The 144179-nt window shown below is 43.2% G+C and overlaps 2 protein-coding genes across 2 annotated transcripts; both read right to left on the bottom strand.

Moving 5' to 3' along the window:
• Positions 1-60931: 60931 nt before the first annotated feature.
• LOC106577609 (ATP-dependent RNA helicase DHX15) lies at positions 60932-100095 on the bottom strand. The gene is made up of 14 exons (XM_014155816.3): positions 99895-100095; positions 97549-97846; positions 96648-96841; positions 94302-94461; positions 92016-92234; positions 82732-82899; positions 75485-75571; positions 74860-75009; positions 74094-74202; positions 70468-70659; positions 68713-68835; positions 66709-66899; positions 62422-62591; positions 60932-62015 (listed from the first exon to the last, which is right to left on the bottom strand). The coding sequence occupies exons 1-14, from the start codon at positions 99900-99902 to the stop codon at positions 61898-61900; spliced, it is 2187 nt and encodes a 728-aa protein (XP_014011291.1). The 5' UTR covers positions 99903-100095; the 3' UTR covers positions 60932-61897.
• Positions 100096-112157: 12062 nt separating this feature from the next.
• On the bottom strand, positions 112158-143667 carry ccdc149a (coiled-coil domain containing 149a). Its single transcript, XM_014155814.3, has 12 exons — positions 143507-143667; positions 129121-129282; positions 128819-128857; positions 122525-122632; positions 122322-122438; positions 121939-122111; positions 121478-121550; positions 121121-121205; positions 120007-120151; positions 119646-119722; positions 114655-114768; positions 112158-113357 (listed from the first exon to the last, which is right to left on the bottom strand). Exons 1-12 carry the CDS (start codon positions 143555-143557, stop codon positions 112909-112911), a joined length of 1593 nt encoding a protein of 530 aa, XP_014011289.2. The 5' UTR covers positions 143558-143667; the 3' UTR covers positions 112158-112908.
• Between the last annotated feature and the right edge of the window lie 512 nt (positions 143668-144179).

Below are 144179 nucleotides of genomic sequence, written 5' to 3'. Positions count from 1 at the left end.
GTGATATTTCTTTCCTTCTTAATGCATTTGAGCCAATCAGTTGTGTTGTGAAAAGATATGGGTGTTATACAGAAGATAGCCCTATTTGGTAAAAGACAAGTCCATATTAGTGCAAGAACAGCTCATATAAGCAAAGAGAATCGACAGTCCATCATTATTTTAAGACATGAAGGTCAGTCAATACGAAACATTTCCAGAACTTTTCAAGTTTCTTCAAGTGCAGTCGGAAAAACCATCAATCGCTATGATGAAACTGGACCACCACAGGAAAGGAAGACCCAGAGTTACCTCTGCTGCAGAGGATAAGTTAGAGTTACTAAACTCAGAAAATGCAACCCTCTGCTTCACAGAGTTCAAGTAACAGACACATCTCAACATCAACTGTTCAGAGGAGACTGTGTGAATCAGTCCTTCATGGTCAAATTGCTGGATATAAACCACTACTAAAGGACACCAATAAGAAGAAAAGACTTGCTTGGGCCAAGAAACAGGAGCAATGGACATTAGACCGGTGGAATCTGTCCTTTGGTCTGATGTGTCCAAATGTGAGATTTTTGGTTCCAACCGCTGTGTCTTTCTGAGACGCAGAGTAGGTGAACAGATGATCTCCGCATGTGTAGTTCCCACCGTGAAGCATGTGAGACGAGGTGTGATGGTGCTTTGCTGGTGATATAACCGATGTGAAATGGCTAGTTAGTTAGCGGTGGTGCGCGCTAATTGCGTTTCAATCGGTGACGTCACTCGCTCTGCGACCTTAAAGTAGTTGTTCCCCTTGCGCTGCAAGAGCCGCGGCTTTTGTGGCGCGATGGGTAACGATGCTTCGTGGGGTGTCAGTTGTTGATGTGCGCAGAGGGTCCCTGGTTCAAGCCCAGGTTGGGGCGAGGAGAGGGACGGAAGCTATACTGTTACAGTGACACACAATGTAGAAAATAGTAAAAATAAAGAAAAACCCTTAAATGAGTAGGTGTGTCCAAACTTTTGACTGGTACTGTACATGCATAGTCTATATTTTTCTCCCTAATAATGATAAGACAATGATAATACATAATTGTTTAAATGTTTTCCAGAGAGCAGTAGAAAAATGCACTCCTAAAACGAAGAGTCACACGTTGATATAAATCTGGGTCCAGGGGAGGGGGGCTGCATATAGAGGGAGTGTGTATGATTATGTTAACCATATGCTTCCGAAAACAGAAATTAGCCAAACATCGAGGGAATTGGAGAAGAGAGGCGAGTTTCAAAAGCGAGCAGTTAAGCTTGTCGAAGTATTTAATCTATGAATAGCAGGCATGCGACTCCAAACCATGACTTTGGGAGGGAAGGGGGAGGGAGGAATTGAAAAGGCTGGCGTATGCTTGAAACAGATGTTAGCCTTTTTCTGTGTGTGTGATACGGACGACTTCAAATCGCAAGCTGCATTTTTAACAGCATCATCCTACCTGGGCACGGCTCGAAGCAGAATTCAACATCACACCGCAACGTTGCGCCTATCTTAAAACATCCACCTGTCCATGTATAGAAAACAGCCTTATTACCTGCTGGAGGGGATCGAGAACCCCTGCTTACTCCTTCCAAACTCATTTTGGATATGAAAAGGTCTCGGGGAAACTGTTTACTTTAGAATTTTTTTTCTCCAGGAAAACAAGGAAGAACTCGATTGATCTTCGATTTGCATAATCCATTTGCGATTTTACACGCCTCATTTTCACCTTGGGGTCTACTGTGGATCGTCCAAACTTTGATATACCCAAAACCTGCAACTTATAAATATGTATCGAACTAACTGAGTCTAATTTCAAACAGGGAACACCTCATGGCATGTTGTGCAAGTTAGAAATGTAAGCATGTCTACCGGTAGATGGCAGAAATGACATTGAGGTCAATATTTATAATGTTAAGTGCATACATTCTGATTCCTCTAGGCCCTGTCTGTTGCAAGCAAATAAAGAAAATGACCAGATACTCTTCTATACACTACCGCCCATCCCTACACCCATTGGACTGCCATAAGCCTTTAACACAATGAAGACCTCTTCATAGTGCCAGAGACCCCTTACCGTCCACCACTACACCTACATGCAGCTAGTCTTTTAGGAAGATTGAGTTCTCTCTGTGTGCATTAAGTGATGAAAGTCAGGTGCTGCCATATTAGTTGTCACTGAGGGATTCCGCAGGTGAGCTTTGAAGCCCTCCTCCTGCTTTGACCCGAGAGAAATAAGAGGAAGGGTAATGCCACTTTGGCAACACCAAGACAGTGCAGGAGCTAAGATAGAGTGGGCGGCCTGAGGCATGACGCTGCATACAAGTCTATAGGCTGCATTTACACACAACACACATCTCGAAGAACCAAGCCCGTGGACACATAGCGCTGTCTCCCAAATCATTTCTAATTCCCGAACCCTGGAACGGCGGGCGCAAAGCAAGACTGGAATCGATACTAAAGACTAACACCAAGCTAATTAATATCAAGGTGATCCAAATAGATTTCCATAAACAGGTAGAGGAGTTGGACAGACCTTTTGTGGGGTTGGCTCTCATTGTCATTCTGCTGCTGGTGGCAGCTGGTGTTTGAGATTCCGCCATCGTGTCCCTTATGTAACAACTACAATGACATGACTAATACAGTGAAAATACTGAGAGAGAGAGAAGAAGAAGAAAACTAACAGAACTCTGTGTAGAGGACTCCCGCATAGAGATTACACTACTTGAAGTAATACGTCAAATAAATAAAAGCTGAAGTGAAATGTTTGGAGGCGGAATGCATAATGCCGGGAGATTTGTCGGCAGAGTAAATAACACCACAAGGTTGGAGGGTTGGATGTACGGCGGCGAGGTGGCAGCAAACAAACCGCAAACAGCGTTTCACGCTGAGGAGCTGTCAAAGCCTGTTCGCAGAGGCTGACTTATTCAATAGGTTACAAGGGCTGACCAAACAAGAGGTTCACTTCGCATGCGGCCCTAACATTGGGCACTTACTGTTGCAGTGTTCTTGGTTATGATTGATCACGTGAGAAAAAAAGTGTTTCACTTGGAGGCTGAGTGTATGCATGCATACAATTCAAAACATTTATCTTCATGTAGTCCCTGGTTCCTTGTAAAGATGTCATGCATGTCATTTAAAAAACAAGGTTGAATGGCGTGCGGTGATGAACCGAAATGTGATCGAACAGACACATGCTTGCATAAAGAGCAGCTCAGCATCCCTTCTAAAGGTTCTCCCTTCCGTACGGTTATCAAAAGCCCTTTTCAAAATGTAACTGTCACACAACGGCTTATGTGGTGCACATCTCTGAACCGATCAAGTTATACATAAACATTCCCCTAGCAGACCCAGATAAGCTAAGCTATAGACATGCAGAGGGTGGAGGGGGGAGAGGGAGAGATATCAGGGGTCAGGTCGACCCTGTCCATTCATACTCCCCTCTCCCTCGCTGGCCTTTTATCCTAATTATAAGATTTACCCCGTAATCCCGAGCAAAGCCTAAATCTGTCATATCGAAAAAATATTTATACGCTGGCCAAAGGGGAAGCTGTACCCCTCATAGACTGTCTCTGTGCTTCATGGCTTCTGGTATCCTTTTTTACCCCCTGCTCTGCAGGAGGTCAGATACCTACGTGGCAACACAGACTTATGCAAATAGAGCCAGCCCACCTGCAGTGTTTGTGTGTGAGGAGACGCGCGTAGCATGGAATCATGATCCCCGCTGGGGGTCTAGAGACCACAATGGAAGTTTAGCTCCCAGCGGGGAGGGTTAAAGACGTAAACCATTACGAAGGTCAGGCATTTGGACTGTTTTAGTTTTACTGGGGTTCACTGGATCCAGTACACCAAGGGTTGGCCTTGACATCAACAGAGCATGACTTTAATCCTAATGGACTTATCCTTCTTTGCTTCTTCACAACACTTGATTGAACAGAAAACGCAGAACACTGTTTTTTTTTAAAGGTCGGAATGAGTTGGTGATATCAGCTGAAAACCAAGAAATGAAGAATACCTCGAGGACTGGAACCATCCAGCCAAAACATCACAGCTTTAGATGCTTTGAGACGCCGGGGGGAGTCCTTCGGCAGTCACGCAGGGGTTAAACGCGGCGCCTCCTCTGACAGCCAAGGTTGGGGACCACCAGCTAATCGCGTGCCACTACAATTAGAGGTGACAGGGAGGAGGGTCCTCACTCCTGACCCCCATAAACCTTGTCTGCAGAGAGTTGTCAATCAGCTGCGAACGAGGGAGGCGAAGGGGGAGAGACCAGTGGCGTGGCCATTATTGGCGTGATGGGCGACCGGGAGTTTGTCGGAGATATGAGGCAGTAACAGGGGGAGTGGGGAGGGGGGGAGTGACAGCCATATCCGTTATGAGTTGAGGTCATGATGAGAGGGTTAATAGCTGGCATTCACACATAGGGGTCACACAGCTGTTTCCAATTGTCGTTATGCACGAGAGTGTCCTTATTCAGGAAAAGGTCTCCAAAAAGGGCCTTGTTCCACCATATATGTCATGTAAGACATTGTGAGAGAGAATGTTACTGTACATGTGGTTCCACACATTTCATAAACAGTAGCAGAAGTAGCAGTAGAAGTAGTAGTAGCAGCAGTAGTAGCCAGTGGTGGAAAAAGTACCCAATTGTCATACTTGAGTAAAAGTAAAGATGCAGTACCTTAATAGAAAATGACTTAAGTAAAAGTGAAAGTATTTGGTTTCAAATATACTTAAGTATCAAAAGTAAACGTAATTTCAAAAATATACTTAAGTTTCAAAAGTAAAAGTATAAATCATTTCATTGCTTATATTAAGCAAACCAAAACAGCAAATTTGATAAAAAGTAAAAATCATATCAAATTGCTTATATTAAGCAAACCAAAGGGGACAATTTATTTATAAAAACATTTTTACGGATAGCCAGGGGCACACTCCAACACTCAGACATAATTGACAAATGAAGCATTTGTGTTTAGTGAGTCCGACAGATCAGAGGCAGTAGAGATGACCAGGGATGTTCTCTTCACAAGTGTGGGAATTGGACCATTTTCCTGTCCTGCTAAGCATTAAAAATGTTATGGGTACTTTTGAGTGTTAGGATAAATGTATGGAGTAAAAAGTACATTATTTTCTTTAAGAATGTAGTGAAGTAAAAGTTGCTAAAAATATAAATAAAAGTAAAGTACAGATTAAAAAAAATACTTAAGTAGTACTTTAAAGTATTTTTACTTAAGTACTTTACACCACTGGCAGTAGCAGCAGTAGAAGTAGTAGCAGCAGTAGTAGTAGCAGTAGCAGAAATGCATGGTAGTAGTAGTAGTAATACATTCAAATGTACAATTTGAAATGTATAAATGCTTGAAAGCAAAGCAACAAAGCTCATATGTATGCATAATGTACTACAGTGAGATCCTGTTTAGATTCTATCAAGATGGACTTTTCAGTACAAGTGAATAGACATTTAGTAAAGATAACGCTTCTGAAATACATAGGGACTCACATGTTTGTTCATATTTTCCAAACAACAAGATGAAACAAAATATGAATACTAACTACAGCAAATAAGTGGCAAAGGGTGGGTGTTCTGGTGAATACCTAATCACGCATATAGTTAAAATGGCAGCGAAAGGAAAAATAATAATTAGTTCCAATACCCCGAGGGCTGGGATTTTATGGCTGGGATGCAGAGGTGATCCCCAATTCCCACACAATATAAAATTCACATTTACCAAAAAGAAAAGGCCATTTTACGAGCTTTCAACAAGAATATGTTTTCCTTCATCCCATTTTGCCTGAGAAGGAAGAGAGAGCGAGAGAGACAGAGAAAGAGAGAGATGGAAAGAGAGGGATGGAGAAACAAAGAAAGAGAGCAATGGCTGTATTTAGAACTCTGGGCTGCTAGAATAATATCACACTCGTTGTTATCCCAGCCCGGCACCACATTTTTCTGTTGCTCTAATGCACTCAGACATACTGTTGTCCTGACAACACAGGCCGCCTCCCCCGCAATCCCCACTTCAGACAGATTTGGAGATACCTTGACACTGACGACAATACAGGCAATGTCATGACAACCTGTTAGTAGGGTAGAGTGTTTCCACATGGGGCGGGTGATGGAGTAGTGATGGAGAGGGAGAAAGGTACCGAGAGACACACAGTCCTAGTCGCTGTTATTTTAGAGAGGGTGTGATGAAGTTAGTAGCACCAGCTAGTTTTGCCTTTAGCTGTTTGCCGGTGGCCTTGTTCCTCCTCCTAACCGTGCCTTCCCCTCAAAAGCCCAGCACAATACATCATCAGGAGCACCAGGAAGCAGCGCTGTAATAACTCTGCAATCTCTAGAGCAAACAACCAGTCCCACCGACCGCATTATAAACTTTTTTTCTTTTCTTGTTATCAGCTGAATGCGTCAACTACACACCGGCAAGCGCCATGGAACAAAAAAGCTGTACGGGCTGAAGGAAGAGTGATACACGAGCGCAAAGCTAAATCGCCAACTCAATACAGATTCGGTGAGAGACTAAAAAACAGAGGGTGAGAGAAAAAAGGGGAGAGTACAGAGATGCTCTCAATCAGTAAATGATGCCCATTGAAATTTTGTTCCCTTCCATCACTTTAATAATTTGTTATTTTATCACTACAGAAAGACCAATTGTCCCTAAAGCTGTATTTTACATTAGCGGAGTATGTGGAGAGCAAACGACTTTCAATAAGCTGACTGACTAGCTTTTATACTCAAGAGAGAGAGAGCGAGAGAGAGAGAGAAAGAGAGAGAGAGACAGAGAGCGAGAGACAGAGAGGGGTAAAGATGGATGTGAGGAGGGAATATCAGTTCACATGCACAATGGATACAATTCATCTTTGGCAGTGTAATTTCTTATTAGAAGATTCTTTTGAAAAGGGGGGCTGGTGAGATGGGAGGGAGGCTGAGGCTAAAGTGATAGATAGCGAGTGTTCGACACAGCTAGCGGAGGTAGGGTCTTCCACCAGCAGCGGGATGGGATGGAAGGAAACGGGACATTGTAGCAAATATTTCCCCCAACAATCACGGCCGATGACAGGCCGAATCAACTATGACATCCCCTAGTCAATATTTTAGACGGCTACAAATTGAGATGGTTGGGGATAAAAATACAGCTTGACAGCAGAACTAATATGCCTTTCTTGTGTTGTATCGGTATTTTTCTCTGACTGTGCTGTCGGGTTTGGAGGGTTGGCAGTACCAGCATGCCTTGACGTACCTTGGTGCTTGATGGCCGTAGTTGTTGCTGCCTAACATTACTACAGTAATATAATAATAATAATAATAATAATAATAATATTATATGCCATTTAGCAGACACTTTTATCCCAAGTGACTTACAGGCATGCCTGCAAACATACAGCAGAGGTAAGGAATCCAAAACAAACGCATTACTGAGATGGCTGCGATAACTTTAACGGGCCAAAACCTTTGAAATGTCCTCTCGAACAATCTGCATCACTGCATCTGTTTTCCAACGAAGACTTGCTACTGCGAGAAGGCCTATATTCCCCTCATATAACCACAATATAATGCAGCATGGTCATGGCACCAGAGTTATCCTGCAAAACTTCAGTATTAAACCTCAGGATGACAGAGCAATACCTTAAGTCTGGGTAGGGTGATACGGACGGACAAACGACAAGCCATGATGGGAAGATGTGTTTGACATTTTAAGTCTGGGAGACTTGGAAAGGCATCACGTGCAGCATGGAGATCATCTCTCCCCCCCCCCCCCCCCCCCGTGGGTTCATTTCTGGTGGCTCACAAGGCCACGATGAGCACCGTGTTAATCTCACCAGCCAGAAAAATCAACCCAGACACAGCCCTGCTAATACCAAGCCCCTCTGGAACTGCTGACTTTTTTTCCTTCTTCACTATGTTTCACCATCAATAAGAGATCAAGTACCCCTCGCTAATGATTCTGCCGCTAATATTGATGCCCTGTACTTAGAGGGAGGCCAAGCCTCCAAAATGTCAACAGTGGCATTTTTATGCACTAATGCCATATGGGTGCAGTGAGCTGGTAAAAAGCTTTTCCTCACATCGTGCCACGCTCAAATGCTAATACCGTCTGTGCTCGCAGGTCTTCGCTTCATTTTCAGGCGCCGTTCGGCTAGATTAGCCATCGGTGAGCGTGGGTCTCACGGTGAGTGGTCAGCCCTTGCTGATACAGAGGAAGTTAGCAGCAGGGGGGGTGGCGGTATGACTCAACCCCAACAGATTGGTGTGGCGCTGAATGAGGACGCACAGTGCGTCGCCCAACCCGACGTCGCAGTATTCCTCTGGTTAAGGACCTTGCCCCTCCAGCTCGCCGTTAGAGAGAAGCGGGACAATAATATCCCCCAAAATGTCGGGGAATAACAGTCTTTGCATGGGCGCTATAATAGGTGACCGTGCATGACAGTGCTCAGAAAGTGTGACAAACAAAACAGTGGGAGATATCACTCAAGCCCAGTTTAGGCTATCACTGTTATTCAAATGTGCTTTCTCTGTGTCCACAGCCCCATACCCGCGGTGCTCATTTCAGTTTTTTGCACCTTTACACCCTATTTTAGTTTTCTTTCACATCAGGGTTATTTTGAATAATCTTAGGCAAACTGCCATCCTACCAGGTGTCTCCAAATAGTATCCGGCAGCAAAAGCCTGTGCTGACAGGCAGGCCGAATCACACATTGTGAATGGATTTACTTGGAAAAGAGAGGAGGGTTTTTTACTACAATATTTCCACTCGCACGTCAAAAAAGCAATTGCGGTTTAAAAAAAAGAACATTTAATTGCCTAGGTATGCATAATCATTAGGATCTCTCAGGATCATTAGTTTATATTTCTCCTCACAGTAATATGCGGTGAAAGATGCTGAATGTTTTCTAAGCTGGAGTCCAGGAGAGAGCTTGGGGTTCCTTTATCTGAGACAGACCGATACAACGCCATCCTCAATTTGACAGGCCTGCTGGCCACTCTCCTTCTCCCCCGCCACACTCCACAACCCCACTGACCGACACTACTCATCTTGTCACTCCTCTCCCCCACAATGGCTGCCATTGCCTTCTTTTTTGCCTCGACAACCAGACTCGCTCTAAATTATGTTATATATTTTTTTGTATCTCTCTGTACAGAAGGGGATAGGGAGAGAGAGACAGGGCTTTACTCACAGAACAGGTTTCGAAAATGAGGTAGATAACCTCTGGAGCGCTTCCCTCTCTTGCACACTTGTCACAACTTGCAGATGTTGCCACCCCTCCTCACCTCCTTTGCGGTGAAGCAGAGACCTATACTCTGGATGTTGGTACATTGCAAAAAAGCGCTGAGGCCAGGAGAACTGCAATGTTTATCTGTTGTGGAGATCTCGAGATGAGCAGACTTGATCTAAAGCAAGCAGGGCTCGGGGGGAAAAAAGGAGATTTCTAATCCTAAACAAAGGAGAGGAGAGATGGGAGCCGCTTTGCCTGATTTACATACACTGGCATCACAAGCACAAAGTGACGGGGTTGCAATCCTGGCAAAAATGTCACCCTCATTTGAGTGACCTCCATGACTGGCATAATCTGCCATTTAGATAGCAAGGAGTAATCCAAGAGATGTAGATTATTTGGCCTGCTGAGCCATTTAGGAGATAGTGTCACGATGCTGACCGAGCAATCCAAGATGATATGCACTGCCTGCACATTTCCAAAGCATTGTGTTGAATCAAAGCTTTAACAGCGATGTATCGTCTATGGCATTTGTGTGCCCAACATCAACACCTCTTCCCCATCTCACCTGGAGCAAAGGAAATTGCTGATGCAGTTGCCAAATCGGGTCTCTCAATCTATATGTGCATATCTTATTAGACAGCTTATTGTTCCTAAGCAATTGGCTAGCTTCTCGCCTGTGTCTTGCTCTCCATTCAGCCAAAAAAAGCAATGCATAATGGACAGTTTATGGGGGGGGCTCCTTCTCAAAGATTATACATCTGCCTGTTAAATGGCAAAGATGACCTCTGCGTAAAAACTCATTCTGGGCAGCCAACCATATCTGCCCATTCAAAACTGTGCAAAAATAGTCTCATAATTCCCATTTCAAGCTCTCTATTGCGACATTAATTATAAAATAACAGATCTATGATAAATTAATTTCCCAAGCGAGTGAATGCATCAAACGCCGGGCCAACCGGCTCTGGAATCAAAGATAGTCTTTAATCATCTGTTGTTCTTCAATCATCTGCTGTTCTTCAATGGAGATCAGAATGAAAATGGTTCCTCAAATTAAAATGGCCGGTCATTTTTGGCCACCATTTGAAGCCAGCAGCTGTGGAACAAAAGGCCTAATGCGGTGTTCTTCCCAGTTTGTTGCCGGGTTCCTTGCTGCTTCCTTCCTATCATGCCGAGATAGACCGCTCTGGCTTTTCTCGGTGAACATACTTTCCCGCCAAGGGAACCCAATCTCCATGCAGAGAGATGAAATGCATGTCGATTTTAATAAGCATTTACAGGGGCACGTATCGATGTGTGCACACTTCCTCTATAAATAGATTATATTTAAACCAACAACGCAACGGTCTATATGCATGCATGGGGAAAAAACGGGAGGATGAGACAATCCTGGCGAAATGTGATTTACCTTTAATAATGTACTGATATTCGGCTGGCTCGGGGGAGTGTGTGTGTGTGTGTGTGTGTGTGTCTGTGTTTGCATGTAGGACAGGACATTATCTCAAGAAAACTGGCAGCCGCAGCAGTCAATTAATAAAAAATGGCAGGGAGCATTCACAAAAAGCTGGTCCATGAGATCGGCACTATTCTTGGGAAGCATAATCATTCCACCTCCCTCCGACTGTGCGTTCCTTCGCCACTGTGTGACGTCAGGCGCAGCAGTTATTGTAGGTAGGACAGGGGTGCTCCATTACAGCACAGACATCTGAAACACTACTGGCACACATACCCCGACCGTGCAATGTGGAGGAGGGGTCAGTGGGGCTAGGGTTAGAGAGCTCCACACACGACAATGGTACTGCGACGGTCGACATACCGCACCTGATGCTTACATAAGCAATTGTCCAAACGAGGGCAATTCTTTGATCCCCTCGTCTCAACCCCCTTGCCTTATTAAAACAAGCTGCAGAGAGCTTGCCATTTGCATGCTGGATGGTGGGTTGGCACCGGGCCCACACCACGAGACCCTGGCACAGGCCAACGTAGCGCCACGCGCCTGTCCAAAGCTGGCGCCAGCCTCTCCCTCTCAACCTACGTCCAGGGCCAGGCGTGACGTAAGCCAGAGATGGGGATATTTTTGGTCGATGGAGGCGTACAAGATCTCGCTGAACGTAGCAGGATAATTTTAGACAGATAGGCGAGATTCCTTCCTAGCACTACGCTTTATGAGGCAACAGCCCCAGTGGAAAGAAATACCACACGGGGAAAGAAAGACAGGAAATAGCTGACACCATTTACAGGCCAAAACACAGCTTTGGCTGCTACAATGACTTTTGACCGTCTTCTAGTTACAGTCATGTGAATAGCACGCAGGCTTCTGGCAGGAGGCCACGTCTAATTTAGTGTGCCTTATCATGACGATATAGAGCTAAAAACAGCAGTCCTGACATCTTTAGACGGTAACCTTGGTATTCAGACCTCATTTTAGGTATCCCATTAACTGAAACGCAGTCCTTTTGGTAGCCAAAGTCGTTTTCCAGTGATGTTGGTATGCCAGTGATGTTCGTTTCAACAAACCCATGCAGTGGAAAACGTGTGGGGGTATATTCATGTAACGTCTTCAAAAATTAAACACTTTTGGAGGAAAGGTATTTTGCACGATGAAAGGACAACAAGGGTTTAAAAACCAAGTAAGCCAACTGAATTAAACAAGCAGCAGCTTCTCCAGGCTTAGAAAAGTGCTGCATCGCAAATAGTGCAGCCGCAGCACTTTATCTTGGGTAATTCATATACATGTCTGCACAGAGACTCATATTACATTGTCACTGCCTTGCCTCCCTGTGTGTATTTCCGTGTCCCAGATTCAGTGCACACCTTGCGCCTTTACATCATGCACTCCGAACAAATGAGAAATGCGAACATCCTTATAATAGTGGCGAACAAGGCGCTTTGACTGTGAGTACACAGGCTTCCGCTTTCCGGGCTTCCTGTTGCACAACTTTGTGTGGACGTTGCAATTTCCCTTTCCCAGGCCTAGTGTAAAGCGATACGACCATCCCTCTGAGCGGACCTCCGTTCCGGACCATCGTGAGTTGCTCAGTGATGCCAAATGCACCCTTTTAAGTCCTTGTTCTTCTAGCCCTGGCAGCTTCTCTCCTAGTGCTGACCAACAATCAGCAATTTCATCCTGGCTGTGTTGCGCTCATCCAACGTCTCACACAACCCACGCACACACCTGGTAGAACAGGTCAATGCCTTGGAGACTGTGATGCGTCTCCTTAATAGGCAAATAAAATGCTTGAGTACCCACTTTTTCTGTATGTTTCCTCTCAGTTCTATGCTCTTACAGTACAGTTGGATTTACCAGCATCTCATGAGCGCCCGAAACACATTTAAACAAAAACGGCACATGGTCACTAAAACTACAACAACTATTGGTATATTAGGTAGCAATTCCTCTTTTTAAAGGTTTCACTGGCAAGTACAATGGTACACTAAAGTTCAGTGTTACCATTGTACTTGCCTGACTGAAGCACAAATAGTGTGACAATAGTTCCAGCATCGGATTGACTATGAAATGCTGTTTCTAAACAACGCTCTAGGGTCACGTTCATTCTTTCAGAATAATGTTTACAAATGGAGGCATTGCTCTACAGTGTTCCAGAAAACACTGCTTGAAAAGTCTGGGCCCAAAGGTGAAAGTAATTTTGTGCACATTCATCATGGTACTACCCATTACATTTCCTATATCTCCTTTGAATGACAGCATTTTAAAAACAACTTTCCAGCCTGAGCTGTTCACTGTACCTCACCTATTATAAAGAATGTCATTAAAAATGGGTAGGCAAATTAAACATAACATTTTTTCTAAATTCCTATCAACTTGCCCTCCGGCTACACAGCACAAAGCCAGTAAAGCCTGATTGCACTCATGATGATTCCTATTCAGACGAAAGTAAATATGGCACACCTAGTTCACCATACCTCGTGCAATAATTAGCTCCCCGAACAACCAATAAAGAGGGAATGAATGTTTAGTAGCAAGGAAATGCAAGTCATGAGTGGGAATGAGAGAGGGTAAAAGAGGGGGGGGGGGGGGGGGGGGGGTGAGACACAGCTGTGTGTAATCTCGGTGACATTGCGCTTGTTCAGCAATTAGCGACCGGGGAGAGAACATACGAAGAAGTGACAAATGAGAAGCCACTACCAGCTCTAAAAATAAAATCACACACAAGAAAAAAAGTTTTGAAAATTACAAGGAAACAAAACGAGTAGATGTAAAATTACAAACAGTGTTGACATTCTTCTGGAGTGTCCGTGTGTTTAGTAGGTCTCCGACTGAGTGGTGAAAACTTGGCGAGGCCCTTTCCACGGCTCGTTCCGCTAATCGCACGGAAACTCAGACTACTTACAGGAGCAATAATGAGAAAGTAATTTTTTTACTAATTTCTGCTGGCTCCGCTTCCATTCAGTTTGATTGTGTGAGCCTTCTGCATCATTACGGAAACATCTGCAGTGACTCGCAGAGCATAAGCCACCGAGAAAAATAGTTAAGATGGAGAAGAGAGGGAGGGATGGAGAAGAGACAGGGAGCGGGGCATTAGAGAGAGAAAAACCACAAGCCGGAGGAAAAAGATTGGGTTTTAATGCTGCTCGAACAGAACATGGCGTTACTTCATGTGCATACCGCCTCCTATTGTCCAGATTTCTGATATGGAAAGAGACGAGAGCTTGGATACCATGGCCAACGATAGAGATATTTCCAAACTTCCACCTCCAAGCAGCTGCTTGCTAATCTCCTCTACCAGAACACACTAAACAGCTGACGACCCCGTAATCTGATCCCAGTGCAGTCATTAACTCTGGAGCCAAGAGTGGGTGTCTTCCCAATATGCAGTCGCGTAAACAAATGAAACCCGATTTATGTCCATTGTCTGTCATTCGACTGGGCCTTTCATGTAATCTCATTTGAATATGCTTGTTAGGCCAAATTCACTATCATTTCATCAAGCTGTCCCGTGGCTCGTTACATAGGCGGCTCAATGTTTACGCAGTCTGTCTGCTTGTGTGTGTGTGTGTGTGTGTGTGTTGTTATCTTTCTTCAGTATGAAATGGCTGGGCTATAGGGTTCTACTGTCGTGGATGTTTATGTCATGTTTTTTAAATATTTTTTTTATTTCACCATTATTTAACCAGGTAGGGTAGTTGAGAACAAGTTCTCATTTACAACTGCGACCTGGCCAAGATAAAGCAAAGCAGTGCGGCACAAACAACAGCACAGAGTTACACATGGAATAAACAAACATACAGTCAATAATACAATAGAAAAAGTCTATATACAGTGTGTGCAAATGAGGTAGGATAAGGGAGGTAAGGCAATTATAAATAGGCCATAGTGGCGAAATAATTACAATATAGCAATTAAACACTGGAGTGATAGATGTGCAGAAGATGAGTGTGCAAGTAAAGATACTGGGGTGCAAAGGAGCAAAATAAATAAAATAAATAACAGTATGGGGATGAGGTAGTTGGATGGGCTATTTACAGATGGGCTATGTACAGGTGCAGTGATCTGTGAGCTGCTCTGACAGCTGGTGCTTAAAGCTAGTGAGGGAGATATGAGTCTCCAGCTTCAGTGATTTTTGCAGTTCGTTCCAGTCATTGGCAGCAGAGAACTGGAAGGAAAGGCGGCCGAAGGAGGAATTGGCTTTGGGGGTGACCAGTGAAATATACCTGCTGGAGCGCATGCTACAGGTGGGTGCTGCTATGGTGACCAGTGAGCTGAGATAAGGCGGGGCTTTACCTAGCAAAGACTTATAGATGACCTGGAGCCGGTGGGTTTGGCGATGAATATGAAGCGAGGGCCAGCCAACGAGAGCATACAGGTCGCAGTGGTGGGTAGTATATTGGGCTTTGGTGACAAAACGGATGGGACTGTGATAGACTGCATCCAATTTGCTGAGTAGAGTTTTGGAGGCTATTTTGTAAATGACATCGCCGAAGTCAAGGATCGGTAGGATAGTCAGTTTTAAGAGGGTATGTTTGGCAGCATGAGTGAAGGATGCTTTGTTTGCGAAATAGGAAGCCAATTCTGGATTTAATTTTGGATTGGAGATGCTTAATGTGAGTCTGGAAGGAGAGTTTACAGTCTAACCAGACACCTAGGTATTTGTAGTTGTCCACATATTCTAAGTCAGAACTGTCCAGAGTAGTGATGCTGGACGGGCGGGCAGGTGTGGGCAGCGATCTGTTGAAGAGCATGCATTTAGTTTTACTTGCATTTAAGAGCAGTTGGAGACCACGGAAGGAGAGTTGTATGGCATTGAAGCTCGTCTGGAGGATTGTTAACACTGTCGTGTCTTTGGCTATGCCGGATTAAGTGATATGACATAAAATCCTTTCTCTGCAATTAATATTACCTGATTGAGCTAATCATGTAAATGTAATTAACTAGAAAGTCGGGGCACCACGAAAGAGTGTTTATAGAGCTGTTATCTTCTGAATAAACTCTTAAAGACCTAGTAATATTTTACATCAATAGTAGTCAATATTAAATCGTCACCTTATTTCAGTCTCATCTGAACATCGTAAATTCTTGGTTATCTTCACGAACCCTGGCAACCCCAACAAGTTGAATTAGCAATACAAACTTTGGTTTAATTATTTATTTACTAAATACCTAACAAATCACACAGAATTACATATAAACAGAATGGATCATACATTGATTACTAATTATGTCCTATAAGAAAATGTCCCTGGGGGATGGAACCTGTATAACAGCTGGTTACACATAGAGAGGGGGTTGGGCTTGAATGAAACCGCGGGAGGACTGAAGAACAAAGGGAGAAGCTATGCTATCGTAAATACAGAATCTTATGCATTCTAAATAACCGCCCATTTGGAAAAGGAAAATGCAATAAATATTTACTTTGAGCTGCGCTTCGGTAGGTTGGTCATAGATGCTGGCCGTGTTGCCCAACAGAGATCTTCCCTTTAAGAGTGTCTCTGGTGGTATACTTGGCAGTGTCGTGTTGTTTGTTAGAATAGATCCTTTGTCTGTCCTTTTCTAGCCCACGTTTACAGCTGCCGCTGCTAACTCAACGGCTAGGAGGTATCACTTCTGTAGTGAATAAGAGTTCAAAGTTCATACCATTCGCAACCAAAGCTCACACTGAGGTTGGCTTAGTTCTGTAGTTGACATGTTAGTCCTTTTAACGTGGAACCGTCGTCCTCACATCCTCGGAACAGCTTATTATCTGAATCATTCTGACATCGGACCGTCGCCCTAATGTACCCGGAACAGCTTATTATCTGAGTCCTTTTAACGTGAGGCTGCAGGCCTCGCGTACTCGGAACAGGAGGTTACATTTTCATCAAGGGCTTATATAGTGGAGGGAGAGAAGGGTGTGTTTCATAGTTTATAACCCATGTCTCTTCACAGGGGCGGGCCACTGATTGAGCACAGCTCTAACCTTATGAAAACCCAATTCTCTCATTTGGAAGCTAAAATTACATTTAATCTTTTCACAAATAGTTTCATATTTAAGCATTTAAATTGCACAACAATTCCATGTGAATCTGAAAACTATAATTTGTAGACTTTCCACATTACAGTTTATGTCATCCTATCATTAATAAGAATGTCTCAGATGAGAAACTAACTGACATCATATTCATTAAGTACAAACGCATATTTTCAACCGGTTGGATTACCGAATTATGGTTCCTTTCCCCCCACCTTTTGATGTTCCCCCACTCTCTATGTTTAACAAAGGCTTTTCAAGAGTCCTTCAGTAGAGTCAAGAGAGGAAAGGGAGAAAGGTATTTATGGGAGGTCATAAACCTTACCCACAGGCCAACGTCATGAAAACACAGTGTCCAAAGAAGGGCCAGAAGTATACAGAATGGTGTCGTCTGCATAGAGGTGGATCAGAGAATCACCAGCAGCAAGAGCAACATCATTGATGTATACAGAGAAAAGAGTTGACCCGAGGATTAAACCCTGTGGCACCCCCATAGAGACTGCCTGTCTGAGAAGTAGTTGGTGAACCAGGCGAGGCAGTCATTCGAGAAACCAAGGCTGTTGAGACTGCCAATAAGAATCTGATGATTGACAGAGTCAAAAGCCTTGGCCAGGTTGATGAATACAGCTGCACAGTATTGTCTCTTATCGATGGCGGTTATGATATCGTTTAGTTTAGGACCTTGAGCGTGTCTGAGGTGCACCCACGACCAGCTCGGAAACCAGATTGCATAGCGGAGGAGGTACGGTGGGATTCTAAATGGTCGGTGATCTGTTAACTTGGCTTTCGAAGACCTTAGAAAGGCAGGGTAGGATAGATATAGGTCTGTAGCAGTTTGAGTCTAGAGTGTCTCCCCCTTTGAAGAGGGGGATGACCGCGGCAGCTTTCCAATCTTTGGGGATCTCAGACGATACGAAAGAGGTTGAACAGGCTAGTAATAGAGGTTGCAACAATTTCGGCAAATAATTTTAGAAAGAAAGGGTCCAGATTGTCTAGCCCGGGAGATTTGTAGGGGTCCAGATTTTGCAGCTCTTTCAGAACATCAGCTATCTGGTTGTTTCTCGCTCGGTCCAAACACCATCTTCTGTCTGCCTTTAAACACAGAGAAACACTCAAAACACACATACAGTGCCTTCAGAAAGTATTCATACCCCTGGACTTATTCCCCCCAGAAAATGTATAGCCCGAATTAAAAATGTATTAAAAATATGTTTTTTTCCTCATCCATCTACACACAAGACCCCATAATGACAAATTAAAAACATGTTAAGAAATGCTTGCAAATTTATTGAAAATGAAAAATATAAATCTCAATTACATAGGTCAAATCAAATGTTATTGGTCACATACACATATTTAGCAGATGTTATTGCGGGTGTAGCAAAATGTTTGTATTCACACCCCTGGGCCAAAACTTTGTAGAAGCACCTTTGGCAGCGATTACAGTTGTGAATCTTTCTGGGTAAGTCTAAGAGCTTTCCACACCTGGATAGTGCAACATTTGCCCATTTTTCTTTTCAAGATTCTTCAAGCTCTGTCAAATTGGTTGTTGATCATTGCTAGACAACCATTTTCAGGTCTTGACATAGATTTTCAAGTAGATTTAAGTCAAAACTGTAACTCGCCCACTCACTGTCTTCTTGGTAAGTAACTCCAGTGCAGATTTGGCCTTGGGTTTGTCCTGCTGAAAGGTGAATTCATCTCCCAGTGTCTGGTGGTAAGCAGACTGAACATGGTTTTCCTCTAGGATTTTGCCTGTGCTTAGCTCCATTCCATTTATTTTTTATCCTGAAAACCTCCCCAGTCCTTGACGATTACAAGCATACCCATAACATGATGGAGCCACCACTATGCTTGAAAATATGGAGAGTGGTTCTCAGTAATGTGTTGTATTGTATTTGCCCCAAACACAACACGTTGTATTCAAAACAAAAAGTGAATTGCTTTGTCACATTTTTTTCAGTGTTACTTTAGTGCCTTGTTGTAAACAGGATCCATATTTTGGAATATTTTTTCTTCTGTATAGGCTTCCTTTTTTTCCACCTCTGTCAATTAGGTTAGTATAGGTGGAGTAACTACAATGTTGTTGATCCATCCTCAGTTCTATCCTATCACAGACATTAAACTCTGTTTTAAAGTCACCACTGGCCTCATGGTGAAATCCCTGAGCGGTTCACTTCCTCTCCGGCAACTGAGTTAGGAACGACGCCTGTATCTTTGTAGCGACTGGGTGTATTGATACACCATCCAAAGTGTAATTAATAACTTCACCATGCTCAAAGGGATATTCAATGTCTGCTTGTATTTTTACCCATCTACCAATAGGTGCCCTTATTTGTGAGGCATTGGAAAACCTCCCTGGTCTTTGTGGTTGAATCTGTGTTTGAAATTCACTGCTCGACTGAGGGACCTTACAGATAATTGTATGTGTGGGGTACAGAGATGAGGTAGTCATTCAAAAATCATGTTCAACACTATTATTGCAGAGTGAGTCCATGGAAGTTATTGTGTGACTTGTTGAGCACATTTTTACTCCTAAACGTATTTAGGCTTGCCATAACAAAGGGGTTGAATACTTATTAACTCATGACATTTCAGCTTTTCATTTTTTATTCATTTGTAAAAATTTGAAATTAATTATGGGGTATTGTGTGAAGGCCAGTGACAAAAAACGTCAATTGAATCCATTTTAAATTCAGAATATAACAGAACAAAATGTGAAAACAAGTCAAGGGGTGTGAATACTTTCTGAAGGCAGTGTACATACACATTTACACAGACACACACACACACACAGACACACACACACTGAAATACATACAGAGACACTCAAATACATTCCAGCCATGACACTGATACCTTACAACCAACCCCATCAACTTTCCAGTGGCCTTTGTGAGTACAAGGCCAGGGCAGTTGGGAGGTAGACTTCTGCTTGCTTTTATCATTTGGATCATGTCTGCACATTAAACTTACAGAAACCGAGCAGCCCCTTCAGATGACAGCCGCGTCCGCCTCCTCCGTTTGCCAATCTGTCAGTGTGAACACGACTGCACATGTAATCAACGGTGAGCCCATCAGAGTAGAGAACGCCTTGCTTTTTTTTTTCCACGGCAGAGCTTCCTGGCTCGGTCCCAGTGGTTTTAGAAGAATGGGATTCGACTCCTCTCTCCCGCTGAACGTGGAGGAACAGGTGCCCGTGAAATTAAAGTTTGGCTGTTCAGACGTGTGGCAGGAAATATTTAAAAAAAAAATAAACTGCCAGCGTTGCAGACAGAAGATTACCTTGTGAGGGCGCGAGGGCCAAAAAGGACAGCAGAAATGTCCATAGTCAGGGTTTCCACAGAGTGAAGACAACCCGTACCAGTACAAAGGCCAAGAAATCCCCTATGAATTGGGCAATAACGTCTGGATATTTTCTTCCTTCTCTCTAGGTTTGGTCTCCGGAGAAAAAACTAGACCTGACCACAGAGCTTTGGCTGGGTCCCGACTGCTTGCTTCCAGCCTGAAGTGTTATCCCGAGATACTGTGGCATTCTATCTTTGTGCCCCCCTGCTTATTATAGATTGCATTAAGATGGCTCTAAATTGGACTTCTCTGGCAGCTTTAGAGCACCTTGTTTGTTTTAGTCTTCTTGACGCTGTGAGTCAGAGTTGTATTATTAAGCCTTTCAGAGATAAAGGATGAATTAAAGGGACAATCAAACAAAAGGCTGTTACTTCTATCACTTATTGCTTTTCTGTCAGCAAGACACAAATGCACTTAAATGCTAAATACTTAATGAAGACAAAATAACAGAGTGGACAACACTTCCTTGCCTTTTAAACAGTATGAGCTCATCTCTTGCTGGGGTAATATGAGGAACAACACCCCCCCACCCACACACACACACACACACACACACTCACACATGCACACACACCCTGCCTCTCCAGTGGTCACTGTTCTAAAATACGAGCCAGTTTATTACCCCCATTTCCTGCATGATGTCTGTTGAAATGACGACTGTTAAGAGGCCATCTCCTTCACCAACGCACTAGACAAGGGTTCAGAAAACCGCCTCACACAAAACAGAACTAAATAGGAAGGGATAGTGGTATGACAATAATCTGCTGATTGTCTCCACAGTGCTCAATTCTACACTGTAAGACATTTTCCTCGGTTGGCTGGGGATGGAGCACAATGTAAATGAACGATTACATTTTGAGACATTATGAAGAGGTTCCCCTCTTAGGTTAGGCTGATTTGTGGGCCCGTTTGGTTATATTTCCGACACAGCTCACTCCGTAATGGTTATACCGGGCCTGGAATGGTTGTGTGGTGGAAGCAGTTCAATTAATACCGTGCCACCATAACATAACTATTGAACTGACAAGTGGCAGAATGGATGAGCGTAGACACCCCGGACAAGGGGGGGATGTTTGACTGGTTGAAATGTACACCAGCAAAGCATGCACTTTTGGGGAAGATGTCTATGACTAAATATTAAACTCCCACTATCTCGTAGCAGAAGAGACAGGTGAAAGATGAGCCAGTTATTTCTCAAGGCATCGACAAAAAGTTGGCTCATTTGAATATTTATGTCCGCCACTAAGGCTCGTAAATGATCGCTGGTGATTAGGCCGCAACCCTTCAGTGAGGCGATGAGATGGATCAACAATGGCAGCTGTGGAGTCGAGCCATATGAAGGTATGAAAAAGCTGCCAGAGGTGAGAGCATTCAGAGCTAACCCAATCTCCCAAACAGTGAGGGAAGAGGGGGAAAAGAAGCACAAGGAATCAGAACCACCTTTATACACCAAATGCATTTGCATGTACAGGAATTTGACTCTGAAATGGCGCTGCATCCAGAGTTACAGACAGACAATAACAGACAGACAAACAGACTAAATATATAGACGCAGAATATACACAATCCGCATACAGCATGTACACTATATGCACTGAAGCTAAAAATGACAGACTATAAAAACTATAAGCTACATTATGTGTAAAGATGGAGGACTAAAAACAAATTAAAAGAGAACAATTTAACAGGATGATGTGCAATGGGGGAAATATATACAGTATGTGGGAGTCAGTCCACAGACAAAACGGATGCAGCAGGGAGACAGGGAATCTGGGGGAGGCCGGAGAACACTCACACAGCAGTCAATAGGGAGAGAACTCCTGGCCGCACTCAAGCCCACAATGTTCCCTGCATGCTGATTAACCACTCGAGAGCGCGGATGACTAAGTCAGGTTCAGACAACTGCGGGGCACATGGGACTTTTTAATTGACACTTTTTCCACATCCAGGAAGTAGTCTTGTCTTAGTCACGGCTGCCATCTCTGATTGCAGTCCATCGGACTGAGATAAGTTTTGACTGTACTCACAGCAGGTGTTATTGCTCGTGATGGTGCCACAGTGAGTCGTGAGATTAACATTTCGCCGTGGTTGTCTACTTTTGCAGTTTCCAGGGAGGCTGAACTTTGACAACAGCTTTCATTAAAAAAGATGAGCTTCCAGGAGAAGGAAAGAAGAAAAAAACAGTACCAAGTAAATTCATTCAGATTGTTCGGGCATTAGAAAAGTGACAGAACTCCTGAGAGCTGTCTTTTTTTATACACATCCCATGCACAAAAAAAAAATGGTTGGTGTCATAACATGGTTCACATTAGATTCAATTAGCGTTCGTCTAAATGAATTAAGAGGCTTTAATGCCGTTGCTGTCTCAGTGGTGGTATTAACCTGGTGGCTCTCATTAGACACCCCTGGCTGATAAAGAGAGTAGGGAGCGGCAGTGCAGACAGACACCTCGCACTGACAGGGGTGACAGAGTGGATCAAGCCAGCTCATGAATAGTAATGGCCGCCGCCATGTCCCCGCCGCTCTCCCTCATGTGAGGAGTGACTGACTCCGTGTCGACAGAGCCCAGGGCTGCGGGGAAAGGGAATGGCGACTCAGACTGAGAGACGTTGTGGAGACAAGGCGAGAGGGGAAGGAAAAGAGAAAAAAAACACCAAGCCACCATGACATGAAGGCAACGTCATAACGTTCTTTGCGGTGTCAAAGTTGCTGCCATCATTTCTTGGAGATAAACACAGTAGAAGGGAAGTCGGACTAGATTTTCGGTCTGTGACATTTGGGGGAATAGGGAATGCACTGGAGCATCTCAATAAATCAGGCCGAGGTGCCGTTCTTAATGCACTCCCCAGAACTATCGATAAGGGAAGAGAAGGCAAACACTGCCATTCGGAGGAGTGATGTCACTGATAACCTGCCGTGCCCGTACTCTTCCCAGCTCGCCGGGCCTGGGCCTGGGCCAATCGATCGCGGCACAATGCTTCACTTGGCAAATGCAACGGTGAGCAGAATGTGAAATAAGGAGTGGAGAGAGAGAGTCGAACAAAGCCCCACTCTTCAATAGATCTAGGTATGAGAGCTCACTGCAACATACAGTCCTGTATCGACAGACGCCAGGGCTGCTCTCCTGTTCTCCTACTGAGCAGAATGGACGTCACACTCCAGTCGACTTTAAAGCCTTGAAAGAGTGGAGCGAAAAGGAGCAGCACCTCCGCTCCCAATTGTCTGGATGTGTTTTTAAATGTTTTGTCTGTTGTTCTTCTCTCCTGTTCCACTTATCTCAGGGAAGAGGGTGACGACTGGAAGTGGAGAGCACAGCTGGATCCCTGAAATGTTAATTTGTTCCCAGTGAACCCCCCTGGCCCACGGAGACATCTCGCTTACGGCCCTTCCTTTTATCCCAAAAAAGGGTCATACTGCTAGCCAGCTCTGTCACGGGAACATGCAGTTCCTCTCATTTAAAAAAAATCTGGACTGCCTCTAACAGCATCTCTCTCTCTCTCTCTCTCTCTCTGCAGCTGTTTTTATCTCAGTATCAAATCATTTCTGGTTAACAATTAAGTACCTTACTGTGATTGTTTTCAACTTTGCTAAGACTGTCTGGGAGTGGTCTGAGTTGGGAGGGGAAAACTCAAAATGTGCTGTTATACACAGAGAGCCTGATATCACCAGGCAGGCCAAAACTTCAGGCGGTCTTATGAAACAGCTCTTACACTTAAAAGGGCAATGTCATAATTTTCACAATTCCACAGTATTATTCTAACCTCACAGTGTGGAAATACATAAAACACAGGAAAATCACGTTTTGGACTGCACTGAACCTTTAAGGTGTGATATGTGGCATCAAAAGCTAGGTGGGTGTCCAAATAGAAAGACACATGGTGGCAGGTGAAATCTAAAGACACACGCAGGTGAAATCTGATTTGATGGAATGTTGTTGCTTAGATACAGGATTCTACTGGCATATATGGGCAATTGGAGGGTGTTTTATTTAATATGACTTAATTCTGACTAACAACAGAATAATAGGCTGCATGTTAGCACATTTACTGAGTCCTATGGCAATTCATTTTTCTAATTCAGCTAGTATACTAATACCAACTTTCAAAAACGGTCAACACTCTGCTACTAGTAACGTGAGCTAATGTACTTCATGCTGTTTCGTGCTCTTTGGCATAACTGTGTTTGTTTCCTTCACTAGTTAATCCATTCAGTGGGTAGAGGTAAATGTTCCTTTGACTTCGATCTCACCTCAAGAAACTGAGAGTTAATGTTAATCTAAACTTTAAAGACCCACTTTCAAGCATTAACGAGACAGATCGGGTATAATCACAAGCTTAATTATTTGGGTGGCATAACTGTAGTTTCCTTTTTGTTCAATCGCAAAGTATCAGCTAAATGAATCATTCTGTTTTCAGTGTTGGATCACAGAGGGGCACATTGAATGATGGGGAGGGAGGCAGGTTTCATTCATTATGGAGTCTGAGAAAGCTGAACATAATTTCCGGCATCCATTATTCACACAGCCTGTTTCTTTGATAGCGCTCCCATTGTCCCCTAAACGTCCCAAATCACCACAGAGTCGACGGGGAAGACTGAGTGCACACTCAGCAGGAAGTGAGGGGATAGGGTTTCCTATTGGTGGGAGCTGAACTGGAATCCAGGAAGTATCAAACTGTGGACCACCACCTACACAAGTTCATATATATTTAGTCATCTGTCACAACCGGAAAGATACCTAGCCTTTACCTAAATTAATCAGAAAAAAGGGGTAATTTTCAATAGAAAATTTGTGACGAGCAAAATCAATGCAGCCATTTCCTACCTCTACATTTTGGGGTATTTTCTGCTGTTGTGGAGCGCTATTCTCTGAAATCAACTAGATACTCTCTCCACTGAAGGTGAAAGATGTCCTTTTCACTCATGAATATCTTTTCCCTGTGGACTAAGTCTCCAGTGAAAAATATGAAAATTAGGTATGTATTGACTTTCAGTGCAACTCGAGACAAACTTTATTCCTGCTGATAAATAAGACATGTATATTGTAAACCAATGTTGCTTCTTTTTGGCCCGCCAGCCATACATAAGTCCATGAAAATGCCCTCAACCCTTAGGATTGGGATGCACAGTATGTATTAAGGAGTACATTTTTAAAAGTGGAAAAATAGAAAAGGTATTTCATTTTTATTAAACAACAAACATCATAGTGTAATAAGGCCTTCTTCAAAGGGAGCCGACTCGACAGCATCATCAATCCTTGAAAAAGTGGTTACTTTTTGGAGAGAGCACCATCATTCAGATAACAAAGGTTTGGCAAAGAGAAACAGCTTAATCACCGACTTCATGGGGTTCACTACATGAATCTGATAATGGCTGGAACTGTACGGTTTAATTATAGTATAATTACACTGTCATTACATTTTCATAACCACTACAACAAATAATTCAATCAAATTTGGGTTACGAGCAGAACAACTGATGTTTGTATCAAAAACACCTACAATTTTCTCCTGCAGGAATCAACCATTTGCGCTGTGTCACATTTCATTTCGTCCTCAGTTTATGGTAAACAAACACACGCTCATGGGCTTCTTAGAGGCTCCACCTCCGTTGGGAGTCAGACTGCTCCTTGTTAAGGATCAATTTGTCTGGACAGCCTTACAAATTGCACAAAGAGACAAAGTTGTCTTTGGCGTGAGCTACGTTGATGGATGTCCCCACACCTGGGTCGTAAATCCTCCCGACAGTGCGGAGACAAATCTCTAGCGTGCCGTTCTCTCCCTGTCACCGCTCCCTCCCTCCCCTTTCACTTCCTCAACCCCCCCGCCCCTCACCCAAACCCGAAAAACACCATGCGGTTCAAAGTTTTTAATAGATACCCAAAACACACCACTCGCATTTATTCCCCTTTATGTTTTGCATCAAAAATGTGCAAACTAGCACTGGCAATACAAAAATATGCTTATCAGACACTTTATATGTAAATTCGCAGTGAGCAGTGAGTGGCAGTGAGTTTATATTGTGAGGCTGTTACAAAAATTAAAAACGCCATCCTGGTGAATACCAGATGAAGTCATTCCACAATAGTTTTTTTTAATCATCCTTTTTTTGGTAAATTTACACGATATCATCGCTATGTGTGAGTGTGCGACGCACAAGAACAAGCAGCCGGCAGGCGCAGTGTTTAAACCCCCCAAAGTTATCAGCAGTCGTAGATAAAACAACTTCTCCAGGGGGCTGCCTTGTGAGGGAGAAATCGCAGTCTTCCCAGGGGAGGCCACACCACTGTTTGTTTCTGCTGAAACACTACAGGCTCCTTTTTAAAGCCCCCCCCCCCCCCCCCCCCCCATAATCAAATGTGATCTGCTCACACGCGCCATCCATCCTCCCTCGGGAAGCCCTGTTCTGAAGGAACTAAACTACATTTTCATGCAGTCCCACGCACAAGACAAAGTTGTTGCGAGATAAAGAATTAATGAAGATTAAAGTCAATTAAAGAGTGAAAGGACTCTAACAATGCACAAAAAAAAGCAGTTGGGAAAATTTGAGAAGAAAAATCTTAACTCTGTGTGGCTGTGAAAATGCAACAATTCCAAAGGTAAACTTAAGCCTGTGTGTAGGCCTATTTTCCAAGTCTATCTGGCTCTGTGTACATGTACGAGAGGGAGAGATGTACAGTATGTGTGTATATGAGAAAGTTTGCTGATCTTTGCGTGGGTATATTTCAGGCAGTGCTTCTGGTGTGTGTGTGTGTACTGTGTATGTGTGCATTTCTGTGTGCGTAGGTGTCTGAGTGTGCAAGCAAGTACGAGACAAAATAAGCCATCTGTTCAGGATTCACCTGAGCACTGGCGCTCCACTGATTAACGTGACTTGACAGAGAAAAGGATTTGGAGAGAGCTGAAGTTTAAACTAGGCACACAGGGGGTGAATAGTAGATTTCCTCTGTAGTATGCATGTTAGTGTCCTCACAATTTTCATACCGTAAAGGATAGGTATAAATAATTAAGCAGGCTGTTCCCCCAAATAGCCCCAGAGCAAAAGAAAAGAGGGAGAAAAGGAGGGGAAAAAAGGAAGAGCCAGCCTGATAGCAGGGTTTTAAAGTACCAACAACATCCTCATACAGTAATTAGGTCCTCTTTACAGGAACCGCCAGGAATTTCTTTGAATGCAAAAGAAAATGTAATACTTCCAGGACAATTTTTCTCCAGTCTCTAGTAATTAAAAGGGAAACCTTGCTGTCATCTAAAATGGAAGGCGACGCCGCAGCACACTCCATATTCCCTGGCACTTTAATGAGAGCAATAAATGCTATGCTCATTCTGGCTATTTATACATTTTTATGGCACAAATTGCGGCTTAAAGGGCATAAATCACAGGAATGACAGATGAAGGACAGCACAGAGGCCCTCCAATGAGCGATGCAAATGGAAAACTGTGGCCCTGGCAGTTAATTAGCCAAAGAGGGCCTAATCAGCGTTTTCGATGCCCGTCCCTCCCCAGGTGATGCGCTAATAGGAGACGCTTGAACAGGTACATATGAACTACGGTGATGTGGAAAGGTGGCACCTCATATGCCCAGTCTGACACCTCTCGAAGAAAGCCAATGGAGGCAAAAAGACAAAACCGATGTGGAAAACTAACAGACCCACATTTAATGTTGCTACTGTTCAAGGATGGCTAGTATCTAAGCATAAACGTTGAGTCATTACATGCCATGGTGGCAAATCACATACAATAAGATACTGTGAAGTTGGGAATAGGAGGCTGCTGGATCTGCTCTTCGCAATGCCTACAGTTGGGTCTGGCAGTAACCTCACAGAGTGGACAGGGGGCGCTGCAGAGTGCACTGTAGCCAGGAAGGCACGGTATGAGAGCCATCATTAGAGAGCAACAGCCAGCAGACCAGCAAAACACTCACTGAGATAAAACACAAAACGCCCGCAGCTCTCTGAAGTCAACCAGAACAGTTCCCTATGCATTTCAAATAGACTCCCAAACAAAAACAGGAGGCTCAAGTTTCATAATCTACCACATAATCAGCCAGCAAGCAAATCCTGCTCCACTGTGGAAGAGAAAAGACGAAAGAGAGAGAGAGAAAAAAAATCAAAGTCAGGTTGTCCTGTGATGCTGTAAACAGGGAATCTTTTTTCTCCACAATTAAAGAGTGGTGGTTATTGATTTCCAATGGGGTTCTTAGTTGACTTCGCAGGCTGGCTGCTGTCACAATGAGGCTCGGGGTAAGGTGACCATGCTCTCCTCGCCTTGCTTCATGCTCCACCAGCCAGTGTGATAAACCTCAGATGTCATGAGCCAGGTATCAGCCCCCCCCCACCACACACTCACCGACCCCCTCACCTGAACTTCCACTGCCACCGCAGCAGCATACACCCATGGGCTGGTGCCACGTTGACACGGCCCACTTCATTAACTAATAAAGTCAGCTGGGAGTTACTGTAGCTAGCCTATGTTATAACCAGAAAGGCTAAAGTCAATGTGAAGAGCGTATTATGTTGTCCAAGAAGACCCAGGTGGTTTAAAACACACACAAATGAAACATACGTATGCTCACCATAAAACAGACCCTTGTTTCAGATCAAAAGGTGAAGTAATGCAATAAGAAGAGTAATGGAATAGCATGAAAAGCATTATGTGAGCTAGCTACAGCTACAGACAGAGATGAGCTTATGGCCCAACTCCTCTGGAAAACAACCATAAATCAGAGACAAGCCGTCAAGAGGAGCAGATCCATCAGAACGGACCGGCAACAACCCCTGACATTGACCCGTGTCAAAGATAAATGGGGGGCGGGGGTGTGGAGAGAGAGAAAAAAGGCTATGCAGATTGATTCAATGTTGAAATTAGCGTTCTGTTGGTCATGTTTACCGATTCCATGGATAGTTTACTGATTCCAATGTTGTTTGTTTCCAAAGTAATGATTACACGTCAGGGTTGTAATTTGACAGGCTGCGGGGCACTAAGCACGGTGGCTGATTTATGTGCACGACAGTGACCCAAGGCTATGGAGGAAGCATCATGCTCGACGCACATGTAGGAGAACACATTGTACGTGTAAATATTGTTAGCGCTTTGATTGGTTGCATTTATTGTACAGTAACTGATTCAAGGATTCAGCGCTAAACATTCGCTGATCAGTAAGAGTATAGAGTATAATCTTGTATGGCTACAAGCTAAATCGCAGCATGATTAAAGTCTACAATTAAAGCTCTTGATGATGCACTGCAAATAGCATACACACGGCAAAATCCTTACACTGTCATTTGTCAGTGCAGATTGCTTTTCGCAAGGAGTATTGTACCCACATTCTGGCACAAAGTATTCATTATGGATTCTGCGCCTAGTATTCCTATGGATAGACAATTTGTTTTCAGAGGATGAAATGTCACGGAGGCCAAATAAGCAGTTTTCCTGGGCAGAACAACCCAGAACGGCCTGGAACAACAAAGCACATGTATTCATTACGTCACCGTATAAACCTGCTGCACTGAATGCACCAGGCCGTGATACAAATATGCTCAGCAATAGTGGTCAGCAAATGTATTCAACCCATCATTCTGACAGACAGAATGACATAAGAGCCAACATTAGCAACCCATATCAATGTATAAAAACAAACGCATTGACTGTCAAGCCACTGGATGCCTGGGGTAGCTTGTTCTTGTCTTGGACTCTTGAACCCGTGCCACAGGCCAAGATTCCATGGTGTCGGGGACAGGTGGGGATGATATTCCAGTGTCAAGCGCAACCTTTTGTTCCCCGGGTCCCGTTAGGGGGACATGTCTGGGTGAAAGGGGTCATGGAAGGTTCTGTTGCCGAGCGGCGATAGGTGAGAAAGCCTGCAGTAGAACTTCCAGAGCAAAGAGACTAAGAGAGCGTTTCCTTCCCTCAACGGTAAAATATACACAATCTGGCTGCATGATGAGGGCAGAATTAAGTCCAAGGAGCGACTCTGATGAATAGAAGACGGAACCAGCATTAGTTAGTTACTCTGGAGAAGGAAAAGCAGAAGCCCTTGGCTTGTTTACCACTTTGCCAGGAAACAACTTTTCATGATTGCTTTGTAATTATCTCCCTGATAATGTAAAACGCTTTTCTCGCGCTCTTTCCCTCTCTCACTCTCTGTTGGTAGTGGACCATGAAAATTAATAAAGGATTAGCCCAAATGTTTAACTTTTTATTGGATGGGGTGGGGGCTTGCTGGGCTGGTAAGGCGTGCCCCAGCAGATAATCGACTAATAACACTAAAATGCTTGTGCCAGGGCATGAGAACGATTGTACATAAGGATACCTATTATTTTGTGCACCAGCAACCTTTCCCGTTCTTACGAGGTGCTACTTTGACCAAAAAGTCTATAACTCCCTCTATTGTGTGGCTTAACGAGACATTATCCGTGCTAACAACCAGGCGGCCGATGTTGGACAGCTGAAACTGAATGTGACTTTCTGTGTAAAAGGCGTTTTTTTTAGACACTCACCACTCCCTGAGTGCAGGTTACAATGAAAAACAACTCTCTGGGTCGCCATCTCAACAGCTTGTGATGGCTTTTACAATGGGACCCCCAGGGGCTAGGGAACACCATAAAATGTCTTGCTACCCTCAAATAGATCGGGTTAATCTGCCTCTGTTGTTTGCCGTTGCTCCCAGATATAGAAAATGCAGAACAGCAGCCAATTTAATCTCCAAGCTTGTAATGCTGTTTTATAAAGATTACTGCCTAAAAAAGTAGTTTCCTGTCTATGAGAGCCGCTATCTGCTTGTGTGGATAAGGATGATGGTGGATTAGCTGTTTGTTTGTACCTTCCTTTAGAACTAAGTTTAAAAAATGAAAATATATCTGTAGGGAACTACTTTTTCCTAATTCTAAAGGATGAAACATACATCAGAAATTATGCATTGCCACAGTAATTGTTAAAATTTGTATTTGTGCAGTTTCATACCAATCGCAATCCCTAGGGGTGGCAGGTAGCCTAGTGGTTAGAGCATTAGACTAATAACCGAAAGGTTGCAAGATCAAATCCCCGAGCTGACAAGGTAAAAATCTGTCTTTCCTAGGCAGTCAGAATTTGTTCTTAACTGACTTACCAAGTTAAATAAAATGAAAATAATAAAATGTTTCATATATTCCCAATGCATTTAACAATTGTATTTATTTTTGGTATGGGCGGGGCTCACTGTGGGACAGGTTTGGGCTGTGTTGGAAGTTTGGGTCTCAGTGGCACAGCAGTGTATGCAGAGAGAGAGAGAGGAAGTGACGTGGAGGGTCTACTCTGTGGAGGGCCCACTCCCCCGCCGGGCCTCCCATCTCAATTAGCTCAGCTCTGCCAGGCTTTCTGCTGATAGGGGAAAATCAGCAAGCTGAAGAGGGAGAGGGGGGCAACCCTCCTCACGCACATGTAATATACAGCCCTGGGAGTCTACTTGCCTCTCTCTCGCTCTGTGTCTGTGTGTGTGGCTCTCATCTCTCCACTCTGATGGATTGGAGCCCGATGGTGCTTTCCTTAACAAGCACCTGGACTACACTAGGACCGTACTTGCTGAAATGCCGAAAATCCACTGATATTAATTGATGTGCACAGTCATAGTGAAAGTTAATAAGCACAAGAGAGACTTATGAAAAAGTGAAATGAGTTCATCTGTCTGCACTGTTTGCGCAGGTACAACAGACTAGCGCTAGATAACACTACCTAGCAAAATTTGTGTATATATAATGACAAAGCGAAAACGGGTTTTTAGACATTTTAGCAAATGTATAAAAAACAGAAAAACCTTATTTACATAAGTGTTCAGACCCTTTGCTATGAGACTCTACATTGAGCTCATGTGCATCCTGTTTCCATTGATCATCGTTGAGATGTTTCTACAACTTAGAGTACACCTGTGGTAAATTCAATTGATTGGACATGATCTGGAAAGGCACACACCTGTCTATATAAGGTCCCACAGTTGACAATGCATGTCAGAGCAAAAACCAAGCCATGCGGTCAAAGGAATTGTCCGTAGAGCTCCGAGACAGGATTGTGTCGAGGCACAGATCTGGGGAAGGGTAACAAAACATTTCTGCAGCATTGAAGGTCCCCAAGAACACAGTGGCCTCCATCATTCTTAAATGAAAGAAATTTGGAACCACCAAGACTCTTCCTAGAGCTGGCCGCCCGGACAAACAGAGGAGGGCCTTGGTCAGGGAGGTGACCAAGAACCCGATGGTCATTCTGACAGAGCTCCAGCGTTCCTCTGTGGAGATGGTAGAACCTTCCAGAAGGACAACATCTCTGCAGCACTCCACCAATCACACCTTTATTGTAGAGTGGCCAGACGGAAGACACTCCTCAGTAAAAGGCACTTGGAGTTAACCAAAAGGCACGTAAAGGACTCACAGACCATGAAAAACAACATTCTTTGGTCTGATGAAACCAAGATTGAACTCTTTGTCATGAATGCTAAAAGTTCCGTCTGGAGGAAACCTGGCACCATCCCTACGGTGAAGTACGGTGGTGGCAGCATCATGCTGTGGGGAAGTTTTTCAGTGGCAGGGACTGGGAGGCTAATCAGGTTCGAAGGAAAGATGAACGTAGAAAAGAACAGAGAGATCCTTGATGAAAACCTGCTCCAGAGCGCTCATGACCTCAGACTGGGACAAAGGTTCGCCTTCCAAAAGGACAACGACCCTAAGCACACTGCCAAGACAACACAAGAGTGGATTCGGGACAAGTCTCTGAATGTCCTTGAGCTTGAGAGGAGAAGAGTGGGAGATATATAGGTAGGTGTATAGGTGTGCCAAGCTTGTAGTGTCATACCCAAGAAGAATCGAGGCTGTAATCGCTACCAAAGGTGCTTCAACAAAGTACTGAGTAAAGGGTCTGAATACTTGCCGAATGCACTGTATGTATGTACAGCACCAGTCAAAAGTTTGGACACACCTACTCATTCAAGGGTTTTTCTTTATTTCTACTATTTTCAATATTATAGAATAGCGAAGACATCAAAACTATGAAATAACACATATAGAATCATGTAGTAATCAAAAGTATTAAACAAATCAAAACATATATACATAAACTTCAGAAAACTTAAAATGTGTAAATATTTGTATGAACATAAGATTCAACAACTGAGACATAAACTGAACAAGTTCCATTGACATGTGACTAACAGAAATTGAATAATGTGTCCCTGAACAAAGGGGGGGGGTCAAAATCAAAAGTAACAGTCAGTATCTGGTGTGCCCACCAGCTGCATTAAGTACTGCAGTGCATCTCCTCCTCATGGACTGCACCAGATTTGCCAGTTCTTGCTGTGAGATGTTACCCCACTCTTCCACCAAAGCACCTGCAAGTTCACAGACATTTCTGGGGGGAATGGCACTAGCCCTCACCCTCCGATCCAACAAGTCCCAGACATGCTCAATGGAATTGAGATCCGGGCTCTTTGCTAGCCATGGCAGAACAGTGACATTTCTGTCTTGCAGGAAATCACGCACAGGACGAGCAGTATGGCTGGTGGCATTGTCATGCTGGAGGGTCATGTCAGGATGAGCCTGCTGGAAGGGTACCACATGAGAGAGGAGGATGTCTTCCCTGTAATGCACAGCGTTGAGATTGCCTGCAATGACAACAAGCTCAGTCCGATTATGCTGTGACACATCGCCCCAGACAATGACGGACCCATCATCTCCAAATCGATCCCGCTCCAGAGTTCAGGCCTCGGTGTAACGCTCATTCCTTTGACGATAAACGCAAATCCGACCATCACCCCTGGTGAGACAAAACCGCGACTCGTCAGTGAAGAGCACTTTTTGCCAGTCCTGTCTAGTCCAGCGACGGTGGGTTTGTGCCCATAGGCAACGTTGTTGCCGGTGATGTCAGGTGAGGACCTGCCTTACAACAGGCCTACAAGCCCTCAGTCTAGCCTCTCTCAGCCTATTGCGGACAGTCTGAGCACTGATGGAGGGATTGTGCGTTCCTGGTGTAAATCGGGCAGCTGTTGTTGCCATCCTGTACCTGTCCCGCAGGTGTGATGTTCGGATGTACTGATCCTGTGCAGGTGTTGTTACACGTGGTCTGCCACTGGGAGGACGATCAGCTGAGGCTGCATTTATTGTAGCTGGGGATTTTAACAAGGCTAATCTGAAAACAAGGCTCCCTAAATTTTATCAGCATATCGAATGCGCGACCCGGGCTGGCAAAACCCTGGATCATTGTTATTCTAACTTCCGCAACGCATATAAAGCCCTCCCCCGCCCTCCTTTCGGAAAATCTGACCACGACTCCATTTTGCTGCTCCCAGCCTATAAGCGCCCGTGCTCAGGTCTGTTCAACGCTGGTCCGACCAATCAGATTCCATGCTTCAAGATTGCTTGGACGTGGACTGGGATATGTTCCGCATAGCGTCGGACAATAACATTGATGTATACGCTGATTCGGTGAGCGAGTTTATTAGCAAGTGCATCGGTGATGTTGTACCCACAGCATCTATTAAAACATTCCCCAACCAGAAACCGTGGATTGATGGGTACCTTTCGCGCAAAACTGAAAGAGCGAACCACTGCTTTTAATCAGGGCAAGGTGACAGGTAACATGACCGAATACAAACAGTGTAGCTATTCCCTCCGCAAGGCAATCAAACAAGCTAAGCATCAGTATAGAGACAAAGTAGAGTCGCAATTCAACGGCTCAGACACGAGAGGTATGTGGCAGGGTCTACAGTCAATCACGGACTACAAAAGGAAAACCAGCCCCGTCGCGGACCACGATGTCTTGTTCCCAGACAAACTAAACAACTTCTTTGCTTGCTTTGAGGACAATACAGTGCCACTGACACAGCCCGCTATCAAAACCTGCAGGCTCTCCTTCACTGCGGCCAACGTAAGTAAAACATTTAAATGTGTTAACCCTCGCAAGGCTGCCGGCCTAGACGGCATCCCCAGCCGCGTCCTCAGAGCATGCGCAGACCAGCTTGCTGGTGTGTTTACGGACATATTCAATCAAACCCTATCCCAGTCTGCTGTTCCCACATGCTTCAAGAGGGCCACCATTGTTCCTGTTCCCAAGAAAGCGAAGGTAACTGAGCTAAATGACTATCGCCCCGTAGCACTCACTTCCGTCATCATGAAGTGCTTTGAGAGACTAGTCTATCTATCACCTCCACCCTACCTGACAACCTAGACCCACTCCAATTTGCTTACTGCCCCAATAGGTCCACAGACGACGCAATCACACTGCACACTGCCCTAACCCATCTGGACAAAAGGAATACCTATGTAAGAATGCTGTTCATTGGCTACAGCTCAGCATTTAACACCATAGTACCCTCCAAACTCCTTCTACTGCATCTTGCCTATGCCGTTCGGCCATCGCTCATTCATATATTTTTATGTACATAATCTTATTCATTTCTTTACACTTGTATGTATAAGGTAGTTGTTGTGAAATTGTTAGGTTAGATTACTTGTTAGATATTACTGCATGGTTGGAACTAGAAGCACAAGCACTTCGTTACACTCGCATTAACATCTGCTAACCATGTGTATGTGACAAATACATTTTTTATTTGATTTGGACCCTGGGCATCTTTCTTTTGGTGTTTTTCAGTCAGTAGAAAGGCCTCTTTAGTGTTGTAAAGTTTCGTAACTGTGACCTTAATTGCCTACCGTCTGTAAATTGTTAGTGTCTTAACGACCGTTCCACAGGTGCATGTTGCTTGTTCAATGAACCATAAACAATTAATCATGGGAAACAGTGTTTAAACCCTTTACAATGAAGATCTGTGACTTTTACGAATTATCTTTGAAAGATAGGGTCCTGAAAAAAGGGGTTTACACACACACACACACACACACACACACACACACACACACACACACACACACACACACACACACACACACACACACACACACACACACACACACACACACACACACACACACACACACACACAGCCTTCAGAAAGTATTCAAACCCCTTGATGTTTTTTTGTGTTTTTTTTACAACACTATACTTGGAGTATCGATATAATATCATCCAAAATAATATTGTGATATGTAACTGTATCGATTTTTTTCTCCACCATCACTACTGTTCTGCTCTTGGATCATCATATGATACATACTACCCATTTTCTACTCTATGGGTCTTATATGCCGTTGGTGTGAAACCAGGGCCAAAAATAGGTTCCAAGCTATGGACTGGAATCTCCTGCCAGATAAAGAAAGTTCCAACAGCTCAGGCAGAAACTCTCAGCTAACAAGCCTTTTACATCTGATTATAGCATGACCAACTCCCACACAAAGTGAACAGCCAAACGGATGGGCTCAGCAGCACTGAGTGTCATACAAAAACACAAATTCCATTTTTTTTTTCTACTTTCAAACTAACTCTCCGTCCTCCACTAGAGGACTTTACGACAGAGCGGTCCAATCTGAAAGCAGGTGGTCCACATTTCAGATGCAGCGCATAAATCATTGAGATGGGCAGCGGTCGGACGTGCTTCCAGGATGTCCTAAAAAGTCCAAGGTCTGGGGAGGCGAGCCGTCGCCACGGCGCAGCCTCCCTCCCATCCACAGCAGGGGAGCAGTCCTATCAGGGGTGCGCACGATGCACATGCATGTTTGAAAGGCAAAGTGGAAGAAAAAAAAAGCTCACGGAGGAAGAAGGATGAAAAAGAGAGAAAGTGCTTGGGCAGCAGAACTCAAGGCCAAAATCTATTTAATCACAGAATAAGGACAGTTCAAGAAGTGGCAATGTAATAATCCACCGCCTCTCCCAGTGACCCTGCAGCCGGCGCGTTTTATGACAGTGAATACATTTATGTGCGAACCCGCGCCCACCAAGCTCATTTCATCCGGCCTAGAAATTAATAAACCTTTTCAACCACACCCAGCCTAGGTGCTTGAACACCCAGCCCACCTCCTATGAAATTCAACCCAGCTGCCGCAGTGAGCAAAGTAACCGAATAAACAAACCAACTAAACTGATAATGACGATAAGTAATAACCCGGGCGAAATGAAAGGATGAAGGTCAGTAATTGCGAGGCGGTGAGAGATAGGAGGTTGGTGTGTTTTGTTTTTCTGCCGTGGCATAGAGCGGCCGGGGGTCCGTGTGAGCATGTGCGGTGGGCTCCTGGGCGGTGTAGGAACACGTGTGCAGAGGTTAAGAAAAGCAATTAATCGGCAGTTGAGATAATCAGAGAGAGAGAGAGAGAGAGAGAGAGAGAGAGAGAGAGAGAGAGAGGAGAGAGAGAGAGAGAGAGAGAGAGATGGGTAAACACTTGTTTACAGCTCTGCAAGCACAATCAAAAGCTCAGAGGCTCAGTGCTGACACAGAGGCCCTCCTTTTCAGGTGAAATTGCCAACACTTCAGATGCACAGCTCAATGTTTGCTTGCTTACCTCCCAGTGAGAGCAAGCAAGCCTTACCTACCTTCAGCTGAATTTCCTTTCATCTCGACATTGCATAGAATATCACTGCATCACGAGTGTTTGGCGGCATTTCTCGCCACATATTTACCAATGGTCCGAGCGCCATTGATAATGAGTACAACATAAGTCGCTTTAGATTCCACCTCAGAGTTTGAAAACAAATATTGAATTTACATGATAAGCATCAGCAGAACTGTGGGATAACTTGGCTATATCAACAAACAACTATAATAACCCATTTGTGATGTACATAGAAATGTAAACAAACAGAAACCCCTTACTGGGAAACTAACCCAAATTCTCTTTGAAACCATGTTTGGGAGATAAAATCTGACAGCAAACCCCCCCCCCAAAAAAAATTAAACAGGCTAGTCTTTTCATTTGATCTTTGCAGACCAATTAAAGCAGGTAAGATATCAGCTACACGTTCTTCTCTGGGTTCTGTTGTACTGCCAGGATTGTCAGTAATATCTTGTAAAAGATCTTCAGCGATACTTGTTACGTGTTCAGGCAAACGATGTTGCCTATACATAGCGAGGTATTAAAGGCAGACAGTCATTTAGCAGGTCAGTGTTGAGTAAGTAGCGTCACTTTCATTAAGTCTGATGAGATAATTATCCATCCATATCATGGCAATATGTTGCAAAGTAAAGAAGCGGTTAGCTCATTAAACCACTAACGTGCCTTATTCCTGTGGGCTTATATCAAAGGAAAGATACTGGGAAAGCACTATACTTATTGACAGAAATGGTCTGCTAACTTACAATGTAGTAATAAGACAATTTAATTCAAGTGGGAATATTAGCAGGGACAGTTCTAGATAAATTGCTAGGCAATGCATCGCAATAATGAGGGAAAGCATGAACAGTTTGGACAGACATTCAAAAGTGAAAGAAAAATATTTTGGTGGGATATCTTTTTTTTCATGCCATGTACTGAAAGTAGGAAGAAATTCACAGCAGCTTAGTTATGATATTTCAACTATATGATAAGAGGGTCTGGTCTGTCTATCTACAATCTTCCAGCAGTGTTAGCACTATGGGAATCAAATCCTAACTGTCAAACCTATAGGTCCTTTCCAATACACCCCCGCCCCTAGATAATCATTTGATACACACTGCACAGTACAAATGTATGGTGGACCTTTGCATGGAGTGAATAAGGTGGCATTTTCATTTAACTCAACTGCAGTGTAGCAACCCAACCTGAACCCACCTGTGATACAATATGCTGAAGGGGAAACAGGCTAAAAAATGCATGAGTCCTCAGAAACTACTCTGAGACCGGGGATGTGGTACCTGCAGCTTTTTGAAGCCTCTGAATGGTAGGCATCACGCTTTACAGCCCAGGCAGAGAGTGCTTGTGTGCTTTGTCAAGACAAACTGAATACATCGCTTTTGAAGAGTGAGGGGGCCAAACAGCGACCGAGTCTGGAATTTTTAAAGGCACGCAGCGCAAAATGTCTGATGAAACTTTCAGCACCTTGGACAGCTGTCTGAAGAACCCCCAGACAAAGGGAGACATGTGTGCTGCTTTCTCTTCACATAGATAGACACAGGGACCATAGAGTTGATTTGGTAAATTAAGTGGACATGTCAACCCTTTTTCCTCATGCAGCTCAGTGGTCTCGCTGTCTGGTCTTTTAGAATTGGAGGCAGTCACCCCACCACAACAGACACACACAAATAGCCTACCCTATTCACACACACACTCTCTAACCCCCGGCAGGAGCCAGCGATTCCACAGTTTTCCCCTGGCCTCCGTGTCTCAGACTGAATAATGTAGAGCCTTTACCCAGTACTCAAGCATGAGTGAATAATCTAGCCACAAGGACAGAATGTCAACATTTCCTTTATTTATTTATTTATTTGCCCCCCCCCCCACCCCCCACTCCACTACACCAGGAGCTGGGAAGGGAGAGGCAATGTTTTCATCTCAATATCAAATCATTTCTGGGTAACAATTAAATCCCTTACTGTGATTGTTTTCAATTAAAATGGTAAAAAATAAGAAGTAAAAAATTGCTTCTTAGCAAATAGCAATTTCTCAAGCAAGATTTTTGCTAGGACGGTCTGGGAGTGGTCTGAGTGGGGAGGGGAAGACTGAAAACGAGTGGTTATTGACAGAGAGGTTTGGAACTCTCTTTCTTATTGGTCTATTAACTAATTTACCCCCTGGTTATTTGTGTTAGTATTTATTATGGATCCCCATTAGCTGCTACCAAGGCAGCAGTTACTCTTCGTGGGGTCCAGCAAAATTAAGGCAGTTATACAATTTTAAAAACATTACAATACATTCACAACAGATTTCACCACATATCTACAACACAAAATCCATGTGTACGTGTGTATAGTGCGTATGTTATCGCCAAAACAAATAAAATTTGATTAGTCACATGCGCCGATTACAACAGTGAAATGCTTACTTACGAGCCTCTAACCAACAATGCAGTTTCAAAAAAAATATGGATAAGAATAAGAGATAAAAGTAACAAGAAATTAAAGAGCAGCAGTAAAAAAATAACAATATAAACAGGGGGGTGCTGGTGCAGAGTTAATGTATGGGGGCACCGGTTAGTTGAGGTAATATGTACATGTAGGACGGCAGGTAGCCTAGCGGTTAGAGCGTTGGACTAGTAACCGAAAGGCTGCAAGATCAAATCCCTGAGCTGACAAGGTACATATCTGTCTTTCTGCCCCTGAACGAGGCAGTTAACCAACTGTTCCTAGGCTGTCATTAAAAATAAGAATTTGTTCTTAACGGACTTGCCTAGTAAAATAAATAAATGTAGGTAGAGTTATTAAAGTGACTATGCATAGATGAGTGGTGTGGAGAGGGAAGGGGGAATGCATGTTACTATGCCTATGTTTGTGTTGCTTCACAGTCCCCGCTGTTCCATAAGGTGTATTTTTATCTGTTTTTTGTTTTTTTAAATCAAATTTTACTGCTTGCATGAGTTACTTGATGTGGAATAGAGTTCCACGTAGTGATGGCTCTATGTAGTACTGTGTACCTCCCATAGTCTGTTCCATGTCACCAGCAGGCCAAAACTCCATCCCATCAAAACAGGCTGAAATTTCAGGGGGTCTTTTCAAACAGCACTTACACTAAAAAAGGGCATTATCATCCTTTTCACAGTATTATTTCAACCTCAGTGTAGAAATATACACTGACTGTACAAAACATTAAGAACACCTGCTCTTTCCATGACATAAACTGACCAGGTGAATCCAAGTGAAAGCTATGATCCCTTACTGATGTCACTTGTTAAATCCACTTCAAATCAGTATAGATCACAGGTCTCATTCCACGGATGGCCAAGTGGCTGAGGGTTTTCGCTCCTCCCTTGTACTCGATTGATGAATTCAGGTCACTAATTAGTAAGGAACTCTCTACAACTGGTTGTCTAAGTCTGAATTGAAAGGAAAAAACAAAAACCAGCATACACTAGGCCCTCCATGGAATGAGTTTGACACCCCTGGTGTAGATGAAGGGGAGAAGACAGGTTAAAGAAGGATTTTCAAGCCTTGAAACAATTGAGACATGGATTGTGTATATGCCATTCAGAGGGTGAATGGGCAAGACAAAATATTTAAGTGCCTTTGAACAGTGTGGTAGTAGGTGCCAGGCGCACCGGTTTGTGTCAAGAACTGCAACGCTGCTTCGTTTTTCACGATCAACAGTTTCCAGTGTGTATCAAGAATGGTCCACCACCCAAAGGACATCCAGCCAACTTGACACAACTGTGGGAAGCATTGAGTCAACATGGGACAGCATCCCTGTGGAATGCTTTCAACACCTTGTAGAGTCCATGCCCTGATAAATTGAGGCTGTTCTTAATGTTTTGTAGACCCGGGCAGTATCAGCATGCATATACAGACACACACAAACAATTAAAAATACAAAACAGACAACTTAACATTTCACAGACATGGATCCACTAAACTGGACACAAAAACGGCTGGGACTTAATGCACAATCTTCAACATAAAGTAAAAAGACAAGACAAAAAACACCAACTCAGACGTACATACATTTCAACAAACATTTATGACATCATACTTGCTCAGTGTGCCTTCAGAAAGTATTCACACCCCCTTGACTTTTTCCAAAAAAATGCGTGTTACAAAGTGGGATTAAAATTGATTTACACAAAATAATCTGTAATGTCAAAGTGGATTTTTTTTACATTTAAAAACATTTTTTTTTTTTTACAAATCTTAGAAATAATAAAACACTAGTATATCATCTTGATTACATAAGTACTCAACCCCAAGTCAATACATGTTATAATCACCTTTGGCAACAATTTTACTCTGTCAAGCTGGTGGTTGATCATTGCTAGACAGCCATTTTTCAACTCTTGCCATAGATTTAAGCTGATTTAAATCAAAACTGTAACTAGGCCACTCAGGAACATTCAATGTCGTCTTGGTAAGTAACTCCAGTGTATGGCCTTGTGTTTTTAGGTTGTTGTCCTGCTCACAGGAGGCTGCTGAGGGGAGGATGCCTCTTAATAATGTCTGGAACGGCGCGAAGGGAATGGCATCAAACACATGAAAACCATGTGTTTTATGCATTTGATACCATTGTACTCCTTCCGGTCCAGCCATTACCACGAGCCAAATTAAAGTGCCACCAACCTCCTGTGGTCCTGCTGAAAGGTGAATTTGTCTCCCAGTCTGTTGGAAAGCAGCCTGAACAGGTTTTCCTCTAAGATTTTGCTTATCGCTATAACGTTTCATCATTTAAAAAATACTCTGTAGTCCTTACCGATGACAAGCATACCCATAACATGATGCAGCCACCACCATGCTTGAAAATATGAAGAGTGGTACTCAGTGACGTGTTGTATTGGATTTGCCCCAAACATAACACTTTGTATTCAAGATAAAGTTAATTTTGCAGTTTTACTTTAGTGCCTTATTGCTGTACAGGATATATTTTTTTCACTATGTCAATTAGGTTAGTACTGTGGAGTAAGTACAATGTTGATCCATCCTCAGTTCTCTTATCACAACCATTAAACTCTGTAACTGTTTTAACGTCACCATTTTAAAGTCAACAGTGATAATGGTAAAATTCCTGAGGGGTTTTCTTTCTCTCTGGCAAGATAGTTAGAAAAGACGCCTGTATCTTTGTAGAGACTGGGTGTATTGATACACCATCAAAAGTGTAATTAATAACTTCACAATGCTCAAAGGGATATTCAATGTCTGCTTTTTTTAATCCATCTACCAATAGATGCTCTTCTTTGCGAGGCATTGGAAAACCTCCCTGGTCTTTGAATTTCTGCTTGAAATTCACTGCTTGACTGAGGAACCTTACAGATAATTGTACATGTGTGTTACAGACATGAGGTAGACATTCAAAAATCATGTTAAACACCATTATTGCACACACAGTAAGACCATGCAACTTATAATGTGACTCGTTAAGCAAATGTTTACTCCTGAACTTATTTAGGCTTGCCATAACAAAGGGGTTGAATACTTGACAAAACATTTCAGCTTTTCATTTTTAATTAATATGTAAAAATGACAGAAAACATAATTCCACTTTGACATACATTATGGGGTACTATGTGCAGGCCAGTGACCAAAAAAATATCTAATTTTCAATTTAATCCATTTTATATTCAGGATGTAACACAACAACATTTGTAAAACGTGACGAGGTGTTAATACTTTCTGAAGATACATATTCCCACAGTATCCATACCAGTCTTTTTTGTTCTCATAATAACATTTTCTTCCTAATTTTTTATCCTTTGGATAGTTTTTGTGCTTGTAATAATTTGTCATATGGCTTCTGTGCAATTTTGTTTCTCTCTGTAGCCCACATTTTTTTTTAAATATTTTAATAAAGCATTTGATTCATCCACTGTCTTAACGATGGAGGATCATTTGATTTCAAGTAAAACTTTTTTTCAAAATGATTAATGAGAAAAGTATGGTCCAACCCATTGGGTATTTTACCGCACCCCCATATGCCATGTCTTGAAATATGCAGACAGACAGATTAAAAAGAAATGTACATTGTAAAATGTAGGATAGCCAACTTTCTAAATCCCTTTGAAAACAGCCTATGTGGCATCGATTCGAAACGATAACTCTAGTGTCAAAATTGACTACAAAGTGCAAATAGGATCATTTTGGTCATAAAGTCAGTCGTGTCTAAAATGGAGTATGGAAGGTTTGGTTTTGATTTGGCCATGTACATATCACCCACTTAACATTGGGTGAACAGCTGCAGTGATTGCGCTCTATACAATAACATAGACAGTGAGACAGACCTGCCCAGAAGGTCTGACTTTGTTTAAATGAGACAACACCTTGCACATTTTTGAACTTGAGAAATACAGCACCAAACACTTTAGTTAGATGTAAAATTGCACAACTAAAACATCCTCGGCAAAAACGTCAAAATTAATTCCAGATTTCTTAAATGATCTTAGATTAATTCTGGTTCCTGAGGAAGTGAAATAGGCTTGGGGGACAAACATCATTAACCAAATGGAATCGGTCAAGAAACACACGTTTTTGGTACCCTTCCCCAGATCTGTGCCTCGACACAATCCCGTCTCTGAGCTCTACAGAGAATTCCTTCGACCTCATGGCTTGGTTTTTGATCTGACATGCACTGCCAACTGTGGGGCCTTATATAGACAGGTGTGTGCCTTTCCAAATCAGGTGGACTCCAATCAAGTTGAAGAAACATCTCAAGGATGATCAATGGAAACAGGATACACCTGAGCCCAATATCGAGTCTCATTGCAAATGGTCTGAATACTTACGCAAATAAGGTATCTGTTTTTCAAAATGTCTAAAAACCTGTTTTCACTTTGTCATTATGGGGTATTGTGTGTAGATTGTTGAGAAAAAAATGTTTTAATCCATTTTAGAACACGGCTGTAACGTAACAAAATGTGGGAAAAGGGAAGGGGTCTGAATACCTTCCGAATGCGCTGTATATGCAGCCCATATGTAGTAGTAAGCACACTGGTACTTTGTATGATCTGTATGGTAAATGTGTGAAATTATGTGGCTCAGAGTTTTTAATTACATCGCTTAGTTTCTGTTGCCCCACTCATTTGCACATGTGGATTGAGAGTTTCTGCTTGGGTTTCGCAATGCAATCGGCAAAGTCTTAATGGTGGCACAATTATATAGCATTCACAATGACATTAATAATGTTTGGGATGCCTTTTGTTTTCCCCGCCTAAATACTGCTGCAATAGGATTTTTTTTGCATTGCCAATTAAAAGCCTGGTTTAAGCACCTAATCCGCTTTAATTAGCAATTGCTTGTAATTCAAAACAGTTCTCCATGCTAAACAGCAAGTGTTTTATTGTTTCAATGTGTCCTCCTGCAACAGTATTGCAACTGACCTGAATACAATTACATAAAAGCAACCTTTCCAAGAAATGTATCCTTAACCCAGGAGACGCCATCCAAGTAAATTTAAAATCAAGGAATTCAAGAAACCTACCCGTTATTTTGGCATCAATCAAGCGAAACGATTTGCAAAATAGTTGTGAACCCTCATAACACTCACAGCAAATAGATTCACTCCCGTTCTTGTTAGGGAGATGATTATAGTTCACACGTTCGCAAATTACAATCCTTGGAATTCGATGAAGACAGGTAATTATCTCCAGACACTATATGGCTGTTCTGTAGAAGCAGTTGTAGGCCTAGTGCTGCAGGATGAAAACCTGGCAATACTGCTCATCATCAGGTAGCTTTGTTTGAAAACCAATAACTTGTATATCACTTCAAATTGCCTCACGTATACAGGCATTGCATCGAATTGGTAGTTACAGTCTTGTCTCATAGCTGCAACACACGTACGGACTCGGGAGAGGCGAAGGTCAAGAGCCGTGTGTCCTCCGAAACACAATGCCCACTTAACCCGGAAGCCAGCCGCACCAATGTGTCGGAGGAAACTACGTACACCTGGCGACCGTGTCAGCGTGCACTGCGCCCGGCCCGTCACAGGAGGCGCTAGTGTACGATGGGACAAGGACATCCCTGCCGGCCAAACTCTCCCCTAAGCCGGACGACGCTGGGCCAATTGTGCGCCGCCCCATGGGTCTCCCGGTCGCGGCCGGCTGTGACAGAGCCTGGACTCGAACACAGAATCTCTAGTGGCACTGTGATGCAGTGCCTTTGACCACTGCGCCACTCGGGAGGCCCTGACTCACTTATGCTTTTAATGCAAAATGTAGTTTAACTATGGAGCATGCAGCCAGTGGATATCAAATATAAAATTTGAGTTCCTTCAAAGCAATGTTGTGTTCCTGTTGGTTCTGATTTATTGATAGGACTTCTGGCATAAGATTTATTCTCTCTATTGGGTTAATTCATTATTGATTTCGAGGGCGTGCAGTAGTTGTTTGATCCCTTGCCCAAAGCTGTGTAACTTTAGAATGGTAGCCTATCTGAGTTATGGGGGTTGCTGTTTCCTGGAGAGTATAGGGCAGGCACTTAGCCGATGCAATTCAATTCCATCAGCATATCACAAGTAGAAAAGTTATATCCAGACTGAACCAAAAGGTTCATAATGCCTGAAGATGGAAATTTAAAACTATTTTGAGTGGGACAGAGGCATTCTGATGTAATGGAAAGTCAAATTAGTAAGAAATTGCAGTGAGTTTGTATTTATTGCAATTTTATATTATGTATGATATTATAAACTGGATGGTTCGAGCCCTGAATACTGATTGTCTGACAGCCGTGGTATATCAGACCATATAGCACGGGTATGACAAAACATTTATTTTTTACCGCTCTAATTACGTTGGTAACCAATTTACAATAGCAATAAATCACCCCGGGGCGGTGTGGTATATGGCCAATATACCATGGCCAAGGGCTGTGTCCAGGCACTCCGCGTTATGTCATGCGTAAGAACAGCCCTTAGCCGTGGTATACTGGCCATATACCACACCCCCCCAGGCTTTATTGCTTAAGTAGCCTACAGGTCAGGTTATATTGAATGGGTGATGTCACCTCACATGTCATGATAAGCCTATCAAGTTTCCAAAGGTTTATTTGGTGGGATGCCCCAGCATGGGGACAGTGATGTAGCCATAGTGCAGTAAAGTAGCATAGTGTGACACCGCCATAAGAATTAGGCTAAATTTAAATAAAGACAACTCTTCTTAAAGTGGGAATCAGGAGTTGAAATAATATCAAAGCTTTTCCCGCCCATGTTTCAAGGATGGGGCTGGAGAAATGTAACCACTCAAGTTCATTGACAGGGATATGGATGCAAGGGCTGACCATTCATGATATCAACATTCTAGTTTTAACCATGTTTTGAGGCTATAAAATGTTTTATATTTACTTTGTTTTCAAACAATGGAATAAAACAAGCTTATATGTTGGGTTTTTATGGGGTACGACCGTTGAACTAAACTCATGAGGCATTTCTAAATTATATTCTTCAAGAATCAAATGGGTACATATTTAATTAATTTATAATTCAAAAAATGTATGTAGCAACTGCTGATTGCCCCTTTAACTGAATTGTCGCCATCATCACGTTGCATTTTCCAGACATGGTTAAATTGCTTTGCACGATTTCCTAAACTTCATTTATGTCTACCTCGGTTATTAAAATGATACATAGCAGCCTAGACTACGAGCTATTCACTGCTGCGCTTCTCAATGGGTTTGAATAAATCCTAAAGCATGCACCTGCTCGCGGCAGAGGACAGGATGGATACTTTCATAGAGTCGGCGAGGAAGAGTGGAGTCACGTTCCTACCTGCTCATAAGAATTCTCCCAGGTGAGGTTCAGGAGGCAGGAGGAAAACAGCTCATCTTCGGTCAGCGCATTACCGTCCATGGTCTGTTGTGTCGCGACGAGTGAGTAGAATTTTTGTTCGGAAAGGTTTTATTTCTTCCCTCGACGAGTATTTCTGCCCCGCTTGCTGCTCTGGCGCCGTGTATTAAAACGAACGACCGCTGTATTGCTTGCTGGCTCCGTCACGTGGGCACCTTCTCCCAAAAATCGGGGATGCAGGACGCCTTCACTGGACCAAGATTCTAGCAAGTTCGTTTTTATTTATTTTTTTCATTCCCTGACGACAGTCAATGGCCTGTCAGCACAATAATTGAACCAAACCTTTTGCAAACTTTTTACAAACTTATTTGCAATTGTTGCCTCGCAGTCAGACGTTCTGCTGGTGACTTGGCATAAACTTCAACAGGTAGCCAGCCTAGTTACCTCATGGGGGCTTTTCACCATCATGTTGCCTTAGAAACGAGGCTACATCAGGTACTCTTGATTTCATACAGACTGAAATAATTGAAATTTTTTTTTTTTTGAATGTAGTGAAATCAAGTCCAGTACCCATAGATAGAATGTGAGTGCCATCCCATTTATATGGTACACATAGCCTACCAATGGTTGTTGTGTGCATAATGGGGAAAAGTGTAACATCTACAGTATGTGATTCATTGACCATACTTTCAAATGTTTGCATGGGAATTTGCTCTGCATTTCATCATTGGGAAGCCATTGATTGGTCAAGCTAATGCTGCATTGTATGTTGGGGATTCACATGTACTCTCCCCTACTTATTTACTTGGACAGTGAAGCTATTACATTTAACTTGGCACTATAGTCCAGCATTTTGGATTTGAGATCAAATGTTTGAGGCAACAGTACATAATGTCACCTTTTATATGTATTTCCATACATCTCTTTTACCGTTTAGAAATGAATGCACTTTGTGTGTCTAGTCCCAGCATGTAATGGTGTTCTACACAAAACATTAAGATCACCTGCTCTTTCTATGACACAGACCAGGTGAATCCAGGTAAAAATCTATTATTCATTATTGATGTCACTTGTTAAATCCACTTCAATCAGTGTCGATGAAGGGGAGGAGACCGGTTAAAGAAGGATTTTTTTTTAAGTCTTGAGACATGGATTGTGTATGCGTGCCTTTCAGAGGGTGAATGGGCAAGACAAAATATTTAAGTGCATTTGAACGGGGTATGGTAGTAGGTGCCAGGCGTACCGGTTTGTGTCAAGAACTGCAACACTGCTGGGTTTTTCCCACACTTAACAGTTTCCCGTGTGTATCAAGAATGGTCCACCAAGGACATCCAGCCAACTTGACACAACTGTGGGAAGCATTGGAGTCTACATGGGCCAGCATCCCTATAGAATGCTTTCAACACCTTGTAGAGTCCATTCCCAGACAAATTGAGGCTGTTCTGAGGGAAAAAGAGGTAGGGGGCAGGGGTGCAACTCAATAGTAGGAAGGTGTTCTTAGTGTTTTGTACACTCAGGCAGTATCAGCCTCTCTCCAAAGGGGAGTCCAGCAAGCAACCCATGTATTAAAAAACTATTGTAAGATTTAGTTTTTTAGACAATACACAACTTAGCATTTCACAGACATGGATCCACTCAATTGGACATGACAACGGCTGGGACGTAATACCCAACCTTCAACATAAAGTAAAAAGATGAAAAAAGTCTAGACAAAAATTCAGACATACATACACCAATTCAGACATACATACATTTCAATAAACATTTATGGGGTGCGCAACTCAATATTAGGTGTTCCTAATGTTTTGTATACTCAGTATAATTATTTGGACAAATTAACTTATAGTGTATTTCATTTAGTCAAAATGTATTTGTTCCCATATTCCAAGCTAGCAATTACTACCTCAAGCTTGTGACTACAAACTTGTTGGATGCATTTGCAGTTTGCTTTGATTGTTTTGGTTTGTTGTACACAATAGAAATGAATGGTAAATAATGTATGGTGTCATTTTTGGAGTCACTTTTATTTTAAATAGGAATAGAATGTCTCTAAAACATGTCTACATTAATTAAGGTTATTCATGAATGAATCGTGAATAATGAGTGAGAGTTCCATATGCAAAGATCATGCCCCCAAAACATGCTAACCTCTCACCATTACCAATAACAGGGGAGGTTAGCATTTTATATCATACCCCCAAAACATGCTAACCTCTCACCATTACCAATAACAGGGGAGGTTAGCATTTTATATCATACCCCCAAAACATGCTAACCTCTCACCATTACCAATAACAGGGGAGGTTAGCATTTTGGGGAGTATGATATTTATGCTTCTGTAATTTTCTCACTCATCATTATTCACAATTAATTCATAATTATCCGTAAACATGGTGGCATCCACAATGTAGAAGTGTTCAGAAACATTCTATTGTTATTTGCAATGTGATTCCAAAAAGACAATATTTACCATTCATTTCTATTCGGCACAACACAACCAAAACAAACTCCAAATGCATCAAACAAGTTTGTAGAGTTACAAGCATGATGTAGTCATCTCGTGCAGGAATGTGGGACCAAACACTAAACCTTTGACTAAATGTAATACCCTAAGTGAATTTGTCCAAATACTTAAGACACCTACAAATGGGGGGACTAGATGCATAAAGTGCTTTAATATCTAAATGGTAAAAGAGATTTGGATTTTTTAAATGTTTTCATCAATCTACACACAGTACCCCATAATTAATTGGAGTCCACCTGTGGTAAATTCAATTGATTGGACATGATTTGGAAAGGCAAACACCTGTCTATATACAGTTGAAGTCGGAAGTTTAAATACGCTTAGGTTGGAGTCATTAAAACTCGTTTTTCATCCACTCCACAAATTTATTGTTAACAAACTATAGTTTTGGCAAGTCGGTTAGGACATCTACTTTGTGCATGACAAGTCATTTTTCCAATAATTGTTTACAGACAGATTATTTCACTTATAATTCACTGTATCACAATTCCAGTGGGTCAGAAGTTTACATACACTAAGTTGACTGACTTTAAACAGCTTGGAATATTCCAGAAAATGATGTCATGGCTTTAGAAGCTGCTGATAGGCTAATTGACATAATTTGAGTCAATTGGAGGTGTACCTGTGGATGTATTTCAAGGCCTATCTTCAAACTCAGTGCCTCTTTGCGTGACAACATGGGAATATCAAAAGAAGTCAGCCAAGACCTCAGGAAAAAAATTGTAGACCTCCACAAGTCTGGTTCATCCTTGGGAGCAATTTCCAAATGCCTGAAGGTATCACGTTCATCTGTACAAACAATATTACGCAAGTATAAACACCATGGGACCACGCAGCTGTCATACCCCTCAGGAAGGAGACGCATTCTGTCTCCTAGAGATGAATGTACTTTGGTGCGAAAAGTGCAACTCAATCCCAGAACAAAAGCAAAGGACCTTGTGAAGATTCTGGAAGAAACAGGTACAAAAGTATCTATATCCACAGTAAAACAAGTCCTATATCGACATAACCTGAAAGTCCGCTCAGCAAGGAAGAAGCCACTGCTCCAAAACCGCCATAAAAAAGCCAGACTACAGTTTGCAACTGCACATGGGGACAAAGATAGTACTTTTTGGAGAAATGTCCTCTGGTCTGATGAAACAAAAATAGAACTGTTTGGCCATAATGACCATCGTTATGTTTGGAGGAAAAAGGGGGAGGCTTGCAAGCCGAAGAACACCATCCCAACCGTGAAGCATGGGGTGTCACGTCCTGACCAGTAATAGGAGTTATTTGTATTGTAGTTTGGTCAGGACGTGGCAGGGGGTATTTGTTTTATGTGGTTCGGGGTGGTTGGTTTGTTTAGAAGGGTGTTTGATTTATTATTTTGGGGTTATGTTCTATGTTTTTTGTATTTCTATGTTCTCTTTAGTTTAGTATTTCTATGTCTAGGTAATTGGGTGTTGGACTCTCAATTGGAGGCAGGTGTTTTTAGTTGCCTCTGAGAGTCCTATATATAGGTATGTGTTTTGTTTGTGTTTTGTGGGAGATTGTTTCTGTGTATAGCTTCAAGCCTTACAAGACTGTTATTTGTCGTTGTTTCTGTTTGTGGAAGTGTTTATTTTTGGTCACCTTCTTTGCCAACTAAATAAAAAAGATGAGTGCACATTTCCCCGCTGCGTCTCGGTCCGCTTTATCCGACGACAAGCGTTACACGGGGGTGGCAGCATCATGTTGTGGGGATGCTTTGCTGCAGGAGGGACTGGTGCACTTCACAAAATAGATGGCATCATGAGGACGGAAAATGATGTGTATATATTGAAGCAACATCTCAAGACATCAGTCAGGAAGTTAAAGCTTGGTCGCAAATGGGTCTTCCAAATGGTCAATGACCCCAAGCATACTTCCAAAGTCGTGGCAAAACGGCTTGAGGACAACAAAGTCAAGGTATTGGAGTGACCATCATAAAGCCTTGACCTCAATTCTATAGAAAATTTGTGGGCAGAACTGAAAAGGTGTGTGCGAGCAAGGAGGCCTACAAACCTGACTCAGTTACACCAGTTCAGGAGGAATGGGCCAAAATTCACCCAACTTATTGTGGGAAGCTTGTGGAAGGCTACCCGAAATGTTTGACCCAAGTTAAACTATTTAAAGGCAATGCTACCAAATACTAATTGAGTGTATGTAAACTTCTGAGCCACTGGGAATGTGATGAAAGAAATAAAAGCTGAAATAAGTCACTCTACTATTATTCTGACATTTCACATTCTTAAAATAAAGTGGTGATCCTAACTGACCTAATACAGGGAATTTGTACTAGGATTAAATGTCAGGAATTGTGAAAAACTGAGTTTAAATGTATTTGGCTAAGGTGTATGTAAACTTCCGACTTCAACTGTAAGGTCCCACAGTTGACAGTGCATGTCAGAGCAAAAAGCAAGCCATGAGGTCTAAGGAATTGTCTGTAGAGCTACGAGACAGGATTGTGTCGAGGCACAGATCTGGGGAAGGGTACCAAAACATTTCTGCAGCATTGAAGATTCCCAAGAACACAGTAGCCTCCATCATTCTTAAATGGAAGAAGTTTGGAACCACCAAGACTCTTCCTAGAGCTGGCCGCCCGACCAAATTGAGCAATTCGGGGAGAAGGGCCTCTGACAGAGCTCTAGAGTTCCTCTGTGGAGATGGGAGAAACTTCCAGAAGGACAACCATCTCTGCAGCACTCCACCAATCAAGCCTTTATGGTAGAGTGGCCAGAGGGGAGCCACTCCTCAGTAAGACGCACATGACAGCCCCCTTGGAGTTTGCCAAAAGGCACCTAAAGATTCTCTGGTCTGATGAAACCAAGATTGAACTCTTTGGCCTGAATGCCAAGCATCACGTCTGGAGGAAACCTGGCACCATCCTTACGGTGAAGCATGGTGGTGACAGCATCATGTTGTGGGGATGTTTTTCAGCAGCAGGGACTGGGAGACTAGTCAGGATCGAGGGAAAGATGAACAGAACAAAGTACAGAGAGATCCTTGATGAAAACCTGCTCCAGACGCTCAGGGCCTCATACTGGGGCAAAGTTTCAGCTTCCAACAGGACAACAACCCTAAGCACACAGCCAAGACAACGCAGGAGTGGCTTCGAGACAAGTCTCTGAATGTCCTTGAGTGGCCCAGCCAGAGCCTGGACTTGAACACGATCAAACATCTCTGGAGAGACCTGAAAATGGCTGTGCAGCGACGCTCCCCATCCAACCTGATACAGCTTGAGAGGATCTGCAGAGAAGAATGGGAGAAACTCCCCAAATACAGGTGTGCCAAGCTTATAGCGTCATACCCAAGAAGACTCAAGGCTGTAATCGCTGCCAAAGGTGCTTCAACAAAGTACATTTACATTTACATTTAAGTCATTTAGCAGACGCTCTTATCCAGAGCGACTTACAAAATGGTGCATTCACCTTATGATATCCAGTGGAACAACCACTTTACAATAGTGCATCTAAATATTTTAAGGGGGGGGGGGGGGGAGGTTAGAAGGATTACTTTATCCTATCCTAGGTATTCCTTAAAGAGGTGGGGTTTCAGGTGTCTCCGGAAGGTGGTGATTGACTCCACTGTCCTGGCGTCGTGAGGGAGCTTGTTCCACCATTGGGGTGCCAGAGCAGCGAACAGTTTTGACTGGGCTGAGCGGGAACTGTGCTTCCTCAGAGGTAGGGGGGCCAGCAGGCCAGTGGTGGATGAACGCAGTGCCCTTGTTTGGGTGTAGGGCCTGATCAGAGCCTGAAGGTATGGAGGTGCCGTTCCCTTCACAGCTCCGTAGGCAATCACCATGGTCTTGTAGCAAAAGTACTGAGTAAAGTGTCTGAATACTTATGTAAATGTGATATTTCCCTTATTTTTAATACATTTGCAAAAAATTCTAAAAAACTGTTTTTGCTTTGTCATTATGGGGTATTGTGTGTAGATTGAGGGGGAAAAAAACAATTAAATACATTTTTGAATATGGCTGTAACAATGTGGACAGTGAAAGGAAAAAAATACATAAAGTCAAGGGGTCTGAATACTTTCCGAATGGACTGTATGAAAATACCCTCAAATAAAAGGTGACATTCTGTACTATCGCCTAATATAAAACATTTGATCTCAGATCCAAAATGCTGGAGTAGAGCTAAATGAAAAGTTTTAGCTTCACTGTCCAATTAAATACGTAGGGGAGCGTACATGTGCAAGAGAAGAGACATAACAGCAAGATGTCACATTGACCCAGAAAAATGTCAGAGGGGGTGTGTCAGCTACCAAAGACAGTCCACCCTGGTTCCTGCACTCGCACTAGGCCAAACATTACGTTTTTCCCCCAGATGCAAATTGTGTATCTTCCCGCAGGCCCCAGCGCTCACGCAAAGTTTGGTTTTGGGTCGTTGAGATAAAATATCGCGACCCAATATTCGCATTGCGGAGAAATTGCCAAAATGCAATCTGGAAAAGTATTTTTAATGCTATATTGATAGAAGTAGCAATTATATGACAAAGGAAAAAAGGAAATTACATTTTGCCCATATTCTCCATTTAAGAACATTAATAAGATCACTATTTTGAGACCATAAAATCTACCAAATCCGCTAAATAGCGCTGCTAATAGCTCTATATTAAAAATACTGTGATTGAAGAAAAATTGTTCAGAGATTAAATTATTTAAATCACTTTCTACCTGGGTTTAGTTGTTTAAATTCAGACTAGAGTATTTCTCAACCCCCAAAAATATATAAATATATTTTTTCCCCAGACACCTGCGACCCATTCGAAACCTCACAACCCAACAGTAGAGAATCACTGGATTAAAGGATACCAAACGCTGCTCATCAAACAAGCCTGATTCTCTTGCCTTTATTCTTGACTCACTTCAACTAGGTTCACCAACAGAGCTTGTATGGAGGGCTGTCTTTCGCCTGTTATCATGACTTGTTGCTGAGGACCACAAAGCAGCCAGAGCCTTTCATTCTCTCTCTGCATCTCTCTTTGCTCTCCTCCTCGTTTGATTTGACGTGTGTTTGTCACGCATCAGCTGTGACCTTTTTGAATTTTGGTTGAGTGGCTCAATGTTGTGCATTTTCATTCACACACAACTTGTCATACACTTCACTGGCTAGAGTAATGTAAAAATGAAATGGACACTGATGGTATTAACATGGAAGGAGAAACTGTGTTCACTGTAAAAGGCTTTTCATACAGCAAGCAGATTTCAGCATGGTCACTTGGTTTGGAGGAAGATAAGAAAAACACATGTTTAATGTGTCACAGTTAATGTGGCCAATAGGGAATTCATGTATCATGCAAATTTCACATCAAAATGCATTCTGTAATTGTATTTAATTTGTCAATTAAATATGATCAAATTGTCTTAATTGGGATTTACCACCAAGGATCATTAGTGTCATGTTTCTATAATTTCTCCTACACATTCCTCCTATATTTCTCCGGACTAGTGATTGCAAATGACCTTTCCTATTAAGGTCATTAGTTAGAATTCCCAAGTGTGGTACTGCCTTATAGAATGTCTGTAAATAGCCTAAACCTTGTTTCTATGGGTAGAAAGAAAATAGGTTAACCAATTAAGTAGTAAGAGTAAGGAGGCCTAGATGAAAGAATAGAGAGTGGGGGGTGGAGGGGTGACGCACGCAACATGAACACTGGGGGGGGGGGGGGGGGGGGGAGAGTGTGGTTTATGCTTTATCTCTGTCATAATCTACCATAATCTGTCCTCTACTGTAGATTAATTTAAAGATTGCAGAGCACCATGCATTTACACAGCACAGGGGAGCTGCACAGCGAGAGAAATCACAATAGTCTGAGCAAGCTTTTTAAAAACAAATGTATTATGGCACACGCTACCCTTCAGGGTCCATTGCAATGTACTGATTCTTTGCTTTCTCTGATCTCCCTTTCTTATTACGTCTAATTCTAGGGGCATATTTGTTTTTCAGAGAAATCGCATTGACAGGTAGTAATAATCCACTGTGACAATCATGTGTGCCATTTCAATACTGGTATATTTTAATAATTTCCATGTTTTTTTCATAAGGGGACCACACCAGTGAACTGGTTAGGTGATATGTCAGGATATCTATCTACTGAGCTTGAGGAAATAGATGAAGTCACAAATGATGCAAATATTGTTTTTCATTTCCTGCCAGCACATTTCTGCATAGATCCCTCTAGTTGGGGGGGCGAGATTAATTTCCAATTGGCAGCTCAATTTTAAACATGCAGACTACCACCCACCTCCCCCTATATAGCCAATCTATCAAGCCTAACCCGGTGGTTCATGCATATATACCATATCACATAAAGGGCTGGCAAGCGACTGTCAGAGATGGCATGATTGAATTGTTCCGTTGCACTGTCACCAGAGAGGCTATTACTTCAAATTAGCATACAAATTCAAACCAGGACAGATGGATTTGTCACATTCCAGTCGCCATCTTCCTGTGAGATTGGCTGCTCTTGTGCTGCGTGATGGAGATAAGACACCTGTCTGGGCTCGTATCGGGAGGAAAGTCTGGTGCAGGATGGTAGGGGGCTAGATGGGTTAGATGGTGGAAAGGGTTTGTGAAACGCTGAGGTGTCTTGCAATAACCCCCTCCCAAACTGATGAGGCCTCCATCCAGTGCCCCATGGGTGGTCCAGAGATGCAGTCGTTCTCATACAAAGTGGTGATTTGTGTGCCGGTTGGCTAGCCATTTCCTCGTCCTTTTGTCTCAGAATTTGTGGTTTTGGTAAGTTATGTTCGCAGACCGCTGTTGAATGGTCCCTTGTGTTGTCCTCTGTCACATTCAAAGGGGGCACATCAGCAAAGGCTGAGAATGACCGTGTCAGCAGGTGAGGGTTGGGTGAACAGTGATGATCTGAGGTTACTCTGGTTCAGGCAATCTCCTTCCTCGACATAATAATGTATCCATGGCCTTTTATCACCCAGGACTAAAGGTTCCTCTAAAATAGAATGCATTTGCTGAAATTATACTCCTTTATACTAACTCCTTTATACTGAAGCATGAGATTACTAAACTTCGATCATGACTGCTTAGGCATAAATTAATGCCATTTAATGGGGAAATATCAGCTAGTATGTGGACGGTCCATGTTGTAAACTATGTAAGTACAATTCAGACACAGAGGACGTTATGTTTACATAACACACATTTCACCATGCCACCGAAATGAACTGTACTCCACACCATTGTCTTCCGACAGATGGAGACACTAACGCAGCAAACGTTGTCAGTGCAGACGGCCGTCGTAAGACAAAAGGATATATTGTGGATGGGTCTAAAAATGACATTTTGTTAAATATATGTTATGCTTTCACTGTGTGTCATTAGCCACTCACGAATAACTAAAAAAAAAAGAGTGATTTTTCTTTTGTAATTATGTATGACAGAATGGATCGATTAGAAATATTGAGCATGACAATTTCCCAATCAGCTCAAACCTATGGTTTTTCCGTTGGCTTCAGTTAGGGGTGCTAATCTCCCTGGCACCATCTCGTGGTTACATTCATGTTCCTGTGCAAAAAGTAGTCGATTTAAAAACTTGGGCTGAAAAACTTGCCTCCCAACAGTCTGGAAATATAAAATAAACATACTAATCTCCTGACTTTGCATACTGCGCAAACCATAGCCTTAATACTCCCTCAGTAGTATAGGGTGCCACATTCCCCTCCTCTCTCCTCGCTACTAAAGACCGCTCTGAAAACACTTAAACTTCCCCTCCCCACTTGGCTGACTTGCCTTTGAAACTTCAATCAGGGGGCAAATGCTAAGTTAAGGGTCGCTTTTGAAGTTCGTCTTCCTCAGTCGTGTCTCTTAGCATAAGACTCAACACTTCTCAGGCACACGGGTGAGATATATTACGCCATAGGTGGAGAAAAAATTATTTGGTCCTCATGTAAGACTAATGGATCATCACGGAGCTAAAACAAAAAGACCCCTTGGGTGCCGTGGCAAACGGCGTTCTCGCCCACGTAGTCAGCTGCAGAAACATGAACCGTGCTGCTGCAAATGCTTTAGTTTTTGCCCAGCAACACAAGGGCAGCCATTTTTAAAGGAAATGGACATAAAGTACCTGGAATGGCAGAGGTGTGCCAGACACAGGCTGCCATTCAGGTGAGATAAACAGGACCACCTTCACAGCCTTACTGAGAATATACAATGAGGTAGAGAAAGAGGGGGGAAAAAAAAGAGATGTCACAACAGGGAAAAACCAACAGAATTCACCCGCAACGGTCAGAGTGCATAGAGCACCATATATTAGGGAATAAGCACTAAATCTCAAAAGAACTGCATCCACAGCCATTGACATTTTTCTTAAGGCATGATCCACCATAGGGGGACAAAACGCCAGAGTTCATATAACTGTCGGAGGCTTTAACTCTGAATAATATAGAGATTTTATGGAAGTTGCCGAGCCTCAAATAGAGCCAGCTGAAGCTGCCTTGGACACACACTGCGAAACCCCCTCAACCCAAAGCAGCCACGAGGGAGCCTTGAGGGGTGGAAGGACCCAAGATGCTCCACCAGTTGGGCTAGCCTTCTTTGGGACCTGGGCTGACCTGAGCCTGGGGAACAGCCCTGTCTTCAAGGCTCTCATCTCTAAGGAGTCCTGCATCCAATTTCTTGTGGCTTCACGCACCGCCTCACACAGCGATGTGTTTCATTTGGGCTGCTGACCCATAGGATGACAGGGGAGCTCTCTAAGAAACTTCTCCAGGGCTCATCAAACTTTCTTGGCTAGAGAAGCAAATAATTATTACATTCCTTTCTGTTCAAAGTTTGATAAGAACTAGCTGTCCAATCCTGATGACAATTTAGGAAGTGTACTGAAGAACATTTAGAATGTTATTGGGTCCTGTTTCAAATTATTATGCAGCCTCATCAGTGGCTTGACAAAAGCTTGAGCAATTTTATGCAGCTAAAGACCCTACCACTCCAACAGATGCAGGCAAAGAGATTTTCACATCTTTTTAACCCTCAAACGTTTAGTTAACTCGTTTATGATTACTTTCAGACTAAAAGTGATATCTGGAATTTCCCTGAAATGTGCAGACTTCAAGTTATTGGCTGATATACACTGAACAAAAATATAAAAAACACAACATGTAAAGCATTGGTCCCATGTTTCATGAGCTGAAATAAAAGATCCCAGAAATGTTCCATACGCACAAAAAGCTTATTTCTCTCAAATTTCTGTGCACTAATTTGTTTACATCCCTGTTAGTGAGCATTTCTCCTTTGCCAAGATGATCCATCCACCTGACAGGTGTAGCATATCAAGAAGCTGATTAAACAGCATGATCATTGCACAGGTGCACTGTGAGCTGGGGACAATAAAAGACCATTCTAAAATATGCAGTTTTGTCAAATCCCACAGACATCTCAAGTTGAGGCCTGCAGGAATGTCCACCAGAGCTGTTGCCAGAGGATTGAAGGTTAATTTCATACCATAAGCCACCTCCAATGTAGTTTTAGAGAATTTAACAGTTCGTCCAACCGGCCTCTCAACCGCAGACCACATGTATGGTGTCGTGTGTGCGACTGGTTTGCTGACGTCAACGCTGTGAACAGAGTGCTCCATGGTGGCGGGGGGGTTATGGTATGAGCAGGCAGATGCTACGGACAACAAACACAATTGCATTTTATCGATGGCAATTTGAATGCAGAGATACTGAGACGAGATCCTGAGGCCCATTGTCGTGACATTCATCCGCCTCCATCACCTCATGTTTCAGCATGAAAATGCATGGCCCCATGTCGCAAGGATCTGTACACAATTCCTGGAAGCTGAAAATGTCACAGTTCTTCCATGGCATGCATTATCACCAGAAATGTCACCCATTGTGCATGTTTGGGATGCTCTGGATCGACGTGTACGACAGCATTTCCAGTTCCAGCTAATATCCAATGGCTGTGTGAAGTTGCTGAAGAGGAGTGGAACAACATTCCACAATCAACTGCCTGATCAACACTAGGCGAAGGAGATATGTCGTGCTAAATGAGGCAAATGGTGGTCACACCAGATACTGACTGGTTTTCTGACCAAAAGTATGTGGACATCTGCTCGTCGAACATCTCACTCCAAAATCATGGGCAATATGGAGTTGTTCCCCCCTTTGCTGCTATAACAGCCTCCACTCGCAGTCTGCGTTCCAATTCATCCCAAAGGAGTTCAATGGGGTTGAGGTCAGGGCTCTGTGCAGGCCAATGAAGGCCTTCCCCAAACAGTTGGAATAACATAATCGTCTAGAATATCATTGTATGCTGTAGCGTTAAGATTTCCCTGGCATCCGCCAAACCCTGATTCGTCCATTGGACTGCCATATGGTAAAGCGTGATTCATCACCCCAGAGAAAGCGTTTCCAGAGTCCAATGCCGGCAAGCTTTACGTCACTCCAGCCGCACTTAGCATTGCGCATGGTGATCTTAGGCTTGTGTGCAGCTGCTCAGCCATGGAAACCCCATGAAGCTCCCGACGAACAGTTCTTATGCTGACGCTACTTCCAGAGGCCGTTTGGAACCTGGTAGTGAGTGTTGCAACCGAGGACAGATTTTTATGCGCTACACGCGTCATCACTCGACAGTCCCGTTCTGTGAGCTTGTGTGGCCTACCACACAAGCTCACAGACGTCACAGACACTCCTAGACGTTTCCACTTCACAATAACAGCACTTGCAGTTGACGAGGGCAGCTTTAGCATGGCAAAAAATGTGACAAACTGACTTGTTGGAAAGGTGGCATACTATGACGGTGCCACATTGAAAGTCACTGAGCTCTTCAGTAAGGCCATTCTACTGCCAATGTTTGTCTATGGAGATTGCATAACTGTGTGCTCAATTTTATACACCTGTCAGCTATGGGTGTGGCTGAAATAACCGAATCCACTAATTTGAAGGTGTGTCCTTATACTTTTGTATATATAGTGTATCTGTGACCGACAGATGCATATCTGTATTCCCATTCATGTGAAATCCATAGATTAGGACCTATTGAATTTATTTAAATTGACTTGCTTTCCTTATATGAACTCTTTGAAATTGTTGCATGTTGCTTTTATATTTTTGTTCAGTATACATAGAGTACATATCTATTTCCACAAGAAATAGCTAATTGACTTCCAAGGCCAAGCTTGAAAAGCCAAAAAATTCAAAAGACCATTACAAATTATTACAGTTTATTCATGTCATTTAAAATGGATGACCAGGTGATTTCCCAGTCCGCACACCACTATAATCTCACATTTGTTCACACAGGGGGAGTGCCCTTGTGTCCATTAACATTAAAATGCATTAAAGGCACAATGCATCTGTTTTTATATCAATATCAAACCTTTCTTGTTAACTAAGTACCTTACTGTGATAGTTTTCAATTAAAATGGTCAAAAAGAAAGCAATTTCTCAAGCAAGAACTTAGCTTGGACTGTCTGGGAGTGGTCTGAGTGGCGACGGGAAAACGGAAAACTAGCTGTTATTGGCAGAGGTTTGGAACTCTTATTGGTCTATCAACTAATTTACAAAAGTTCATCCCATCAAAACAGGCTGAAATGTCAGGCTCTTTTCAAACAGCTCTTACACTAAAAGGGCATTATCTTTTTCACAGTATTATTCCAACCTCAAAAACAATATATAAAACACAAGACAATCACGTTTTTAACATTTCAACCTATTGATCCCCTAACATAACACAAACGTCTGGTAGCTATACAAGCAAGACGGTGGGTGCTAAACCGTCCACGCTGGTATGTTTCCTTAAATTGAAGTCAAAGTTTGTTCAATGAATTAGCATGGAATGTGTCTACCTAAGTACATTTCAGTAAGAGTTTACGCTTTCTAAAAAGGAATGTCAACATCTACATAAATGGTCATGCTTTACCATGGTCAATGGAAGTAATTGTGTTGACCGCTAACTCCCACCCAGATCAGCCGCAGTGCCAACCACCTGTTAATCACAAATGACTACAGGTGGTCAAAATAAGGAAGAGCCAAACAGAAAGTATGAAAATAATACATTATGAACCAATGAGAAGAAAAGGCTTTTGAAGAAAATGAAGAGTGCTCAGATAAAGAGTTCAGATTTCCTTAGTGCTGGTGGTGATGGTATTGTTCTCATACACACTTGTAGTGTTAGTACTGAGAGTATTCCTTGGTTGAGAGTTTAGCAACGATGCGCTCCAACTGTCTCTTGGCTTCACAGTTGGGGAAGTTACCCATCTCATAGTACTGCGGGGCGATTTTCACCAGCCTGGGAAAGGACACAAATAAACAGTCATGAAATGTGTCTGGATTGTGTGTGTGTATGAGAGAAAGGGAAGGAAGGCTGTCTCTCCCAGGTACAGACAGACAGAGAGAGAGATTGGTGGAGACATGTAAAACAACAACGGGCACAGTCTCACAAACACATAAGGAGTGGGCTGACTGCTTTTCTTTTTTTTTTTTACACACGCTACCCACATTCTCACCAGTCTAGAAGGAAACATGAACACTAGAAGCTGTAGTCTCTCTCTGGAATATGGATCTAGGAGCAGGCGGGTTGACTGCAGGCAAGCACATACACAGACGCCTAGAAGAATCTAGGAGAGGACCGACTATAGTCAGGAGCACACGCACTAGACAAGATGGACCTGGGGCTAGGCAGGCAGTGAGCTTACCACTCTGGTTTGATGTCGGTGCAGGTGCGGATGTAGTTCTTGGTGGTCAGCACAAACTCATTGTACATCACCCACTCCGGCTTGTGGTCCAGCACAGTGGAGGGGTGCAGCTGGACCACCTGGTTGTCCTTCACAGTCAGGTAGTGGCCTGTACGCTCCAAATGGGCTACCTGTCAATCACATACAGAGACAGGAATAAGTAGGCTAGATATTAGATGCACAGGGAACATGTTCACACAAGACTAACTACATTTCAAGAGGGCTTCCATTGACATTTATTAACAAAATCTCACTAATGCATACAGTATTAACTAATTTAAAGTCCAGACACGAGGGATATGCATCTTTCTCTTTCAAGACGATTCGATACGTATCTAGATACATGGGCCCCGATACAGAAACAATATGTTTTAGTTTGAAATTATTTGGTGTGATTCGGTTTGATTAGAGGAATGAATCGATGCGGTTCGGTGGGATACGATTCGATGCTCTAACATCTGTTGCATAAACACATTAATTTTCCATTTTCAATTAAAATCTTCTGAGCTGACGTGTGTGTGTGTGTGTGTGTGTGTGTGTGTGTGTAAATTATGTACAGTATATGTCTATGGTGTATGTAGTCACCTAAGCCACTGTCAGATTGGGGGGCAATGTATGATTTTCTCTTTTGATCTGAATTAAACGTGTTTTAGCTAGTAATGTATCAATATTTAACTTAAATAATTAGCTATGGCAATGAATACATAGCACAACTTTGGATTTCACCCCGTCTCAAAATTAATGGTTTTGATCGTTATGTAATTATCAACTTGACCCTGTATATCTAAAACTGACCATATACACAGATTATGTAAAGCAAAACTACCAAAACTATTGCTGATGGGGAACCTGAACAATCGTAATAGAATCTAATGTAAGCCCCGAGCAGCAGGTATAGGCTATTGCCAGATGAAAGTTGTCTCCGGTAGTTACTTTTATTCCAGTAAAACACATTTTTCAACTGCACAATAAATAACCTATCAAATTACATTGGTTTTCACTCAACTAATAAAGCCTAATATTGTGCAAGCCAGTTGACAAGCATTTGAATGCTGAAGGTGCCGCGCAGATGTGCAAGATCAGGAATAGTGCGCCTACATCTTGTTGGTCAGCGCACGAAGCAGCACAGTGAGCAGTTTGACGAGGCTACTGATATTGCCTGGGGTGTTTCAGCATGAAAAATGACTTGTAGATCAATGACGTTCAACACAGTTATATGCTTAGCTTGACACTGAAGAAGAGGACGTATCAGTTGTCACAAAAAAAGTAGGTATTTTCAGAAAGTAATATGAGCAAAACATTTTAGTGAACCGGCGATTCATAACGTTTTAATCTATTTTCTGACCGATGCATGCAACATTTGGATCGGTTTGAGGTCCCACAGACTGATGCACTCAAATCTTAAACATTTGAACCAGGGGCCGATGCATATCAAACGTTACATCCCTACTATACACGCATAGAAGCACAGTATCAAAGGTTTACTGATCAGGCACTCGTGATCTGCAGGTTTTTTTTTTTTTAGCCTGAGACGATTTAACATAGTTTTTTTGACCATCTATAATCCCTGCAGCCGAATCGGCCTATTCAGGTTTGAACTAAACTGACCCCATGGAATGTAGTGTACATCTTAAAGTACAATGAACACAATCAATTACACAGAAAAGGGAAGAAGAGGCAGCTCTGGGCTTAGGTGTTTTAACTTCAGCAGAATTTGCCAAGTTAAGGAGGGCGGTTCCTTTTTTGGTTTCCGTTCGGGGTACTTCAATATGCAGACGATGGCTGCTGTGATTAACGAGGCCAATCAATCAGTCTCAATAAAGACCTCTCCAAACAAAGACGTGCGCTCAAACGCCTCTAAACTGCAATATGAGCTACAAATGTGTCTTTGCGAAAAGGTTAATGTTGACAAATATTTTCATATTAACGGCGTAATTCAACTTGTCAGGTCGCTTGTTTTCAGGTTCCCCCAGAAATGGACTTTCAACAAAATGTCATTTATTTTCCCTTAGCAGGCAGCAAATTGCCTTGAATTCTTATTATGTGTTTAACTGGTAGTGCCTGTGTGCGAACACTTAGGGGAGGCGATCCATTACAATAAGTATCTTGACGTGTTGTGTTTTTAAGCAACAGTGTAAACACCTGTTAACTAAACAGACATGGTGAGTTCGAGAAAAGAACACCAAGGTGAAGCACAAAAGCAGCGCTGCATCTTACTTCAGTCTTAAAAGGGCAATCTGCAATTGCTTCAAAGAATTTAACTTCTGTCTCGTGAGTTTAGTTCAACTGTCATACCCCATCAGAACCCAAAATATAAGCTTGTTTTACGCCAATGTTTGTTAACCTCTCTAGGGTAAGGGGCAGTATTTTCACATCCGGATAAAAAACGTACCCGATTTAATCTGGTTATTACTCCTGCCCAGAAACTAGAATATGCATATAATTGTTTGATTTGGATAGAAAACACCCTAAAGTTTCTAAAACTGTTTGAATGGTGTCTGTGAGTATAACAGAACTCATATGGCAGGCCAAAACCTGAAGATTCTGTTCAGGAAGTTCCCTCTGACCATTTCTTGGCCTTCTATACCCTCTTTATCAAAAACAGAGGATCTCTGCTGTAACGTGACATTTTCTAAGACTCCCATAGGCTCTCAGAAGGCGCCAGAACGTTGAATGATGCCTCTGCAGTCCCTGGCTGAAAAACAGTAGCGCATTTGGATAGTGGTCGATCTGAGAACAATGTAACGGGGGCGCGCGTGCACGTGAAGAGTCCATTCTACATTTTCAGTCTTTGAACGAAAACGACGTCTCCCGGTCGGAATATTATCGCTATTTTACGAGAAAAATCGCATAAAAATTGATTTTAAACAGCGTTTGACATGCTTCGAAGTACGGTAATGGAATATTTAGAATTTTTTTGTCACGACATGCGTCCGCGCGTCACCGTTCAGATAGTGTCTTGAACGCAAGAACAAAACAGAGGATATTTGAACATAACTATGGATTATTTTGAACCAAAACAACATTTGTGGATGAAGTAGAAGTCCTGGGAGTGCATTCTGACGAAGAACAGCAAAGGTAATCCAATTTCTCTTATAGTAATTCTGAGTTTAGTGAACGCCAAACTTGGTGGGTGTCAAATTAGCTAGCCCGTGATGGCGGAGCTATCTACTCAGAATATTTCAAAATGTGCTTTTGCCGAAAAGCTATTTTAAAATCTGACACTGCGATTGCATAAAGGAGTTCTGTATCTATAATTCTTAAAATAATTTGTTTTTTGTGAACGTTTATCGTGAGTAATTTAGTAAATTCACCGGAAGTTTTCGGTATGTTTGCTAGTTCTGAACGTCACATGCTAATGTAAAAAGCTGGTTTTTGATATAAATATGAACTTGATTGAACAAAACATGCATGTATTGTATAACATAATGTCCTAGGAGTGTCATCTGATGAAGATCATCGAAGGTTAGTGCTGCATTTAGCTGTGGTTTGGGTTTTTGTGACATTATATGCTAGCTTGAAAAATGGGTGTGTGATTATTTCTGGCTGGGTACTCTCCTGACATAATCTAATGTTTTGTTTTTGTTGTAAAGCCTTTTTGAAATTGGACAATGTGGTTAGATTAACGAGTCTTGTCTTTAAAATGGTGTAAAATAGTCATATGTTTGAGAAATTGAAGTAATAGCATTTTTAAGGTTTTTGAATATCGCACCACTCGATTCCACTGGCTGTTGACTAGGTGACCCGAGAGAGGTTAAAGTAAATGTAAAACTATAGTTTTAACCATGTTTTGAGGCTATCATTTTTAGATCAGCCCTTGCATCCATAGCTCTATGTACGAATTTCAGAGCGGTTACATTTCTCCAGCCCCATCCGTCAGCTTTTTACTGAAAGAGGCGTGGAGTACACTTTGTTATTGTTTCAACTGTTGATTGCTACTTTAAGGGATGGCATTAGTTTGACAAGCTAACAAGCGTATATTGAAGACGGGTTATCTAACCATAAGTCAGTGGTACAGTGCTATTTTTCCATTTCAAAACCCTAACTAGGGTTAACTGACTAACCCACATACTCTACTCTGGCCTGTGACATTTTTGGAACATGTACAAGGGACTAGCCAACTACCCAAAGGTCAAAACCAAGTGCTGTGTTGTTGGGGGACAATATGGCGCCATAGAGCATGACAACACATTCCGAGACAGAACCCTCTGGGCCCTTCCTTTCTCTGTTTGGCCAGTGAGCACTGACCTGCATGAAGAATCCTGTGACCAGTGCTCTGCGAATGTTGATGTAGTAGTCTCTGCTGGTGAACTCTGTGCTGCGGCGGGGCAGGCTGAAGCGGTCCATGATCCGGGACAGCTGCTGGCGCACGTTGTCGGCCGACATCAGCGACCTGTAGTTCACAAAGTTGTCGTAGCACCACTGTGTCGACTCATGGTCTGTGAGAGGTGAAATATAGATTTACAGTGCCTTCAGAAAGTATTCACACCCCTTCAGTTTTCCATATTTTGTTGTGTTAAAGCCCGAATTTGAAATTGATTAAATTTAGATTTTGTTTCACTGGCCCATAATGTGGAATTATGTTTTTAGAAAGGTCTACAAATTAATGAGTCAATAAGTATTAAACCTCTTTGTTATGGCAAGCCTAAATAAGTTCAGGAGTAAAAATTAGCTTAACAAGTCACATAATAAGTTGCATGGACTGTGTTCAATAAATAGTGTTGAACATGATTTTTGAATGACTACCTCATCTCTGTACCCCAAATCAAATCAAATTTATTTTTATATAGCCCTTCGTACATCAGCTGATATTCTCAAAGTGCTGTACAGAAAACCCAGCCTAAAACCCCAAACAAAGCATGTGAAAGAAGCACGGTGGCTAGGAAAAACTCCCTAGGAAAAACTCCCTAGAAAGGCCAAAAACCTAGGAAGAAACCTAGAGAGGAACCAGGCTATGAGGGGTGGCCAGTCCTCTTCTGGCTGTGCAGGGTGGATATTATAACAGAACATGGTCAAGATGTTAAAATGTTAAAATGTTCATAAATGACCAGCATGGTCAAATAATAATAATCATAGTAGTTGTCAAGGGTGCAACAAGCACGTCCGGTGAACAGGTCAGGGTTCCACACATACACTTATCCCTCAGTCGAGCAGTGAATTTCAAACACAGATTCAACCACAAAGACCAGGGAGGTTTTCCAATGCCTCGCAAAGAAGGGCCTCTATTAGTAGATGGGTAAAAAAAAAAAAAAGATATTGAATATTCCTTTGAGCATGGTGAAGTTATTAATTACACTATCAATACACCCAGTCACTACAAATAAACAGGCGTCCTTCCTAACTCAGTTGCCGGAGAGGAAGGAAACCACTCAGGGATTTAACCATGAGGCCAGTGGTGACTTTAAAATAGTTACAGAGTTTAATGGCTGAGATAGGCAAAAACTGTAGTTACTCCACAATACTAACCTAAATGAGTGAAAAGAAGGAAGCCTGTACATGCAAGACACTAAAGTAAAACTGCAAAAAAATATGACAAAGAAATTAACTTTTTGTCCTGAATACAAAGTGTTATGATTGGGGCATATCCAACACATGACTAGCACTTCATATTTTCAAGCATGGTGGAGGCTGCATCATGTTATGGGTATGCTTGTCATCTGCAAGGACTAGGGAGTTTATGATAAAAATAAATGGAATAGAGTTAAGCAGAGGCAAAATCCTACTGGAAAACCTGTTTCAGTCTGCTTTCCAATAGACATTGAGAGACAAATTCACTTTTCAGCAGGACAATACCTTAAAACACAAGGCCAAATATACACTGGACTTGCTTACCAAGACAATATTGAATGTTCCTGGTTACAGTTTTGACTTAAAATCGTCTTGAAAATCTCTGGCAAGCAATGATTAACAACCAACTTGACAAGAGCTTGAAGAATTTTTTTAAAGAATAATGTGCAAATGTTGTACAATCCAGGTGTGCAAAGCTCTTAGACTTACCCAGAAAGAGTCACAGCTGTAATTGCTGCCAAAGGTGATTCTAACATGTACAGACTCAGGGGGTTGAATACTTATGGAATCAAGAGTGTTTAATTTTCAAAAATGTTTTACAAAAGTTAGAATTTTTCTTCCACTTTGACATTGTGTAGATCGTTCACAAAAAGGCACTGTATGTTATGTGACATTAAGGTTGGATTAAGCCTAGTCCTGAATTCTAATAAAGCATGCTCAATGGACATTCTGTGAGACACGTACTCTGTTTGAAGGTGTGGTAGACATTGAGGAGGGTCAGGTGGTCTCCATCAATCTGGGCAAAACGCATCTTGGACTCGTCGGCCGCCTTCCTAGCCTCCGTGGGTCGTACGAAGCACTGTGGGACTAAACAAGGTTGGTATGGGCCCCAACACAGCCGCCCATAGGGATGAGTTAAGCAATTCCCACAGAGAAGAACAAGGCCTCGGGTCAGAGAGGCCAGAGAGAGCACTTCACAGGGCAAAGAGCATTGCCACAGGTGCGTGTCGGAAGAAGGGGGTGAAGGGGGTGGGAGAAGGCAAAGGAGGGTTGACTTTCTGCTTTGCGCAGGATTGAGTTTAGCTGTTTTACAAGCTGCATACTGTAAGACCTAACCTCAGCCAGGGTATGAGAGGGGTATAGAAAGAGGCTCCAACCCCCCAAAAACTATCTTTACTCAAACTGTTTGGCTAAAGGGCATTTATGAGGCTAGCCTGCATCTGACTCATAAGCTCTTTAAGCGGTGGTGCAGAGGGACACCAAAGAAAGTGTCCTCTTAACCACTCAATCTTTGCCTGAGCACTTTAGAGGGAAAACCGTGGTCTTGCATCCAAGCGGAAAAGCACTTGTACATCAAAAGGCTGCATCAAACACCTCCCGCCTTCCCAAAACTTGTTGTGAGCAGCCTAACGTTAAAACATGCTCCATCGTGGGCTTAACGGGTGAAAGCTGAGTGTTTATCGATTCGAACCCCTACACTTGGTTGCCTGGGCGATGCGAGGCCTAGTATCCACTGCTGACTCGGTAATGAACTCAGCAGAAAACCGGGTTCCTTGACACACCAGTTATAGATGTGCAGCGTGTCCAAACAGCTAGTTAAATTCCCTTTCCCTCTGTTCAAAAGCATCGGATTCATCTCAATGAGCAGCACTCTGCTTTGGCAAGCCTAAAGTGCAATTACTGCCGCAGCACATTGGTGCTGCTCAGACTATAAACTCATTAATTTACTGTAGACATGCATTTTTCCTGCCTGACAAATATTAAACTGACTGACACCACCAACTCCTTCTGCTCTACTCTTTCTACCTCACTGTGTTCAGTGGGGTTGTGTGCAAAGTTAAGGCCCATTAGAGATTAAATTTGCTATCAGCCGCAAGTCAAATCACATTCATCAACATCGTTATTGAAATACACAGTTGCAGAGATGGAGTTCAGATTACACCTCCTATACACAGCTCTTTTTGGAGCTCCATGTGCTGCATCAGTACTAGAGTGATGCCGTTGCTACAATGACAGAGAGGCATGGTTTTAATGTTCTTTCCCGGACAAATATGTTTTTCTAACGAACCAGGTGTGAAATGCTCGGACCAGCTCTAGACACCACACAAACAAATCTAATTTCAACAACTGCATATCAAAGGCTAGAGTAGGGTCTTCATGTTGTGTCTGCAGACCCAATCACATAAAAGTCTTGAGTTTCAGGAGAAACTTTTTTTATTTACTTAACTAGGCAAGTTCATGGCTTAAACATATAATCTAAATATCTCCAAAACCTGACTGGTGAAATAGACTAAACAAAAAAGGGGTCAAGGGTGAAGGGATCATTGTCTAGACAACTAAGAGAAAAATAAGTTACAGATGCAGGGCACTGAATCCTTCTTTTGTCGAGGATGAAGGGCAAATTTGCCATGAACATACAACTTTCACAGGAAAATTAGTGTGCACAATAATGACGGTGGCTTATGATGGGCATACCACACTTTTCTCCCTGAGTATTACCTGACAGCATGGCTGTGATGGACAGGATCTCATTGGAGCAGTTGAACTCGCAGGAAGCGATCACCATCTTGGCTAGCTGCGGGTCTAGGGGGAACTCGGCCATCATGGAGCCTAGCTCCGTCAAGTCGCCGTCATCGTTGAGCGCCGCCACGTAGTTGAGCAGCTCTAGGGCCCGCATCAGGGTTTCCGGTGCTAGAGGGAGACGAGGGCAAGAACATATTTGTACTATTGTCAACCGCTGCCATCTTGGACCAGGTCTTTTCACACAAAAATGTGATTTTATATCAAATGAGAGTAACCTGGATAAATAAGATTTAAATAAAGAAATGTTTAAATAAGAAATCGCAGAGAAGCACAAGGGATGGCATAGGAGGAAAGAGAAAAAAGAAACCGCAGAGGAAGAAGATAGAAAGAACAGAACACAAGGGGAGATTAAAACAAGCACCTCTATATGTGATGGCCGGTTACCCCGGACGGAAACTTTAATGGTGGTGGGGAGGCTCATTTTTCATCTTCCGCTCCGCTGATTCAAAACAACTCTAATGCAATTACAGGGGAACCCTTCACTTAATGCATCAAAACAGGGCTTCCACCGTTTGGTTAAAAGATTTTCCCAAGATGCAATTATTGACCTTCGGCTCGGGAGAACTGAAGCCTAATGACCAGTTGCATGTCAACTGAAAATTAGCTTCGGCTTCAGCTGAGGGCCATGTTGTTCACTTTAATTTCTCTCAAATAAGGAATTAAAAAAAGCCTTTTTCAAAATGCATGCAGGTATTTTCTTATGACGAACAAATAGATTCGGGGCATCAAACCTTTTATAGAAAAGTGAGAGCTAGCCACATTACTTACTATATCAATGGCTTGTGGCGAACGCATTCCTTTTGGAGGAAAATGTGATTTTGCAGTATCTGTAACATGATGAACAAGTGTGGAAATGCAATCTATACATGACGCACCTCATCAGAAATAAACTATTGACCGCCTCAATACATGAGAATCCAATATATTAACCAAGGGCCAAATCAATGGGACTAAAGGCTAAAAGGTACATTATACTCACATTGGCTTTGAAATGTACTACTCTGCAAATGTCAAGAGGCAAATGAATCCCACCTAAGGCTGGTCCTTCCTGTAAATCGCTACTGATTCCTCTTGGACTTTCCATGTGATTTGGTGAGCCGCTTCACGCCACTGCACTTATTGAGCGTGGAGCGAGGCAGGTTGACAGAGAAATAGACTGGCCGCTCGTGTGCTCCCTGGTTACAGGGTGGAAACCAAGGTTCTCCATTAAGATTTAGGCCCAACTCAAATGCAACACAGACTAAAAGCCAATGGCCTCCATTCCTGGGTTCTTTGGTTAACCTTAAAATATATGGACCGCTCCAATCCTTGCCCACTCCGAGGTATCACCCTGCCTGTACCTTTTCATTGCATACAGCCACAGAGGAGAGCAGCAGCTCAATGACAATGTCCCCACTTGCCTTAATGACAGCAGCACAAACCCAAGTCGTGATTAAATCCTTTTAATGTGCCCAAAATGATGATAAATTAAAAGAAATGGCTGATGGGACGCATCCTCCCACCATCATAGCAGCAGAGGTTTTCAATCATCTCAAGGAAGCATTCCATCTCTCAAGCCCTTTGAGGAGCTGACATTTTATTCATTGGGTTGTGTGGCCTCATCAGTCAGATGACGGTGTGTGGACAATCCAAATGGCTACAGGCTAAGGCAGGGGTTCCCAAAACATTTTTGGTCTGCAACCCCATTTGTGATTCCAAATTTGTTTTGCAACCCTGACATGTAACAATTTTTTTTTTTTTTTTTTAAATCAATGCCCAATATTAACTTTTTTAATTGGGGATATGCCAGTCTATTACAAATTGGGACTAGCGCTCTAGCCTAGCGGTTAGAGCGTTGGGCCAGTATTTCAGAGTTTCTCTCACGACCCCATTTTCAAAATCAGGTGACCTCTAGTTTGGGAAACGCTAGGCTACGGAGCAAAACATGTTCCAATCATGCCCCTCTACCTGGAGACCCAAATCCATTGCTCTCTTTAACCAGTTCCTGAGATCCACTTGGCTGAACCCACAACTCCGGCGTAGCCATCCTGGGAGTGGTTCTTCTGCACCGCATGTCAAATTGACCTGTGCGCCGGCGAGATACAAAGACTTTTCTTGGAGGAGAAGCTTTGAAGTGCGTTGGAGCGAGGGCACAGCATACTCCGGCTATTCATCTTTCTAGTCCAATCAGCTCGTGTTCCCGGGGCGCTAAGCAGCTAGTTAGACGGACCCAGTGCCTCCACTGACAGCGTGTAGAACTTCCAGGGACAGCCTTTTTTTCTAAGTGGATGAATAAGGTAATCATTTCTTCCCCTCATTCCCAGTTAGACTAAATGGACAAGGCTTGAGTGGACCAGGCGGGGGGCTAACCCTTAAGTGCTAGGAGACGTATAGTTGTGGGAGAGAACTGAAGGGGGTGGGTGGCGGAGGTTGGGGGAATAGGTCAGTCACGTTTCACCGGCGGAATATAAAGAGAAGGCAATAGCCAAGGTGATACTGGGGCTATTGATGTAACCAATTTCATTCTCAAAATGGTGTTTGGCGCCGTGGATGGGGAGAGATGGGTTTAATCTCGGAGGTGAGATGAAAACTGTATTAAGGTGGAGGGGGTGGGGGGTCTGGGGTTAAGGCTATGGACAGAGAGACCGAGGGAGGGGGGGGGGGTTCTCCTTGGGGAGAGTAAGAACACACGCATGGTGTGTTGGCTCCGGGGCTGCTGGGAAGGGAAGTAAGTGACATTGGGACGAGACAAGGCACCTCTTGTGCGTTTTGGCCAGGCTCCAGTCCAGTGCAGATGAACAGGGGGAATAGGGAGCGCCTGGAGAAGCGACAGCCCAAACACACATCAACTGACCAGCCAAACTACTCCTCCCTAGTCACTACACCATGTCCACCCACAGCGGATAGAAACAGACTTGTTTTGACAGTGCAGTTTAACTACCTATTCCGGCAAAGGAGCAAAGAACCACTAGGTCCAATGTGGCCATTATGCTCAACTTCCAAGACAGAACAATTATTTTTGACTCTACAAACACTCCACATTTTCTTTTTTTCTTTTTTCTAAGCTCATAGCTGACCCAGATTGGGTGTCATACATCAAACATTTTCAGTTCAACAAAAAGGTTTTGTGGACCTGAGAGCAACAGTTTATACCCGTCCATGTCTATTCATTAGCCCTTAACAGATGATGCTTTGATTGAAATGAGACAGAAATTCACCATGATGTTATCTATCAAAGCCCAAACTTTACAACTTGAGGCCCTATTCAATCAATCTCCGTAACTGGGTTTCCAGGATAAGTCAAGAACATTAATCTCTTAAGTAAAAAAAGTCATGTTTGGCTTTGTGATTTACACTGTGAAACAAAGAAAAACTCAGCAGCATATACAATCACACTGTGTACACACACACACACACTGTGCAGAAAGAAATTAATTTAGCCTTGACTGAGATTGACTGAATAGGGCCCCTAGTAACACAAAAACAAGATATTAACCCAACAAGATGTTAACACAACAAAAAGATCTATCCCTGTTGTCAAAATGCAATACAAGAGCTCTTACCTGGTGGGTCCATGAAGTCAAAATGTACCAAGTCGTCGATACCTAGCTTCTTGAGCTGCAGCACGACCGAACCCAGGTTGGACCTCAAAATCTCTGGATACGTGTTGTCCTGTGACAGAAGAAGGGGAGGGGAAACCGGAGGAGACGGTTTCAAATCAAAACAAATTAGTAAGGGTGCTGATTATCTCGTCACACGCACTCGTACGTCAAAGTGAACAGAAAATAGAAGTCTAGGGCCGTTTGAAGGGCTATTTAACTTGTTTTAAAATGCCCTCTGCCAGTCGGTGTGACGTGAAAGAATTACCCTGTTAAAGTGGAGGACTGGGTCCTTCACGTGTTCATTTGTCACAGGGGGGATCCGTGTCACTGGCGCAGGTTATTAAAAAGGGCTGTGGGTGATTGGTGGGGAATCCAGCTGTCAGAGTGAAAAGGGCTGAATAAGGAATAGGCGACTTAGGTTCTAAGTGGAAATACTGGATAGCTGGGAAATGGAGATATTTATTTTCAGTATACAGGTATAATTAAGCCTCATATGCCTTTTCTCTGTATAGTCTAGAGGTACAAGTGCACTGCACTTATAAGAATCACGGATACAAGTAAGCAATGAACGACAATGCTCTGTACACTCTCGGGAAATAATGTAAGACGTAGGTATGTCTCGACCTCGGGACATTAGCATTCCTAAGCAGCTTCAAATAATCAAATCGGTTATAGACAACAATTCATCTGGGACTAATATAATTCTTATAGCAGTACCACTACTAACCTGCATCTCGGTCTTGTAGGCCTTCTCTGTGTAGAGGCGGAAGCACTTCCCTGGGCGTGTCCTCCCGGCGCGCCCCGCCCTCTGCTGGGCCGAGGCTTTGCTGATGGCCGTCACCAGGAGGGACTCCACTCTGATACGAGGGTTATACACCTGGAAGGAACAGCAAGGGGGACAGGTGAGGTATTGAGAGGATTCAAATCCCTCTTTTCACATACAAACACAGATACACAATCATTTACAAAAGGGATGAGCCATAGGGGGCATCATGGTTGATAAATAGACCAGCATTTATATACAGGTTACAGGGGGAAATTGAGTTTTACACATACACAAGAGACACTAACACACATATTCCCAAATCACATACAAGCACAAACACACGTGCACACACAATCCAACCGGGAAAATATATCATCTCTGATTGAGCCACGTGTATGACTTGGCTCTGGGCTAGAGAAATGTCAGAGGAATAAATAACTGGCTTTTCCATCTCTGCCGCTGTCAGGTGCAGCGCTGCTCTGTTTATCTGGGGATTTTCAGGCAACAGAGGCAGATGATTGGAGAAGATTAGGCTATGGGGGGGTGGATGGGGGGGTGGCGCAGGGGAGGAAGGACGGCGGCAAACCTTTTGCTTGGCAAATCCGGGATCAATTACAAACACCACGCCGTCGATGGTCAGGGATGTCTCGGCGATGTTTGTCGAAACCACGACCTGCGGAAATTAGTACAGCTGGGTTTAGAGTCAGTCGTTAGGGAGGAGTTGTGGGAAAGGGAGAGTAACATGGGTCGAGGCCCTGTAATGGAGTGGCACTATTCAATCACTCACTCCGGTATTTGGTCATTTGATAGTTTAATAATTCAGTCATTCGCATATTCATGAATTCTCAATTTTGACACAAGAGTCTAGTCATAAGGTGTTGAATCTGTGAGGGAAATGATTAGGTCATAGGTCAAAACCTACTGCCATTGGGGGAGGTCAAAATATCTTAGTATGAGAGGGAGACGGAGCAAATGTTTTAATAAAAGGAAAAATGACCAAGAGTTAATTTGTGGCCCCATACAAATCCCCCTTTGGTGGAGACACTGCTCAACACTCAAGTCATTACATTTCTACAATGAGTACGCATCAACATCTGAATGAATTAAGTTCTGCAGACACTTCCATGGCCCATCGCAGACACACTGTCTAATAGGACCCAACAGGGGAGTACTGCAACAGTTGTTGCAATCAAGTCGAATGAGGCGTCTGCAAACTGCAGCGGGCTGCCTCGCCGCTGAGTGTCCCTTCCACATGTATTACCACTGCTCTTTTTGGAGGGGGTGCCGCTGTCAGCTCGCAGCACGCTACCAGTCTCCACGAGATGTCATCTTCTCTCTTACAAAAAGCCCCTCCCACAGGTCTTCAAAATTACAACAAATAATTGATGTAATAGTTCCTTTTCCAGCGGGTGGCCTGCATTTAAAATGCAGTTCTTTCAGAGTCACTGTGTACGTTGACGTTCATCCTCTGAGATTATAGTTTGACAAGACTGGAGGAATTTGTTTTAGATTAAAATGAAAGTTGTGGTGAAAAAATGAAAGGAAATCAAATTCTGACTGGCTTCTGAGTAATGGAGCCTGTCGCCTTCAACAAACAAAGCAACACACGGATGTTTCATGCGCCCCAAGGTGCAGGCGTCGTGTGGCAGCAAGAGAGCGCCCACCAAATTAAAATCACTCACTCCGGCAATCAGAGATGTGCTCGAAACCCACCTCGAAATAGAAGCGAAGTTGCATTAAAATTAATAAGCTCGGAGGATTGCGGCAATTATGTTTAGAGTCACAAAAAATGAGTCACGGCAAAATGAGGCTCTAAACTAGAGCAGGTGATGAGAACAGAGATTTGTTTTCAACTGCTTCAAAGCCAAGGAGGGGTTTTCTTTTCCTATGATTCCCCATTTCCAAGTATAATGTTAGAAACATTACAGCTGGGTTTCTTTAAGAGAAATTCATCCGAGGTAACACAGTAATACTTAGAAGAAGCAGAGGGGAGACGAGGAGGGAAAAAAAGCCCACTCCTCAGCTGTCAGAAGGGTGCGTCGGTTGATCAAAGCATCAGGGCCCGGCTGCAACCTTTATTTTCCCAAAAATGTAATAGGGTGCAGAGAAATACTGCGTAAGGGAGGGGAGAGGAGGAAGAGAAATAACTGAAATGAAAAGCAGTTTGGGTTGTGGTATCAACGCAAACGGGGAAGCTGCTGTGGAGTTGCACGTCTCCCAGTCCCAGATCTTTTTCTATTACAATTATCCCCTATAGCAAGGCTGTCTATGAGCAATGACAGCTGAATCGGAGCACCGAAATCAAATGAGTCACATCACCCTATGGGTCTCTCTCTGTCAGCGTTTACACAAACAGGAGAGGAGGGGAGGGGCAGATCTGCAGCTGCTCTCACGCGAGCCTTGACCGCCGCTGGGGGGGTGTTCCCGTTATGTAACGGCGGAGCCTGATTGGCCCCAGAACCCTTCGAACTACATTGTGCACCATGGCACTAGAGACTGAGTCAGACAGGCAGAAACCTGCTGTACTGGGAACTTCCACTCCCACTCCAATGTCTCAGCATAATGTAGGGGGGGTAATAAAATTGCTTCATTGCATATTCTGTGCACTGCCACTTCTTTAATATAGAAAAGTAATACCAGTTCAACTGCAAGCACAGGAAAGATGCTAATAACGAAAGTTATCCATTTGCATTAAATCTGCAAAAGCATTGAACAGACACTTCCTTGCAACGAATGACAGGCGTGAGAAACATTCTCCCAAGGAAAAAGACAGCATCACTTACCTCTAACAAATCTGCCAATCATGTACTTAATTTGTTAGTGTACATGTGGCTTGTATGTGAATGCATTTCGTTAATGCTTTCACATCTCTTGATCAAACATTTGCCGGTGCAAAAATACTTCTGTGAGTTATCATCCATCGATATGGGTCGAAAACAGATTCTGAGCACTTGCCGCCCATCCTGCGTAGCTCCGTTTCGTTTGGCTGTCTAAAGCTGTGCGCCTTAAAGGCTTTTCAAAATCCTACCTTTTAAGCAAGGATTTCTCTCCAGCCAGAGAATGCCTGACTGTTTAGTTATTAATGCCTTGGACATTTTTTTGGGGGCCCAGCCCTTGGCCTTGTGTAATTCTGCCGTCAGAAGTAGAAGCGTTCTGCTTTCTATTCATGCTGAGGAGAGGCAGCAGCCAAAGACGACCCATTTTAAACCTGTCAGAAGGCAGCCTGGTCAAGCCAACGGTCACTTCGATTAGTTTACACCTCCCCCTCGGGAGGGATGTACATCTTGATCGGATTGAACACTAGAGGTGCATTGCAAGAATTAACGGTGGCAGGTATCACTTCACAATACATCTGAGGGGATCTCTCTGAACTAAGAGGAATCAACCACCTTTTAATACAAAATTGAATGCTGACAACTAGAGCAACACTGTAATTAAACCAAAGCCAATTGCTTGGCAAAGAGTTCAAGACATTAAGAACGCCCAGCCACATTCATTGACCCGTAGGTGTGGAGAAATTGCGTCTTCTTTGAGTCAATGACCCAGCTGATAAGCAATCTTGAACAAAGTTGGCTAGCCTAGCATGGACCGGCAGGTTGGACCATCATCTCTGGAAAACAACAATGTCGGCCAACATTTCCCCAAGAGGAACGGGTGGCAAGGAGCACTTCGTGTCCTGTTCAAAGGGAGCTGTGAAAGGTTCAAATGGGATGACTCCCACCAGTTTAGGCCAATGACCTGTACGTCAGGGAAGAGTCGGTCAGTGCTTTAGCAGCTGCCACGGTAGCTAGCCTGTCTCCTCACATTTCATAACCATATAGGAGGGCCTCTCATTGACTGCATTGATTCAGAATGCGTCTGGAGGCTGGGGCCTGTTACACAGAGAAGCACAGTGCGGCTCCTTCCTGTCTGTCTGTCAGCTGTATTGAGCGTTCCAGACTTTTCATCAGTAATATCATTAGAGCATCATCTCTGCACATTATTTCTGGGTTATTAACCTGCAGGGGGTGAGCACTGTGGCTAACAGGGGCCATCTTTCACTCCAACCCTCTGGGAGGAACTGCCTGTTGAAAAATAAAATCTTCCCTTGATTGGTAAAAATGGAGGGCGCCTCAAACAATTTGGGCCCTGCCACATCAGTGACTTACTGGAATGGATCCCAGCGGGCGTGCGTCGCTGACTATTGAAGGGATATCCACACACGTGAGGATGATAGAAAACAAACCTAACACTAAACAAGAGCCCATTTGTCAAAAGCGCATAACGATGATACTTTGAAAGGGAGAGGGGGGATTAAAGTCTTTGCTAGTAATCACAGTGAATTGAAGCTCCAACACTAAATCATTAAAATGTTCTAAAATGGGAGATCAGTGGCTTTTCTGGGGAGACATGACGGGCAAGCAAGTTATGTTAATGGAGGGAGTGCTTAATACAGCCATTAGCATGTGGGACAGTAGAGGCCGGTAGCCTTAATTCTTTCATTGCCTCTCCTTGGACTTGCTTGGGTGACATCTCACCTCACCTAAGGCTCTGCCACTGACGGCGTCAGACTGACAACAGAAGGCCAAACTCACTCTGTGCATGCTTTTGTCCATTCAAGACAAATGCCATTGGCTGCCACTGCTACATTCAAGACCGTTGACCAATTGAGCTTAGTGAGAGACCAGAATTGATGATATTCATCAACCTGGACATTGAGTGAAAGCAAGTCATATGGTGTTCAATGATCATTGCGACCTACACGGTCATTCTAGCCTCACTCTCCCTGTTTGCAATGTAAGTTCAGACACATACACCAGCTCACCTCCATGTGACAGTCCCTTCAGGCCAGGTATGGGGGACAACATGAAAACAAAACTACCTGAGAGGTAGCACGCTGTTGAGACGGTCTGTAAACACCAGGGAGGAGTCTGGCACTGCTGAGAGTGCATGTTGGGAAGAATTTCAGTCTTCAAAGAATTGTTGAATGCAAATTTACAGCCATTTACGAGTTCTCCCAACCACCCAAAACACCCTGTCCCAATCTACAAAGATGTGGAGGTGGGGTCTCCTGGGACCAGGCATCCAAACCACTCCCTGTGCTGCCCGTGTCCTTCTTTCATGTCAACATCCCTTTGAACAGCGCAAGCAAACACAGGGATGATATTTGAACTTTGGAAAGATCCCAGGCCCTGGCTTAGGCCAAACTGTTGAGACACATTTACACAAAACACACACGTGGAGGAGAGAGATAAAATAATGTCACACCGGGAGGGTGAGCGAGGGAGGCCGGAGCAAGCATTTCATCCGACTCGTCTTGAACATCAGGAAAAGATGTTGAAACTGCTGTGGATCAAACCACAGCGGTAGAAAGGAATGTGACGACAGCAGCCTGCCTAGACTTGCCTTCGGGAAGTACTCAGACCCCTCGACTTTTTCCACATTTTGTTACTTTACAGCCTTATTCTAAAACTGATTAAATATGTTTTTTCCCCTCAGAAAGCTACACACAAAACCCCATAACGACAAAGTGTAAACAGGTTTTTAGAAATTTTTGCAAACGTATTAAAAACAAATCAGAAATACCTTATTTACTTAAGTATTCAGACCCCTTGCTATGAGACTCGAAATTGAGCTCAGGTGCATCCTGTTTCCATTGATCATCCTTGAGATGTTTTTACAACGTGATTGGAGTCCACCTGTGGTAAATTCAATTGATTGGACATGACTTGGAAAGGCACACCTGTCTATATAAGATCCCACAGTTGACTGTGCATGTCAGAGCAAAAACCAAGCCATGAGGTCGAAGGAATTGTCCGTAGAGCTCCGAGACAGGATTGTGTCGAGGCACAGATCTGGGGAAGACTACCAAAAAATGTCTGTAGAATTGAAGGTCCCCAAGAACACAGTGGGTTCCATCATTCTTAAATGGAAGAAGTTTGGAACCACCAAGACTCTTCCTAGAGCTGGCCGCCCAGCCAAACCGAGCAATCGGGGGAGAAGGGCCTTGGTCAGGGAAGTGACCAAGAACCCAAGGGTCACTCTGACAGCACTATCGAGTTCCTCTGTGGAGATAGGAGAACCTTCCAGAAGGACAACCATCTCTGCAGCACTCCACCAATCAGGCCTTTATGGTAGAGTGGCCAGATGGAAGCCACTCCTCAGTAAAAGGCACATGACAGCCTACTTGGAGTTTGCCAAAAGGCACCTAAAGACCCTCAAACGATGAGAAACAAGATTCTCTGGTCTGATGAAACCAAGATTGAACTCTTTGGCCTGAATGCCAAGCGTCACGTCTGGAGGAAACCTGGCACCATACCTACAGTGAATCATGGTGCTGTGGGGATGTTTTTCAGTGGCAGGGACCGGGAGACTAGTCAGGATTGAGGGAAAGGTGAACGGAGCAAAGAACAGAGATCCTTGATGAAAACCTGCTCCAGAGCACTCAGGAGCTCAGACTGGGGCCAAGGTTCACCTTCCAACAGGACAACGACCCAAAGCACACAGCCAAGACAACGAAGGAGTGGCTTCAGGACAAGTCTCTGAATGTCCTTGCGTGGTCCAGCCAGAGCCCGGACTTGAACCCGATCGAACATCTCTGGAGAAACCTGAAAATAGCCGTGCAGCAATGCTCCCCATCCAACCTGACAGAGCTTGAGAGGATTTGCAGAGAGGAATGGGAGAAACTCCCCAAATACAGGTTGGATGAAGGGTCCATTGGTTAAAGGGTCATACCCAAGAAGACTCGAGGCTGTAATCGCTGCCAAAGGTGCTTCAACAAAGTACTGAGTAAAGGGTCTGAATACTAATGTAAATGTGATCATTTCTTTATTTTTAATACATTTGCAAAATAAATATGGGGTATTGTGTGTAGATTGATGAGGGGAGGGAAAAAAACAATTTAACCAATTTTAGAACAAGGCTTCAATGTAACAAAATGTGGAAAAAGTCAAGGGGTCTGAATACTTTCCGAATGCGCTGTATATATAAAAATGATCAGGCGGTGACTTCATTATTCCAAATAAGTCATCAATAATCTTTCGGGGCTCCAATGACAGCCAAATCAGCCTCGATTGGGTAGGCAGCACACAATGAGTCATTCATCAAATCCCAGTCAGATGTTGGGGCAAATGTTCGCAAATTACTGGCGGTGTGACAGGGTTTTGATATTCCATTAGATTCCTTGCCAACAGCGTGGCCGTCCAGGTGGTTCCACTGCTGTGATTATAGTGCGCTCGTTTGAACACCGAGCCATAAACAAAACGCTGGACAGGTTTGCGGTCCGTATTAATAATGGAACATGAAGTCGAAGGGCCGTACATTGCTCTGTGGGACCAGTTCAGGACAAGGGAACAAGAAGAGGGGAATGTTCAAACATTCTTTTGTAGATGAGCAAAGTTCCAGTAATGCATGCTGCCTTTCCCTGGCACTGAGAAGACCAGATGATTGTGGCCTCTGTTCTCCGAGAGAGAGGCTGTGCAAAACCAATAGAGGAGTGCAAGAGATTAAAAGACTGTGGCTTCAGTGCTTTCCTCAGGCATGGAGGGAGTGAGTAATACCCCAGTTATATTTTAGAGCAGGGAATCGTATGCTGACAAAAGCAGCATATGTTGTGTGAGTCAGTCCTGCACCAAAGCTGAAGCGGGAAAACAGTTTTTCTAACCCCCCCCCCCCCTCCCACTCCTCCCTCTCCATATCCACCCACCTACTTCCCTGTCTCTCTGCCACTCTCCATTTCTCGCTTTCTTTAGCCCTCTCACTTTCTCCCACTTTCACTCCCTCCCTCTCTGGAAGGGAAATATTGAGTTGCTGGGATGCCCTGTGCTGCTGAGGAGTGATTCGAGTGGCGTTTACCTTCCTCCCGATGGCTCCGTTGGGCTTGCGGGGTGGTGGCGGTTCAAAGATCCTCTGCTGCTGCTGGGGCGGCAGCGTCGAGTACAACGGGATGATTTTGATGTCCCCCGCGTCGTGTCCCAGGTCGTCGATGTCCCTCTTGATGCGCTTGCAGGCCTCGTCGATTTCCTGAAAAATGAAGCGGAAAAAGTAAAATGGGCAGGCAGGTGAAGGGTGGCTGACGAGGAGCAAGCATTTGGGCACACAGTAACCTGGGGCTTGGTTTGAATAACACCTTGAGAGACAATGGGGAGAAAAAGGTCTGAAGAGGAGAGGAGGGGTTAGAAGGAGAACATTTGTTCTGCCCATCTCTCCATCTGACTGAGGAAATTAAACCTGGACTGCCGCGTGCTTGGTTGAGCTCCCCATGGCTGTGTTGTCAAATGCAGCAATCAGGAGAACACAGACACACACGGTTCATTATTCCATACCGCAATATTGTAGGGGAAATGTGAAATGAGAATGCTGCACTGATGCATAACCAGCGGCAAATCATGGCAGATCAGTTTAGTGGAGCTGAACATTATAGAGCCAGTGGGCTCCCAGACAGAGAAACTTAACAACCAGGGGAATAAGAAAACATGACAGACGACAAAAGGCTAGGACTCTGACTGATCTAGGCAGCCTGAATATAATAAACCAACATGGTACGGACTGCCATAATGTGACGTTAGCAAACGCAACATATCAAATCGGTAAACGGCCCATGAATAATTAAGACTATTACTTTGCAATCGACCATGCCCACGAGAACCCTAAGTGACAAGCTTATATACAGCCTACATAATACTATATAGCCTGATAAGTGTCTATAATTCCTACACTAAAGACCACGCTTGTTTTTCCCCCCCATCTCCAGACATTGGACAATGTTAGCTACGAAAAGACCAGAAAACGTACTGAAGCGATAGCCACTGCCTGATTAAGTCCATTTTCATGTTCATACTTAAAGGAAAGGTTGCACAAGAGATATATATATATATTCCACAAATCTAACAGCTAAACAGTCTTCATGCAAAAGTTTCCCAAAAAATTACACACTTCTATTTTCGCAATTTGAATTAAATGTATTAAAAACTCATACCAACAATACATTGCGGCTTTGACGTCAAGAGAGGAACAGTCTGCTGGTGGCTTTGGTGATAGAGGCAAATCGGGGAAAGTAGGTACTAAAGTGCCCAAAGAGTTGTCATGTTATGTTGAGAGTAGATTATTAAAAAAACTAAGCCAGCTATGTAAGTGCACTGGGCCATGCAAAACGAACTGGCCCACTCAGATCTAGCATGGTTTTCGAGGATGGAATAACCTACTAGCAAGCTACAACAACACTGCATGTTTTCCAGAAATGAATGGTCAATTACCAAATCGGATTAATGCAGTGTTTCCCAAACTCTGTCCTCTGGATCCCAAGGGGTGCACCTTTAGTTGTTTTCCCTAGCGCTACTTAGCTGATTCAAATAATTAACTAATCATCAAGCTTTGATTATTTGAATCAGCTGTGTAGTGCTAGGGCAAAAACCAAAACATGCACCCCTTGGAGTCCCAAGGACCGAGTTTGGGAAACACCGGATTAATGTCATTGTTTATTGTAAGGTATGTCCCTATTTTTGCTGAATTGCCTGATCTTTATTCGCCAATATACAGTTGAAGTCGGAAGTTTACATACACTTAGGTTGGAGACATTAAAACTTCTTAGGGATAGGGGGCAGTATTTTCACGTCCGGATGAAAAGCGTGCCCAAAGTAAACTGCCTGTTACTCAAGCCCAGAAGCTAGGATATGCATATAATTAGTAGATTTGGATAGAAAACACTCTGAAGTTTCTAAAACTGTTAGAATAATGTCTGTGAGTATAACATAATTGATTTGGCAGGCGAAACCCCGAGCACAATCCATCCAGGGAAAACATTTGAGATCATTGTGTTTTCCAATGCTTTTCTATGGGAACCCTGATTTATTAGGGCCCAGATTGCAGTTCCTATGGCTTCCACTAGATGTCAACAGCCTTTAGAAATTGGTCGATGTTTTTCTTTTGAGAAATGAAGAAGTAGTGCTGTTCTTTGTAGTGCTGTTCCTTCACTCTGAAGCCCTCTAGTATTTTGGTGCGCGTGATCAGGAGTGCGCTCTGGGTTATTTTTCTTCGGTATTGGATCCAGATTATCCCGTCTTAAATTTTAGCGATTATTTACATTTTAGGATACCTGAGGTTGGATTAGGAATGTGGTTTGAAATGTTTGGACCAAGTTTACAGGCAACTTATTAGATACTTTGTAGTCATGTTGGACGAGTTGAAACCGGTGTATTTCTGAATCAAACGCGCCAAATAAATGGACATTTTGGGGATATAAAGAAGGAATTTATCGAACAAAACGACCATTCATTGTCTCACTGAGACATTTGGGATTGCAAAAAAAGATCTTCAAAGCTAAGGCATTTATTATATCGTTATTTCTGACTTTTGTGTCGCAGCTGCCTGGTTAAAAAATGATTTTCATGTGTTTGTATGCGTGACGCTGTCCTCAGATAATCGCATAGTGTGCTTTCGCCGTAAAGCCTTTTTGAAATCTGACACAGCGGCTGGATTAACAAGAAGTTAAGCTTTATTTTGATGTATTACACTTATATTTTCGTGAATGTTGAATATTGATATTTCTGTAGTTTGAATTTGGCGCTCTGCAATTTCACTGGATGTTGTGAAATCTATCCCGCTAACGGGATTGGCGCATTAAGGGATCACTATAAGGCTAAAACTCGTTTTTCAACCACTCCACAAATGTCTTGTTAACAAACTATAGTTTTGGCAAGTCGGTTAGGACATCTACTTCGTACATGACACAAGTAATTTATACAACAATTGTTTACAGACAGATTATTTCACTTATAATTAACTGTATCATAATTCCAATGGGTCAGAAGTTTACATACACTAAGTTGACTGTTCCTTTAAACAACTTGGAAAATTCCAGAAAATTGTGTCATGGCTTTAGAAGCTTTTGATAGGCTAATTGACATCATTTGACTCAATTAGAGGTGTACCTGTGGGAGTATTTCAAGGCCTACCTTCAAACTCAGTGCCTCTTTGCTTGACATCATGGAAAATCAAAAGAAATCAGCCAAGATCTCAAAAAAATTGCAGACCTCCACAAGTCTGGTTCATCCTTGGGACCAATTTCCAAACACCTGAAGGTACCACGTTCATCTGTACAAACAATAGTACGCAAGTATAAACACCAATGGACCACGCAGCCATCATAACGCTCAGGAAGGAGACGCATTCTGTCTCCTAGAGATGAATGTACTTTGGTGCAAAAAGTGAAAATCAAATCGCCAAACAACAGCAAAGGACCTTGTGACGATGCTGGAGGAAACAGGTACAAAAGTATCTATATCCACAGTAAAACAAGTCCTATATCGACATAACCTGAAAGGCCGCTCAGCAAGGAAGAAGCCACTGCTCCAAAACCTCCATAAAAAAGCCAGACTACGGTTTGCAACTGCACATGGGGACAAAGATCGTACTTTTTGGAGAAAAGTCCTCTGGTCTGATGAAACAAAATAGAACCGTTTGGCGATAATGACCATCATTATGTTTGGAGGAAAAAGGGGGAGGTTTGCAAGCCAAAGAACACCATCCCAAACGTGAAGCACAAGGGTGGCAGCATCATGTTGTGGGGGTGCTTTGCTGCAGGAGGGACTGGTGCATTTCACAAAAGAGATGGCATCATGAGGAAAGAAAATGATGTGGATATATTGAAGTATATCATCAACATCAATCAGGAATTTAAAGCTTGGTCGCAAATGGGTCTTCCAAATGGACAATGACCCCAAGCATACTTCCAAAGTTGTGGCAAAATGGCTTAAGAGCAACAAAGTCAAGGTATTGGAGTGTCCATCACAAAGCCCTGACCTCAATCCTATAGAAAATGTGTGGGCAGAACTGAAAAAGTGTGTGTGAGCAAGGAGGCCTACAAACCTGACTCAGTTACATCAGCTCTGTCAGGAGGAATGGGCCAAAATTCACCCAACTTATTGTGGGAAGCTTGTGGAAGGCTACCAAAAACGTTTGCAATTCATTTGGCAATGCTACCAAATAATAATTGAGTGCATGTAAACTTTTGACCCACTGGGAATGTGATGAAAGAATTAAAAGCTGAAATAAATCATTCTCTCTACTATTATTCTGACATTTCACATTCTTAAAATAAAGTAGTGATCCTAACTGGCCTAAGACAGGGAATTTTTACTAGAATTAAATGTCAGGAATTGTGAAAAACTTGAGTTAGCCAAATACATTCTAAGGTGTATGGAAACTTCCGACTTCAACTGTAACTTGCAGGATATCATGGTGGCTGATGTTTGTGTTAGCCATTACACCTGGATTTACTGTTATTACTGCTTGTAACGTTAGTACTCAGGTTAGCATGTGGCTAGCTATAGCTACCATCACCCAACAACAGTTTGGTTATAGACGTTCAATGTCTATGATGATAAAGGTTTATTTTGATTTTGTGTAACAGTACAATAAATGCTCGTGTTGAACTGCTAATACAGTGCATTCGGAAAGTATTCAGACACCTTGACCTATTCTACATTTTGTTAAGTTACAGCCTTTTTCTAAAATGGAATGAATAGTTTTTTCCCCCTTATCAAATCTACACACAATACCCCATAATGACAAAACAGCAAAAATCTGGTAAAATAGCACATTTAAATAGGTATTCAGACCCTTTACTCAGTACTTTGTTGAAGCACCTTTGGCAGCGATTACAGCCGAGTCTTCTTGGGTATGACGCTACAAGCTTGGCACACCTGTATTCGGGGAGTTTCTCCCATTTTTCTGTGCAGATTCTCTCAAGCTCTGCCAGGGTGGCTGGGGAGCTTCGCTGCAAAGCTATTTTTAGGTCAATCCAGAGATGTTCGATCGAGTTCAAGTCCGGGCTCTGGCTGGGCCCCTCAAGGACATTCAGAGACTTGTCCCAAAGCCACTCCTTCATTGTCTTGGCTGTGTGCTTGGGGTTGTTGTCCTGTTGGAAGGTGAACCTTGCCCCCAGTCTGAGGTCCTGAGCGCTCTGGAGCAGGTTTTCATCAAGGATCTCGCTGTACTTTGCTCCGTTCACCTTTCCCTCCATCCTGATTAGTCTCCCAGTCACTGCAGCTGAAAAACATCCCCAGAGCATCATGCTGCCACCACCATGCTTCACCATAGGGATGGTGACAGGTTTCTTCCAGACGTGATGCTTGGCATTCAGGCCAAAGAGTTCAATCTTTCACCAGACTAGAGAATCTTGTTTCTCATGGTCAGAGTCATTTAGCTGCCTTTTGGCAAACTCCAAGTGGACTGTCATGTGCCTTTTACTGAGAAGTGGCTTCCATCTGGCCACTCTACAATAAAGGCCTGATTGGTGGAGTGTTTCAAAGATAGTTGTCCTTCTGGAAGGTTCTCCACAGAAACTCTGTCAGAGTGACCATCGGGTTCTTGGTCACCTCTCTGACCAAGGCCCTTCTCCCTCGATTGCTCAGTTTGGCCGGGCGGCCAGCTCTAGGAAGAGTCTTGGTGGTTCCAAACTTCTTCCATTTAAAAATGATGGACGCCACTGTGTTCATGGGGACCTTCAATACTGCAAAAAAAATTTGGTAGCCTTCCCCAGATCTGTGCCTCGACACAATCCTGTCTCAGAGCTCTATGGACAATTCCTTCAACCTCATGGTTTGGTTTTTGCTCTGACATGCACAGTCAACTGTGGGACCTTTTATAGACAGGTGTGTGCCTTTCCAAATCATGTCCAATCAATTGAATTTACCACAGGTGGACTCCAAGTTGTAGAAACATCTCAAGAATCATCAATGGAAACTGGATGCACCGGAGCTCAATTTCGAGTCGCATAGCAAAGGTTTTTTATACATTTGCAAACATTTCTAAAAACCTGTTTCTAAAAACCTGTTTCTAAAAACCTGTTTTTGCTTTGTCAGTATGGGGTGTGTTGATTGATGAGGATAATGTTTTATTTAATCCATTTTAGAATACGGCTGTAATGTAACAAAATGTGGAAAAAGTGAAGGGATCTGAATACTTTGATGTTTCAAAGCTGCTAGTGGGTAGGTAATAGGGGTGTAAAAGGGGCTATGCTAAAAGCCTGTGTGCTGTAAAAGTGATTAAAAAAAACCATTTTTATCTGATACAGAAAAAAGAAATCACAGGATATGGTCAGATGATAAGTTGGCTTTATTCAGAGTGCCAAAATATTTTTTCAAAAACAATGAGGACTCTACAATGTGGGTCTTTACCGTCATGTGGACAGTGGCTTCACTCCTGTTGTGTCCTTCTCTTGACATCACTTTTCCGAAACGCTTAAAATTGATATGTCGTATTGGGACTTTTAGTTGGAAGAATGAAACCAATCAGAATGTTTAAAAGAAACCTAATTCTGCAATCTTCCCTTTAAACAAGTACACCGACATGTAAACGGCCACAGCCTGTGCAGTTGCTCCACCTTCAGGCCCTAGGGAGCTGTGCAGCTCCTTCTATAGTTTGGTTGGGGGTCACGAGACAATTAGCACTAACAGATTAAAATAAATGTTTTATTGGAGTGCAAAGGAGAAGGGGGTTGGGCGAGAAAGGGGTATAGGGGCTTGGTGTATTCTGAAATTATGGGAACCATTTTTGATAGTCATACCAAAGTCACAATGTGACACTGACTGCAACCTAGAAATACCCAGTAGAACAGATGCTTTCCTTTGACCTGGAGCGTTTACTCTTTACGTGGCATTTACTTTACTCAGGGTAAAAACTGGCAAGGCTTTGCCATGATTGAATAAAACACAAAAACATAGGCAACCTCAGCAAGGATGTCTCTGTGTGTTTGTGGACTTTGTTTGCAGACAGTAATGCATTCCTAGCCCAATTTTTCCCTGCTGTGTTCACTCACTACACAAGTCAAATCCATCCCACCGATGGCCATGTAATCAACACGTTGACAAGTTAGAGTGGAAAAGAGTAATGAATAGATTGGTAAAATTAGCCTAGGTATTAATAGACCATCAACCCTCTGGATGCAGCAGCTGTCATGAAAAGTGGACGCCGTTGCCAAGGTGCTGGGATTGAGCTGGTGTGCCAGTGCCTGAAGAGAAATGGAGCGCGTGCACAGCGGGGCGGCCAGCCAACTGTGAGAACCTGCACACCAGCCGGCCCACGCGACCCCAGGAGCGATGCGGTGGAGCACCAGGCACCTAACCAGACTCAATTAGGCACTCGCCTCGGTCCACTTAATTAGCAGAGGCCCGGGCGAATCTTTACGTTTTGAAGTGAACCGCTGAGGGGGCAGCTTAAATGGTGGGACTTATCAGGGCGAGGCAGCTGTGATAAGTTTTGCCTCTCTTTTTTGGGGAGTTTGAGTTTGTCCCTGCCGCGAACCATTAAAAAACAGACAATCTCCCCCAAATACTTTGGAGGGAAAGAAACCCGCCCCCTTCGCTTTTCATTTGTCATAAATGAAAACAGCTTTACCTCAAAGACAGAACTACATTGCAGATCTGCGTACCCGATCATTAGTCAACATCAAAGTTGCGGGAAGACGAGAGGTTGAGATGCGCTCCAGGGAGGCACTATTATAACGCCCATCTCCTCCAGAGCTACCTCACATTGACTTCTTTAACCCAATTAGGAAAGTGTTAATGAACTCGCCGTGGGAGTGCTCGCTGACTGCACTGCTTGCTTTGCCTCGGCAGCTTGACACCCTGACGCGTTCAGCGTTATTGAGCTAGAGGAGGTGGGAAGGGGGGTGGATACTCAGCAAGAGACGTTGCCCACCTCTAAACAATGTTTAACGCATTTCCCACAAAGCTTCTCTTCTCCTCTGCACATTCAAAGAGGGGAGGCCAATGCTGCTCCCTGGCTGTCTGAGCGGCTGGAACACCACTAATCTAATCTACCAGCCCCTTGAAGGATACCACTTCAAATACAATGCTCCTCCGTGACTTCATCCCTAACATAACGAACCAGGCATCGATCCGGCATCTGCAAATGAAAACGGATGTAGGTGCGCGGTAGTGCCGTCCCGCCGATGAATGACAAATGGCTGCCGTTAATGAATAGGCTGCCATATTATCTGACTGGGTGAGCCCTCAGCAGATATTATTTATTTTTAAAGATGGCTACGCTGGATGATGACGTGGCGCTAACGTAAGAGAATCCATACATTCAAAATGAGAAGCTCCAGGCACATTAACATTCACGCTCGGTCATGAAGGATACTTAGAGATTTATCTAGCCTACTTCCCCAGAGTCAGATGAACTTGTAGATACCATTTCTATTTCTCTGCATGCAGTTTGAAGGAAGTTGCTAAGTAGCGTTAACGCAATTGCTAACTAACTGTTCCCATAGACTTCCAGTCATTGTGCTATTCCTAGTTAGCCTTGGCTCGCAAAACTACCTCTAACTTCGTTCAAACTGGACACAGAGACATCTTTTTAAAAATGTTTGTTTAACCAGGCAAGTCAGTTAAGAACAAATTCTTATTTACAACGAGTGCCTACCCCAGCCAAACCCGGACAACGCTGGGCCAATTGTGCACCTCCCTATGGGACTCCCAATCATGGCCAGATATGATTCACCCTGGATTCAAACCAGGGACTGTAGTGACGCCTCTTGCACAGAGATGCAATGCCTTTTACCGCTGCACCACTCGGGAGCCCAGACATACAATTGGTATCCACAAGTTAATCTGACTCTGAGGAAGTAGATAAAGGGTTTCCTTGACAAAATCTCCCAAGTATCCCTTTAAACTCAGTCTAGGGTTGCAATCACACAAACCTCACTTAATTAGTTCTCATGTCACAACCATAAGCTACACGAACTGTTACATTACGTAGGGAGAGAATGGTGAGAATAATAGTGTGGCACTGCTGAGCCCTGAGACAGGCTGCCTCTCCCACTCGTGAACTGGGAGGCAGACAGATGTTTCTGGGGGAAGGCAGGCAGGCGTGTGCCCGCCCAGCTGTGACCAAATTCATCATTATGGGCATAAACCTCGCCCTCCATTACACATTAGTGGACAACATTTTTAGGAGTGAAATTTCAAGGATTCATGGGGCAGGCAAAATCTGGGACATTGTCTTTTTTCCCTCTTACCAGGGTGTGTTCCAAAACAGGAAAGGCCACATGCATTCAATATCTCTATTCATCTAAGCATTGATCATCTCGGTCGTGTGCGTGCGAAAAGCTGGAATGGTGGCAGAAAAGGGCCTACCTCTTGTCCAGTGAGGAAGAGCAGACAGTCTCCCTCCTCCTCTTCACACATGTGTATCTGGATAACGGTGCGGATGGCCGCCTCCAGGTAGTCCCTCTCGGGTTCCGGCGTGTAGAAGATCTCTACCGGGTGCGTGCGACCCGGGATGGTCAGCAGCGGACAGCTGTCAAAGTACACCTGGAACTTGCCGGCATCCAGCGTGGCGCTCATGACGATGACCTGATGAGACAAAGGACAGGGTGGTGAGAGGTGGACTGGGAAGAGAAAATGGCTGCCGATGGGGTTATATGATGCTATAGGATGAAGTTGCCCCTAGACACTAATCAGAGTTCTAGATTATAGTTTGGCCTAATGGTTCAGGTTCTGATTAGCGTTATCTTAGATCAGTGTCTAAGGGCTACCCGAAACAGCAGCTTTTAGCAGGAGCAATACTGTGAAGAGAGGAGCTTACATATAACCAGGGGACAGCGACGGTAGTATAGTGTAGGTAGATAAAGGTTAAGGTAGGAGTATTTAGAAGTTGATGAATGGTAGGGTCTGGTGTAGTCTCACCACAGGGTAGTTAAGAGTGATAGTCGACACGTGACCGATGAAATGGATAAGGCCTAGGAGGTAGAACATACAGTACATTGGGAAAGTATTCAGACCGCTGGACTTTTTCCACATTTTGTTACGTTACAGCCTTATTCTAAAATGTATTAAATAAACAATAATGATCATCAATCTACACACAATACCCCATAATGACAAAGCGAAAACCGTAAAAAAAAAATACAAAATAGGAAACATAATAGATAACCTCTGTGCAGGAGAATAGGAAGCGGGCGTGAGCCAGAAAGAGACTGTAGATTGGACCCTGGCCAAGTGAGGGGGAACAAGATGGTGGACATATCACAGGAGGACAGAGCCCCTGACCCATGAGGATCACAACTCTCACTGCCCGGATAAGTCTCGCAGGCACACCATGTTCTCCCCTAGGGCCCATTAAGCACATAAAAATTCTGATGGTGGGCGGCGCGCCTCTCTGCTCTCCCATTTTCACTCTCAAATATTTCGGTCCACGGTCTATGCACTATTTCGCTTTACGCATAACAAGACATTATAATTCCTCTTAATCAAGGCAAATTACACTTCAAATTTGGGAGAGGAGGGAGATTGGGAAGAGGGACATGAGCAGGGCCGGTTCGATCATTGCCACTAACCTAGACCTTATTTAAAAGTCCCTGAACACGTGTGTAACCTTTGATGCCGTCCCTGACAACAACTAGTCATTACCCATCTGTTTTATGAGAATTGTGTCCAGCATATTCGGCCTATAAAAACTGAACCCCCACCCCACCCATCCCGGTCTGATTCTGTTAAATGGGCTGACCCGGGCAGCAATCTCAGTGCTGCCGCAGAGGAGACTCGCCGTGCATTTCTGAGCTGAATGGCTGACGTTTGTCTTTTCCTCAATAGACACACAGCAGTCAGCCCGTGGAGAGACTGCCACACTGAGGCTTTTGGGGGGGGGGGGGGGGGGGTAATAATTGAGTGTGTGTGTGTACAAAACCAGGTGTGTGCACACAGAGAGGCAGGCTCTCGTGTAGGATAGAGGCGTAGGTCGGAGGTAGGATTTGATTCTAGGAGAGTGAGCTGAGGAGAAGACGGTACAGGGCTTTGAGAAGCAGTAAAGAACACAGCAGAACCTGCTTCTCCAATAGAAATCCCTGATCGCTTGTAAGCGATGTCATGGTGACGTTAGTTAGCTAAGCTCATGCGCAGAAACACGTCATAAGTCTGCAGGTTGTGTCGAACTGCGGCCATTAAATCAAAGGCACTCTTCCGATATAAAGGTGTTTTTGATTCAAATGAAAACGTGTCAGTTTGTCACTTTCACAAGGTTGTAGTAACGACAGGTTCAGCTACTTGAGACATTGGCTCGAATATAGGTTGTGCCTTTAGAAATCGAGAAAATGAACAAATAAGGAAGAACTTTTCACTTCTCTCATTGACTTCTCAAACCATTAAAAAAAAAGTCCACCTTTGGATTTAGAAACTCTGTGGCATGACTCTATGAGATGCTGTGGAATGTAGACTGCCGAGAGGAAACTGTTGGCAAGGCCAGGGTTGCATTCACCTGGTATGAATCAGATCGCTTTCAAGTTGTGCACAAAGTTAAGAAACATTTAGATAGAAACACACCATAGCACTGACATGCTCCTCTGACAAGTAGAGTCAAGTACAAATAAGGTCAGCTCTGTTCAGGACATTTCTACCTGCAAGGTTCAGTACATTGACGTGTACCTTGAGGTCTGACCTCTGTCGGACCACCTCTTTGAGGACGCCCATGAGGATGTCTGTGGCGAGCGTTCTCTCGTGGGCCTCGTCCAGGATGACGACGCCGTAGCGCTCCAGCAGAGGGTCGTTCATGGCCTCCCGCAGCAACATACCGTCTGTCATGTACCTGCACCGAGGTAGGAAACACAACGCGTAAGTCTTTAAAGTGGACATTTTCATCGAACAATTTAACTACTAACTGTGTACTGACAAATTAGCCAGCTCTCTCTCGTAAAGAATATTTGAAATCTAACTTCTTTTTGCTAACAGCGAAAAACTGGGAGGTACTATCTGAACTAGAGGTCAACCGATTAATCGGAATGGCCGATTAATTAGGGCCAATTTCAAGTTTTTATAACAATCGGTATATATATATATATATATATATATTTTTTTTTTTACACCTTTATTTAACTAGGCAAGTCAGATTAAAAACACATTCTTATTTTCAATGACGGCCTAGGAACGGGGGTTAACTGCCTTGTTCAGGGGCAGAACAACAGATTTTTACCTTGTCACCTCGGGGATTCATTTTTGCAACCTTCCGGTTACTAGTCCAACGCTCTAACCACCTGCCTTACATTGCACTCTGCGTAACAGGCTGACTACCTGTTACGCAAGGGCAGCAAGAAGCCAAGGTAAGTTGCTAGCTAGCATTAAACTTAACTTATAAAAAAATGATCAATCTTAACATAATCACTAGCTAAACTAGTAATATCATCAACCATGTATAGTTATCTAACGTGTCCTGCGTTGCATATCATCGATGCGGTGCCTGTTAATTTCTCATCGAATCACAGCCTACTTCGACAAACGGGTGATGATTTAACAAGCGCATTTGCGAAAAAAGCACTGTCGTTGCACCAATGTACCTAACCATAAACATCAATGCCTTTCTTTGAAATCAATACACAAGTATATATTACAAGTAGATATTTTTAAACCTGCATATTTAGTTAATATTACCTGCTAACACGAATTTCTTATAACTAGGGAAGTGACGTTGTGTCACTTCTCGTGTTCCGTGCAAGCAGTCAGGGTATATACACAGCAGTTTGGGCCGCCTGGCTCATTGTGAACTGTGTGAAGTCCATTTATTCCTAACAAAGGCCGTAATTAATTTGACAGAATTGTACATAATTATGACATAACATTGAAGGTTGTGCAATGTAACAGAAATATTTTGACTTAGGGATGCCACCCGTTAGATAAAATACGGAACGGTTCCGTATTTCACTGAAATAAACGTTTCGTTTTCGAAATGATCGTTTCCGGATTCGACCATATTAATGACCAAAGGCTCGTATTTCTGTGTGTTATGTTATAATTAAGTCTATGATTTGATATTTAATAGAGCAGTCTGACTGAGCGATGGTAGACAGCAGCAGGCTCGTAAGCATTCATTCAAACAGCACCTTCGTGCGTTTGCCAGCAGCTCTTCGCAATTCTTCAAGCATTGCTCTGTTTATGACTTCAACCCCCGAGATTAGGCTGGTGTAACCGATGTGAAATGGCTAGCTAGTTAGCGGGGTGCGCACTAATAGCGTTTCAAACGTCACTCGCTCTGAGACTTGGGAGTGGTTGTTCCCCTTGCTCTACATGGGTAACGCTGCTTCGAGGGTGGCTGTTGTCGATGTGTTCCTTGTTCAAGTGAAGAGAGGGACGGAAGCTATACTGTTACACTGGCAATACTAAAGTGCCTATAAGAACATCCAATAGTCAAAGGTATATGAAATACAAATCGTATAGAGAGAAATAGTCCTATAATTCCTATAATAACTACAACCTAAAACTTCTTACCTGGGAATATTGAAGACTCATGTTAAAAGGAATCACCAGCTTTCATATGTTCTCATGTTCTGAGCAAGGAACTTAAATGTTAGCTTTTTTACATAGCACATGTTGCACTTTTACTTTCTTCTACAACACTTTGTTTTTGCATTATTTAAACCAAATTGAACATGTTTCATTTATTTGAGGCTAAATTGATAGTATTTATGTATTACATTAAGTTAAAATAAGTGTTCATTCAGTATTGTTGTAATTGTCATTATTACAAAAAATAAATTAAAAAAAATAAAAGTTTTTTAAAAAAACGTCCGAATAATCGGTATCGGCTTTTTTTTGGTCCTCCAATAATCGGTATCGACGTTGAAAAATTCTAATCGGTCGACCTCTAATCTGAACATGCTAAATGTTCAGATAGCAATACATTTTTCAATGGAAAACATATCCTACGAAGCACCCCACTGAACCCCAGTGAAATAAAACAGTTGTTTTGGCAGTTCAACTTCAGTGGAGACTGGCACTTACTTGAGGAAGGTCTTGGCCGAGCTGCAGTCCTCGAATCGAATGGAGTAACCGACCTCCTGGCCCAGCATGACGTCCATCTCGTCGGCCACCCTCTGGGCCACGCTCATGGCTGCCACCCTCCTGGGCTGGGTACAGGCCACTGCCTTCTTAGGTCCACCCAACCCCTTCACCATGTCCACACACCACTGGGGGATCTGAGAAGGGAGAGGGGGAGATGGAGAGAGGAAGAAGTTACTCAACCACACTCACTTTTACAATCCCTTGACCTTCCACAAATCAAACCAATACCATTCAAAAGCGCTTTATAAAATGGCACTGAAGACAGCATGGATGTTTTGGAGAGCAAAGAATAAAACTGCCAGTTACTGTCTGTAAACGCCATGCCACCATCCCCGATCACTTCCACTCTCTGATAATCAACTGCGAGCTCCAGAGAAGTTGAGATGATAGCTTGTATTAGACAGTCTGCCAGCTTTCTGCTGATAGGCACTCCCGGTGGGGATCCCCCCGCTCACTGTTCAAAAGACGAGGGGACTTGCTAAGAGCAGCCTAAAGTTAGAAACTGTTTCTTCTGCCGGATTAGCCTTGTGCTCGGATGAGTGCCCGTTAGTGGCGACCAACCTCTTTGCTACGGGGAAGGGAAACACACACTCTGCATTTAACATTTCAACAAATCAAGATGGGGGGAAAAGGAGATGAGTCACAGTAGCAGGATTATTTTGAAAATAACGGGAGAGTGTGTGAGGGCATCAAGGCATCTCATAGGAAACAGTATTGAGTTATCAGTTGGCTGTGTTACCGTTTGTTCGTGAATACAATGATATATTGCTTGGAGAACAATGAATAGATACATTCCAGCTCACCACATGAATGTAAAGCCTCTACCCTTTGGCCTGCTTACCTGCGTGGTCTTGCCGGAGCCCGTCTCTCCGACGAGCACGAAGCTCTGGTGGCGTCCCAGGATGTCATTGAAGCGCTCCTTGTACTCCCACACTGGCAGCTGCAGCCTCTTCTTCAGGATCTCGTAGTAACGCGGCGTGTGGGGCAGGTTGGTGAACGGGTTGATCTGCTGCTGCATGGCTGTCTGCTTGTGGGAGAGGCCTGCGCTGCCAACAGCCAGGTTCAGGGCCATGCCAGAGGGCTTGACATTCCGGTCTCTGTCCCTGTCCTTCGACCGCTCGTCGCGGTCCCTGTCTCGCCTGTGGTTGAGGCATGAATGTGAGTAGTGTGACAGACTAGACAAAGCTTCATATATACATATATATATATATATATATATATATATATATAGAGCCAGGCCCCATTCCCTTCTTTTTCCATCACCATTCCAAAATGGAATGAACCCAACAACCAACACAGAAATAGGACAGCTCAGATCCTAGAATGTGCCGCGGGTCGGTTATGTCATGTCCTTTTGCTCAAATAACATGAAAAGGTTACTGCGCATTTCCCTTTCACGCTGCAGAAGGATGTAATCAAGTGTTGCATGCAAAGGTCACATTAATAAAGAAATGAATAGGCTAAAATATCAAAAGTCAAAAGGGGAACACTTTCCTTTTACAAATGGGTGATATCTTTATTTCCTTTTTATTATGCTACAACACATGTCTGCACCCCAGTATTGAATTTCCTTCTTTGACCAGACCAATGTTCTAGACTCCATTTGATGAATTGGCAAAAGGCTAAAACTGGTTGTGGCAATGTAGCAGGGCAAGATCTTTATTTCCTTTTTATTATGCTACAATGCATGTCTGCACACATGAACCAAAGTATTGATTTTCCTTCTTTGATGAGACCAATGTTGAAGACTCCATTTGAAGAATTGGTAAAAAGCTAAAACTGGTCTTAGCAATGTAGCCTGTGTCATGAGCAACTGCACTATTTCCTAGGACATCATGTTGGCTTGGGTACATACATACACCAGTTGACCCTTCAGAACTCGTGTCATGTTCTTATGGGCCTAGAATGTTGACATTTCAGTACCCAATTATAGCAAAGGACTTAATTAATGAATATTGTTCTGACAAAGTTGGCCATGTGTTTCAGCACCACGTTGATGTCCACTGACACCTGAATCATCGGATGACATACAAATGACACATTTTATATAGCTAGGGATTATATAAACGATTATAGAAATGTATAAAGTCTGTGACTTAGCTAGTTAACAGTGCGTTGTGTTTCTTTAACCCATATTTTACCAGGTAAATTGACTGAGAACACATTCTCATCTACAGCAGGGAGAGGGGGGATGAATAGGTGGCCATGATGGTATGAAGACCAAATTGGGCATTTAGCCAGGACACCGGGGTTAACACATCTACTCTTACGATGAGTGCCATGGGATCTTTAGTAACCAAAAAGAGTCAAGGCACCCGTTTAACGACCCCAACACCACTTCCGGCAGCATCTGGTCTCCCATCCAGGGACTGACCAGGACCAACCCTGTTTAGCTTCAGAAGTAAGCCAGCAGTGGGATGCATGGTGGTATGCTACTGGCATACCCAATGGACAGACGGCTTTTCGGGTAGTTCTAATCAAAACAAACCTAAAGCATGTCAGCTAGCCACTTACATTTCTTGTTTAAAAACACAAATAATATAGTTACCTAACATAACTAGTTAACATTATTAACTTGCCATGATAGCGGTCTAGCTAGCATTAGCAATACTACTGACTGGATGCTAACGAGCCATCTACATACCTAAGTTGGCTACCCACGTGCATGAATGATGCATCTTTTGCACTGTTCTGTAACGTTAGCCTGGTTTAGGAGCTTTCTAGTTATGTTAGCTTATACTTCGTGTTTATTTAAAAGACTAGATAGCTAACTAACGTAACTAGACTAGAATACTTTTCCGCCGCATGCACAACCCTGGACGTTTTGTCCATTCGCCATTTACATTTTATCTAGCTAGATAGCATGCGAACGACGTTAGCTGTAGCCAAAAACCACCTGCACTGCAGTGCCCATGAAACACGAAAAACAAAGGATCCTCTCCCTATTATTCCCTTTACACACCCATCAGAAGACTCTTTTTACTCGATGAATAACAATCTCCCAAACCCAACCGATGTCGTCTAGACATCCTTTTATTTACACATAGTTATCCACAAAGAACAAAAGTAGGTCGATGCCATACAATTTCTGCACACTTCTGCCAAATATATTTAGAAATCGGTCCTTGTTCTATCTGTGCTGCTGCTATTATTAAGCACCACAAGTATGGCGACCGGAAGCACTTACCTCATCATTATCTCTGCGTAAATGACAGAAAAACAGCAATTTAGCGTGAGTTTCGTCGAGCCAGATACATTAAATAACGTTTTTATATTAGCTAAATATTGCGACTTAAATATTTGCGCCACGGGAAACTGTAAAGGACAGCTGCTGCCGTGGAGTCAGTTGTTAGCTGTCTGGGGGATGTTGTGGCTTGCACCAAACTCAGCCTCCCGCTAATAATAAAAAAAAAAAAAAGAGGGTCCATGTGCAATACCAACATTGACCGAATCCAATGATGAAACTCAGTTGTAGAATTCATCCCAAAGCCAAACATTTTTGAAAGCTCAATTTTGTTTATAAATAACATTTATACGACAAATATGTACTTGAAGAGGTGTTTGTTATTGCAAGATACATCCAGAATGTGTATAATGTGGCTAAGTGATTATTTCAAGCCATGTCAATCTTTCAAGAACATATGACAAACAATTTCAGTGTATACACCTCTCTTCCAAGAGATTTCTTAAATGTTTCAACCTATAAGATTATGTAGTGATGAATCAGCTGACACTGGAGACAATCATTGCCTCTGACACAGGTAATTACACAGCCTGGACATTCCTAACAAGCTTTGTAATGGCAAATGGCTCATTGCTTGTAACCAGGGATTGATGGTGATAGGGAAGGAGAAGTCAACGTTATAACAAAGCCTTACTAATGCTCTTTATCCAAGGCTAATTTAAAATATCAGGTCTTTTTCTCCCTTTCTTTCACAGGCAATTAAATAACAGTCCAATTGTGTGTGAAATAGGTCTGCCAAGCAGAGCTGCTGACAGACAGAGGACCAACACCGACACAGGAAAGAATAGCCCTGTTATTTCACTGTGAAAAGGGACAATAGCATGCAACCTGAATGGACACAACCTCTCAATAATATCAAGATGAATGAATTGCAAAGATGCACTTGAAAAATCAAGTAACTGTATAAGATATGAATAATTATTATTGCCAAGTGACAGTAAACAGGTATTGTTTAAAATAGTTATTTCACATTTTCAAGATCTACAACTTGTTCATAGTTCTGCACCACAGCCGTTTAGTCATTCACCCACATTTTTTACTTTGACCTCGCAGAATAGAATCAATAAAAAGTCAAGTAGAGGAGGTAAATGCCATGTGCACATTGAATAGGGTAACTAGCCCCCCTGGGTAACTGCCCCTGTAATTCTCACAGAAACCACTTTCCCTGGCTGCCACTACTCTTGCTCAGCTTAAAATGCTATAGCTCTCATAAAAAATGCAAGTCACTAACAAAACGATTCTGAAGTAAGTTGATCTAATATTTTCTCATTTAGAAAAAGTTATACACACTACCGTTCAAAAGTTGGGGGTCACTTAGAAATGTCCTTGTTTTCCATGAAAACATACATGAAATGAGTTGCAAAATGAATAGGAAATATTGTCAAGATGTTGACAAGGTTATAAATAATGATTTTTAATTGAAATAATAGTGTCCTTCAAGCGTTGCTTTCGTCAAATAATCCTCCATTTGCAGCAATTACAGCCTTGCAGACCTTTGGCAGAGATTTCACCCCATGCTTCATGAAGCACCTCCCACAAGTTGGATTGGCTTGATGGGCACTTCTTATGGCCAAGCTGCTCCCACAACAGCTCAATAGGGTTGAGATCCGGTGACTATGCTGGCCACTCCATTATAGACAGTTTGTATTCTGACTGTTTCTTCCCTAAATAGTTCTTGCATAGTTTGAAGCTGTGCTTTGGGTCATTGTCCTGTTGTAGGAGGAAATTGGCTCCAATTAAGAGCCATCCACAGGTTATGGCATGGTGTTGCAAAATGGAGTGATAGCCTTCCTTCTTCAAGATCCCTTTTACCCTGTACAAATCTCCCACTTTACCACCACCAAAGCACCCCCAGACCATCACATTGCCTCCACCATGCTTGACAGATGGCGTCAAGCACTCCTCCAGCATCTTTTCATTTTTTATGCGTCTCACGAATGTTCTTTTTTGTGATCCGAACACCTCAAACTTAGATTCGTCTGTCCATAACACTTTTTTCCAATCTTCCTCTGTCCTCTGTCCAGTGTCTGTGTTCTTTTGCCCATCTTTCTCTTTTCTTTTTTATTGGCCAGTCTGAGATATGGCTTTTTCTTTGCAACTCTGCTTAGAAGGCCAACATCCCGGAGTCGCCTCTTCTCTGTTGACGTTGAGACTGGTGTTATGCGGGTACTATTTAATGAAGCTGCCAGTTGAGGACTTGTAAGGCGTCTGTTTCTCAAACTAGACACTAATGTACTTGTCCTCTTGCTCAGTTGTGCACCGGGGCCTCCCACTCCTCTTTCTATTCTGGTTAGAGCAGTTTGCGCTGTTCTGTGAAGGGATAAGTACACAGTGATCTACAAGATTGTCAGTTTCTTGGCAATTTCTCACATGGAATAGCCTTCATTTATTAAAACAAGAATAGACTGACGAGTTTCAGAAGAAAGTTCTTTGTTTCTGGCTATTTTGAGCCTGTAATCGAACCCACAAATGCTGATGCTCCAGATACTCAGCTAGTCAAAAAGGCCAGTTTTATTGCTTTTTCTAATGATCAATTAGCCTTTTAAAATGATAAACTTGGATTAGCTAACACAACGTGCCATTGGAACACAGGAGTGATGGTTGCTGACAATGGGCCTCTGTACGCCTATGTAAATATTCCATTAAAAAAAGCCATTTACAACATTAACAATGTCTACACTGTATTTCTGATCAATTTGATGTTTTTTTAATGGAAAAAAAGTGCTTTTCTTTCAAAAACAAGGACATTTCTAGATGACCCCAAACTTTTGAACGGTAGAGTAAGTATTCACACCCTTTACTCAGTACTTTGTTGAAGCACCTTTGGCAGTGATTACAGCCTGGGTCTTCTTGAGTATGACGCTACAAGCTTGGCACACCTGTATTTGGAGCGTTTCTGCCATTCTCTGCAGATTCTCTCAAGCTCTGTCAGGTTGGATGGGGAGTGTCGCTACACAGCTATTTTCATGTCTCTCCAGAGATGTTTGATCGGGTTCTAGTCTGGGCTACGCAAGGACATTTAGAGACTTGCCCCAAAGCCACTCCTGTGTTGTCTTGGCTGTGTAATTAGGGTCGTTGTCCTGTTGGGATGTGAACCTTCGCCCCAGTCTGAGGTCCTGGGTACTCTGGAGCAGGTTTTCATCAAGAATCTATCTGTACTTTGCTCCCTTCATTTTTCCCTCGATCCTGACTAGTCTCCCAGTCCCTGCCGCTGAAGAACATCCCCGCAGCATGCTGCCACCAACATGCTTCACTGGAGGGATGGTGCCAGGTTTCCTCCAAACGTGACACTTGGCATTCAGACCATAGAGTTCAATCTTGGTTTCTTCAGACCAAATTATCTTGTTTCTCATGTTCTGAGAGTCCTTTAGCTGCCTTTTGGCAAACTCCAAGGGGGCTGTCATGTGCCTTTTACTGAGGAGTGGCTTCCGTCTGGCCACAATTTTTTTGTACACTTCCCCAGATCTGTGCCTTGACACAATCCTGTCTCGAAGCTCTACAGCCAATTCCTTCAACCTCATGGCTTGGTTTTTGCTCTGACATGCACTGTAAACGATGGGACCTTATATAGACAGGTGTGTGTCTTTCCAAATCATGTCCAATCAATTGAATTTACCACAGGTGGAATCCAATGAAGTTGTAGAAACATCAAGGTTGATACATGGAAACAGGATGAGCTCAATTTCAAGTCTCATAATAAATGTGCAAACATTTTGAAAAAACTATTTTCGTTATGGGGTATTGCGTGTAGATTGATGACAGAAAACAATTACTTAATCCATTTTGAAATAAGGCTGTAACGTAACAAAATGTGGAAACAGCTAAGGGGTCTGAATACTTTCCAAATACACTGTATATACCATTAGGAGAGACTAAAGATAAATAAATATTGTACTTCATTAAAGATACATTTTTAATAAAGAAGTACAATCTAAGGAGAGTGTGTTGGGGTCAATGAGAAGTGTTGCATAGAATTAAAAAGGTATGTCGGATATTATTCATCCTAAATCAGACATGCTTTTTACATGGATGATACATTGGAGATAATATAAGACAAGTACTCCAAACAATAGAACACTATGAAAAATCTAGGAAACCAGACATGGTATTCATAGCAGACTTTGAAAAGGCTTTTGATAAAGTACAACTGGAATTTATATATAAATGCCTGGAATATTTACATTTTGGGGAATCTCTTATACAATGGGTTAAAGTTATGTATAGTAACTCTAGGTGTAAAATAGTAAATAATGTCTACTTCTCAGAAAGTATTAAACTGTCACGAGGAGTAAAACAAGGTTCGGTATATCTATTTATTTTGGCCATCGAAATGTTAGCCATTAAAATCAGATCCAAAAATAATATCAAGGGGCTAGAAATCCAGGTCTTAAAAACAAAAGATGTCATTTTATGCTGATGATTCATGCGTTCTTTTAAATCCACAATTTGGATCCCTCCACAGCCTCAGAGGATCTCTATCTTGTCTCATCGCGGCAACTCCCCAATGGGCTCAGGAGGCAAAGGTGGAGTACAATGGGTCGGAAACACTGTTCACCTGATGACCGAGGTCAGCCTGATGGTATTTAAATTGCCATTGATAAAATGCAATTGTGTTCATTGTCCGTAGCTTATACCTGCCCATACCATAACCCCACCACCACGGGGCACTCTGTTCACAACATTGACATCAGCAAACTGCTCACCCACACGAGACCAGACACGTGGTCTGTGGTTGTAAGGCCGGTTGGACGTACTGCTAAATTCTCTAAAACGACGGTGGCAGCGGCTTATGGTAGAGAAATGAACTTTCAATTCTCTGGCAAAAGCTCTGGTGGACATTCCTGCAGTCAGCAAGCCAAATGCACCCTCCCTCAACTTGAGACATCTGTGTCAATGTGTTGTGTGACAAAACTGCACATTTTAAAAACTGCATTATTGTCCCCAGCACAAGGTGCATCTGTAATGATCATGCTGTTTAATGAGCTTCTTGATATGCCACAACTGTCAGGTGGATGGATTATCGTGGCAAATAAGAAATACTCACGAACAGGATGTAAACAAATTTGTGTACAAAATTTGAGAAAAATAAGCTTTTTGTGCATATGGAACATTTCTGGGATCTTTTATTTCAGCTCATGAAACATAGGACCAACACTTTACATGTCGTGTTTATACAGTACTTTTGTTCAGTGTACATATCATGAAATAAACATTTATTTAAAGCGTCACCCAGCAGTTGAAACAACGCGACCTCACCCGTGTCCGTAAAAAGTTGAGGGATAGGGCTGGAGAAATGTAGCCACTCTAAATTGTATAGGCAGGGCTATGGATGCAAGGACTGACCATCCATGAAATCAAAATGATAGTTTGAACCATGTTGAGGCTATATAGTGTTTGTTTACGCTTACAAACATTGGAGTGAAGCAAGCATATAGTTTGGGTTCTGGTGAGGTACAACATTTGAACTAAGCTCATGAGGCATTTATAAGTTATATACTTCAAGAATCAATAGGTATAATTCATAAGTCCAAAAATGGATGAAGCAACTGCAGATTGCCCCTTTAATGTAAACATATTGTATTTTGTTAATATCTAGTCCTGATATGTCTATTTAGAATCTGAATGCATTCATACACTCAAAAGAAACTAATATCTGCGTAATATACAATTAAATAACAAGAACACTATCACATTTTACAGGACCACTGTAGGAGAGACAGCTTTGGGAAACAACACATCTCCAAATCACACAGTTAAACAGCTGCCCTACTCACCTTACAATAAAAACTTTTTTTGTACATAGGGCAAGTTAAAGCACTTATTTAGCCAATCATAAGTTATACACATTCAAAGGGATAGTGTGACATTTTGGCAATGAAGCCTTTTGTTCTTTTTACCCAGAGTCCAACGAACTCATGGATACCATTGTTATGTCTCTGCTTGCAGTTTGGTAGTGGAAGGCAGTTTCTGGAGCCCTTACTAACTAGTGTTAGCGCAATACCTGGAAGTCTACAGACTTCCAGTAGAAAAAAAAGGTCTTAATTGCCAAAATGTCACAGTATTCCTTTATTAAGGACAATCACTGTGGAAAATAAGTCACCCTTTGCCCATGCATGAATTGCAGCATTATTTCATAAAGTGGCAGCAATATCCATGGTTTAATCACAAAGTTAGCCACATTTGGAATGTTAAAGGTCAGTGCTGATGAGCACCTTAGATGGGAAAACCACATAAATATCAAAATTGTATATTAGGATTTTCACCCCTTATTCTTTCAGATATAGATAGAAAAGGTTTTATATGCCGGTGTCCCAACTTCAATCATTCTAACTATAGACACACAAATTGATGTGGATATGTCTGCTTGTTGTCACATTACATTAAGCGAGCTAAAGCTGGTTGACTCATCAGCACTGTGTGAGCTAACAGTAACTCTCCTACATCCACTGTATACATCTCTCTTGCCAACTGTGTGGTCTGGAATGATGTGTTAGCTCAATGTGACGCCCTAACCTGCTTTTAAAGGCTTAATGCGTGACTTTGCTCATGCAGGTGTGTCATTTCATTTGACAGAAATAGCTCAACCATTACTCACACTTGAAAATAAGTGTTTTTTCCCCCTTCAACATTTAGCTCTAGTCATCCCGATCTCATTTTAAAACACCAGCCATAACAAAGCGAGTGACTAACCAGGTTGTTGGATGGCTCATTTTGCCTGAGACAGTGTTGCAATGATCAAGAGGGAGTGTGTGGGAGTTCTAGATGACAAAGCTGGCAGTTTCTAAAGATGGTTGTCACACACTGGAGTAATGGGGGCCCTGCAGGTAGTGATGCCCTGAGGCGATGCACTGGAGCAGCCAACTCTAGGTAGGGTGGGCATTGAAACGCTCTGACAACAACGTGCCAATGTGCATGATGGGGCTTCTCTCAGCAAGGAGAGGGCACACAGACAGGCACAACACACATTTTCAATAGTTATGCCAAAGATAACACAACATATCAATTGACTATCCTGTAGAAGCTCCAAACATATCAGTCAAACTCATTCCTATCCAGACCTGGGTAGAATATGTATTCAAAATATCGTAGTTGCGCTTGATTTAGCTCATCAGGCACAACGGCACTAACAGAATAGTCATGCAGGACAGGATAAGCTGGTCTGTCCCCTTACTGCATGGGCTAGATCAGTGGTTCATGTCTCCTCTTATAGCTCCAGCCCACCCTCTTATCTTAATAGAGATCACACTGTAGGACTACACCTTGACAGTGTGCTGACCCTACCGGCGTGGCCTCTGCTTATCGGCCCACCACAACTCTCCCTCCATCCATAACGTCATCTGACGCCGGCCTCACTGGGGCCCTTGGAGCCATTTAGGTGCCGCGGTCACTTGTTTCCTTAAAAGAAAAAGCAGAAACTGTAAGGTAGGTCACAATGGATAAAGAACCCCCGCCAACAAATGTAGAAGAGCAACGTGGATGGAAGTGTCTAAAGTCGAGTGAGGCGCCACTCGACACGACGCGGTTAGCTACTCAACTTGGGTGATTTACAAAAATAATTTGCATAACTGCCCACAGATTCTCCAACTCAATTCCCTGTGCATAAACAAATCAAATTGAATATAAATAAGGCCATAAAAAGCAACAACCCGAGCGGTTCCGCATGTTGTTTCCCTGGGACTTTGCCCTTGTGGGGAAGCACGACACATGTAATTGAATGTAATAAATAACAGTGGAGAGACGTAACTCTACAGTATATCTAGGACCTTCGTGGAGGTTGATGTTGGGTTTGGGTGATTGATGCTAATGTTAATGCTAACGGGCGGCTGCTTTATTTGCTTCTTTAAATCAAGGACAGTATCATCGAAGCCATTGCACTGACGTATAGGGATCCGAACGAATAGACGTAATGTAATAATCACAACATTGAACAATAACCAGTTGCTCGCACAAGGGTGGGAACGAGGCGTATGGCTCATCCATGCGTGGGTGACAAACAAGCAGGAAAAAAGATCTGACAAGACATTTCACATTGTTTTTCCACCTCCCCATGAGAGATAATGACAGACCCGTCATCCACCGAGCAGAAAGTTACACTTTTCACATCACCAGGTGACAACCTGGTGGGCTCGCTCGGTGCACTCTGATTGGTTCCCCCTCTCAGGGATTGCTGACAGAAATCACGTAGCATAAAGAAGAGAGAACTGAATGAAACACAGGACATAGACACAGCCATTGGCCATCAGTGGACAGGGCACCTGGCTGGTAAAGTAATTAACCCCGCTGAGCGGTTGGCGTGGAAACCGCTGACTCCAAGTGTCCCACCCCCTCCTCTCTCCCCCTAGTTCCCTTGGCGATGATGGGGTGTCAATTCTCCCCACATCCAACTACCTCCTGCCTCCTCAAATCACACCTATTAGAGCCAGAAGGCCCTGTGGTGACCCGGCTAGGCCACTGCGTCTGTCTGTCCAGGGTAGTGTGTGTGTGTGTGTGTGTGTGTGTGTGTGTGTGTGTGTGTGTGTGTGTGTGCCAGGGTAGGAGGAGAGGGGGGCAGGTGGCTTGGCTGAAGCGTTTGAAGCAAAGAATCTCACCACCACTCCCTGTGAGAATGTGATTAGATTGCAGTGCTGCCAAAATCACCACACTGGATCTCACACATTCACTGAAAGGCACATATAATAAAGACACAGCTGTGCACACACACACACACACACACACACACACACACAGTGTTAACAAATACTATTATAAAAACGAAACTACATTACTATTCTAAACAAATTCATACTAACATAAGGGTGGGGTATGGGTCGGGGATGTCTCTGTCAGAGATGTGGGGCCGAGATTAGTTTTGGCAGGGGCTGCACAGTGGTGACCATGGCCTAATTCTACCTGCCGTGGCAGAGAGACCCCACTCACAGGGGGCAACAGCAAGCTAGCCTGGCAGCGCTCTGCTCTGAGACAACCACTTAACAACCAAAAATAGCATATATATATATATACACACACATCTCAGAGCAGAGCGCTGCCAGTCATTAAAACTCGTTTTTCAACCACTCCACAAATTTCTTGTTAACAAACTATAGTTTTGACAAGTCGGTTAGGACATCTACTTTGTGTATGACACAAGTAATTTTTCCAACAACTGTTTACAGACAGATTATTTCACTGTATCACAATTCCAGTGGGTCAGAAGTTTACATACACTAAGTTGACTCTGCCTTTAAACAGCTTGGAAAATTCCAGAAAATGATGTCATGGCTTTAGAAGCTTCTGATAGGCTAATTGACATCATTTGAGTCAATTGGAGGTGTACCTGTGGATGTACTTCAAGGCCTACCTTCAAATCATGGGAAAATCAAAAGAAATCAGCCAAGACCTCAGAAATAAAATTGTAGACCTCCACAAGTGTGGGTCATCCTTGGGAGCAATTTCCAAACGCCTGAAGTTACCACGTTCATCTGTACAAACAATAGTACGCAAGTATAAACACCATGGGACCACACAGCCGTCACACCGCTCAGGAAGGAGACGCGTTCTGTCTCCTAGAGATGAACTTACTTTGGTGCGAAAAGTGCAAATCAATCCCAGAACAACAGCAAAGGACCCTGTGAAGATGCTGGAGAGAACAGGTACAAAAGTATCTACAGCCACAGTAAAACGAGTCCTATATCGACATAACCTGAAAGGCCGCTCAGCAAGGAAGAAGCCACTGCTCCAAAATCCTCATAAAAAAGCCAGACTACGGTTTGCAACTGCACATGGGGACAAAGATGGTACTTTTTGGAGAAATGTCCTCTGGTCTGATGAAACAAAAATAGAACTGTTTGGCCATAATGACCATCGTTATGTTTGGAGGAAAAAGGGGAAGCTGCAAGCCGAAGAACACTATCCCAAACGTGAAGCACGGGGGTGGCAGCATCATGCTGTGGGGGTGCTTTGCTGCAGGAGGCACTGGTGCATTTCACAAAATAGATCATCATGAGGACGGAAAATTATGTGGATATATTGAAGCAACATCTCAAGACATCAGTCAGGAAGTTAAAGCTTGGTCGCAAATGGGTCTTCCAAGTGGACAATGACCCCAAGCATACTTCCAAAGTTGTGGCAAAATGGCTTAAGGGCAACAAAGTCAAGGTATTGGAGCGGCCATCACAAAGCCATGACCTCAATCCTATTGAAAATATGTGGTCAAAACTGAAAAAGCGTGTGCGAGCAAGGAGGCCTACAAAACTGACTTAATTACACCAGCTCCCAAGTTAAACAATTTAAAGGCAATGCTACCAAATACTAATTGAGTGTATGTAAACTTCTGACCCACTGGGAATGTGATGAAAGAAATAAAAGCTGAAATAAATTCTTCTCTCTACTATTATTCTGACATTTCACATTCTTAAAATAAAGTGCTGATCCTAACTGACCTAAGACAGGGAATTTTTACTAGGTTTAAATGTCAGGAATTGTGAAAAACTGAGTTGACATGTATTTGCGTATGTAAACTTCCAAATTCAACAATCAATATATATATATATATATATATATATATATATATATATATATATATATATATATATATATATATATATATATATAAGAATAATGAGCCTCCCAGGTAATCCTGTCATAGGGAGAGGAGCAAAAGTAACCCTAGATGTCAATCAATCCATGAAATAAGATTGTCTTTAACAATTATACTGTTGAGGCTAGATGTATTTTTTATTCTACTAGATCATGGATGGTCAACCCTCCTTCTGGAAAGCTATTGGGTGTGCAGGCTTTTGCACCAGTCATGCTCTAACACATTTGGATCAACTGCAGGACATTGATTCGCTGACGTGTTAGCGCAGGGCTGGAGCAAAAGCCTCCACACCCAATAGCTCTCCAGGAAGGGTTGGCCACCTCTGCTTTGGATATTGGAATGTCACGTCTGACAAAGGAATTGGACAATAAAGTCAAGCCATATCTAATCAGTCTGTCTTAATCCAATTTGCTGTAGGGACCTGAAGAGTTAAACAATGAACATAGCTACTTTCCTTTGCAAATGAGAATAGAAATTCCTCTAAGAGAATATTAAGTATACTGGTAGTGAGACGCGGGAGGATTCTGACTTCCCACAGTGCAAGCGGCAGGCTGTGACAGACCATCAGGGATCAGTGCAGGGAGGGGGGAGGGGGGGGCGAAAAAAGTGAATTGTCAACTTCAATCCATGTCACAACTTGAGCAACCCAGCGAGAGCAGCTGAAATTGCTCACTTCTTCAATGCCCAGGGCTCTCTGAGCGGCAGTCAGTTTGGTTGACTAGTACAGGGCAGGTCACGCATTGTAACCTAGGTTACAGTCTCACGTCTACAAAACGACAACTACCAGCTCCACGCCACTGCTCAGAAAATAACAAATGTGTAGTTCTACTGTTTACCCCTTTGAGTAGTTAAATTTCACACAGACATTAAAGTCAAATTAGGCAAGATACCGGAGGATGAGGAACCCCCTTATCGTGGTGAATTGGCACGCAGGTTAGGCATTTCGCTAAAGCCCAAGGCACCACGTCGTTTCACAATTTCATTAGCAGCAAATCCCATCTGCTTTATAAAGTCATCAGATTCCTCGAAACGCCTCGCCAATATGCCAAATAAGCTGGCTGGCAGCGGGCCTACTCTCTGTGTGAGTGTGTGTGTGAGTGTGTGTGTGTGTGCGTACTGCGTACACACCATGGCTTCCCGGGATTCTATATTTTTTTCTTCCTCCTATTTTGTGTCAAAGAGTAAAAATAGCAAGTAGCCTTCTGCAGAATAAGCACTTCATGGATTCTGGCTTTGATGCCGTTTGCTTGGAGAGGCCAGCTGCCACCTGAATGTGGGAAAAACTGAATCTGAATACCTTCGCAGGGCCTGGACTTTGGCTGCAAGTGTGTGTGTGTGTGTCAGAATTTTGGGGCAAGTACATGAAACTTTGTGTGACAAAATTAGTCAAGGTGTTTACGTACAAAAGTGTAGTACGACTGTGTGTGTGTGTGTGTGTGTGTGGTTATGCAGCTGGTAAACAAAGCTTTATAAGAGTAGACACAATCAGTTGGTTGTGAAAACAAGGACATTGACATTCCTCAGGCAGCACTGAGGCCCATATTGATTATAAGTCTGTGCTCCTATGCAACAAGTTAGACATGTGACACTGCAAAAGTTAGACATATGACATTCAAAAAGTCAGTCAAGCTCATTCAAATGGATTTTAAAATGTAAAATGATTGAAATATTCCAGTGTATAAGGCACATGCAGTCACAAGCCAACATCTACTTTTCCATTAGAAACAGAATAAGAAAACAGCTCCATAATTGATTAGTGACTAACTATAATCTATATACATAAAGCTACAATAATACAAATACATTAAATTCTCCTACAACGTTCATCACAGATTTCCATACAAATCTAATACATTCATCACACTAACTCACAGTGGCCCCTGTATGTGGGCAACGGGAAAAAAATATAACGGCTCTCATTTAACTAGCAACCCTTAGGAATAAACGGGAAGCAAACAGCTGGGATTATCCTACCATAGAGGCAGTTTGCGGGGGGACTTCGCTATCTTTGCTATTTTCTTTGCTAAATTACTCCTGTAGGACATTAGACTTGCAAGTGGATTGATTTCAAGATTGTCTGCTCTTTTCAGAGCAACAACACTATCTAGATGCAAAGTACACTTCAGGCACTGACTGTCAATGGGAGGCTGAGAAAGTGTTTTCTCTATCCATTCTATAGACTCACGCAAAGAATGACTGGGAGCACAAAAGGGGGGTTGGTCTACATTGTGGAAATGTTGCTAGTGAGTAGTAATGCAACCAAGACAAACATCCCTTTTCAATGATTGTCGCTATGGCAACTGTCACTCTGTCCTGATTGACAGTGCAGGTCCTACCTATCTCTGCCACACCATTCTGGGGTCTTGAATATAGAAGCTGGCTTAGAGGCATCTTGTGTCAGGGAGTCCGGTAGACTCCACTGCTTGATCATGGCAGGTTGAATGACCCGCCTCAAGGGTGTCATTTATGGTAGTTTGCCTTACAGGCAGCTGTGGGAGGTTATCCAAGTCTGACTCCGCCTCTAAGGGCGGGGCGTCGAGCGCCAGGGCCGCCTCCTCTCCCTCCTCCACTGTGGAGCCCAGCTCCTCGTCCTCGTCCACTTTCACCTCATGCCCCTCCTCCTCCACGGGACTCTGCCCCTCGTCCAGCTCCGCGGCAGCCTGCTCCTCCGACAGCGTCACAATCTCCACTCCCCGCCTGTCACTCAGGCAGATGCAGTTAGCCTCCGCCCCGTCACTGGGCTCGGGTGCGCCCTCCCCGCCGACGCCATCTGCGCCAAAGTCACCGCCAGCTGTGGCCCGTTCCCACGACGATGCTCCCATTCTGTCGTCTAGTCACATTGGGAGAGAGGAGAAGAGTTCATTGTGAGAGGGTAGTTATAATGAAGCTGTAACTCCCTCTAAACTAGTGGTAAACTGTCCTCCCGGAGAGCTTCTGCGTGTCCAGGCTTTTCCTGCTAATCTGCTATAACACAGCTGGTTCAGCTAATCAAGGTTTTGATAAGCAGCTGAAGCATAGTCGAGTTTTAAATCAGGTGTGTTTGAGCAGCACTGGAACAAAAGTTCCCCAAAGCCCAATGGTAAACTAGGTTGAGCTTTTCCTTCTACATATACAGTACCTTAACAGTCCTATCAGGGCCAGTTTCATAATGCACCTCAGAGTAGGAGTACTGATCTAGGATCCGTTTTGCTTTTCAGATCATAATGAACAAGCTCGTATGGACAGAGGGGCCTGATCCTAGATCAGCACTTCAAAACACCAACATGTTACGGTGCTAGGGGACACAGTCTGCTGATATTTGCATGTTGCAGTAATGCTTGATAGTGGTCAAAAGACAGTGGTGACCCAACCAAATTCCTGTCGGTCCTTAATCCGCATGCTATATCCAACCAGCCTGGGTGTGTGTAGAGCTGTGTAAATGGATAATGTAAGCTATGTAAAATCAACCAAATTAAGTGACTGAATATGCAGTGTGAACGTTACAGACACTGAAAACAACCACACCACATTACTCTGAGCACCTGTAAAGAGTTGATTGTTAAATCCTCCCTTTAAAATTGACATTACAGGATTAAATAACTAGCCACCCCTACTTCTCTTCGGAGTTGGGGGCTGTGTCAATTGACAAAAGTTATTTCAATAACTTGTGACTCAAGCACTTCCACGGCAAAGGGCTAAAAATAGTGACGCCCGAGTTCTGCATCCTCTCCAAAATATTTCTCCCATTCCGCGGATTACTGACCCATATTTGTGAATGTTCAGTCAAAAAGGTTAAAGACAGACTAGAGAACACTTGCCCCCACAAAAGAGAGGGAAAGAAAATTCACGCCAGCATCCATATTTATAGGGCCCCCCCTTCCAAAAACACACCAACTTTTTGAATGTCAGCGGGCAAGAATTGTGCTCACATTTCCAAAATGCCATGGCATTTGAGGAGCATCAGGTACTTAGCCGTCAGCACCAATGAGAGGCCAGCATTGGAGGAGAGGCGGGAAAGGGGACTGGGCGCAAAATGAAGAAGGGTGTGTGGGGAGAGGGGGATGGAGCTAATTACAGCGTTTTAGCCGCTGCCCGAGGGCAACGTTTAACGAACGGCGAAGCCCAGTTACACACAATTACACACTCACCTTTAGGTGGCTGCGTTGCTGCGTGCGTGTGGGGCTGAGGTGGGCACGGCGTGATGCTGGGCGATAGGAGCTCGGGTCGCTGGCTCTCGCTCAGCATAATGTTGTCTCGTCCCCCTGTTAACCCAACAAACCCACAGGGGAACAAGAGTTAACTTCCCCAGAAGGTTTCCCCACCCAGTCAGAAAATAAAAACACCCAACAGACACAGATGCTAAAAACATGAGGGTGGTTTTCAAAAAAGGTGCGTGTGTAAGCAGGTAAGGACTGAGCATGCTCCTACACACAAAGTCATACTCATCCAAATGCACACACACACACAAAACTGTGCTCACAGGAAGTGGCTGCAGTTCCCTGTCATCAGTCTTCATTAGTGATGGCTGCACGCCTCCTGGGCTGACGCCATATGCTACTCACAGGGGACCGTGCACCGTATACCAGACATCACACACACACACACACACACACACTACCCACGCACGCACAAACACACTCGACACAAACTAGGGTCTCTCAAGTGTGAATTACGAACTAAAACATTAAAACAAACAGAAGAATGCTAAACATGGATGTCAGCATGTGAAACATGTTGACTATCAAGCATGAATGGCACAAACACTTATGATATGAATGCAGGGCACTGCTCATCTTTTCTATAGTGCACCAGGGGTTGGGGTCAGTTCCTCTTCACGTCAATCTATGGCAATGGATGCACACCGTACTTTGCCTTCTGAAGTTTCCCCTTTTACTTTCCTCAAAAGCTGTTTATGAAAAAGGACTCTGCAACTTAGTTTCTGTACACCGCATTTCACACATTAGCATATTCGTCTTAAATAAATGCCCATTGGGATACATGAAATGGCAAGGCTAAGTATTACTTCAAACTTTCATCTGGACGCTAGCCCTCATACAGGCTGAGAGCCTCGCTCGTTCGGAGTTGAGAGGGCCTTTGGTGACTTGAGTTTCTCAGGCTGCTTTTTAAAGCCAGTATTAAACTGGTGATTATGTATGCAGAGCAGGGCCTGGGCTGAACGCAGCAGGTTTCAGCCCACGCCGTGCTCAGGAGGAGGTATGGAGGAGTGGGTTTATACCCTCCTGACAGCTGCCCATCCATCCGTCCATTCCTCCTCTCACAGACGTGATCGCACACACACACACACACACACACACACACACACACACTAATAACTGCACACACACACTAAGAGACAGACATCCCAACTCGCACGCACATATGCATGCATGAATGCATTAATCCTGAAGCCTATTTCTGCCAAAACACATCCTACCTTTCCTCATACATGCTAAAACAAAGATAGTAGAGGTACCAAAAGAAGTACTACCTCCACGAATAGAACTGCTTCTACCTTTACACTGACACCCCATACTGTAGGCCTATCTCCCTCTTTCAAAACAGACATCTGACATCTCTCTGGTACCCAGCTTCTCTAGTCTCTACATAGTCTCGGGGGGTGGGGCGGGGGGGGGGGGGGTCACCGGTCTCTTATTTTGACAACGAGGTAGGTCTGTCACACCCAATACACCGTCTTTGTGAGATGCCGGCCCGCGCCCTCACGGACGTTGATCCGCGGAGAGGTGGCAACAACGACAGGGAAGAGTTTGGGAGAGAAAATAGAGAAAGCTGTGTTTAAAAATACCTGGGTAATGACATGTCTATCTATCAGGGCATTACACAATGTATCTTCTTCTCCAGTGTAGTAGGCTACTGTATATGCGAGTCTCACCCTGTTTGCTATTGAGTGTGGCTGATGCGCCCAGACAGGCTTTCAGTCTGCGTGTATTCCAGCGCTCATTGAACAGGGGATCGCTCCCAGGGGGGGTTTGGGTAGTCGAGTAAATCACAAGTCTATTTGAGTGAGTCGCTTTTGTTTTTTTTACTCTCCCTTTAACTTGTCGTTCGGGAAACAACAACGCACGGCGTCTCCAATGTTTTGACTCGAGGCCTGCCCCCAAATCGGCCCGTTTTTTTCACCCCGTCGTGTCTGTCCATCTTGACAAGGCCACTCTCTCTCTCAATCTCCATCTCGCCCTCTCCCTCTGCCCTACGCCGATTGTGGTGGACAGAGTCATGAGGCACTTTGGGCCTCGTCTACAAATCCCCTAATAACAGCACATTCCCCTAAATGTGTTTGTAATGTGGGCAATCATTTTCAGTAATGGATGCTTGTCAGTTTTATGGCGGGAGAATGACAGTCTCATGACAGGCGAGCTATAGCTCGCCACCTAAATCCCACCAATGCACTTTAAACACAGCACAACACCCCCCTCTGGTGCACACTGGAGAAACTGTTCTATAAGCTCAACGTGTGACTGGCATGTCTGTGCATTGTACATTTGCTGTTCTTTCCATTAGATTGAGGGAAGCTGTTAAACTAGTTCCTTTATTTACTAAATCATACGCTTAAAAAGTTAGTCTATCTCAGTATTTGAAAACAGTAGGAATTGCCCATTTAGCGGGACTTATGGGACAGCATCAAGCTCCCCAAATTACCTGTCACTCATTAACCAGTAGTTTTGGAACACATATATTTGTCCTGTTTCACTGCATGTACAAGTGTGAGGTGTGAAATGGTAATGCGTTTTTTGCATATCCTAACTCCCCCTGAAACATCGGAGAGTGGGGTCACAGCCAGGGATCAGCCATTATTTACGGCGACCCTGGTTAGGTGCAGATAGACAGGGCTCAAGGGCAGATCGACAGATTTTTCACTTTGTCGGCACGAGGATTCGAATTATATAAATATATAAAACGCAACATGTATAGTGCTGGTCCCATGTTTCATGAGCTGAAAAAGATCCTAGAAATGTTACATATGCACAAAAAGCTTATTTCTCGCAAATTTGGTGCACTAACGCTGTTAGTCAGAATTTCTCCTTTGCCTAGATAATCCAGCCACCTGACAAGTGTGGCATATCAAGAAGCTGATTAAACAGCATGATCAACACACAGGTGCACCTTGTGCTGGGGACAAAAGGCCACTAAAATGTGCAGTTGTGTCACAACACAATGCAACAGATGTCTCAAGTATTGAGGGATCGGGCAATCGGCATGCAGCAATGTCCACCAGAGCTGTTGCCAGAGAATTTTATGTTAATTACTCTACCATAAGCTGCTGCCAACGTCGTTTAAGAGAATTTGGCAGTACTTCCAAACAGCCTCACAACCACAGATTACGTGCAACCACGCCGTCCCAGGACCTCCACATCTGGCTTCTTCACCTGCGGGATCTTCTGAGACTTGCCTGCCCGACAGCTGATGAAACTGTGGGTTTGCACAACCAAAGAATTTCTGCACAAACTGTCATCAACAGTATCAGGGAAGCTCATCTGCATGCTCGTCGTCCTCACCAGGGTCTTGACCTGACTGCAGTTTAGCGTCGTAACAGACTTCAGTAGGCAAATGCTCACCTTCGATGGCCACTGGCATGCTGAAGAAGTGTGCTCTTCACGGATGAATTCCGGTTTCAACTGTACGGGGCAGATGGCAGACAGCACGTATGGCGTCGTGTTGGCGAGTGGTTTGCTGATGTCAACGTTGAGAACAAAGTTGCCCCATGGGGGCAGTGGGGTTATGGTATGGGCAGGCATAAGCTACAGACAATGAACACAATTGCATTTTATCAATGGCAATTTGAATGCACAGAGATGCCGAGATCCTGAGGCCCATTGTCGTGCCATTCATCCTCTGCCATCACCTCATGTCTCAGCATTACAATGCATGGCCCTATAACCTGCATATTCACCAGACATGTTACCTATTGAGCTAGTTTGGTATGCTCTGGATCGCTGTGTACAACAGCGTGTTACAGTTCTCGCCAATATCCAGCAACTTCGCACAGCTGTTGAAGAGGAGTGGGACAACATTCCACAGGCCACAATCAACAGCCTGATCAACTCTATGCGAAGGAGATGTGTCGCGCTGCATGAGGCAAATGATGGTCACACCAAATACTGACTGGTTTCTGATCCACACCCCTGCCTTTTTTTTTTAGGGATCTGTGACCAACAGATGCATATCTGTATTCCCAGTCATGTGAAATCCATAGATTAGGGCCTAATTAACTTATTTCACTTCACTGATTTCCTTATATGAACTGTAACTCAGTAAAATCTATGAAATTGTTGCATGTTGCGTTTATATTGATGTTCAGTGTAGCAACCTTTTGGTTACTGGCCCAACGCTCTGACCGCTAGGTTACCTACCTGTAGTTGTACCAACATTCAAATATATACAAAAGACGGACTCACCTTTTATTCTGATAAATGGAGCAGTAAGTAGTCTCTCAGGAGAGACTGTTAACACAAATGTTATGAATCGAGTAACTAAACTGAGTAGGCGGCCATTGTGCAAGCGTGATTTAGCTCTGGGTTCCCGAGGTTAAGCCGTAAGTGACTACGTACAGCAGGTGAGAAGATCCCAACAGGTGACATGAATGCACAAGGAGTGGCCTTGGGCTGGAATGGAGGTAGCATTAGGGCGATGGGTATGAGATGGCAGTTTCTGGGAGGATACCAAGGTTTGTACTGGCATGACACAATGGAAGGCATGGGCTAAGAAGGGTGGTATATACAGGACACATACTCCCTATTCCCAGAGAAACGTGGTAGGTCAGGCCTGTAGGCAGCCGCAGCCAGGGAGGAGATACCCAGTTAATAACACAGCATTTCATTGGACTGTTCACCACCAATTGGTCAGTTCATTGGTAAATTGAAGTGTCAATAAAACAATTCTCAGTAGGTAAAGCTGGGTAACATTTCATCATACAATCCCCTTGGGAGCTAGCCTTAACCAGATATTTGCAAATAAATGTTGGTAGACACAGTGTGTTTGCTAATGGTGTGGTGCATTGTTCTCTGTAGTGTTATTTAGCTGCAAGATCTAGTATTATCCACCCAACTAAAACCCCACTGTCTATGATTTACACTCATGTCAATAACAGTCAATGCGTTTGAACAACATTATTGTAACAAACCTGGAAGACTCCACAAGCCGGACACCTCTAATGTCTTCAACTTCCTCTCCAGCTCAGCAACTCTATTCCCCAGAATCCTGTGTGGAGAAGGTAAACTGGAGGGTGAGTCACAAGGTCCCTTATGGCCCAGTGGCCAGACTGTAAACTAAGTGTGTCTCCACTGTTTGACTAGTAGGAGTGGAGAACATTGTGTGGCGAGGTTTATGAAATTACTACGGGTAAAGGTCAACGGAGACAAAGCACACCAGATGTAAATAAAGGATATGAAAGAATAAGAAAGGGAATGTGTGGACTGTGTGAGCGCGTGCGTGTAGGTGTAGGCCTGTGTGTACTGTAGAAATGTGTGTGCCAGTGTGTATACCGGTTGGTGTGTCTCTGGTGCTGAATGACCAGGTTCTTCTCATGGATGGTCTCCAGCAGGGCTGTGGCCAGGGACTTTAGGTCAGAGATGGACTGGGGCGTGGCCGGGAGACTGCAGCCCTGCTCCTCAGACAACAACTCCTGCACTACAGACAGACGAGCGAGCGAGCGAGAAGATAGCAGGAAGAGGGGTAAAGAAAGGGGGAAGAGGAGTAAGTCATTGAGAAGGAAAAAATAAAAAGGCAGGAAGGGAGAGACGGGAAGAGAGAGAGTAGGAGAAGGGGAGGACATAAGTGAAACAGAGTGAGGGAGATGAAAACAGATAGCGAGACTGACAAAAATAGGAGAGAAACAGTATATAGACAGTAGCGACACACAGGGTAGATGAGAGGGATACAGAAAGAAAGAAAAAGCGAGAGAGTGAGTGAAAGAGTGACAGAGCGATAGAAACAGCTGTCTGTACAATAGGTTACCTCCCTGCTTCCTCTAGCTTGAACTGCTGCCCTACTGTGCTGGCTCTGCCGAGAACTGTCAATCAAGACCTATGCTTTGCATCTCTGCCAGAACTCTGAATACAAATTAGGACGAGTCTCAGGTGTTTCAAAAGTTAGGCACTGGAGACTAACATAACTCTAATGAAGAAATAATGTCTACTTCAGACAGAATGGGCATTACAGGTACTTTAAAAAAAAAAATCTGGAACCCTGGTGGTGTAGAATAAATATGATAGGCTTTTACAAGAGCTGAAAACAGTTTCTACACGTCAGTGTGCTACTGTAGCTTGATTTCATCAAGTAAATAATGTAATGCAACTCACACTGCCATGCTACAATACAGGTTCTAGAATAGATCCTTCAAATCTCAGGGAAGGTTCAATCATTGCAGTGGGCTTGCACTCACTAGCTAGTTAGTTCACATCTTCTATACTTATGCGTCACTGGGCTATGCATTACCTAGATTCAATGACAGAGGAGATCACTTAGAAAGTTCCTAATTGCTCTTCTCAGATCAGTTGCTCTGACCAGCATCCTTATCTTACTCACTACAGAGCTACCAGTATGAATTGGGACCTGCCATGTGGTAGCTGGACGCATCTGTATGCGATGGTGGTGTACCTTGTTTGGCAGAGAGGACTCCTGTTAGAGCACTGCTGTTGGACTTCCCAGACAATTTAGAGCTCTTCCTCCTCTCCAACGCAGTCTGCAAAACAAATACACACACCTTTATCAGCTGTCATCTCTAACCCTCTTTGGGACTGTCAAGAGACACTGGCTAGAATTCAATGTAATTGCAATGCAATGTTGACACAGCGCCTTTGTTTACTGCATGCACACACACACCCTTATTCTGAAGTATCTAAACGTGAGGAGAGTCTAACTGATGGTAAAAAAGTTACTTGTTACTGCAATGCGGGTATTGAGCCCACTCTCACAGACAGACAGAATGACAGAGACAGGCAGACACCTCTCTACCTTGTATTTCATGATGTTAGACTTCAGCAAGTTCACCTCCTCTTGGACTTGGTTGAACCTCTCATGTAAATACCTGACAGACGGAGAAAAAAAATAGCTTTAGATTCATCTTTCCGGGCAAAAGAAGAAAAAAAAAACCGGAGCAAACGCAATTCTTCAACTAGAAACACACAGAACACCCTATACCTACCTGGAATAGCAAGACATTGAAATAGTGCCAACCCCACAGTGTATGAACATTTCTCCTATGGTGTACAGAAGTAAAAAATAAATAGTGCATGCATAGCCTAATATACATTGGGGGGCATTTAATTGTGTTGAACATTGTGTGGCATGTCGTTTTTTTACCTACCTTAATTGAATGCACTGACTAAGTTACTCTTAATAGGAGCTTCTGCTAAATTACTCAACTGTAATGTAAAATGTAATACTAGCAGAGAAAAGTCGTCGTTCCCCCTCACCTGTTCTCCATACAGAGGGCATCCACATCGATGATCCGGGTCTCGTGGCCACCCAGGATATGGTTGAGCTCCAGGTTGAGGCGCTCAGCCTTCTCGCTGAACACGCCACGCTCTGCCTTAACGTCCTCCAGCTCGTCAGTCAGTGCCTTAACACTGTTCTCCAGCTCCTCCATCTGAACACACAGAGAGAGACAGTGGGCGAGAGAAACAGCGAGAAAGCGAGCGAGAGAAACAGAGAAAGCGAATAGGACACGGTTGTCTCCTATCTTCCATTTTTGCACTATTCTGAAAGTGCTGAAGAAGGAGAGGCACTGGGTCGTGTTCATTAGGGCACGATCTACCATAGAAAAAGAGCATTCCCATTGGACAAGATCCCTTCCCACCTGTAGCCCTGCCTTCTCCAGTTGGTGGACCAGGTCTTCTCTCTCATGGGCGGGGAAGTGGCGTGCCCCCACCTCCTCATCCCCCAGCCTCTGTCTAGTGATTGTCATCCTCAGCAGCTGTGGACCAGGGAGAGACGGGTCAAATAGAGGAACAGATTCACTGAGTTAGTATGAGAGATGTAGGTTTGTGTTTGATGCCCTACCTTGTTATCCCCCTGGGCCTCTGCCAGTCTCTGATTCAGCTCCTTCACCTCCTCGGCAAGCTGTTTCCCTCGCTCCCTTGCATTTCTCAACAGCTGAGCCAAGTTCACCTGGGGAGAAGTCAGAGAAATAGAAGAATGCTTTTATTAATTCATACGAGACACAAATGTCTTCTGCTGTACCCAACCCCTCAGACACACAAGGTTGGAGATTGAAAGAGTAGGATCAAGTCAAGTCAAACTGGGAAAGTGTGAGATAAAGCTTTGTCCATCATATAAACATTGTGATAAAAGTATAACATATGTAACAGTTTGAGGGATATACAGTTGAAGTCGGAAGTTTACATACACTTAGTTTGGAGTCATTAAAACTCCCTTTTCAACCACTCCACAAATTTCTTGTTAACAGACTATAGTTTTGGCAAGTCAGTTAGGACATCTACTTTGTGCTTGACAAGTAATTTTTCCAACAATTGATTACAGACTGATTATTTCAGTTATAATTCACTGTATCACAATTCTAGTGGGTCAGAAGTTAAAATACACTAAGTTGACTGTGCCTTTAACTTCTTTGGGAACGGGGGGGCAGTATTGAGTAGCTTGGATGAATAAGGTGCCCAGAGTAAACTGCCTGCTACTCAGGCCCAGAAGCTAGAATATGCATATAATTAGTAGATTTGGATAGAAAACTCTAAAGTTTCCAAAACTGTTAAAATAATGTCTGAGTATAACAGAACTCATATGGCAGGCAAAAACCTGAGAAAGATTTCCCACTTCCTGGTTGGATTTGAGGTTTGTAGTTTTTTTAAGTGATTGCCTATCCAATATACTGTGTCTATGGGGTCAGATTGCACTTCCTAAAGCTTCCACTAGATGTCAACAGTCTTTAGAATGTTGTTTCAGGCTTCTACTGTGAGAGGGGAGCGAATAAGAGCTGTTTGAACCAGGGGTCTGGCTGAAAGCCTTGTTCCCTTTCCTTTCTAAAGACAAAAGAATTGTCCGGTTAGAATATTATTTAAGATAAAAACATCCTAAAGATTGATTATATACATCGTTTGACATGTTTCTACGAACTATAATGTAACTTTTTTTTACTTTTCGTCTAGACTTTGTGAGTGCGCCTTATGCATTTGGATTACTGGACTAAACTCGAACAAAAAGGAGGTATTTGGACATAAAGATTAACTTTATCAAACACAACAAACATTTATTGTCTAACATGGAGTCCTGGGAGTGCCATCAGATGAAGATCAAAAGGTAAGTGATTCATTTTAATGCTATTTCTGACTTGTGACACCTCTCCTTGGTTGGAAAATGGCTATATGGTTTTCTGTGGCTAGGCGCTAACCTAACATAATCGCATGGTGTGCTTTCGCCGTAAAGCCTTTTTGAAATCGGACACAGCGGTTGCATTAAGGAGAAGTTTATCTTTAATCATATGTTAAACACTTGTATCTTTCATCAATGTTTATGATGAGTATTTCTGGAATTTGATGTGGCTCTCTGCACTTTCACCGGATGTTTGTTTGAGACAATGCATTTCTGAACATAACGCGCCAATTTCAAATGAGGTTTTTGGACATAAAGATGAACTTTATCGAACAAAACACACATTTATTGTCTAACATGGAGTCCTGGGAGTGCCATCAGGTTTAGATCAAAGGTTAGTGATTAATTTTAACGCTATTTCTGTCTTTTGTGACACCTCTCCTTCTTTGGAAAATGGCTGTATGGTTTTCTGTGGCTAGGCGCTGACCTAACATAATCGCATGGTGTACTTTTGCCGTAAAAGCCTTTTTGAAATCAGGCACTGTGGCTGGATTAACAAGAAGTGTATCTTTAAAATGGTGTATAATACATGTATGTTTGAGGAATTTTAATTATGAGATTTCTGTTTGAATTTGGTGCCCTGCAATTTCACTGGCTGTTGGCCAGGTGGGACGCTAGCGTCCCACATATCCCTTAACCTCTTACATCTAGACGTTCCGCTAGCGGAACACCTGCTCCAATATCCAATGATGGGCGTGGCACGAAATACAAACTCCTCTAAAATCCGAAAACTTCCATTTTTCAAACATATGACTATTTTACAGCATTTTAAAGACAAGACTCTCGTTAATCTAACCACACTGTCCGATTTCAAAAAGGCTTTACAGCGAAAGCAAAACATTAGATTATGTCAGCAGAGTACCCAGCCAGAAATAATCAGACACCCATTTTTCAAGCTAGCATATAATGTCACAAAAAACAAAACCACAGCTAAATGCAGCACTAACCTTTGATGATCTTCATCAGATGACAACCCTAGGACATTATGTTATACAATGCATGCATGTTTTGTTCAATCAAGTTCATATTTATATCAAAAACCAGCTTTTTCACATTAGCATGTGACGTTCAGAACTAGCATACCCCCCGCAAACATCCGGTGAATTTACTAAATTACTCACGATAAACGTTCACAAAAAACATAAATTATTTTAAGAATTATAGATACAGAACTCCTCTATGCACTCGATATTCTCAGTAGATAGCCCAGCCATCACGGCTAGCCATTTAGACACCGACCAAGTTTAGCCCTGAGCAAACTCCGATTTACTATTACAAAAGTTTGATTACCTTTGTTGTCTTCGTCAGAATGCACTCCCAGGACTGCTACTTCAATAACAAATGTTGGTTTGGTCCAAAATAATCCATCGTTATATCCAAATAGCGGCCTTTTGTTTGTGCGTTCAAGACACTATCCGAAGTGTAAATAAGGGTCACGAGCATGGCGCAATTCGTGACAAAAGATTTCTAAATATTCCATTACCGTACTTCGAAGCATGTCAACCGCTGTTTAAAATCAATTTTTATGCAATTTTTCTCGTAAAAAAGCGATAATATTCCGACCGGGAGTCGTTGTTTTCGTTCAAAGATGAAAGAATAAAAACATGGTGTCGCCTCGTGCACGCGCCTCCAGTCTCTGTTCTCTGATCGACCACTATCCAAATGCGCTACTGTTTTTCAGCCAGGGCCTGCAAAGACAGAAGGCGGCAAAACGCTGAATGATGAGAGCCTATGGGAGCCGTAGGAAGTGTCACGTTACAGCAGAGATCCTCAGTTTTCAATAAAGAGAGTGTAGAAGGCCAAGAAATGGTCAGAGAGGGCACTTCCTGTAAGGAATCTTCTCAGGTTTTTGCCTGCCAAATGAGTTCTGTTATACTCACAGACACCATTCAAACAGTTTTAGAAACTTTGGAGTGTTTTCTATCCAAAGCTAATAATTATATGCATATTCTAGTTTCTGGGCAGGAGTAATAATCAGATTAAATCGGGTACGTTTTTTATCCGGCTGTGAAAATACTGCCCCCTAGCCATAACAGGTTAAACAGCTTGGAAAATTCCAGAAAATTATGTTATGGCTTTAGAAACTTCTGATAAATGATGTCAATTTGCCTGAGTCAACTGGAGGTGTACCTGTGGATGTATTTCAAGGCCTACAGTGAGAGAAAAAAAGTATTTGATCCCCTGCTGATTTTGTACGTTTGCCCACTGACAAAGAAATGATCAGTCTATAATTTTAATGGTAGGTTTATTTGAACAGTGAGAGACAGAATAACAACAAAATAATCCAGAAAAACACATGTCAAAAATTGTATAAATTGATTTGCATTTTAATGAGGGAAATAAGTGTTTGACCCCCTCTCAATCAGAAAGATTTCTGGCTCCCAGGTGTCTTTTATACAGGTAATGAGCTGAGATTAGGAGCACACTCTTAACGGGAGTGCTCCTAATCTCCGTTTGTTACCTGTATAAAAGACACCTGTCCACAGAAGCAATCAGACTCCAAACTCTCCACCATGGCCAAGACCAAAGAGCTCTCCAAGGATGTCAGGGACAAGATTGTAGACCTACACAAGGCTGGAATGGGCTACAAGACCATCACCAAGCAGCTTGGTGCGATTATTCGCAAATGGAAGAAACACAAAAGAACTGTCAATCTCCCTCGGCCTGGGGCTCCATGCAAGATCTCACCTCGTGCAGTTGCAATGATCATGAGAACGGTGAGGAATCAGCCCAGAACTACACGGGAGGATCTTGTCAATGATCTCAAGGCAGCTGGGACCATAGTCACCAAGAAAACAATTGGTAACACACACCGTGAAGGACTGAAATCCTGCAGCGCCCGCAAGGTCCCCCTGCTCAAGAAAGCACATATACATGCCCGTCTGAAGTTTGCCAATGAACATCTGAATGACTCAGGACAACTGGGTGAAAGTGTTGTGGTCAGATGAGACCAAAATGGAGCTCTTTGGCATCAACTCAACTCGCTGTGTTTGGAGAAGGAGGAATGCTGCCTATGACCCCAAGAACACCATCAAACATGGAGGTAGAAACATTATGCTTTGGGGGTGTTTTTCTGCTAAGGGGACAGGACAACTTCACCGCATCAAAGGGACGATGGATGGGGCCATGTACCGTCAAATCTTGGGTGAGAACCTCCTTCCCTCAGCCAGGGCATTGAAAATGGGTCGTGGATGGCTATTCCAGCATGACAATGACCCAAAACACACGGCCAAGGCAACAAAGAGGTGGCTCAAGAAGAAGCACATTAAGGTCCTGGAGTGGCCTAGCCAGTCTCCAGACCTTAATCCCATAGAAAATCTGTGGAGGGAGCTGAAAGTTCGAGTTGCCAAACGTCAGCATCGAAACCTTAATGACTTGGAGAAGATCTGCAAAAAGGAGTGGGACAAAATCCCTCCTGAGATGTGTGCAAACCTGGTGGCCAACTACAAGAAACATCTGACCTCTGTGATTGCCAACAAGGGTTTTGCCACAAAGTACTAAGTCATGTTTTGCAGAGGGGTCAAATACTTATTTCCCTCATTAAAATGCAAATCAATTTATAACATTTTTGACGTGTTTTTCTGGATTTTTTTGTTGTTATTCTCTCTCACTGTTCATATAAACCTACTATTAAAATTATAGACTGAATTTCTTCGTCAGTGGACAAACGTACAAAATCAGCAGGGGATCAAATACTTTTCCCCCCTCACTGTACCTTCAAACTCTGCTTTGCTTGACATCATGGGAAAATCAAAAGAAAATCAGCCAAGACCTCCGAAAAAGATTTGTAGACCTCCACAAGTCTGGTTCATCCTTGGGAGCAATTTCCAAATGCCTTAAGGTACCACGTTCATCTGTACAAACAATAGTGCGCAAGTATAAACACCATGGGACCACGCAGCCGTCATACCACTCAGGAAGGATCTGTCTTTTTCGTACTTTGGTGCGAAAAGTGCAAATCAATCCCAGAAAAACAGCAAAGGACCTTGAAAATGCTGGAGGAAACAGGTACAAACATATCTATATCCACAGTAAAACAAGTCCTATATCGACATAACCTGAAAGGCTGCTCAGCAATGAAGAAGCCACTGCTCCAAAACCGCCATAAAAAGCCAGACTACGGTTTGCAACTGCACATGGGGACAAAGATCGTACTTTTTGGAGAAATGTCCTCTGGTCTGATGAAACAAAAATAGAACTGTTTGGCCATAATGACCATCGTTATGTTTGGAGGAAAAAGGGGGAGGATTGCAAGCCGAAGAACACCTTCCCAACCGTGAAGCACGGGGGTGGCAGCATCATGTTGTGGGGGTGCTTTGCTGCAGGAGGGCCTGGTGCACTTCACAAAATAAATGGCATCCTGAGGCAGGAAAATTATTTGGATAGATTGAAGCAACATCTCAAGACATCAGTCAGGAAGTGAAAGCTTGGTCACAAATGGGTCTTCCAACTGGACAATGATCACAAGCATACTTCCAAAGTTGTGGCAAAATGGCTTAAGGACAAAAGTCAAGGTATTGGAGTGGCCATCACAAAGCCCTGATCTCAATCCTATAGGAGGCCTACCAACCGGACTCAGTTACACCAGCTCTGTCAGGAGGAATGGGCCAAAATTCACCCAACTTATTGTGGGAAGCTTGTGGAAGGCTACCCAAAACTTTGACCCAAGTTAAACAATTTAAAGGCAATGCTACCAAATACCAATTGAGTGTATGTAAACTTCTGACCCACTGGGAATGTGATGAAAGAAATAAAAGCTGAAATAAATCAATAATTCTCTCTATTATTATTCTGACATTTCACATTCTTAAAATAAAGTGGTGATCCTAACTGACCTAAGACAGGGAATTTTTACTAGGATTAAATGTCAAGAATTGTGAAAAACTGAGTTTAAATGTATTTGGCTAAGGTGTATGTAAACTTCCAAACTTCAACTGTAGCATGGGCATTAGAGACAGCTTAGCTTACCTGGTTGCGTTTTTCAGGTGGTAAAGAAGGATCTCCATCCTGAAATAAATAAACATTTTACTATAAGGTGATTCAGAGCATGAACAATGGTCCCATTGTTTTGCCCTCAAAATACTAATGCTAAGCTCTATCAAATTTAAACAAACATTCATGGGTCACTGATTTTCCAGGTCCATAAACCACTTTTTAGAAACCATAAAACCAAGTCAAAGTAGTCATTTGGCCGGATTATCACTTTAAGGCAAATCATTACAGATAAAGGATTTCTAAACATTGAACATAAATCCTATAGACAGACTAACAATGAGCTCCCTGTACTTCTTCTTGAGTCCTTGGTGGTGTTCTCGCAGCTGGTTGGCCATCAGCTTGTACTGGTCTCTCTCCTGTTGACAGGTGTCCAGCTCTTTGGACAGGATCAGGAGGGCCTCCTTCTTGCTGTCCAGCTTACGCTTACACACCAGGAACTAAGAAACAATATAGGGGAGGGTACGGAATGGGAAGTAACACCGGTTCCTACTGTGGAAGGAAAAAAAAACTATTGCTCCCATTGTGATAAAGTGTAATGACAGGTTTGTATTTCAGAAAGTGTTGGCTTTGCACCAATCGTGTTGAATAGCTTTCATTTCATTTGATTCAAAGCTTTGAAAGGTGAAAATAATATGGTGATTAACTATCAAGGCCCTTTCATTAAGTTATTTAACAGGAAAAAATAAAATGAGGAAACTAAACAGTTAAGCAGTTACAACCATGGTACTACTTTCCAGTTAATCTCATCATCACTTTTGCATACACAGTATACTGACAATTCAAGACTTTGGGACTATAAAAAGGTTCTATCTGCGCAAAGCATTGTTCTGAGATATTCAGCATTAAAGTTCACATCCCAGAACTGTTTTGTAGTGAATTCTTCTTTCACAACACATCAAAGTCCTAAGACATTTGGTACCCAAAGTGCAGAGCATCAAAATCCTAAGACATTTGTAAATCCGTTTTATTATTTTTAAAGGGGGGGAGGGGCTGGGGTGCAATCGCAGACAGAACCGTATGGCTCTGAAATGTCATTCTTGGTTCAGCCAAAACGTTTTATCTGGCCCAGAAAGTTACAATTATTTCAATTAAAAACTCCAGACATTTAATGAATAAAGACAACACCCTTCATTCTTTCTAATCACATCATCAAAATAATGTTCATCACACATTTGTTAAAGCAATATTTCCCTAAAAGGATATACACCTTATCATATGGATAACTAGCAACATTGCTAAAGTTTAGCTCTGGATGAGTAAACTGATATATTTGTCTGGTCTCTGACATCCAAAGTCAGTAAACTACTTGCTAGTTATCAATAAAATGTGGTAAGTTTGTAATTTTTGTGAAATACCTCGTCCATGGAGCTTTTCGTATTGATATAGAACAAGACAAAAACAGAAATGCCTCTAAGGGCCTTAAACATGCTCTAAAGCACCTGTATTTATTTGTTTGGGTTTTTACCATAAAGAGCTTCTTCTTCAGAAAAGGTGAGACTATGAGACTATACGGTTCTATCTGCAAAATGCATCGTTTTGAGATTGAGTATTTTTCAAGTCCCAGATCTCAGAACTGTTGTGACGTCTTCCTCTTTCGTGACTCAATAAGTATATCACCTTACATACAAGTACAGTGCATTTGGAAAATATTCAGACCCCTTGATTTTTTCCACTTTGTTACATTACAGCCTTATTCAATCTACATACAATACCCCATAATGACAAAACAAAACCAAATGTAGAAATTTTGGCAAATGTATTGTAAAATAATTACAAAAAAAACATTTACACAAGTATTCACACCCTTTACTCAGTACTTTGTTGAAGCACCTTTGGCAGCGAGATTACAGCCTCGAAACATCTGGGGTATGACGCTACGAGCTTGGCACACTTGTATTAGGGGAGTTTCTCCAATTCTTCTCTGCAGAGCCTCTCAAGCTCTGTCAGGTTGGATGGGGAGTGTCGCTGCACAGCCATTTTCAGTTCTCTCCAGAGATGTTCGATCGGGTTCAAGGCTGGGCCACTCAAGGACATTGACACATGTCCCGAAGCCACTCCTGAGTTGTCTTGGCTATGTGCTTAGGGTCGTTGTCCTGTAGGAAGGTGAACCTTGGCCCCAGTCTGAGGTCCTGAGCGCTCTGGAGCAGGTTTTCGTCAAGGATCTCTCTGTACTTTGCTCCGTTCATCTTTCCCTTTATCCTGATTGGTCTCCCAGTCCCTGAAAAACATCCCCACAGCATGATGCTGCACCATAGGGATGGTGCCAGGTTTCTTCCAGACGTTACGCTTGGCATTCAGGCCAAAGAGTTCAATCTTGGTTTGATCAGACCAGAGAATCTGGTTTCTCATGGTCTAAGAGTCCTTTACCAAACTCCAAGTGGGCTGTCATGTGCCTTTTACTGAGGAGTGGCTTCCATCTGGCCACTCTACCATAAAGGCCTGATTGGTGGAGTGCTGCAGAGATGGTTGTCCTTCTGGAAGGTCCCAGACCTGCTGTGTTCGCTCTGTCTAACTGTCTAACTCTGAATGCTCGGCTATGAAAAGCCAACTGACATTTACTCCTGAGGTGCTGATCTGTTGCACCCCTCTACAACCACAGGGATTGTTATCATTTTTCTAGTCACCGTGCTTCTGCATTGCTTGCAGTTTGGGGTTTTAGGCTTGGTTTCTGTATAGGACTGTGACATCGGCGGATGTTAAAAGGGCTTTATAGGCACTGGAGGAACTCTGGAGCTCTGTCAGATTGACCATCGGGTTCTTGTTCACCTCCCTGACCAATGCCCTTCTCCGATTGCTCAGTTTGGCCGGGCAGCCAGTTCTAGGAAGAGTCTTGGTGGATTCAAACTTCTTCCATTTAAGAATGATGGAGGCTACTGTGTTCTTTGGGACCTTCAACGCTGCAGAAATGTTTTGGTACCCTTCCCCCGAGCTGTGCCTCGACACAATCCTGTCTTGGTGTGCCATGAACAATTCCTTTGACCTCACGGCTCGGTTTTCTCTCTGACATGTGCTGTCAACTGTGGGGCCTTATATAGACAGGTGTGTGCCTTTCCAAATCATGTCCAATCAATTGAATTTACCACAGGTGGTCTCCAATCAAGTTGTAGAAATATCAAGGGTTATCAATGGAAACAGGATGCACATGAGCTCAGTTTCGTGTCTCATAGCAAACTTAAGTAAAATAAGGTATTTCTAATTTTTTCTGAAATTTCTAACAACCTGTTTTCACTGTCGTTTTGGGGTATTGTGTGTAAATTGATGAGGGAGAAAAATAATTTTATCAATTTTAGAATAAGTCTGTAACGTAACAAAATGTGAAAAAAGTCACGGGGTCTGAATACTTTCCGAATGCACTGTGCTTTGCAGATAGAACCTTATAACACCAAGTAAAAGGTGTTTGCGGCCTCCCGAGTGGCGCAGCTGTCTAAGGCAATGCATCGCAGTGCTAGAGACATCACTACAGACCAAGGTTCGATCCCAGACTGTTGTAGCCGGCCGCAACCGGGAAACCCATGAGGTGGCGCACAATTGGCCCAGCGTCGTCCGGGTTAGGGGAGGGTTTGGCCGGCCGGGATGTCCTTGTCCCATTGCACTCTAGCGACTCCTTGTGGCGGGCCGGGGGCATGCACGCTGACTGCGGTCACCAATTGGACGGTGTTTCCTCCGAGTTAAGAGAGCAGTGTGTTAAGAAGCAGTGCGGCTTGGCAGGGTTGTGTTTCAGAGGACGCATGTCCCTCGACATTCGCCGTACGGGACGGGACAAGACTAACTACCAATTGGATATCACAAAATTGGAGAGAAAACAGGTGTAACAAAAAAAACGTATAATCTGGAGTTTGTGCAGATAGAACTTCCTGATTAAATGTTTTTTATCGTAAATGTACTTCTCACATGTAAAGGACCACCTAAAGAGAAACTGTGTGAATAACTCATTTTTTTAAACCAAAATGTCAGATAGAACCTTATAGTCCCAAGGTCATGAATTGGTACAGAAAAAAACAAGTCCAAGAAATGATCAGCCCAATTATTGACTAAAATACATCTCATATACAGTAACACTTGTCAGCTAACAGTAACAGGTAAATCACCTGTAACTTGACTTACAGTATCACCAGTGTGGCTGCTAGCTCAGCTAGTACAGCACTGATGGAAGAATAAACAGTTGGCTATGCACAGTATGCATTGTGTGAAGATAAGAAACACTGGAATATTCATGTGGAACCTTCCCCCCCACCCCACATACAGGTTGTCATGATAACAGGCACTCAGTTATGCAAAGGATATAGAAGTGATAACCAGTAGTAGCAAAGTGTAATATCTGCAGTAAAGACGACACAGCCTTCTCAATGAATGCACTAACTGTGTTCCCTCAGCCATCGCACCTGGTGTGGTCCAAGGGATGACAGTGTGATTGGTACACTTTTTGTGCAAACATTGAGTGTGTGCTCATTCTGAAGCCCAATAACAGGTAGGAGATTACAGGTTATAGCTGATTATTATTTAAAAAAAATCGAGTCTTTTTCAAATTCTAACCCACGGGATAACGACTGCCCCCTCTCATTGAAGCCACGAAAGTAAAGGTCAGACTGCGGTACTGCAGGCATTGTTTGCAGAAAACATGATCCCCCATTATAGTAAATGTGTAAAAAATATATATACACTGCGCAAAAAAATAAACACTTAAACAACACATCCTAGATCTGAATGAAAGAAATAATCTTATTAAATACTTTTTTCTTTACATAGTTGAATGTGCTGACAACAAAATCACAAAAATAAATCAATGGAAATCCAATTTATCAACCCATGGAGGTCTGGATTTGGAGTCACACTAAAAATTAAAGTGGAAAACCACACTACAGGCTGATCCAACTTTGATGTAATGTCCTTAAAACAAGTCAAAATGAGGCTCAGTAGTGTGTGTGGCCTCCACGTGCCTGTATGACCTCCCTACAACGCCTGGGCATGCTCCTGATGAGGTGGCGGATGGTCTCCTGAGGGATCTCCTCCCAGACCTGGACTAAAGCATCCGCCAACTCCTGGACAGTCTGTGGTGCAACGTGGCGTTGGTGGATGGAGCGAGACATGATGTCCCAGATGTGCTCAATTGGATTCAGGTCTGGGGAACGGGCGGGCCAGTCCATAGCATCAATGCCTTCCTCTTGCAGGAACTGCTGACACACTCCAGCCACATGAGGTCTAGCATTGTCTTGCATTAGGAGGAACCCAGGGCCAACCGCACCAGCATATGGTCTCACAAGGGGTCTGAGGATCTCATCTCGGTACCTAATGGCAGTCAGGCTACCTCTGGCGAGCACATGGAGAGCTGTGCGGCCCCCCAAAGAAATGCCACCCCACACCATGACTGACCCACCGCCAAACCGGTCATGCTGGAGGATGTTGCAGGCAGCAGAACGTTCTCCACGGCGTCTCCAGACTGTCACATCTGTCACGTGCTCAGTGTGAACCTGCTTTCATCTGTGAAGAGCACAGGGCGCCAGTGGCGAATTTGCCAATCTTGGTGTTCTCTGGCAAATGCCAAACGTCCTGCACGGTGTTGGGCTGTAAGCACAACCCCCACCTGTGGACGTCGGGCCCTCATACCACCCTCATGGAGTCTGTTTCTGACCGTTTGAGCAGACACATGCTCATTTGTGGCCTGCTGGAGGTCATTTTGCAGGGCTCTGGCAGTGCTTCTCCTGCTCCTCCTTGCACAAAGGCGGAGGTAGCGGTCCTGCTGCTGGGTTGTTGCCCTCCTACGGCCTCCTCCACATCTCCTGATGTACTGGCCTGTCTCCTGGTAGCGCCTCCATGCTCTGGACACTACGCTGACAGACACAGCAAACCTTCTTGCCACAGCTCGCATTGATGTGCCATCCTAGATGAGCTGCACTACTTGAGCCACTTGTGTGGGTTGTAGACTCCGTCTCATGCTACCACTAGAGTGAAAGCACCGCCAGCATTCAAAAGTGACCAAAACATCAGCCAGGAAGCATAGGAACTGAGAAGTGGTCTGTGGTCCCAACCTGCAGAACCACTCCTTTATTGGGGGTGTCTTGCTAATTGCCTATAATTTCCACCTGTTGTCTCTTCCATTTGCACAACAGCATGTGAAATTTGTCAATCAGTGTTGCTTCCTAAGTGGACAGTTTGATTTCACAGAAGTGTGATTGACTTGGAGTTACATTGTGTTGTTTAAGGATTCCCTTTATTTTTTTGAGCAGTGTATAATTGTTTCTAATACACTAGATGCATGTCCTTAAACAAATATTTTTTAATCTTTTTTTTTGTTGTTTAAAAATCACACACATAAGAAGTTAAGGATTATTGTGTTGGTAATGGCAGCCTGCAGTACCCTGGTCGGCCTTCAACTTGAGTTAAAGGTGCTGCATGTGGTCAATCCGAAATCTGCATTTACAGTGATAAGGCCTCTGCAGAAGTCAGGGCATTCATACTTTTTGCACTTCGCAGAGCAGCGCAGAACTGTTCAGCAGAGCTGTTGTGAAGGACATTTTCAAGGAAGTGAGTTTGTGTTTATACAGGACCTGCCGCCCCCACCTACCGTCAACCAATCATGTCAATGCGGAAATATATGGAGCCCGCTGCACTGTTACAAAACTTTGGAGGTGCACGGCTATGCGGTACGGAGCTCAAGTTGACCTCTGCATGCCTCTGGAGGCTCCGCATTTGCGTCACACCCTCCATACGGAACCTCCAACCACATTTTCGGATCAAGCCTAAATTGGCTCTTAGTCAATAAGAGGGGGCAGCACTGAGCTCGCCTGCAATTTCACTTCCTGGAGTAGTCAGAGAGAAGAGGGAAAGCTAGAGGGATAACTGAGCCCAAAATCTGTCTTCTCCAGCAGGTTTTATAGCTTATTTTCTACATGTGGTTTATTTGATCGAATGGAAGTATCATAATGATTAGGATGTTACGAGTGTAGTGATAAGTAGGACACGTGACATCCCTGCAACTTTGAGAAAAAGGTTTTTTTTCGGAGTTGTGCCTGGTTGTCACTAGTTACCACACCAAAGTTATAAACCCTGCCGATTTCCATTCTTAAAATGTGATTGACACTAACCTTAACACCACTAACCTTATGCCTAGCCTTGAATTAAGACCAAAAAGCTAATTGTTGTTTTCATGAATTTTTACAATATAGCCCATTTTTACTTTGTGGGTGTAGTAACTAGTGGAAACCGTTGTTCCTATTGTTCACACGTATCTGCTCTCTAATTGTCTAGAATGGTCCCATCTGATCTTGCCTCCTCCCGACTGCATTCCATTTTTGAAGACATTTATTTTCATTAAAGCAGCCACTAGAGTATCTGGTCAATATAATGGATAATCTGTGGAGTAGTTCAAACTTCAACTTCATCTTGTTATTGATACCATGTCTTGTTTTGAGTGGTTTTAAATTGATTTCATGTCAATGCTAATATGGCTCAAATTCACTAGCTAGCCTAACCATCAACTATATATTTGAGAGACAAGTGGTCATTGTGCAAATGTATTTCTGTTTTCAATAAACATTGTAGACCAAATATAGCCATTTGGTTTGCATGTTTGGTCACGATATTGTTTTGGACTGATGCCGGTGTAACCGATGTGAAATGGCTAGTTAGTTAGCGGTGATGCGCGCTAATAGCGTTTCAATCGGGTGACGTCACTCGCTCTGCGACCTGAAGTAGTTGTTCCCCTTGCTCTGCAAGAGCCGCGGCTTTTGTGGAGCGATGGGTAACGATGCTTCATGGGTGTCAGTTGTTGATGTGTGCAGAGGGTCCCTGGTTCAAGCCCAGGTTGGGGTGAGGAGAGGGACGGAAGCTATACTTACACCGGGACTGAGCATTCTACTCAATGCATCGTCAATGAGCGCTGATAAAGATATCAAAAGTGCATTACAGTGGATTGGAAATACAATGACATTAAGGAGGAGGCAAATAATTAGAAGGAAAACCTTTTGTCATCATTTTGATGCCACCATATTGACTTTAGATGCAGCTAAGCTAGCTAAGAATGAAGGCACCAGATTTTAGCTAGCTAACATTCGCATTGCTAGCAATTTTTGATGAACTTGAGCTAATTTTATTTAGGCAAGTCAGTTAAGAACAAATTCTTATTTACAATGACGGCCTGCCGGGGAACAGTGGGTTAACTGCCTTGTTCAGGAGATAGAACGACAGATTTTTACCTTGTCAGCTCGGGGATTCGATCTAGCAACCTTTCGGTTACTGGCCCAACTAGATGACCTGCCGCCCCAGCTAATGACCAGTGGCGTAAAGTACTTAGGTAAAAATAATTGAAAGTACTAAAGTAGTTTTTTGGGGTAATCTGTACTTTACATTTGACAACTTTTAGTTCACTACAATCCTAAAGAAAAGAATGTACTTTTTACTCCATAAATTTTTCCTGACACCCAAAAGTACTCATTACATTTTTTATGCTTAGCAGCACAGGAAAATGGTCAAATTCACACACACACACACACACACACACACACAACAAGAGAACATCCCTGGTCATCTCTACTGCCTCTGATCTGACAGACTCACTAAACACACATGCTTTGTTTGTAAATTATGTCTGAGTGGAGTATGCCTCTGTAACCGATGTGAAATGGCTAGTTAGTTAGCGGTGGTGCGCGCTAATAGCATTTCAATCAGTGACGTCACTCGCTCTGAGACTTGAAGTAGGGTTTCCCCTTGCGTTGCAAGGGCTGCGGCTTTTGTGGCGCGATGGGTAACAATGCTTCGTGGGGTGTCAGTTGTTGATGTGTGCAAGGGTCCCTGGTTCGAGCCCGGGTTGGGGCGAAGAGAGGGACGGAACCTACACTGTTACACCTCTGGCTATATATATATATAACTTTTGTGTGTGTGTGTGAGATAGAGAGAGAGATATATATATCTCTCTCTCTATCTCACACACACAAAGGTTGACACACCTACTCATTCCATTTTTGTATTATTATTATTTTCTACATTGTAGAAAAATAGTCAAGACATCAAAACTATGAAATCATGTAGTAACCAAAAAAAAATAATTGTTAAACAAATAAAAAAATATATATATCAATTAGATTCTTCAAAGTAGCCACCCTTTGCCTTAATGACAGCTTTGCACACTCTTGGCATTCTCTCAACCAGCTTCATGAGGTAGTCGCCTGGAATGCATTTCAATTAATAGGTGTGCCTTCTTAAAAGTTCGTTTGTGGAATTTCACTTCTTAATGCGTTTGAGCCAATCAGTTGTGTTCTGACCAGATAGGGGTGGTATACAGAAGATAGCCCTATTTGGTAAAATACCAAGTCCATATTATGGCAAGAACAGCTCAAATAAGCAAAGAGAAACAACAGTCTATCATCACTCAAGTACTTTGAAAGTTTCTTCAAGTGCAGTCGCAAGAACCATCAAGCGCTATGATGAAACTGGCCATCATGAGGATCGCCACAGGAAAAGAAGATGCAGAGTTACCTCTGCTGCAGAGGATAAGTTCACTAGAGTTACCAGCCTCAGAAATTGCAGGCCAAATAAATACTTCAGAGTTCAAGTAACAGACACATCTCAACATCAACTGTTCAGAGGAGACAGTGAATCAGGCCTTCATGGTCGAATTGCTGCAAAGAAACCACTACTTAATGACACCATTAAGAAGAAGAGACTTGCTTGGGCCAAGAAACACGAGCAATGGACATTAGACCAGTGGAAATCTGTCCTGATGGGTCCAAATTGGCGATTTTTGGTTCCAACTGCTGTGTCTTTGTGAGACGCAGAGTAGGTAAACGGATGATCTCCGCATGTGTGGTTCCCACCGTGAAGCATGGAGGTGGTGGTGTGATGGTGCTTTGCTGGTGACACCGTCAGTGATTTATTTAGAATTCAAGGCACACTTAACCAGCATGGCTACCACAGCATTCTGCAGCAATACGCCATCCCATCTGGTTTGAGCTTAGTGGGACTCATTTGTTTTTCAACAGGATAATGACCCAACACACCTCCAGGCTGTGTAAGGGCTATTTGACCAAGGAGAGTGATGGAGTGCTGCATCAGATGACCTGGCCTCCACAATCACCCGACCAAAACCCAATTGAGATGGTTTGGGATGAGTTAGACAGCAGAGTGAAGGAAAAGCAGCCAAGAAGTTCTCAGCATATGTGGGAACTCCTTCAAGACTGTTGGAAAAGCATTCCAGGTGAAGCTGGTTGAGAGAATGCCAAGAGTGTGCAAAGCTATCAAGGCAAAGGGTGGCTACTACATTTGAAGTCGGACCTTTACATACACCTTAGCCAAATACATTTAAACTCCGTTTTTCACATTTCCTGACATTTAATCCTCGTAAAAATTCCCTGTCGTAGGTCAGTTAGGATCACCACTTTATTTTAAGAATGTGAAATGTCAGAATAATAGTAGAGAGAAGGACTTATTTCAGATTTTATTTCTTTCATCACATTCCCAGTGGGTCAGAAGTTTACATACACTCAATTAGTATTTGGTAGCATTGCCTTTAAATTGTTTAACTTGGGTGAAACGTGTCGGGTAGCCTTCCACAAGCTTCCCACAATAAGTTGGGTGAATTTTGTCCCATTCCTCCTGACAGAGCTGGTGTAACAGTCAGGTTTGTAGGACTCCTTGCTCGCACACACTTTTTCAGTTCTGCCCAGAAATTAGGATTGAGGTCAGGGCTTTGTGATGGCCACTCCAATACCTTGACTTTGTTGTCCTTAAGCCATTTTGCCACAACTCTGGAAGTATGCTTGGGGTCATTGTCCATTTGGAAGACCCATTTGCGACCAAACATGTCAATTAGCCTATCAGAAGCTTCTAAAGCCATGACATCATTTTCTGGAATTTTCCAAGCTGTTTAAAGACACAGTCAACTTAGTGTGTATGTAAACTTCTGACGCACTGGAATGATACAGTGAATTATAAGTGAAATAATCTGTCTGTAAACAATTGTTGAAAAATTACTTGTGACATGCAAAGTAGATGTCCTAACCGACTTGCCAAAACTATAGTTTGTTAACAAGAAATTTGTGGAGTGGTTGAAAAACGAGTTTTAATGACTCCAACCTAAGTGTATGTAAACTTCCACCTTCAATTGCACATGATTCCATGTGTTATTTCATAGTTCTGATGTCTTCACTATTATTCTACATTGTAGAAAATAGTAAAAATAAAGAAAAACCCATGAATGAGTAGGTGTGTCCAAACTTTTGAACGCTACTATATAAGAAGGCAATTAGAAATGGCAGACAGGCTCATTTTTCAAACTTGATCACTAATAATCAGAATAATTTGAGTGCTCGTCGACCAAATCCTGCACCCGCAAACTATTGTGAACTTTCCTCCACATCTAAATGTGATGAGTTTGCGTCATAAGATACCCAGCCTAATGTTTGTCGTCAGAGGATCGCCAGAGGTGTGTTGGGTCATTCTCCTGTTGAAAAACAAGCAAGACCTGATGAGAAGTTTGATATGTGCCCTAGCCCACCACGCAAATGCACTATGGATTAATTTTCACTGGTTGACACAGGCACGCTCAAGAAAGTGACATCACAACTTAAGCATTCTACCTGCCTTCTCGATCCTATCCCAACCACCTTCAAAACACTTTTTAATTGCATATTTGAAGAAGTGCAAGCTATTGTTAAAAATCGCTTACTATTCACAGGCACTTTCCCCACTGCACTAAAAACTGCTATGGTGACACCCCTTCTGAAGAAAATGTATCAAGATTTTTCAGCTCTTAGCAATTTTAGGCCAATCTCCAACCCTCCATACTTAAGCAAAATTCTGGAGAAATTGGTTTGCAAACAGCTTAATTACTTTAAGTGCCAACTAACTCATTTAAAAAAATATATATATATATATATTCGAATCTGGTTTTCGGGCCCACCACAGCACAGAGACAGCCTTAGTTAAAATGGTAAATGATCTTGGAGCCAACAGAGTCCAAACAGCTCTATTTCCTTGTACTCTTGGATTTAAGTGCTGCATTCGACCCTATTGACCGTGATGTCCTTCTGGACAGACTGGAGAGGTGTGTTGGCCTCTCTAGTCCAGTTCTAAATTGGTTTAGGACCTATTTAACCGGTCAAGAGTTTGTCATCACCCTTGGTGAACATAACTCAGAGAAAATAGATATCACATGTGGCTTTCCACAAGGTTCGATTTTCGTTCCGGTACCGTTCAGTATATGTGTATATATATATACACACACGTTATCCCTTGGCAGTGTTATCAATGCTGACCTTTCTGATTTTCACTGCTACGCAAACGATACACAACTTTACATTTCTATGTCCGAGTATTTTAGCTCCACAGAAATTATTATACGGTATTAGTGATTTAAATATCATGGCGCACAACTTCGTCTAACTAAATCAAGACAAGAGCAAGGTACTTATAGTTGGGGCAAAAGCACAGAGAGAATATTGCCACACATTTTCATTCACGGGCAATAAAGATAAAATCCCAGGTAAAAAAAAACAACCTAGGTCTTATTTCAGATGCTGAACTCAATTTCAAATCACACATTAGGAATGTGACCAAATTAGCTTTTTACCGTCTGAGGAACATTGCCAAGGTGTGGCCGTTTCTCTCTCAGGCTGATACAGAGAGACTCATCCATGATTTTATTACAAGCAGGCTTGACTACTGTAATGCGCTCGTCTGGTCTACCCAAGAAAGCCATTGGTCAACTGCAAAACAAACAGAATGCTGCAGCACAGGTGTTGACCAAGACCAGACGGAGAGCACACAATACATCGGTTTTAAGGTCTCTGCACTGGCTGCCTGTCAGTTTTAGAATTCATTTTATGATTCTATTGGTTTTTAAAATCAATCCACGATTGTGCTCCCCAATACATGTCAGACATGCTTTTAAGTTAGACTACATGACCAAAAGTATGTAGACACCTGCTCGTCGAACATCACATTCCAAAAACATGGGCATTAATATGGAGTTGGTCCCGCCTTTGCTACTATAACAGCCTCCACTCTTCTGGAAAGGCTTTCCACTAGATGTTGGAACATTGTTGCGGGGACTTGCTTCCATTCAGCCACAAGAGCATTACTGATGTAGGGCGATTATGCCTGGCTCAGAGTCGTTGTTCCAATTCATCCCAAAGGTGTTCGATGGGGTTGAGTTCAGGGCTCTGTGCAGGCCAGTCAAGTTCTTCCACACTGATCTCAACAAACCATTTCTCTATGGACCTCGCTTTGTGCACTGGGGGGCAATGCCATGCTAAAACATGAAAAGGCCTTCGCCAATCTGTTGCCACAAAGTTGGAAGCATATAATTATCTAGAACGTCATTGTATGCTGTAGCATTAAGATTTCCCTTCACTAGAACTAAGGGGCCAGCCCAAACCATGAAAAACAGCCCCAGACAGTTATTCCTCCTCCACCAAACTTTACAGTTGGCACTACGCATTCGGGCAGCTAACGTTCTCCTTGCATCCGCCAAACCCAGATTCTCCCGTCGGACTGCCAGATGGTGAAGCGTGATTCATCACTCCAGAGAATGCATTTCCACTGCTCCAGAGTCCAATGGCGGTGAGCTTTACACCACTCCAGCCGACGCTTGGCATTGCGCATGGTGTTCTTAGGCTTGTGTGTGGCTGCTCGGCCATGGAAACCCACTTCATGAAGCTCCCGACTAACAGTTATTGTGCTGACGCTGCTTCCAGAGGCAATTTGGAACTCGTAGTGAGTGTTGCAACCGAGGACAGACAATTTTTAGTCACTTGACAGTCCCGTTCTGTGAGCTTGTGTGGCCTACCACTTCACAGCTGAGCCGTTGTTGCTTATAGATGTTTCCACTTGACAAGAACAGCACTTACAGTTGACTGGGGCAGCTCTAGCACGGCAGAAAGTTGATGAACTGACTTGTTTGAAAGGGGGCATCTTATGACGATGCCACGTTGAAAGTCACTGAGCTCTTCAGTAAGGCCATTTTACTGCCAATGTTTGTCTATTGAGATTGCATGGCTGTGTGCTCGATTTTATACACCGGTTGTGGCTGAAATAGCCAAATCCACTAATTTGAAGGGGATTCCACATACTTTTGTACATATAGGTTATGTACCCAGTAGGTCCCTCAGGTCCTCTGGCACTAGCCTTTTATCTATCCCATTGCCTAAGACCAAGAGGCATGGAGAGGCAGCCGTTAGGTACTATGCCCCAAGCCCCTGAGAATAGCCTGCCAGAGAACCTGAGGGGGCCCAAAACTGTGTACATTTTAAAAGAGATATTAAAACACACCTTTTTAGCTTTTCTTTAGGGTGCTTTTAAATCATTCAGTTTATTATTTAGTTTTTTACCCTCTCATCTCTGTTGTGTAGTAAATATTTCCGTTTTTATTTTCATTGTTTATATTAGTTTTTTCCTCTGAAGCACATTGTGTTGCATTCCATGTCTGAAACGTGCTGTATAAATAACGCTTGATTTGATTTGGAGGATTCTGTTAAAAATACGTTGTGATAGGCAATATGCGCACACACAACCATATAATTATTCAAATTGGCTAGATAATAGTAACAAAATACCTATCCCGAAGTAGTCATTTAATTTCTCTTTCCATATGGCAACCCAATTCTATATGCTAAGCATCACTGATGGCTCACGCAACCGATTGTCACAGTGTTTTTGCAGCGCACTCACCTCGCTCACCAGGCCTTGCCAGTCACTTTCACTCCTTTTCGAAGAATTCATAATTTCGTAGCCTCTTCCAACACGCAAATTTCACGGTTTTCCCGTATTAGTTGGTACGATACTGTCTTCAGCAAGGTGACTTCTCTTCTTTTGACTCCTCCTCCACTTCGCTGCATCTATGGCAGTTATATTAAGCTGGCCGCACTGAACCAGCCTCTGGCCCATCACGTGACCGGGCGAAGTCGGTGAGGGAGAAGCGCCACTCAAATCGAATAGCAATCTGAGTCGCTTGGTTATGTTGTCAACCAGGCAGCATGGTCCAGCGTTCAGAAACATATACATATTTTTTTCATAAAATATATGTTCTCACTTTTGTTTTGAGCTGTCGGACAGAGCGCGATAACTGCCTCAAGTCTGGGAGACAGCCTCGTTCCATATCGAAAATGCAATCAACTTTCAGCCGGTGCAAAACACGCCAACACGGGCCTCCGGGCAAGATTAATCGAATCCCCTCTGTTATTACTCATGTCAGCTGTTGCAGGTGGGCGGGGATGTCCGGGTGGGTCGGCAGAGGATGGAAATAATACATTTCTGTTTTATCCTAGGCCTATTGTACTGAGAGAGGTGGTTAGTTTATATAAACAGTGAGCAGAGATGGAACATTTTGTCAAAGAGGATATGA

Source organism: Salmo salar, chromosome 18 (assembly GCF_965601325.2).
Source record: "Salmo salar chromosome 18, fSalSal1, whole genome shotgun sequence".
Taxonomy (NCBI): Eukaryota; Metazoa; Chordata; class Actinopteri; order Salmoniformes; family Salmonidae; genus Salmo; species Salmo salar.
This window is presented reverse-complemented; position numbering and strand designations above follow the sequence as displayed.

What these genes read in the sequence shown, in the direction of transcription:
- LOC106577609 (XM_014155816.3), bottom strand. An exon ending in TCTTCCTCACTGGACAAGAG is followed by an intron (nt 82,900 to 92,015) that starts GTAGGCCCTTTT and finishes TTCATTTTTCAG; the next exon opens with GAAATCGACGAGGCCTGCAA. An exon ending in ACGGAGCCATCGGGAGGAAG is followed by an intron (nt 75,572 to 82,731) that starts GTAAACGCCACT and finishes TAATTTCCGCAG; the next exon opens with GTCGTGGTTTCGACAAACAT.
- ccdc149a (XM_014155814.3), bottom strand. Translation starts at nt 143,557, where the DNA reads ATGAATTCTTCGAAAAGGAGTGAAAGTGACTGGCAAGGCCTGGTGAGC. An exon ending in AGGCCCAGGGGGATAACAAG is followed by an intron (nt 122,439 to 122,524) that starts GTAGGGCATCAA and finishes CCTGGTCCACAG; the next exon opens with CTGCTGAGGATGACAATCAC. An exon ending in AGTCCTCTCTGCCAAACAAG is followed by an intron (nt 120,152 to 121,120) that starts GTACACCACCAT and finishes GTCTGTCTGTAG; the next exon opens with TGCAGGAGTTGTTGTCTGAG.